Raw genomic sequence first — 123,624 nt, forward strand, 5'->3', positions numbered from 1 at the left:
CCCGGGCCTTAGTTTGGGGACCCCTGTGTTAGAGGATTAATCAGCGCTGTCCCTGTCAAACCTGGACCGATGGAGAGTAGGTTTGGAAAAGTTTGATTCTATAGTTCAATCCCACTTTTAGCATATTTTTCTTATGTTTCTAAGTTCAGGCACTTTTGTTAATTTCATTTTGTAAGCTTCCATGAGTCCCAGGATTTGCAGGAAAACGGGGTATTATAAAACAAGATAGCTGACTACAATGTAGTCATGCAAACCAGTAGTACACTAGAAAAGCCACATTGTGTGCAGTATTCCCAGACCTGTAGAAAATAACTCTGCAGATGCATCCTAATCTACTTCTAACGCTGTGAGAAGCAATTTTGTTTAACCCGAGAGAGAAGGAGAGTGCCCCCGTTTCACCCCACAAGGATGTCAGATGCTTGGGCATTGATGTGTAGTGCTTTTTCTTTGCAGGCATGTGTATTAGTGGCTTATGGCAGTTTTCTGCTATCTACTTTGCATGCTTCAAAACGGAGGCAGCTGCAAGTACCTCTTGCACAGAGAACCGCAGCTTGGAATGAATTGCAAACTGCAGTACTATGGCATCCCTGGAGAGCCATTTCTGCGCCTTACCTCTTTTTCTTTGTGGTGCCATGACTGATCCTGGTAAGTCTTCTCACTAAGCAAGTGGAGGGTGGCAAAGGGATGCTAGATAGACATTAAAAGCTGTACTGCGTAATGCCTTCCTGTTAAGCATGAATGTTACATAACACGTTTTAAGATACGCAGGCTGCCTCTAGGGGTGCATCTACATAGTGGAATGAATACAGTATGACACCCCTTTAACTTCCATGGCTCAATGCTATGCAATCATGGCAGCTGCATCCAGGATTCTATAGCCTTGAGCCATGGCTGTTAAAGGGATGTCAAACTGGATTCGTTTTACAATGTAGATGCTCCCTAAGAAGAACATTGAAATTTTAATGATTTATGTGGGCTTTATGATGCTCGCCTTGGGCCCTTTCGACGCTGCCATATAAAACCCAGAATGTCTGCTTTGAAGGAAGCCCCGGTTAAACCACTGGGTTAAACCACTGAGCTGCTGAACTTGCTGACTAAAAGGTCACAGGTTCGAATTCAGGGGAGCAGGGGGAGCTCCCACTGTTAGCCCCAGTTTCTGCCAACCTATCAGTCCTAAAACATTCAAATATGAGCAGATCACTAGGTACTGCTCCAACAGGAAGATAACAGTACTCCATTCAGTCATGCTGGCCACATAACCTAGGAGGTGTCTACAGAAAACGCTGGCTTTTCGGCTTAGAAATGGAGATGAGTACCAACCCCCAGAGTCAGATACGACAAGACCTAATGTCAGCAGAAAACCTTTACCTTTGCCTGTCTGCTTTGAACTGGATTATATGGCAGTGTAGACTCATAGAATCAAGTTCAAAACAGATAATGTGGATTATCTGCTTTGATATTCTGGATTATATGGCAGTGTAGAAGGAGCCTTACCGATTCCCCAAGAGAACATATGAATTAAATATGTGAATATTCAAATAAAGAAATTTGGAAAAGAGGGAGGTTTCTCAGGTTGATTGTTGTACATACCTGGGAATAAGTCGCATTGACCCAAATGAGAGAGTATTGCTTTAAAGTTTATATGCATAGGGTAGTTCATTACTGAAATATGTATTTATAAAATTTTGTCAATTGATACATTAATAAATTGCCTCTGTGTCTGTCTATATGTTGTATGTCTAATGGCATTGAATGTTTGCCATGTATATGTGCCTTGTGATCTGCCCTGAGTCCTCTTCAGGGTGAGAAGGGCGGAATACAAATACTGTAAATATATAAATATAAATATAAATAGCAGGTTTGAAATACCATATAGCAATAATAGCACTGTCAACACGAAACCTTGGGAGAAATTTTTTCTTTTGAACAGTTTTCCCACATTCAGTTAGGTATCATTTTTATATAATAGCTTTCTTTCATTGTGTTTAAGGTGGGATTTATGTTCCTCTTCTCCCCTATTTTATCATCCCAATAACTCTTTTAAGAGCTGTGTTGACAAGCAGCTTACTTGTTGACTACCTGCCAATTCTGAAGCCTTTCAATGTGCAAAAATCAATGTCCCAAAGAGATAAAGTGGAAAGATGGGTACTTTCAGGGTACATCTACACTGTTGAATTAGTGCCGTCCGATACCACTTTATCTGCCTTGGATCAATGGTATGGAATCCTGGGAGTTGTAGTTTGGTGGGATACCCAATACCCTTTGTCAGATAAGGCAGAAGATCCTTTAAATCTACAATTCCCAGGAATTAATAGCAGTGGGGCATGACAGTTCAAGTGCGGTCAAATTGCATTAACTCAACAGTGTATGTGCACCCTCAGTCAAGAAAGGAGTTTTTAAATAAGACAATAATTTAAATGCATACTTAAAAATAACAGGAACATTTATCTGGCTTGTTTCTCCCTGTTTCCTGCCCTCTTGAGTTATATATGTGAGAAAAACAAAAAGAATCTGTACACTTCAGAAACTCGATAGGAGGCAGCAGCTGATCTTCCCTATCACCAGCCTAAAAATAATCCACTCTTCTGGGTCTTGTGTGTCGGCGTCTTCTGGCGGACCAGAGCACTGTCATCTGAATGATATCGGTCTCAAGCGGAGAAGATTTATCTGGCATTTTGTGTTTATGTGTGTATAGAAAGGTAAGGCACTCTGAGAAGTTTGCTCTGGCTGGAAATGTCAACTTTTAAAAACTTTCTGCCTTCTCTGTCTTATACCGTACGGGTACAAACTATCCCCTGCCCTGCCTTATATTTAATTCAAGTGCTGAAAACTTTTAAGATGTTTTCCCAAACGTTCTGCACAATGCTACTATGAGAAAAATATTCTTTCCTTCCTGCTCCTTCCCTTCCTTCTCCTCCTCTTTCTCATTCTTTCTCCTTCTCTGGAAACTGTGAGAGTAATTTTTATTTTCCGGCTTGGTAGCAGTGTGTTGTATAGTCTAAAGGCAGGTAGTGCTGCATTCTGAAGGCTTTGGAGGCCACACAAATGGCCGTTTTAGGATGTTTTTCTTTAGAACAAGAAAGAAGCAAAAGAGATAGATATATTGTTGCAACTGGTTGATTTGCAGTGTTATTTTCTTACTGTAATTAAGGCCCCTTCCACACAGCTGTATAAAATCCCATATTATCTGCTTTGAATTGGGTTATGTGGCGGCGTGGACTCGTATAACCCAGAATATCCAGGCAGATATCTGCTTTGAACTGGATTATCTGAGTCCACACTGCCATATAATCCAGTTCAATGTGGATTTTATACAGCTGTGTGGAAGGGGCCTTACATATCAGAAATACAGCTTTTCCATGGATCCATGGATACCATCTTCCACAACATATGTATGTATGTGCGTGTATTGAGAGAGAGATCGAGAGAGAGGGCAAACCTTGATTTTGCCATTTTATTTAAGAGACACCATTTTACTATGCTATTGTATATAATGAGACTTGAACATCCATGATTTTGGGTATCCATGGTGGTCCTGGAACCAAATCCCAGTGGATATCAAGAGCCCACTGTACTAAACCATGGGTTATCCTGACTTTACTATTCAAATATACATTTTACACTAGAGGATGTTATTTACATGCTTCATATCTGCCCTTACAAGTTTTAACTTTCTGATTTCTTGACTATTCTCCATTTTCATGTCAGCCCAAGGGAGCTTTCAAACAAAGTGCACATGCAAACGAACGTGTGTGCATTGATTGCACACACAGCCAGTATTCAAATGATTTTTTTCAAATTAGAAGGCATGACATTTCTCCAAGTTTGCTACATCCCCCCCAAACCAGATTGGCAATAGGGTTTTAAATGTTTTGACTGAGGAAGGGTGTCTATGAGAAACTGTTCCTGCTTTTATCATAACATTTATTGTTCCTTTTGCTTTTGACAGAGCAATGTTCCCAAAAGAAGCAGAGAAAGTTGCATTTTGTGGCAATGACAACCCTTCCGCCTATAATATGAGCCGCGGCTTATTAAGCAATGTTTGTTTTTTGGATGCCCTCAATTTAGTACCACATGTTTTCCTCTTATTTATCACCTTTCCTATATTATTCATTGGTAAGTGACAAAGCTGTGAATATCTGCATTACTAATAATAATACTATCGTAAGACCCTTGCAACCAGAGAACCTGATTCTGAGGTTGTACTTGCCTTCACCAATGTGGAGATGTCTCTCAAGACATTTTCTAAGTCTCAAGGCATTGGGTTTCTGTGAGTTTGCTGGGCTGTATGGCCATGTTCCAGAAGCATTATCTTCTGATGTTTCACCCACATCTATGGCAGACATCCTCAGAGTGTGAGGTATGTTGGAAACTAGGAAAAGTGGGGTATATGGCAAGTCCAGGTTGGGAGAAAGAATTCTTGTCTATCTGTGGCAGGTGTTAATGTTGCAATTGATCCCCTTTTTTTCCATGTCAGGAGCGACTTCAGAAACTGCCAGTTGCTTCTGGTGTGAGAGCAATGGCTGTCTGTAAGGACGTTGCCCAGGGGATGCCCAGATGTTTGATGTTTTACCATCCTGTGGGAGGCTTCTCTCATGCTTCTTCATGAGGAGCTATAGCTGACAGACTGGAGCTCACCCTGCTCCCCGGATTCAAACTGCCAACCTTGTGGTCAGCAGTCCTGCTGGCACAAGGATTTAACCCATTTCACCACTGGGAGTTTAATGGTCTTGCAGATTTAAAGCCTGCCTGCTTCCTGCCTGAGGGAACCCTTTGTTGAGAGGTGTTAGCTGGCCCTGATTTTTTCATGTCTTGAATTCCCCTGAACCAATCAGAGCCAGCTACAAATGATTTCCTCAGGAAGGAACCAGCAAGGCTTTGAAACTGCAAGGCCATTAAAAGCTAATCAAGGTGATTAGTTGCAACATTTACACCTGTCTCGGACAGACAAGAGTTCTTTCTCCAACCTGGACTTTCCACAGATATATAAACCCCACTTTTCCTAGTTTCCAACAGATCTCACACCTCTGAGGATGCCTGCCATAGATGTGGGTGAAATGTCAGGAGAGAACGCTTCTGGAACATGGCCATACAACCCGGAAAATTCATAGCAACCCAGTGATTCTGGCCATGAAAGCTTTCGACATCTCAAGGCATTTTCTAAATCCTCCAGGTCATTGTATGGTATGCTTCCCCTACCATTGAGTTACATTGGAAGACATAGCAAATTTCTGGAGAGGACATCTTTCTAGGAATCTCTAGCTCCTTCAGTGCAACTCTATAGTATCCTGGGCCAAGAAATCAAGTAATTTAATGGAATTTGATCGTATCCTTAGGTCCAGGCAACTGCAGTTCAGAAGGGAATGGCTTTTGAGAAAGTAAATGCTTCAACTAAATATTGGCGATCTAATGTTTCCTTGTAGCATTTCATGGGTACATGTTTCATGGTGGTTCCTTTTATTCAACGTATTACAAAATATTGATTTTTTAAAAAGAAAAATATTTGATGTTTGTACGTAGTTGCACATGTTCTTTTGAATGACATCCCTGTGGTGTGGAATTTAACAAAAGGGCAACATGGTTGGATCTTGCATATTTCTAAAGTTGCAGAAAAGACTCAAATTTCCTATTTGGAATGATAAACAATTGTCATCTTCTATTCAGTAGGCAGAAGATCTAACTGCTTCCGCTACACATGAATGTATAGGTATCAATTTAAAGAAAGCATGGTTAACATATTAATGTAAATATCTAGCATTTGTTCTTATCCTGTGCCTAGAGTTGATTCATCATCTCATTGATGCTAAAGTTGTCAATCGGCAAAAGTAGCTCATACATGGAATTGTTTACATTCACTATAGATGTAACTCATTTTACAAATTAAATGTGTTCCTAGATATTACATTTTTAACAAAAAAACTGGCACTGGAGTCAGAAATAACATGGAAGAAAAAGAGACCAATTCCTACACCACAAAAAAGGACAATCCAACATCCATACACATCCATTTCTACTGATGAATACAGATGATTAAGAATGCTATTACATACATTTTTGATAACAACTTTCCATACTTCACAAGCTTCTTCCTAAAATGGAGCAAAGAAAAGATGTGAAAGTGATACATCAATCCAGGGCATTCGCACTGCCATATAATGAAGTTTGAAATTGCATTATATGGCCAGTATAGACTCATATAATGCAGTTTAACTGTATCGAACTGCATTATGAGTCTATACTGACCATGTAATGCAGTTTCAACCTGCATTTTATGACAGTGTAGATGTGGCCTCATCCATTCTATTCAGAGATTGCTTTTCATCATTATTTTATGTGTGCTTTCTTTCAGGATGGGGAACCCAAAGCTCCAAAGTTCAGATCCATCACAACACTTGGCTTCACTTCCCTGGACACAATTTGCGGTGGATTCTGACATTTACTCTTCTGTTTGTGCACGTATGCGAAATAGGAGAAGGCATTGTTTCAGACACGTAAGAACAAAAACCCTTGCTTATTGTGTTGAGTGGTGTTAGACCTTTCATAAGGATGGAAATGAGTTTTGTTGATGTTGTGATTATCAGCAAATGTGTCCATTGTGCACCTCCTGAGACACAGTGCAAGGCAAAGTATGTTTTGCCTTGGAAAAAAAACATGCATTTTTAAGGCTTACTCTGTATTCTGAAGAAATAAAAAAAATCACTTATCTTCATATTTGCGGCTTTAAATTTGCAGATTTGATTATTCATGGTTTTAATTAAAATGTTCACTCTAGGAATCTCTAGGTTCTCCAGCTTTTTCTAATCATGGCGAAGGACCCAGAGATTTCCATAGAGAACACCTATTCAGGAATCTCTAGGTCCCCAAGGTGATTCTTTGTTCAGGTTCCAGCAGAAGTCAACCAAAGAATCAGGCTGGTGGCATTAGAAACTTCTAGAGAGATGTTCTAGCAGGTGTGTTTCCATGGCCGAGCGAGGATTCAAACCCTGGTTTTTGGAATCAAAAACCAATGTTCAAACCACTACATCACAATGGCTCTTCACTAGTTTCTAAGCATACTGTTGAATGAGGCATTGAGACCATGTGGATTGCTCAAGGCTTCCAATTCATGGAAGGAAGTTGTAAGGTTAGAGCTTTCATCTTACAGTGCATCTCCATTACTGTTCTACTTAAATAAACTGTAGATAAAACTGGATAAAAACAATTATTGCTCTCCCTCTAATTAGGACTTTATTTTTCTTTTCTTTTTGTTGTATCAACCTAGAGGCGTGGATGATGGGTTGTGTTGTCAAATTTCGAGGTTGGGGGGCCTGTAGTTTTGTTGTTCTGTGGGTCGCCGTGATGCCATCACTCATTTATATATATAGATTGTTTTTATTCGGGCTTGGCCCCATGTAAGCCACCCTGAGTCCCCTTTGGGGAGATAGAAGCGGGGTATAAAAATAAAGTTATTATTATTATTACTACTACTTGCATTCAAGACATAATTTTGATATCCCCTTTGTTCTGTCTAGACGGATGCTCACTCGACATCTCCACCTCTTCCTTCCTGCCATAATGGGATTTGTAGCTGCTACAACATCAATAGTATATTACCACAACATTGAGACATCAAATTTTCCCAAGCTACTTCTCGGTAAGTATTAAGTATTATTAATGCCTTTAGGGCATTTTGGCAGGCTCTTATCTGTTCTTTAATTCTTTGGTTGGCACTAATTAGAGCGAGAGTTGGCAACTTTCAGTGGGTGCATACCCATTAAGGCAATCTGTTGGGAGTTGTATGCAGTTGGTGATTGGGGAAAATCCAACCATTTATCTCACTCGCTTTCTGTGACCTCTTTTCTTTTTGTCTGTTACTCTTTCCCCCTTCCTCTCTTCCTTGGGCACTGCTGGGGAAGGGATGGATTGTTATTTCAGAAGCTTGAATTGATTAATTACAGAAGAGTTCTGAATCTAGGCAATGGGCCCTAGGAAAGCAATTAAAGGGCTGCATGCGACCTTTGGGCCTGATGTTATACATCACCAAATTAAGGAATAAATCACATATTTACCATATGTTTTATGCAGTTCAGTATTTTTCCCCCCTTGATATACCACAGCTCTCTTTCTGTACTGGATCATGGCCTTTGTCACCAAAACTATCAAGCTGGTCAAATATTGCCAAGATGGGATCAATTTTGCTCTGCTACGTTTTTGCATCACTGGGATCATGGTTGTGCTCTATGGGTTGTTAATGGCGGTGGAGATCAACGTCATCCGTGTAAGGGTACGTGCTTCTAGAGATGTATTCCTGACAACGTTATGTCATATTCTGCAAGCCACTGGCAAATAGGGGAATTTTGCATTTACTGAAAATGGATTTGTTCATTTATTCTCAATGTCGCTGCTGGTGTTCAGAACTGAAAGCTTTTTCCAAAGCTCTTATCATCCCTCTTTCAGATACTTCTCAGTTTCAGTTTTACAATTGATTCTTACACATTTGGGAGTTTTAGGCTCATGTGGTAACTCTTCTCACTTGAGTTGTTCCTCACTTTATATAACGGACCCCATTTATTGTGTCTTTGTATATAATGGGACTTCAGCATCCACAGGTTTTAGCAATGGTTCTGAGACTCCCATGTTTTTTAGTGAATGCATTGTATTCAGTCTCTTCTGTTTGTCACTGCCTCTTTCATATCAGACCACTTTCAGGGATGAGTAACATCTGGCTCTCCAGATGTTTTTGGATAGCAACTCTCATCAGCTGCAGCCAGAACAGAAAGATATATCTAGGGAGAAGGATGATGGAAATAGCAGTCAAATAATATATGGCTGCACATCACCTATCCTTCCTTTACTGAAAACTTAGAAGCAGTCCATAAAACAGGGCTGGATACTTTATCCCAGCTGTGTTCCCTTGACTTCTTCTAGGCCAGTGGTTCTCAACCTGTGGTCCCCAGACATTTTGGCCTTCAACTCCCAGAAATCCTAACAGGAGGAAAACTGGCTGAGATTTCTGGGAATTGTAGGCCAAAACCATCTGGGGACCCCAGGTTGAGAACCACTGTTCTAGGCTATGAACTGAGGGAATTTCTATGCTGTAGTACAGAGGAACCAGTTTCCTTCATTTCTTCCTTATGGAAGGGCTTTTCCCTCTTTACTAAATTTTAGAACAAATAGTTATTCGCAAATGTGATACCATAACAAGTACCAATATTGGCTACTCATGACAAACAAGTAAGGCGAATAGTTGTTTTTATAATTGTATGTGTGAAAAAGAATTATGAAAACAAAATTAGCATTGGAGAGATTTTTTTTAATCCAACCTTTTGTTGTCATTTTCATCATTCTTAATCCATGGGGCAAAACCTGGTATCATCCATTTTCTTTAAATATGCATTTTTCTTCCTACTGTGAGAAATTCTGCAGAAATTAAACTGTTTGCAAGTACTATTTTTTGCTTCAAGACTTATTCTGTATCAGATTTTCATATTTTATGCAGAAAACAACACTGCTGTTTCTGTGCAAAAAAATTACTATCTTCTATACAAAGGTTGTGAATTTTTCAGAAAATGATTCAGATTCTGGTCAATCCAGGTTCTCTTTGTCATGATTTCCCAATATTCTAGAAACATGTTTTTTTAATCATCTTTTGGACATTTTCAAATATGCCCTTCCCTTCTTTGGATTAAAACCCCCTTTCTCTTAATTTAAATGAATCAAGATTTATACAGGCAGTTCCCAAATGGCTTGTTGTGGAAACAAGTATTGGTGAGAAAGTTTCAGTGGAGATATCTTTTCCCCATCATAACTCTTTCAGGGGTGTTGTCTCACCTCATTCTTAACTATGGGTCATTTGTAATTTGGATGTTTGTAAATTAGGGACTGCCTGTACTGAATAAATATCACAATAATACGTTTCTTTTCCCTAATGTCTCACGCTCAACTCTTCTTCATCCAAAGAAGTATTTGGTGTGATTCAAAACCTTGCTATTGTGGTTTTGAAAATCAGATGGCTCAACAGTAGATAATGCATTTTATGTTTCAAATAAGTTGAATGTTACTAAATCTTACTGTATTTGCTGTGTCCTGTTTTTATCCCCAGAGGTATATGTTTTTCACAAAACCTCAAAAAGTAAAGCCTCCCGAAGACCTTCAAGATCTGGGCGTGAGGTTTCTGCAGCCCTTTGTCAACTTGCTCTCTAAGGCAACATATTGGTGGATGAATACCTTAATCATATCGGCTCACAAAAAGCCAATTGACCTGAAGGCCATTGGGAAGCTGCCCATAGCGATGCGATCCCTTACAAACTATGTCTGCTTGAAAGACGCATATGAAGAGCAAAAGGTAAAGAGTTGAATCGGCATCATTACTTGTGAAGCACAAGGCAGTTATGGGAAATATGCAGCCTTTGGGGTTCACCCAGAAATGTATTTAATCATAATTCATTATTTTCTTCGCCTTGAAGGTATGGCTTGAAGGCACACAATAGCAGTCCCATCTAAAGCACCTGAGTTTCATATAGGGGCCCCAAATTCAAATCCTTTCTCTTTTCACAATAAAAAAACCATAATAATATTAGCAGAATAGAACTTAGAAATATTACTCATTTGGAAGTTGCCTTCCAGGGTTTTGTAAAACTGCAATTGCTCTTGCTGGCTGGAGAATTCTGGGAACCGTAGTCCAAAGAAGTAGCATGTCTACTGTAAGACAGATATATTACTGGAGTCTCAAAGAAACTGTTAATGTATACCTTTGTTTACTCAAGTGCTCTACAGCCAGCAATTACTCAAGCATAGCCTGCTCAGAAAACTCCTAAAAGGAATCGGATGGAGTCCAACAATTTCTGTCTGACCTGAGAACAAAAGGCTTTGGCTGCATTCCATTTCCATGCAGAATCCAGGCATCTGTTCTTTTCTAATGTCTTTGGTTACACTTTATTGAAAGATACTAATTGTGAGGCTGACAAGATTTCTCCCCTCCCTACAAAACTGTATTTAAAGTGTTTTAATAGCCAGCTTTGCTACAAGAAGCCAGTGCCACAAAGCAGGTATGTACCATTTTCATTCCAAGGCATTGGCACATCAAAGGTTTTTAGATAGCACAACTATTTATTTAGTATTTTTTATCTCTCCTTTCTCCTAATATAGGGACTCAAGGCAATTAACAATGAATGTAAAACAATGCTAATTTAAAATAGATATTAAAATATACACAAAAATGTTGAAAAAATAAACAATTTATACTGTTAAAACAATAAAAATTAAAATGTATTTAAAAAACCTTCTATGAACCTTAAAGTCCCTATCACTTAGTATAAGAAAACCCAATCTTTGTCACTTCATAGACTCTGGTGGCAGAATTTTTTTTAACTGCCAACAAAAAGCAGACAAGGATAGGAGCATCCTGCCCTCTCCAGAAAGGGAGTACCATAATTTGGGAGCAGCCACCAAAAAGGCCCCCTTCCTTCTCGCCAAATAAACTTGAGAGATATGTGAAATTGGCAAATTTATTGACTGCAAGGAACTAGAGGAGATAGCCTGGTTGCACGGCACCTCTGCTGATGTTAAAAGCCTAGCCTAGCTCACTTCCCACCTAAGCAGCTCGAAAAACAGTTGCATCTGTTGAGTAGAAAATTCTAGGTACCGCTTATTTGGGGAGGCAAATTTAACTTAAAATTTACAACACCATAAAAACTGCCAGCAGTGTGGGGAAAGGAATGAGGAAGTACTACCATCAAAGGACTCAATGTCACAGCAGCTCCCCCGTGGCTGGAATCGAGCATACCCTCATGAAGCCGGAAGCTGAAAAAAATGTTAAATTGCCTTTGTGTTTGTCTATATGTTGTATGTCTAATAATGGAATTGATTGTTTGCCATATATGAGTCCCCTTCGGGGTGAGAAGGGTGGAATATAAATACTGTAAATAAATAAAATAAATTAAAAGGGGCCATTCATATGAAGAGGAAGAAGAAGGATAGATCACTCTGTTGTCAGCAGAGGTGTCCACAATGGCTAGGGGCTCACATGGAGCTCTGTGTCTGGCTAGAAGCTGCAATGGTAGTGGCAGAGGCACAGTACATCCCCTTTTGCCTTTGTTGATGAGTGCAAGGAAAAGGTGATGGCATCAGGGTTCAGTCTGGCTATTCCATTGGGGGAGAGTCTGGTGTTTTGGATTTTGCAAAGATTTTTGGCACAAGGATAACATTGAAACAGTAGTTCAGTTTCAAATTCTCCCTCTTTTTAAATTGAATTGATTTGGCTCTACTCTGTATTCTTTTTCAGAAAAAAGTGGCTGAACATCCAGATAAGGTCCCTTCCATTTGGCTGGCTATGTACCGGGCTTTTGGGCGGCCAATTCTTCTCAGCAGCACATTCCGTTACTTAGCCGACCTTTTGGGCTTTGCTGGACCACTCTGCATTTCTGGCATTGTTCACAGTTTCTCCACTGACAACAAGGACAGCACGATTCCAATTGTTTCTGGTCTATCCAATGGGAGCAATTTCAGCACACCAGTTCAAGTAAGTGATTTCAGCTTATTTAGCTATGTAAATAATATAACATACAACATTTCTTCCAGACCAGAACCCATTTGAGGTATCAGTGAATGTTTACGTTCCCCTTTGGAAACAGTTGGACTTTTCTATCCATTGTGAAATGTTGAAAGAGTCGAATTTCTGTTAAACAGGCATATGCACATTGAGTTTTGCATTGGATTGCACAACATTGCCATTCAACTCAACACAGCAGTTGCATGGTACAATCAATGTGTAACTCCACACATGGAATTTTCAATACAGATTCTGTTTTTCCCAACTAGATTAGCATCACTGATTCAATGGGATTTACATAAATGCAGGCACACTTCTCAACAAATAATCATTAGGCATTTCTTGTCAGAGAATGGATATAAACAATGTGTGAACCAGAGTCCAGAAAACAGAACTTTCCTGAGAAGTTATGGAAATAGCTGCATAGACTTGAGATAAAACAGGTTGACTGCAACTAATATACCAGCATGGTGTAGTGGTCTGAGCATGATATAACTCAGGAATCCAGGGTTCAAATATCTGCTTGGCTATAGAAACCCATTGGTGACCTTGAGACAATGACAAAACCCCTCTGAACAAATCTTGCCAACAAAAAGACCCATGATATCTTTGACTTAAAGTTGTCATAAGTTAGAACTGACTTGAAAGCCAACAACAACAACAACGTCCTTTTAAAGTTGCTGAAGTACCTGCAGCTTATGTAGTTTATGGGGATTTACCCAGAAACATTTTGAATCATAATTATGTTTCCCTTTTCCCTTGATTTTGAATGTTCTTTGAAATTATCTTTTCTTTTGTTCCTAAGTATTCTACAGATCCTTTCCTCACCTCAGGAGAGCTTCTCAAAACCAATTATGTCTTAGCCGTTCTCCTTTTCTTGGCCCTTATCCTGCAAAGGACATTTCTCCAGGCCTCCTACTATGTCACCATAGAAACAGGCATCAACTTGAGAGGAGCTTTACTGGTAAGCCAAGACCTTACTTCACTGAACTACATCTTATGTGAAATCTGACAGAGATTTACATTATCCGTATAGGTTGCGTATCCCTTATCTGGAAATCTGAAATGCTCCAAACTCCCAAATAATAATAATCATCATCATCATCATCATTCTCCTCCCCCTCCCCCTCCCCCCCCTCCTCCTCCTTATATATGCCCTGCTTTATCTCTCCTGAAGAAGACTCAAAGTAGCTTACATTAAAAGTATGACTATACAATTTAAAATATACAAATATGCAAACATTAAAGCAATTTTTTCAATTTTTTATCATGTCAGAAGTGACTTGCAAGCTACTTCTGGTGTGACAGAATTGGCCGTCTACAGAGCTGTTGCCCAGAGGACACTTGGATGTGTTCCTGGGAGGCTTCTCTCATGTCCCCTCAAGCTAGAGCTGATAGACAGAAGCTCACTCCGTCTCGCAGATTCAAACCGGCAACCTTCAGATCAGCAACCAACTATTAGGTCATCAGTTCACAAGGATTTAACCCTCTACACCACCACGGCTTCTTAAAAAAAACAGAATTAAACATAACAATATTAAAAATGCACAGTTAAAATAAATTAAAACATGTTCAAAGTTAAATTGTCTACAAGGGTGGCTAAGATAGTGCAACCTTTGCTTTCAGTGTGCACAAACTTTGTTTCATGCACAAAATGATTAACTATATATAAAAGTACTTTCAAGTTATGTGACTAAAGTATATGTGAAACATAACTGAATTTAGACATGAATCCAATCTTCAAGATATCTCATTATTTTATCCACCTTGATGTTGGATGTTTAGAATTACAGCAGAATCTCACTTATCCAACATAAACGGAGAACGTTGGATAAGTGAAAATGTTGGATAATAAGGAGGGATTAAGGAAAAGCCTATTAAACATCAAATTATATTATAATTTTACAAATTAAGCACAGTTTATTGTTTTACAATAAACTGACAGAAAAAGCAGTTCAATACACAGTAACGTTACATAGTAATTACTGTATTTACAAGTTTAGCACCAAAACATTGCAATGTATTGAAAATATTGACTACACAAACATTTGATTACTAAAAAGCCAACTGTGTTGGATAACACAGAACGTTGGATAAGTGGAGGTTGGATAAGTGAGACTCTACTGTACTCCAAATATCTTAAAATTTAACACAATGCAACATCCAATGCATCTCCAGTTCCAAGCATTTTGTATAAGGGAATACTCAACCTGTACTTTGCTTCATTTATGGATAAAAAACAGATCCATAAAGATCTGATAAAACTATTTATACATTGGACTGAACATTCTTAATGAATTGTTTGGTCAGTTTTAGGTAGTAACTATTTTGTAGTCTTTTTACATTACAGCAGTGTTGCTTCAATGCATACTTCTTCTATAATGCGAAATAGCCCAAGACTGGGATGGTAGAGACTCTTGTCTTGAGATTCTTTGAGTTGTAATCTAAAAAAGATTTTAATCGTACTTCCAAGGTTGCCTTTACCTTGTTTTTTAAAAATGAAATCCAATATAATTATGTTTCAACTTTTGTATCACCATAGATATGATTAATTCCATGGCTCTACTCTAGTTGAAAGTAGCTATAGGAGTTAGGCCCATGTTGAACGTGGATCTATGCATTGTTCAAGTACGGCTTCATGTATAAGGAATCTTACATATGTATATGACGCCGATGGGATTCCGTGTACAATTACACCTAAATGTTCATTAAATGAACAACATGTGAGGTGCAACCACAGCAAAGTATAAATATGGTAAAAATAATAAATAAGGAGATTTGCACCTACTGTATATTGTCATGTATAGGTCACCCTCATATATAAATCATGGGCAGGTTTTTGGACTCAAAGTATAGATTTTAATAGGAACCATGGACAAGTTGAGGGTGAAGAGTTGAGGAGCAGAATTCAAAACGATCTTGACAGACTAGAGAGATGGGCCGAAACTAACAAAATGAAGTTCAACAGGGACAAATGCAAGATACTTCACTTCGGCAGAAAAAATGGAAAAGATACAGAATGGGGGACGCCTGGCTTGACAGCAGTGTGTGCGAAAAAGATCTTGGAGTCCTCGTGGACAACAAGTTAAACATGAGCCTACAATGTGATGCGGCAGCTAAAAAAGCCAACGGGATTCTGGCCTGCATCAATAGGGGAATAACGTCTAGATCCAGGGAAGTCATGCTCCCCCTCTATTCTGCCTTGGTCAGACCACACCTGGAATACTGTGTCCAATTTTGGGCACCGCAGATGAAGGGAGATGCTGACAAGCTGGAAAGCGTCCAGAGGAGGGCGACTAAAATGATTAAGGGTCTGGAGAACAAGCCCTATGAGGAGCGGCTTAAAGAGCTTGGCATGTTTAGCCTGCAGAAGAGAAGGCTGAGAGGAGACATGATAGCCATGTACAAATATGTGAGGGGAAGTCATAGGGAGGAGGGAGCAAGCTTATTTTCTGCTGCCGTGCAGACTAGGACACGGAACAATGGCTTCAAACTACAGGAAAGGAGATTCCACCTGAACATCAGGAAGAACTTCCTCACTGTGAGGGCTGTTCGGCAGTGGAACTCTCTCCCCCGGACTGTGGTGGAGGCTCCTTCTTTGGAAGCTTTTAAGCAGAGGCTGGATGGCCATCTGTCGGGGGTGCTTTGAATGCGATTTCCTGCTTCTTAGCGGGGGGTTGGACTAGATGGCTCATGAGGTCTCTTCCAACTCTACTATTCTATGATTCTATGATTCTATGATTCTATGATTCTATGAAGAAAATCATGATGAGAGTAGTAATAACAACTAAAACAAATTATTGATTTATTTTTATACTGTTTCTTGTGCAGAAAATGTTTTAGGAAAATTATTATATGCCAACTTTGCAGTTTTTATGTAGAAAATAATAACTTCCTGCACAGCATTTCCTGGGTTTTTTTTTTCTTTCTCTCTGTACACAAAATTTGTACTTGCTGACTGTATACTTGCTTCTTTTTCTGCAGGCAATGATTTACAATAAAATCCTGAGACTTTCCACATCCAATTTATCAATGGGGGAGATGACATTGGGACAGATCAATAACTTGGTTGCCATAGAAACAAATCAACTCATGTGGTTCTTGTTCCTGTGTCCCAACCTATGGGCTATGCCCGTTCAGGTAGAGAATGGAAGTAAGGGACTGCTTTTTGGAAGAGACAACAGATTCATTCACTGTATATTGGGCAGGGAGTGGGGGAGGGGTTATAAACAAATTACAAGCAGCAAATCTTTAAAAAGAATAGTACTTCTTAAATGTATTTATGTCATTACAAGCTAACTTATGATCATCTAAATGCGAATTGTGATGCTGTGCAACTCTTATTTCCTCAAGAAGGGAGCAGAGACATAGCTACACTGCTAGGATCATTGTACACATGGAGTGTCCATTCATGGAGTGTTCATGCGTAACTTGTCCAGATATACAATAAGTCATGTTGCTCTTTAGGACACACTACAAAATGGGAGTCTCTATTTCCCAATGTGATGTCTTCTGTAACTTCTCGTTTTGGATCATAACAACGAAAACCCCAGTCTTTAATTTTAAGAAAGTTTTAAGAGTTGTAGCCAAATTCCATACAGTGAATTCCGTAGATATGGGGAACACAAAGCAGAACATTGTCTAAATTCTTCTGAATTGATTTATTGAAATCATTATCATTTTCACTGCCATCGTCAGTGATTCCTCATAAGGATATTTGTAATGATTGTCACCTATATAGGCTTGGCTGTCAACTTTTCATAACACACCCTATGTCTTCCTCCTTTGTGTAGATCATCATGGGTGTCATTCTACTCTACAACCTACTTGGACAGAGTGCTTTGGTTGGAGCTGCTGTCATTGTGCTACTGGCTCCGATACAGTATTTCATAGCGACAAAGTTGGCTGATGCTCAGAAGAGTACGCTTGTAAGTCATTCCCTCCAACATGACAAATGTAGCTGGTTAAAGGATTAGAATTAAATCACTGAAGTTCTCTTCTTGACCATTGACTCTTCTTTCTTCATGTATAACATAGTTGGCCTCCTATATTGGTAGTTTTAACTTTTGGATTCAATTATTCTCAGATTTGATTCATATGTTCTCTCTAGGAACATAATTATGGGTCCTCCTATGGCCAATGTGTGGCATAGAATCACACTGAAAACCAGAAATTACTAGAGAGAACACCTCTCTAGAGCCCCTTCTACACTGCCATATAGAGTCCAGATTACTTGCTTTGAACTGGATTATCTGGCAGTGTAGACTCATATAATGCAGTTCATAGAAGATAATGTGGATTATCTGATTTGATAATCTGGATTATATGGCAGTGTAGAAGGGGCCTAGGAATTCCTAAGTCCTCCAATGCAAATCGATTGTCAACTTCCATTGGAGGTTGACCACAGAATTGCACTGGAGGATCTATAGGTTCCTAGAGAGGTGTACACTCAGATAAAATCATAGTGGTGTTGTTAATTCATTGTTTTTTCCAGTTTCATGTTGGTGCTCCACCCCTAATCCTGACAAAAATTGAGAGTCTGCTGTATTTGTAAACCACACGATAACATGAGATCTTAAAGCAATGTATGTTCAAAGTAGATGCTACTTAATATCTTCATTTAAATAGATTTAATGTCCACTGGATTTCATATCAGAACAAGAACAATCTGAATACCATGAATTTTATTCAAAGACGTATCATTTACTTAAACACTCAGAAAAGTTGTTTAAAAATACAGTATATGCAGAATGAAAACTATTGGGACTACCTGCTGGAAATTTGGAAGGAAAATAATGTGATATTTAATTTAATATTTATTACAATGAGTTTTTTTAATTGGGGGAAATATAATTATTCCTTCTCTTAGACAGTGGACATTTAAAGTGTTGGATCTCTCAAATTATGGCTTGGAATACTGGAGGGTTATTATTTTCCCTTCCTCATGGCTTGAATTTCTATCTGCAGTTTGATATGATTTTCAAATTGACAAACTATGCTTGTGCTAGTATTAAAATGTGTACTCTGTTCAGGTCAGACTTTATGGCTTGAACTGAAAGCTTGTCTGAAATGAACTTTTATCTTCAAAATGTATTTTAATGCACAAATATGATAGTCAGACAGATGAGACCATTAGCTTCAGAACTTATTTTATCACTCACATGGGAAGAATTCCAAAAGTAAGTATTCTTGCAGATGTAAAAGCTGGAAAGTTTTATTCTAATATGTCATTTTATGTTCTTTGTTTGCTTATTCTATAAGTAGAGACTAATACATTTTTCCTCTCTCATTTTTAATGGAAAAAGGATTACTCTACAGAACGGCTGAAGAAAACCAATGAAATACTGAAAGGTATCAAACTGTTAAAGCTGTATGCTTGGGAGCACATATTCTGTAGAAGTGTGGAAGAGACACGCATGAAGGAACTCACCAGTCTCAAAACTTTTGCTCTTTACACATCTCTCTCCAGTAAGTAATTGTATTTCTATATGCAATGTGATTTTTAGGACTTGTTTAATTAGTCTGTCTAGTAATCTATACCCCTCTATTCTTTATCCAAAGATAAGTTCAGATTGGTTTTAAATTTTCATAGCTGAAGGAAATTATGTTATATTATAGAGACACACAACAATACTGTAAAAGCAGAAGTAGGAAGAATGAAGATCACTCCATAATAGCAAAGGATTATCATAAGTGATAGCATTAAAAGATGTTGGGTCAAAAAGAAGTGGGTAACATTTTTGTGATCCCCTAAAACTCCCATTCCCCCAAAAGTAGGGTTGCCCGGTGTCCCTTATTGCAAGGGGTATTCTTTATTTTTTCTATATGAGGGTGCCAAGTACGTTTTCAGGTATTGATCATACATGTGCCTCACAAATTGCTCACTAAGTGTTTGGAGGGACCTCTTGTGAATAGTAGGCACCTGCTCTTTGCACTCTAGGCTAAACAATATGGAGAACATACTAACAGTAACCCACTTTCTAGTAGTTAGAACATACTAACAGTAACCCAGGTTTCTAGGTGTCCAGCTGTTTGGTGGTCCCTATTAGATTTGAGGAGCATGGGAATCCTCTCACAAGATAATAATAATTGGACGTTATTTCTAGACGACCTTATCTCCTTGAAAGGACTCGGCAGTTTGCACACAAAGAAGGCAAACATTCAATGCCCTAAATACATATAAAACACATTAAAAATACAGAATAATAATCAATAATAGCAATAAACTTATAGCAAAGGAATGAAATATCAAAATGAGGACAGAATAAAAATAATCTAATAAAATAGAAACTCACTAATAGCATAAGTAAGCCTTCAGATATATATCCTAAAACAGTTAAAAACATTAGAAGTGGCTATCACAGGTGTTCACGTAAAATGTATCATAGCAGCCATGAGATAGAAGTAAGTTAGCCAGCATTCTGATGGGATTCATTTAGTGTCCTAGTCCTGCTCCTCCTCATACATTAAGGTACAAAGGTGCGTTTTCAAGAGTTTTTTAAAAGAGAGGAGGGTGGGAGCCATTTTAATTTCTTTAGGGAGGGAGTTCCAGAGACAGGGAGTGATCACAGAGAAGGCCTCCCCTCTCATTCCCATCAGTTGCACTTGAGACAGGGGTGGGACCGAGAGCAGGACCTCCTCTGATGACTGCAATGCACGAGATGGTCTATATGGGAAGATGTGGTCAGACAAATAGCCTGGACCCAAACAAGAAATCATCTTCTCAAGGCACTTGCCATACCTCAGAGTTTCCAGAGTGTCATTCTTCCTTTGAATGAAGCAGAACCCTGACTATTTTTTAAAGAACTGCTATATAAACTTCTGGCCCTTTTCACTTTTACTTTTTGGGATACTGCAATAGGTCACAGGGGGAACTGACCTCTGAACCCCCATCTCAGGATAACATTTAAAGGCAGAAACAAATTCAATCACTATTTTTGAAGCTACTGTTTGCCAGATCAGCAGAGAGAAGGATCCCAAGCTCCAAAGCAAGACATATTTCCCTAAGTAGGAGAACCAATGTGATGTACTGTGCTGACTTAGGGCTTCTCTATACTGACCCAAACCCCCAGTTTTTTAAAAACTAATTTTATCGAACACTGATGTTAAGTCGACCAGCTCTGCACTTTGAGGTTGTTTGGAGGGATGAACCTGTTGTGATCCAAACCAGTCCCCTGGCCACATGGCCCAATGCCGCCATCTTCTTTTCTCTATTTTTTGCATTGCAGGGAAAATGGAATGGGTTGGACCTGTGTCCCCTTCTGTTACTATAGCAGATGGCCACTGTGCTCTGGGAGAGCACCTCACCTAGTTATGACTAGGGGACCTCTTTGAGCTACGTAGTAGTCCAGTAGTATTGCTACTTGGAGTTGGCCTGGATTTTGCTATAGGTTTAGATGAGCCCTAGGACTGTGGAGAACTACTACTTGGCCATGGAAACCCGTTGGGTGACCCTGGGCAAATAATCTTCTCTCAGCCTCAGAGAAGAGCAAAGGAAAGCCTGCTCTAAACTAAGTTTGCCAAGACAACCCCCTGATCATTTGCCTTGGAGTTGCCATACGTCAGAAAGGACTTGAAAGCAGAAACAACAAGGAGCATCTCTTTGATATTTTTTTAAAATTCCCTCCTTCAATGTTAGAGATTTCCTGGTAAGATGGAAAAAGATTTTTGTGAGGCTTGGACATTTATGCAACTGGACTAAAGGGAAAAAATGATTCAGTAAAATTGCTCTTCTGACCCCCTTTTCCCTTTCTCATACTTTGGGACAAGTGTAACAACAGCAAGCCTAATCATTGTTTAAACTTCCTTATTAAACTTGGTGACATCGGTTAGTTTACACTATTAATTACCAAGACAGTATCAAAGGATGTCTGATAATTTAAAATTTATATGTTTAGGGACCACCCTGGGATTAAGGTTAACATAACTCTGGTATGTAAAATAATTCCCACACATACATATCCAGAACTACATTTTGATTGTGATATACACAGCACCACAATTCCTCTGGGAATACAGTTTCCAGCTCAACAAAATACACAAACTGTATTTCCAAGGTTTTGTTTTTGGTTGTTTGACATGAAGAAGCTTTTTTTAATTGCCTGCTAAGTAGCTGGCCAGTATGTTACGTTCTGGGAAGGAAAGCATATTAAGGCAAAAGTTCAAATGAGTGCCTAAAACCAGATTAATCTTGATATATTATTGTGCTAATGGTTATGTTTATTTCCACAGTCTTTATGAATGCAGCTATACCAATTGCAGCTGTCCTTGCGGTAAGAACTCTTTTGAAAGGGGCTGTATAATGCAATACAAGACTCAAGGAAGTGTGGGAACTATACTTCGCTCCTAGTAGCCATTGCAATTATCTCCCTACTATACTATCTCTGTATCATTGACCAGCTGTCCATTTCAGTGAACGCCTTCCCCAGTATTATAATGGCACTTATAGCCATTACAGCTGAGTAACCTCCTTCCCTTGATGATATGATTTATTTGCACTCTTAGCACTTTGGCCTAGATTCTTTGAACCTTATTCATGATTTTAACATTTTATCTTGTATGTGGTTTTTATGACTTGTTTTTATGGTTTGATTATTGGTTTTAGTGGTTTCTTGTCTTGTTTTTATTGTTCTATTCGGGCTTGGCCCCATGTAAGCCGCCCCGAGTCCCTTCGGGGAGATGGGGCGGGATATAAGAATAAAATTATTATTATTATTATTATTATTATTATTATTATTATTATTATTATTATTATTATTATTGCTATTAGTCAGCAGAAGCTCTTAAAATAGGTTGGGAAACCACTGAGACTGTATGCCAGTAAGGGGTGGGCTAAAGGCACAAGGAAGAACCAAAGTGATCTAGTTACAGTAGTTCGCATAGTGGTAACTCCTCCGTTAGGCTGCTAGTGTGCGGGGCTGCCCTTGAAGATGACTTAGAAATTGCATCATGTAACACGGTCTTGAAAAAAGTTGGAGTCTGAATTCAAGGTACTTGCAATGACATATACAAATAGCTTAAGACCTCTCTCTCTATATATTTATTACAGATTTCCAAATAAATTAAAAAGCATAGATAGAAAAAAGAAAGAAAAGGGAAAGAAGAAAAGGGGAAAACACAGTTAAAAACAGCAAAAGAGGAAAGGTTAAATGTCTGCACGGAGAGGTAGATAATACATTTATTATTACTACTACTACTACTACTACTAGGAGCCCCCGGTGATGCAATGGGTTAAATCCTTGTGCCGGCAGGACTGCTTATAAAAAGGTTGGCAGTTCATATCCCGGGGAGCTCCTGTCTGTCAGCTCCAGCTTCCCTTGTGGGGACATGAGAGAAGCCTCCCACAAGATGGTAAAACATCCGGGCGTTCCCTGGTCAATGTCCTTGCGGACAGCCAATTCTCTCACACCAGAAGCAACTTGCAGTTTCTCAAGTTGCTCCGACACGAAAAAAAACTACTGCTGCATTACTACTACTACTACATTAAATCTTTCTGCTCTAGATAATAAATATTTCATACACTATTATTCCCTCCTTTTCTGCAAAAGGAGGGCTACTTCAAAAATGTCAGCAGTGATTTTTCTCTAACCAAAGCAGATTTATCCATTTCAGGCCCCTTCCACATAACTGTATAAAATCCACATTTAACATGATTACATAGCAGTGCAGACTCAGATAATCCAGTTTAAAGCAGATATTGTGGATTATTTGCCTTGATATGACGTAGCCTTATATGGCTACGTCAGTTTTTAAAAGCCAATCCTGTTTTGTTGAAATTAGTGCACTTTTCCATTTTGTGCGTGTAATAATCTTGATGCAATGGCCAAACATTATAGCAATCTTTCATATTTCTTTTCCTTTACTGGCCCTGGGCTCTGGCGCTTTCTTCCCAGGGAATTCTCTTTTTATCGTGATAGGCTTTTAGCACATAAAGTTTTTAAACTATAGGCTAAGATATACAATGCTCCCAAGGTTGCAAGCCAGAACTCAGTTCAATATTGGAATAGAAATGTTTTGATTATGATGTTCTTATGGGAAGCAATAGAAAATTCTAGACATTTTCTACTGTTTGTGCATTTTTTGGTTTTTCACATTTTGTGCATTTTGATAATGCCACATTTTGGCATTTCTTCGCACATAAAAGTGGGGGTTTTGCACAAAAATTCCCTTATTTAAAAAATCTCACTTCACTATTTTTCAGTAGTAAAAAATGTACTTGCAACTGTTGCTGCTCATGACAGCAACAAAACCTTGACTTTTGGATGTTCACACGGAGTGAAAAAAATACATTTACACTTTTTCCAAAGAAGTTTCTGACTATGTGAATATTTTTTCACATCATGAATAGGGTAAAATGCAAATATTCTTTACACTTCAAAGTACTCCAATAGATGGCTATCATCCTTTGGTTTAAAATCTTTAGAGAAAAATACTCTACCACACCCTGAGGCAGCATATCCCACTATTGAACAGCTCTTACCATCAGGAAGTTTTTCCTAATATTTAGATGGAATCTCTTTTCCTGTAGTTTGAATCTGATACTCTGTGCCCTAGAGCAGCATAAAACTAACTTTCTCCTTCTTCATTATGACATCTTTTCAAATATTTAAACATGGCTTTCACTGTCTCTTCTCCAGGCTAAACATTACCAGCTCACTAAGCAGTTCTTCATAGGGTTTGGCTTCCAGAACTTTTGCCATTTTGGTCATACGCATAAACTGGAGTGAGAATCAGAATACACACTGCACGTTCTGATTCTCACTCCAGTTTATGCCCACAGTTCCTAAAGGGAAGAGTATGCAAGATCAGCTATGGACAATTGAAACATAACAAGGGCAAAGGAGTTTGAAAAGCTGAAAACTCAACAGAAATGTTGAATTGTGCCTTTGTTGAATTGAACTGGAATACCACATAAGTTTTGTTTTCCCCAAAGTCAACATGTTTCTCTATTAACCTTTTCCTTTTCCTGATATGGCAGACATTTCTAACGTACACGTATTCAGAAGAGAAGCAGCTAACCACGGCCCAGGCATTTGCATCTCTATCGCTTTTCCACATCCTGGTCACCCCACTGTTCCTCCTGTCCACTGTTGTTAGATTTGCCGTCAAGGCTATCATAAGGTATGTGAATTTTATCAACACATAAATAAATTTTCCTCCATTAAATTACATTGTTCATTGTTCTATCTTTATAGTATCTCTAAAGCCTCATGCAAGAATGTGTTTCAATTTATCATCTCAGATCTTCTCTTGCTGAAAGCCGATCAAGAAGTTCTATAAGCAAAATTTTCCCGGGGACCATTTTATTTTACAGAATCATTGGGATGATCCAGTGTTTTGGAGCTCTGTGAGGAAACTGTAGGAAACACACACAGTTGTGTGTCTAAGTAATTTGTGACTTAAAATAACCTTAAGATGAATCCATTACAGGTTTTTCCTGGCAAGATTTATTGGGGAGGCGATTGTCCTAGTTGAGGCTGAGAAGGTGTGAATTGTCTAAGGTGTCCCAGAGGGTTTCCATGGCTGAGCAGGGATTCAAACTCGGGTCTCCAGAGTCTTAATCCAACACTCAAACCACCATCATATATTCCCCAGAATTTTGAGAACAATGTTTCAGTTGTTACTTTTCTTCTTCTTTAGTTTTGGTGGAGCAGAAAATTAAACACAACATTGTGTTTTGGGAGTAGTACATTGGAGCAATAACAGCTACCACAAGAAGCACATTTTGTCTCTATTGGAAAAAACAAAAACAAAGTCCAATTGCCTGGGCATTGTTGGCAAATCCACCTGGTCCTTGAACCCTGGTGAAAAGATAGCAACAGTAATAGTTTATCCTATTTCAGATTATGAGGGCCCATTTTTATCTCACTTCAACAAATTTCATTTTTTTCCTGGGATGGGAGTTTCTAATGCTGGGTCCCTAATAAATGTAGTTTTCTTGCTCTCCCCTCTCTTTCTTTTCAGGGTGCTTTCTCATTCTCTTTTATCATTTATACCCCCCTTTCCATCTGTATTTGTATAGATGTAGACATTTTAAGATCAGCAAAGTAATTTACCCTTGACCCCAATTATGAACCATTAGATAAATGAATGTATATACTACATTAGTTTATAACTATTATTTATTACTTGATCAAAAATGGGATCATAGAAAACTGCTTATTTGTCCTTCTAGCTCAATGCTGTCTGTATTGGCGTGAGAAGACGCCATTTTTGTAAACAACTCCTTCCCTTTGTTTAAATGATTAAACTCTTTCCATGCTATATTTAGCAGTTTGCCTCACTAGGAGACCATGTCTATCATCTTCTCTGCATTTAGGCCATTCCACAGATCCCGTATTGCCAAGACAAATTTCAGCATTTAGGGGTTGTGTCCTCTGACAGCCAAATCAATTCCCCAACAAAGAGTTTTGTAGAATAATGAATGCTTAGCCACACTTTCCCCTGTTATCATCCATCAAATTATAGAATTAAGTGCTCTGATCCCAGGGTCATTAAGTGCTTACATGCTTGTGCCATACTAACCTCCCTGATTTCATTTAGCAGAGAAGCACTTTCTGCAGTGCTAAATGAACCCCAGTGAATCCTGAATGCACCATTGGCGTCTACTAAAAATGGAATTCTCAGCTCTTGTTCATATAAATATCCCCAGGGGCACGCGAGAGTCTTACTCCATAATTAGCTTATCATGTAGTAAATCTAATCGTGTTGCCAAGTTTCACATTTCCTGGCTCAGAAAGACCAATCTTGGCAGCTTGCAGAGTTTACTTGCCACAGTTACAAAGTGATCATTACAGTTACTCATCTTAGAAGTGACTATAAAGGGCTTTCTCACCATTCTCAGCAGCCTTAAAATCTGCATTCATGGATGTTTGATCAACTCCATTTGAACTTAGAGGAGTATTTGAAAGTTTCAGACATATTTCTTTAAAAAGATGTATTTTTTTAGGTAGGAATCGACTTTAGAATTGTTGCACCATGGCACCATTATACCACAATTGTATATATCATGCTTCTCCTTGCCAAGTACATATTGCATGATGTGGCTCTCCCAATGCTATAGCGTGCTGTTCTGTTTGTGGGTCATTTGGGAATGGATTTATTATCCATTGGAAATAATCCGTGAATGACTCACTCTCCCACTGTGGTTTAATAACCATTTGGTGTGAGAATGTTCCTCCCCCCCCCCCCCCACTTCATTGTGCTATAGGGAGTATACTGGATGTAGTAAGGTTGTGGTTTTGTTTGTCCTCCTAGTAGGGAAATCCAGCAGAGAAATCCCAGAACGCATCTAGTAGTTGAACTGGGACAACTTTAGAATTCTCAGGAGCTCTTAGAAACATTTCTGCTCTGGACCAGCCCTTGATTCTGCAGATTATGTGTAAACACAAATCACAGCAGAGAAATCCAGACTGCACAATTGGACCAAACCCAGTTCAGCCCCACTGGATAGTCATCCTTACCTGGGCTATCCTTTGTTGTCATGGCAGGCAGCCACGAAGCTCTGGAGGAAAGGCCAGGAGCTGCTAGGAGCTCCATGGTCAGCTACTATAGTTTCATTCCATGCCCTTTTCCCTACACTGCAGAGGAAAGGTGATGGCAGTACTGGCTCATATGGACAGTGAAATGGTTCAAATTTGGATTGGTGAAACTCTCCCCACCAATCTCAAATTGTGGCTCCACTCCAGAATTTCATGGTCCAGCTGTCTGCACCAACCCCAAAGTGTGGAGTTTTACCAACATTTCAGAGCATCCCCCAACTTCCGTTAATGCAGAGTAAAGCTGAGTTAACTGACTTCTGCTGTGATTCACAATTTCTGGCAGGTCTAGAAAAGCCCCTAGGGTTAGAAAAGGCATCCGAATCAAACTGTTCCACCAGTTAGGAATATATAATCAATAGATGGCTCTCTAGCATTTGTTTAAAAGACCTTCAGAGAAGGAGACTCTACCACACTCCAAGGTAGCATATTCCGTTGTCAAACAGCTTTAACCATCAGTAAGGTTTTCTTAATGTTTAGGTGAAATATTTTTCCTGTAGTTTGAATCTGTTGCTTCAGTTGTTTGCTTCTTTTAAAACAACAATCCTGGAATAGCAGGTAAAATAAACAGGATGAGGTAAATGATATTGACATATTTCAAGTGCCAAAATCAAAAACATGGGTCCAAACTCCATTGATGCAGTGATGCTGAGAAATAGCACATTGCCATTCCAGTCAAAAATTCCAGAAGCAATTTTCAAATGGACCAACCTGAAACAAGTTACTTGTGTGATAAGCATCACAGCTCAGAATACATTTTTCACCCAAAATGGTTCTACTACCATGCTCATAACCAGTGATCCATTTACAGAAGAATGTGGCTGTCACTCTTTCTAAATCATACCGTTTCAGACTGCAAACAATGGAGGTTGGCATTTGAAAATCTTCCCAGAAAGAAAAGTAGAATGTTAAGATGACAAACATGCTAGGATTCTTCCCTTCTTAATTTTCTTTTACTGTTGGAAAGCTAGGAAACACATAATTTTATTCCTTTCACCCTTAGTATAAAATGGCTTCATCGTGGAGAACTTAAATGATTTGATGCATGGTTTTATCTAACTGGCACCTGTCACCATGCCATAAATCATTATTGTCAACTAGGACAGATTCCATTCAGTGTTCAGTGACACAATTTTGCAATGGACGGTGACAAGTATAAACTACTCCTTCTTTCTCTCTCTTTTTAGTGTACAAAAATTGAATGAATTTCTCATAAGCGATGAGATTGCAGATGACAGCTGGAGAAATGGGGACAGTGCCTTACCATATGAGACTTGTGAGAAGCATCCAGGATTTGTAAGTGTTGCATTGCACTCTTTCTAAAACAGAATCCACACATAAAATTCTGGTCCAAACATATTAATGACCAGTTCATTACATTACATTTTAAACTTGACTACAGAATGGTTACACTGATTGTAATGGAATGGCACATGCACATTTCAATTTATGGGGGTTCCTTGTTGTAAAGATAGGAATGAGAATAGGAAGGACAGCACAGTATGACTTCGATCAAGCTGAACATAGAATTATGCTGGCAGGCCTAGAGAGGTGCTCACTCTACACATTGTTTGGTGCAATTTTAAGGTTTGTTTCCCCTGGATGCTGACCACAGGAGTTGTACTGGATGACCTAGAAATGCAGGAAAAGCATTATCCGTAGGCGTTTTCAAGGTCCTCCAGCATGATTCTTTGGCATGTTTTCTGCTGCAAGTTCTTCATTTCAATAGAGTTCACTATTACCTACAGTTTCATATTTCCACCATAACCCCATGTGGTTTTGGAAGTTGTATTCCAAATCTGATTCCACATCTACTTTGGTGAAATGCCATACTCATTGCAAAGCTGCTCCAGGTTCGGACAAAGTGATTTCTGATCTGACCTGCTAGTTCCTCTACAAACCATGGGAATATCAAGAGAGAGCGACATCCCTTTGGGATTGCTGAAACTACGGTATTTCAGAGAACTTTAAAGGATCTGCCAAGGTTGTTGATTCTGGATCAAATGCCAGAATGGAGTCACCAGAGACACCAATATCTCCACTCAACTATTCCTTTTAACTTCCTGCAATACTCCAAAGTGAAATTACACTGGAAGGGTGAGGGTATCTGATCCTAGGATAATGCATGTGATGTGGTGAGTTTGCTGGTTAATCATAAAGGAAATAAAGAAGTTTCTGTCTCTCTCTCCCCCACTTGCTGTCAACATGCTTAGCACCCCAAAGCCATAAACCGGAAGCAGCCATTGAGACACCAACTGGACATCTATGAGCATACATTAAGGATACCATCCCGTTACCATGACATTGATGACTGTGCTATCAAGGTACTTCTTCTTCTTTCTTTTTTTTAAACACCCTTCATCTTTTCTACTTACGTCAACTGCCCAATGTGACCAGCTAATGCAGATATGAACAGTTGTGATCCTCCAGATAGTTTTTAGTCTACCATTCCAAGAAGGCTAGCCAACATAGACAATGGCAAAGAACTATGGGAAATTGATTCCAGAAATATCTGGAAGACTACATCTGCCTATTCTTGAATCCATGAATTGATAGAAAATTTAAGAGTCATCCATACAGCCAGGCAAGTAGTATTTTCCAATCCTGGGTGGGCAACACTCCTTTGAAGAACAGTTTCTTGCCTGGAAGTAATGTTAAATCTTCCTTTATCATTTGCTGTTCAAGTGGGGATCTATAGTATACAATGTTTTTCATTAGCCAAAGTTGATATAAAGGTATTTGCACCAGTTTTGTTTTGCATAAATTGTATTATTATGAGCACTTTAGCATTAAGGAAGTTAGCAATGCTTAATTTTCAATGCACTTTATTCTTGCTTTGTATTTTACTCGCATGGAATCTCATGCCCCACTCCCCTCAACAGACTCTCAACATAGTTTTTGAGAGATTTTTTAAGGGTCTCTTTATGGATTCTGGGATAGAAGTAGCATTTGTTTGTCGAAGTTCTGATGTGCCTATTCTACATTGCAGGTAACCAATGGGTACTTCTCATGGGGAAGTGGTTTAGCCACATTATCCAATATTGATATCAAAATTCCTACAGGTAGGATTAATAACTTTCTACATTTGACTATATTTCATTCAGAATAATTAATCCTATATTCTCCAGATGTTTTATAGCAGGATAGGAAGCATGCAGTCTATAAGAGTACAACTTCTAATGTATGTTGTCAGTGGCATTAACCTGAATCCTACTGTTAGTCTTCACTACAGTAAAGCCATTGAATCAATCACATTTACCCAAATGTGGGCTCACCATTCAACCATTGATTTAATGGTTCTCCTGTAGTTAGGTTTAATCAATAGGATAGCAGCCTGTGTCAACCAGAGCTAGTAATAATGGCGTTAGAAGGGGCATTATAAGCATTAAGTAATAATTTATTTTATTTTTAGAACAGTTCAATAAGTCACATTTTTATTTCCTTCTTGTTCCAGGCCAAATGACAATGATTGTGGGACAGGTTGGTTGTGGCAAATCTTCTCTCCTCCTTGCTATTCTTGGCGAGATGCAAACATTGGAAGGCAAAGTTCGCTGGAATCGGTATGTTTTCCATTAATCTGTTACTTTAATAAGAACTTTCAGTATGATGAGGTGGACACTGTTTTAGGACCGTGAACTTTAGGAGTGTGGCCCTTTGAAATTTGACATTGTGAAAAGTCCAACCAATAGAGCAAAGCAGTTTAAAAATTAAGAATGGTCTTATGATCCGTTGTAAACATAAGACTTTAGTAATACCTTTTAATTACTGAATGCACTGGTGGAAAATAGGTTGTTCTAGCCTTTTCTTATACAATAAAATAATTTCATTTTTTCAGAGTGATGACAAAGCAAAATGACTATTATTTCCCAAAGTTTCCCCCAACTTTTACCATTCCTGTCTGTCTACTAGTTGTTCCTTTTCATTGATATTCCATACATACAGTAGGTCCTCCACACTTGCATGTTTAACTTTTATGAATCTGATTATTTACAGATTTGATTCGTATGTTCTATGTTAATCACATTTGGCAACTCTAGTAAAATGTCTTCCAGAAGAGGAGTGGTCATACAGAAAAGCTATGCAATAATGTTTCCCAACCTTTTGTTATAACTGGCACAAACCAATATGGTTGTGTTAATTTCAGACTGCCTGACAGAGAGGCGTTTTCAAAAGGACCGTACAGGTATTATTAAATTCAAACCTAATTGGTTTCAGATCCCTGAAATAATAATCAAGGATTTAATCCCTTTCATTGTTCTCTTAATGCATAATTCTGCATGCTTGAGTTTGCCAACTGATCTTATGGAAGTAAGCTCATGGAGATATATAGGCCAACTACAATAATACAGATACTGTCATGCTCTGCAGCCATGTTTTCTGTCCTGTGGTTTTAAGCATGAGTTATAGTTGTGTAACTTGATATCCTATGCTCAAACAGAGAAGTGAGTTTCTTTGAACATAAAATACCAAGTTACACTACTAGTATATACTAAAAAAAACACCCTTACCCTAAAATTAATAGCATTCTATTAATATGAATATAAATAGACTTTACAACCTGGATTTCTTTTGCTTCAGATGATCATTCCTTCATTTAAATCTGCCTCATGCTCTTGGGATTTATGAAAAATGTCTATACAGTATCCATGTAATACTGAATTCATTAACAATAATGCCATTTCCTTCTTATATGTGTTTTCCACCACCTAGGTTGCTTGTTTTAGCAAAGCATTGCTTTCTGCAGTGAAGCATTCACCCTTATTAATAATGAACCATCAAGCTATACATTGTATTACTGTCATTTGCATGCATGCACTGTTTACAAGTTCTTCAAGGAATTCAGAATCTTGTGCAAAATGGTTCAGATAAAATGTGTGGCAGGTGAGCTTGAAGTTACCTGATTGACTTCCATATTGAGAGAAGGGCAGGAAAAGAAAATGAATAAATTTGGTCAGTGTTCCCAATATGGGTAGAATTTTGAAATAAGGTCAAGCAATCAATGGAACTAAATTGACAACTGGATAGAATTCAGAGACATAGCCATGTTAGCCTGGGATAGCAGTATGCATCTGGAAACACTGATGCCAAGGGGATTTATAAAGGAATAGTACCACCAAATTACAAACTGGGGTGTACAAGGTATGTTACAATTAGGATTGCCAGATTCTCAGAGTCTGTCCCTAAGTGTCCATTTCCAGGAAGGAGACAAGGGTCTTAATTCTTTTTTGGTGGCCTCAGCTTCAGTCAAAATAAAAGGGCTGGGTTCATGTCTCTAGCTGAGCCAGTAGAGCTGCAGCTTTGTAAACTTTCCAAAGCTTAATCGATTTATTGCTGTATTTCGCAAAAACTCCCCAGGGGTTCTGTGTATTTATTTGCTTAGTCTCTGCTTTTCCTCCAAGTTTTTGTGATGCCAGTGGCCATCCTCTGTTCTGTTCTACATCCATTTTCTGACTAGATTAAACATTCTTTATCCAGTATACCCGAGCAAGTGAGCAATTGTGGTCAGTCTTTAACATATAATGCTTAATAATATCACCAGAGGCTGTCTCTCAGTATCAGGTTTGGGATGGTCTGGGATGGTCCTGAACTGGCAACCCTATGGCTTGTTACAAAAGGAATAGAGAACGGTATAATCAGCAGAACATTGTGTGGCATTTTAAAATGTATTTTACCATTGGCCTTCCATATCTGCATGTTTCACTTCTGTGGATTTAATTAATATGTTCTCTCTAGGATTCTCTAGGTCACTCTGGAGGAAAGAGAATACTTCACTAGGAGTTTGTAGATCCTACCAATGGAAGTTGTCCATATTGTCAGTTGTGCTGGAAGATCTGGAGCGCTTACTGTATCAGATTGTGGTTATGGTTGCATAATAGGGAATTCACAAAAGTGGTCAAAATTCCAATAATTTTACATTATCTTTAACAGAATATAGAATTCTTATTACCGTCAGATTTTTGTGTGTAGAGGAATAATATTTTCCCCCAATATGTGAAATTTATTCTCCTAGCTGCTGATATCTTTTCCCCAACCACTACTAAAATATTGTTTGCTATAACTTGCAGTGTAAATGAAACTGAGCCTTCTTTTGAAGCAAATCGGAGGTATTGTTCTTGAATATTCTTCTTCTTGAAACCCTACCTGTTGTTCCCTCAAACAGCGCCTTGCTTCTCCATCTCATTCGCAATACTTTGCTAGATATTATTAACGAGTAGATTTCTTCAACACATTGGTTCCCAGTCCTGGAGACTGGGGGCAAAGGGGGGGGGGGGGTCAGGAAGAAATCCATCTGAAATTCTTATAGAAGTCTATTTATGGATACGTGTCACAATATTTAAAATCCAGTACAGGTAACATCAGCAACCAGTGACGTCATGTGGTCAAATACCAAAACCTTTCTTTCCCCCCATTTTAATTCCCCACTCTAGAGCTTTAGAGGTATCAGAAGGCTGAGATAAGCAAAAATTGTTGGGCACATGTGGCCTGCAGGCTATAATTCCCCCTCTCATGACAGGCTATCAGAACACGGGAGCTGATATTGCTTTCTATTCAATATGGCCAGTAAATATTGGCTCCATTGCTTTATCCATCATGAAACTCAGATTACATGAGTGTAGAGAGTGCTACTCAAAGGGGAGGTCCATGAATTGGTGATGCTTGTGATCCATAGTGGCAGGATTTAGTTTCCATTATTGTTATTAGAACTGAGCCAAAATTCAGAATTACTCAAATGTACAGACAGCCTTTGAACTAAAGGGCATTTCCAACATTAACTTTTAGGAGATGTGGCCGTGACTGGGAACCACTGTGTTATCAGATACCTGACATCTCAAAGGAAATTAACTTTGTGAAATGTGTTTTTGTGCCTTCTAAACTCCTTAAATATGTGAACTTGTGGGAAATATTTCTAACCACCATTAATTATTTCCCAGCACCCATCTCTTTCTTTATTAAACTGCAGATAGCTACCAATACCTATTTAATGAAACAAATAAAAATGTGAATTGCAGTTAGAGCTGAACTGAATAGCTGTAAATATTAAACATGCCCTTTCTTTGGGAACAGTTGGATGAGAAATTTTGATTTCAATATTTGAATCTGCATTTTGAATATTACATTTTCATTTTACATCAGTTTAATGCCTTACATTTGTTGTAATCTTTTAACAACTTTCAGGATTTCAACAAGCAAACTTTCAAATAAGCTGCTAGATGAAAATCAGGACTATGTGGCTAAGCAACATGAAAATGTTGCCAAAATGGCAAAAATCATTAACGAAAAAGAACTCACACAAGCAAGGAGATGCTTCATTAGTTGGAATTTGCCTGGACCTACTGGGAAGGACAAGCGGCTGCCCTCCCAATACTGAGTCAACTGAGTAACAGCTACGTTTGCACTTTGAACTCAGTTTTCAGAAATTGAGATGAACTGAGAATATAGGTGAAAAATGGGAAGAGAATAAAATTGGATCATTATAAGGGTTGCAAAAAAAGTAGGATGAGAGAGAATTAGTCTGGAGTTAATGACTTGACATCTTTGCTAAGACAATGGAATCTATGCACATGTTAATCATCTGTACTTATGCCCATTGGTCTGTGATGCATTGTGTTTAGACACAATTCCAGTTTCTTATCAAACTACGCTGAGGCTTTCCAGAGACAGGACAGGCATGGCTTGTATCAGAATGGGGTAGCTTTGCTTCTACATTGCATATCAAGACTCTCAGTTTTGACATGAAGTGTGAATAGACCACATCTGGTAACATCTTTACAGTCTGATTTTCTTTTACAGAAAGAAATCCAAGGTAGAGAGTGGGTGCTGCACTAATGTCATATTTTCCTTTTAAATTCCCTTCTTTCTGATCGTAACAGTTCTGTTAATGTAGCATTTTCATTTTGACCCACCTTACCTCCTCTTTGGCTATAACAGCTCCTTTTCTTTTGCTTGCTTCTTTGTTCCTTACCATTTTTGTTTAGACAGTATTTGGCTAAACTCCATTTCAAACCTGCCTACCTTTAGTCACTAATATTTTACCCCACCTCTTTTAGGAATCGATACCCAGTTGCTTATGCAGCCCAGAAGCCCTGGCTCTTGAACGCAACCGTAGAAGAAAACATTACCTTTGGAAGTCCATTTATTAAACAGAGGTATCCTTAAATATTTTTATGATTCTAATGTCCATCCTTCTCAGATGTTTCTGCTGCTCTTCTTTTAATTGAGGCAATCATTACGGAAAATGTCTTATGTCGGAACTACTGAAATGATTGATACAGGTGCAAGCAGATAATTATTGCAATAATCATGCAACCCCACATGCATTCCATGTTGCAAAATTTTAGCTTACTGAATATACTCATGTTTAAGTCTAGAAGCGTTAGTTGAAATTTTTACCCAAAAAATCTGGGCTGAATTATTAATTGATCAATGTAAATCTGGTACCTTAACTCTTATATATATAAAAAGGCTTCACCTATGAATAACGTGGCAAATGGAGAAAGCTTAGTCTGTTCTGGGAGAACACATTCTCACCTGTTGGGTGAGAAGGGCGGGATATAAATATTGTAATAAATTAAAGGAATATTGACCTTATTTTTGTTACCACGGCACCACTACTAAAACTTTTGAATGTCTGGGAAGAAAAATGGAGGCAGTGGTAGCTAGAGGCAGCTGACTTCCTGAGAGTCATTCCACAGGGAGCACTTTCATCTCTTCATGGAATGGCCATCAACTTACTCATGGGTCATATCAAAATCCTTAATTTTGACCTAAAATCTGACCTTGACTTATGCATGAGGTCAACTTATACACAAGTATATCCTATCCTATCCTAGGCAATCCCTCATTGTCCAAGTATGATGGCCTTCCAAGTTCTTGGAAGATTCCTTTTTTTAATGTGTGGAGGTTGATATGCAGCCGATCAACACACAGTCTTCACAGAGTGAGGGTCCCAACCAGTGGCATAGTTAACACAGCAACAGTGTATATACTGCAGTTACAACTGCTATTGAAATGTGAATATTGGTTGCAGTGGTGGAGGTTGCTATATGAGTAATTACTGTTTCATAATAATCAAGATTTTCTTGCTTACTCACCCTAAATACTATGGCTTAATTCCCATTTCCAATTAGAATAATCTCTTCCAACATTCTCTTCACTCTTCACAAATGACACAGGGAGTCATTTTTTAAACTTATGGACACCCTGTGCCTAAATACTCTAAAGGTGCCAGATCCCATCTGATCTTGGAAGCCAAGCAAGGTCATTTCTGGTTTAGAACTTGGATGAGTTGGGTCATCCCAGGAACTGGAAAAAACATCTCTGAGTATTCTTTGTCTATGGAATATATGGAGCCACCATAAGCCAATAGACAGCTCACTTCTCAATGTATCTCATATTCAGGGGAAGATGGTAGATGGCAGGTGCTAGGAACAAAATTCAGGGCTAGATAAGCCTTGGACTGATCTAGAAGAACTCTTTATGTTATGTTCTTATATTCTTAGGTACAAAGCTGTCACAGATGCATGTTCTCTACAGCCTGACATTGATCTGTTGCCATTTGGAGATCAGACAGAAATTGGAGAAAGGGTAAATTAAGAACAAGAACATTTTTTTTACTTTTTGCAACCTTTTCAATAGTGATAGTGGCACAAGTTAGTTCTTCTGTAGAAACCTTCTCAGTACCCACAAATACATTGCTGTCCAGCTCAGTGCTTTCATCTTCCGATACACTAGGGTTATCCCCAGAGTCCTTGGGGGATCCACCACTGCATTAATGGTAACAGGAAGCTTGCTGGCAAAATTACATTCTGGATGTGTGGACAGGGGATCAGTTCAGATCTAGCTGTCTACACCTTCAAAACGTTGGGCTCACTCCGAAACTTCTTGAAAGCTTTGGAGTAAATCCTGTTTCCTCTTGAGCCACATTAATGGTGGGATGTAGCACTTCTGTTGCAATTGTAGCTGTGCATCTCTGGAATCCTTGCAGCAGTTGAAAGGAGACTTCACTTAACTTTGGCTATGTCGACATAGCCTAATATGTGTCTGTTCTTCCCTAATCACCTGCAGTTGCTACAAGTTTCTAACCTGCCCCCGGCATGGTGACTATGTGCCTCTTGGTTTCATGGCAATTGGAACCACTTGATTCAGATGTTCAGAAGCATCCTCTTGCAATGATGAAACATGCTTCATAGCTTCCCTGAGCTGAGGCAGGACTCAGAAATGTAACTGTTACTGAGTATGAACCTCCTGCCATGTTGGTTGGTTGATGCTGGGATTTGTTATTCAAAAAAATTTTTTTTCCCAAACTCCAGGCTGGTAGCTATTGCTAAGTAAACATGATGCAACAGTGCAACTACATTCCTGTTTTCTCAAAGTATAGTATTTATAACTTGCAAGTCATTTGGTTTATTTCCTACTAAATGACTGCGCTGTGCTTGCTATTTTAGAAAGTTCAGGGTTCATCTAAGTTTATCAACCAGGAGCTGTAATTTTATTTTTTCTAAATTTAGTGGATTTTAGGCTATGGTTACTAAAAAGCTCTCATTTTTCAGTGTCTTATCATAACAGATGTCATAGTATTTATTCGGTAGACTAATATTCATGGTCTGTTATGCCCTCTAGGGAATCAACTTAAGTGGAGGCCAGCGGCAACGCATCTGTGTCGCTCGAGCACTCTACCAAAATACCAACATTGTCTTTTTGGTAAGACTTTTTATCTAAAACAAATTATACATGTTTTCTTTAACTCTTTTGCCTTTTATTTTCTGATATGGATTAAAGTTGCATTTTTTTAAAAAAAAATTCAAACGATTTGGAATTTCCTGAAAGACATGAGCATTGCAATAGTTCTGATGTACATCAAATATGTTCATATTAGTTGGCATTGGATTCTGCTTATAGGATAGATATACCATTTTTGAGGCAGGGGCCTGAATGTAATAAAACTTGAGCTAAACTTACTAGCAAGACTAATGAGTCTTTTTAGTTGTTGAAGGGACACTCATAAAACAGTTTGAAGGAAAACACATTGGGTTTTCCTTATGCAAAATGCTTGGGACTAGAAGTGTTTTGGATTTTGGAATATTTGCGTATAATCATAATGAGAAATCTTGGAGGTGGGACTGAAATCTTAATACGAAATTCATTTATTTCAAATGCATTTATACTTATAGCCTGAAGGTAATTTTATACACAATGTGTGTGAAAAATGTGTATATTGAACTATTAGAAAACAAAGGTGTCACTATCTCAATCACTCATGAGAACATTTTTTGGATTTTGGAGCATTTTCAATTTTAGGATAAGGGATATTCATACTAAAAAAATATTCAATCTCACACTTTGGAACTACAAGCGATAAAGATACTCTCCAGCAATGAAGATTTTTAATATGGTTGCCACCACGCAGATGATAAAACAGGAAAGGGTGGTTAAAAAGAAATAGGGGAGCTTTGAGGCCCTTCGTAGCTCAAATATACCACTGAAGACCATGGATGGGGTTGCCATTGTAAGACCACCAGGTCATTCTACAAAATGGAAAACCGTGATCTCATAAACCTGAAGATTTAGAAACACAGAATGGCCCCTGTATCCACATTCCTGAACTTCCTGTGGAAACAGGAAACCGGGGATAATAAATAACCCTATTAAAATAGATGACTTCCCCCATAAGTGACCATACTATCACCCTGGAAAACGTAGAAAATTCTGAGAAAGGTATTTTAGGAATTTTCTAGGTCCTCCAGAAGTAGGTAACTTCTGTTGGAATCATTCCATGGAATCATTTAGGGCACCTAGAAAATTCGTAGAGAGAATATATTTTGTCAATAGGTGAAACTCCTGGCACTAGGCCTGCAGATACAGGGTTTGTACTGTAGCTATTCCTTTATGAAGTGCCATTTGTCTAAAGTATAGTACATTGCCTATACTGCTCTCTAAATTTCCAGGATGACCCATTTTCTGCCTTGGACATTCATCTGAGTGACCACCTGATGCAGGAAGGTATTCTGAAGTTCCTTAAAGATGACAAAAGGACACTTGTGTTAGTGACTCATAAATTGCAGTACCTCCCGCATGCTGATTGGGTAAGAGATGCATACATGTCTTTTCACTATGGGATCAGATTGGAGCAAATGAGTACATGATAATAATAGACATTTCCTGTTTTGTTCTCCCCACATATTGAGTAATTAGAAAAACCTTCATGTTGATAGGCAGAACATTTTTGCCTCTAAAACTTGATAGTTTTGTCCCATCTGAACATACTGTTCCTGTCTTTGAAAGACATCTATGGTAATGACTACCATTATATCTTGTAGCAATGTGTTTTATGAGAGAGTTCTTCACCACACGATGAATTATTTTGTTTTGTCCTCAGTCTATTATTAGTCAATTTCACTGAATGTCTTTTAGTAACAAAATGACAAAATAACATATCTCGCCTGATACATTGTTAGCACTGTCTTAATTTTTCTCTATGAAGCCACTTTTTGGTTCTTTTCTGTGTTATAGAATTACACAAAACTCACAGGTACAACTATTCACATGCATGCTGTTGTCGTATTATGTTGGATTATAATCATTTTGGAAAAGTTATGCCCCCAGAATAGGATTTCTGAGTAGACATAGTATGAAAATCCAAAGCTCAGTGTTGGACTATATGAGCGCTCACAAAGGTGATCACCATCTACCTTAAGTCTAGGACCATTGGCCTTGATTCCGCTAAGACCAATAATAAAATGTCTCATTTGATTTGCATTCCCTTTAATTTGCCTAGAGGTCTGTACTAGAACCAATGCACATTTGCTCCCAGCAACCTTGGCAGAGACATTTCTCCAATGGTTTTCATGTGCCAATTGTGTGGGGAGGATGGCAGGTTTGCTTCCAGTTTACATTCTCCTAAAAGCTACCAAAAGCAGTGAAGTTTCTCAAGTGCAATACAACCCTTATATTTGTGGGGTATACATTAAAGAACTTACTCTGCAAACAGGACGCTGTAGATAATAAGTTAAATAGAATTCTTGTAAATACCTGAATATTTTTAAAAAGTGAAAGGGGGATATTCAGCTACAGTAGTCTCACTTATCCAACATAAACAGGCCGGCAGAACGTTGGATAAGCAAAAATGTTGGATAATAAGGAGGGATTAAGGAAAAGCCTGTTAAACGTCAAATTACTTTATTATTTTACAAATTAAGCATCAAAACATCATGTTTTGCAACAAATCCAACAGAAAAAGCAGTTCAATGTACAGTAACATTATGTAGTAATTACTGTATTTACGAATTTAGCACCAAAACATCAGAGTGTATTGAAAATATTGACCACAAAAGCATTGATTACTAAAAGGCAGACTGCGTTGGATAATACAGAATGTTGGATAAGCGAAGGTTGGATAAGCGGGACTCTACTGTACCTCTGTTTTTGCATTAGCCATTTTTCTTCCTTATAGAAATAACTAAGGCACCTACCAGGAATATAGACTTCTGGTAGTTCCATATATGTGAGTGGGCAATTACACAAGTTAGGAGTTCATGAGTGATGAGTTGGCCCCATGCTTCATGGCTGTTGGCTTATCCTTGTTGCAAGTCAATAATAAAAAGCAAGTTCGGAATAAAGAATTTGATACACATAAATCCTTATACCCCCTGTGTTCCCACAATTAGAAGTTTCTACACAGTTGTGCTGCTGTGACCTACAGGAGCCACAGAATACTGAAATACATGTATGATGTTCTGAACTTATCCTCCAGTTAAAGAGGATTGAGAAAGAACAAAAATGACCTTGGTTTTAGGACATGTCACTTTAAGGTTATTTAAAGGCTCTAGTGTTCTGATTTACTACATTCTTCCTCCAGCATGTAACCCACCCACCAAGCTAATCTCTGGAAGTCTGGAGTTGGAGACCAATAAGGTCAGCCCTGATAACATTATCCAGATGGGGTAAAAACATACAATGAATACTCTGGATGTTATTTTTTTACAAATCCATGTCCTTGCATTTCTGTACTAAATCTCCCAGTGTGAACAATGGGAAAACATGGATTGATCTAATTACATGTGTATACCTTGAGCCATAAGGAGTGGTAGGTAATAAATGTAAAAAGATGATATTGCAAAGCAACAAGTAACTTTGTGCTATTGTGGAACAGCTTTTTAGTTGTCTTCCTCCTTAGATTATTGCCATGAAGGATGGAACTGTGCTTAGAGAAGGAACACTGAAGGACATCCAAAATAATGATGTAGAGTTATATGAACACTGGAAAACGCTAATGAATCGCCAAGACCAGGAATTAGAAAAGGTAACTACAACCACAAGGCAAGCTAGTGCTCTATATTTTGTGCATTGTATTAAGAGTCAAGATGGTTCTCTTCAAAGAGGACTAAGTTACATTTTAGTTTAACTTTAACACCAAAGTAAGATTCATATGTGCTTCATGTGGTCTCTTTTCAATAAATGACCTTAAACTAAAATTCATTTGATAATTCTAATTAAAATACAATATGACCCCCATATCCATGGGGGTATGTTCCCAGAATTCACATGCATTGAAATGAAGAAAATTCAACCATAGAGTTATGCTGGAAGAGCTAGAAAATGCCTTTTTATCAGACATGGTCCAAATGAAGAAGCAAAGCTTGTGCATTAACCAAATTGGGGAACTGTCTTCCAAGCAAAAAAAAATGAGTGTGTAAGATCTTCCATAAGGCACGGCTACAGTTTCGTCATATAGGTTCAGCTTTGTATCCCTACACCAAACAGCTGAATCTTAAAATCTTATTGTCAGGATATGGAAGCTGACCAAACCACTCTAGAAAGGAGGAATCTCCGAAGAGCTATGTACCCCAGAGAATCCAAAGCACAACTGGAGGATGAGGATGAAGGTAATCATAAATATTCCCATTTTAAGTTTTTGCCTTAGCTTTAAAAAGTATTATTTTAAATTAATAAATGTATAAGATTGTGTGATGATCACGTAAATGATCTTCTCAAAATTGATGTCCCTCTTTCACACATAGAACTAAGTATTATTTATTTGTTTACTAAAATATTTATTCTGTTCCCTGTATCACGAGAACTGAGTTAAAAACAGAATCTATTTTTTAAAGTTTTATAAACTATATATAACAGTCTTTGGGTTGAATTAATGAAGTCCAGTGGCTTTGATGAATAGCCAAGTTTTAACTTGGCACATAAATTATTTCAATGTTAGTGCCAGTTGGGGCTCCAGGGAAAGAGCATTCCGCAGTTAAGTTGTCTTGGCTTCAAATACCATCTCCCATGTCCCTGTCCTAGTATGTTGAACTCCCATGTCCTTACCTAGTGTGTGGTACTCTGGATAATGACCTCTTCAGATTAATATATGTTGGGTCAGAGAGGGGAGGTCCTTCTCTGTGTCCTAGGGAGGTGATTGCCCATGGGAAACCTAATGTATTCCAGTGACATAATCACAATTTTATTGTGGAAAGAGACCTTGTGCCACACATGTCCTTCACATTCATTGACTTCTGTGTCTTTGGACCCTGTCACACTACAGTGTTATAGTACAATTATTCTACTTTTACTGCCATGGCAACATCATATGAAATCTTGGGATTTGCAGTTTAGGGGAATCATTTAAAATTATCAGCCAGAGGGTCTTGACTTAACTACATGGGAGTTGAAGTGGAATAATAGAGTGATAACAATGAAATATACTTATTTCTTCACTTTTAAGATGCACTCTTTTCCCCCAAATAAACATCTTAGAATCGTGGGTGCATTTTATTTATTTCTGGTGGTACTAAAATAAATGTGCGCCTTACAATCAACGGTATCTTAGAAGTAAAGAAACACGATAATAAGGTTCCTTGAATAACATGTTAATGATGAAGTCAACTAAATATGCGAACTCCACTGGAAAATATTGAATTGTCTTATATCTGTGATAACCCATTTATATAGACATGCTGTAGTCTTCAAGCAAAGAGTGTACATACATGAATTGATCCTTATATTTCCAGAATAACTATATCTACCCAAGCAGCTAAATCTAGGAGTAGATCCTTTCCCTGTGGCATCTGTTACTTGCTTCTATGGATGCATCTACACTGTAGAATTAATGCAGTTTGGCATCATCGTAACTACTGAAGCTCAATGCTATGGAATCCTGGGATTTGTAGTTTTGTGAGGTACCAGCACTTTTTTTACAGAAACCTTGTAAAACTACAACTCTGATGACTCCATAGCATTGCACCTCGGCAGTTAAAATGGTATCGAACTGCATTATTTATCCAGTGTAGAGGCACCCTATGACATATCAGTCATTATACTTTTGACCTGTCAGAGGAAGAAGAGGAAGAGGAAGAAGATGACAACATGTCAACAGCAATGAGACTCAGGACAAAGATGCCCTGGAAAACCTGCTGGCTATATCTCTCATCAGGAGGTTTTCTCTTACTCTCCTTGATGATCTTCTCTAAACTCCTGAAGCACTCAGTCATGGTTGCTATTGATTATTGGCTGGCAAAGTGGACATCACCAGTGAATAAAACGGAGACTTGGTGTTCCAGCGAGGTAAGCCAAAGTTGAAACAATGGATGCCTTTAGCATGAAATAAGCAACAATGCTTAAAATACTACTGACTAGGGGATTTTGAGAGCTATATTCTAAAAAGGTAACCTTTTCAAGTTCTCCAGGGGAAAAAATCTACATGCCTCCAGGCCAGGTCTTCTTTAGTCATATATTATTTATATCATATATCTCCAAAAGGAGGAAAATGAATGGATAAACCCTTGGGAGTATATTTTGTCTCCCATATCAGAGACTACATAGCATTATATATAGGTTGCTGAGAAACATATAGGAGAAGGTACAGTTGCTCTCATGTTCTGCTGGCAACTTTCTGATATGCAACTGGATGGCCCTTGATGAACAGAATGATAGACTAGATAAATATGTAGTGTAATCCTCTCTGTAGTGTAATCCTCTACGTACTATCCTTTCTGTGCAGGTTCGCCGAGACCCCTTCTACAATGCCATATAATGCAGATTATCAATGCATAAAATCCATATTATCTGCTTTGAACTGGATTATATTAATCTTCACTGCCATATAATCTAGTGCAAAGCAGATAATCTGGATTTTATATGACAGTGTAGAAGAGGCCCCAGTTGCCATTAGGTCACTTAGCTTTAGGAGTTGATCATTTTGTTGCCCAGTCCAACAATGATCCAAAGAGTTGTGGTTCACTGATTTTTTTAACAAAAGAAGTTGAAGAATATAAGACATTCATGTTTCATTCCCTACATCATCCCTACTGTTTAGCAACAATCATTTGAATCCAATTACAGTAATGAAAACATAATTATAATTTCGTATTTTAGCAGTATTCCCATAGGCACGGTCAAAAGAGATCACAAAACTACATTTTTCCCAAAGTGCCTTTTAAAACGTCCAATTATTCTGAATGAGGAAGTGCACAGAGTACAAAAACAGAAGCTCTTTGGAACTATGACCCTCCAGCTGGTCTACAGTGTAGTTGTAAACATGCCGTTTGGGGTAGGGGAGTGTATTTCATAATCAAATAAAAATGATGTTACTTCCCAGGATTGGAAATAGGGCTTCTTCCCCTTGTTTTAAACAGACTTGCAGCATGGCTGTGTTCAGCATCCTCAGCGGTGCGGGAATTGTCCTTTGCCTTGTCACATCTTTGACTGTTGAATGGATGGGCCTCACTGCAGCCAAGAACCTTCACCATGATCTTCTTAACAAGATCATCCTTGGACCAATTCGGTATGTGTGTATATATACCATCAAGTTCCCTGTTTACATAATGATCCCATGAGTGTCATAGAGTTTTCTTCGGCAAGGAATACTCAGTGGTGTGGTTATGACAGTTCCTTCCTCTGAAATATAGCATATGCTATTATTGGTGGTCTTCCATCCAAGTATTAACCAAAGCTGACCCTACTTAGTTTCCAAGATCAGATAGGACATGGTGACTTCAGGGTATTAGATATAGCAAGTATTAAATATATAGCTTTATTAAAGTGCCTTCTGTCAGATGCATATACAGGGATCATGTTATCTAATATTTAGGTTGTTTGAGATCTACTACTACAGTACTACGTAGGATCCCCTGGTTGTGCAGCAGGTTCAACCCCTGAGCTGCTGAACTTGCTGACTGAAAAGTTGGTGGTTTGAATCTGGGGAGTGGGGTGAGCTTCTGCTGTTAGCCCCCATTTCTGCCAACCTAGCAGTTCGAAAATAGGCAAATGTGAGTAGATCAATAGGTAACACTCTATGGACAACACTTCCTGTTCAGCTTAAAAATTGAGATGAGCACCAACCTCCAGAGTCAGACACAACAAGACTTAATGTCAGGGGAAAACCTTTACTTTTACCTTTTACTACAGTCTTCACACTGAATCCCACTAGCTTTAATCTTTAGGAGGCAGGTGGGTAAAGCAGCATTTATGTTCATCATCTCTTTTACTTTTCTCCCCAGATTCTTTGATACAACGCCCTTGGGACTGATTCTCAATCGCTTTTCTGCAGATACAAACATTATTGATCAGGTGAATTATTTATTTGATCCAGGCTTTTAAAGATCACATTGAGATGGGAGATTATATCTTTTTCGAGGACCATATTTACATTTTTCTAGATTACTCCTCATGGGCCTCACAAGATCCCTATGAGGATGGTTGCATAATAATTACAGTTGGCCCTCAACATTTGTGTGTTTAACTTCCATGAATCTGATTATTCACAAGTTTGCTACTTAGCCACCACAGGAGCTGGAAAAGCCCTAGAAAAAGACTTGTCCAAAGAGGCCATTTCATGTATCTGGTCTATATCTGATCTGTGCCTGGACCGGAGATCACATGGGAATCAAATCAGCCATCCATATCCATAAGTTTTGCATCCACAGGTTATTCCAACCATTGCTTTAAAATCCAAAGTTGTTCCATTTTATAAAAGGGGTGCCATTTTATTAAATTATTCTGTATAATGGGACTTGAGCCTAGGCAGATTTTGGTAATGAGAGGCATTGGAGCTAGATATAAAAATAAAAAATGTCATTATTAAGATGGAAACATTGGCCTCACGTGTAACACTTCTGGCTTATCTTTGGTGCAGCACATTCCACCAACTCTGGAGTCCCTCTCACGTTCTACATTGCTCTGCCTGTCTGCTATTGGAATGATTTCATATGCTACTCCACTGTTCATGGCTGCTCTCGTGCCCCTTGGAATAGCCTTTTACTTCATCCAAAAATACTTCCGAGTTGCATCCAAGTAGGTTTCTTCAATTATTATGTATAAAGAAACTGTGCCAGATGTTTTCCTAGTTCATGGTTGTTGATGTATTTCATTCTTGTTCTCACGTTAGTTGACACCAATTTGTCAGCATAAATATTACGGTAGAGCTGGAGAAAGTTACATTTTTGGACTCTCACTCACAGGACAGCATAACCGCCAACATTTTCTCAGATAAAAATTGGAATTGTGTGTGACCAAATAACATCAGTATGTACTTGAGATATCACAAGTTGTTAATAAGGAAAAATACATAAAACAGGAGAAGGTGCAGCAGTTTGGTTTTGCTTGAGCCTATTTGCAAGATTCTAGCCTTTTCTATCAGAAATATTTTAAAAAATGACTATTTCTAATTACAAAAATGTGAGTTAAGCACTGAAAGGATTAAATAAGCTAGCATGACCCTGAGATGAGTGAGTAGGCTGAAGCCTGTTAGAGTTAGTCGACCAAAGCTAGTGTTATCCTGAGGAGTGTTAGAAGGCCTCTGTGTTAGTCAGTCTCTGTAAGAGAAGGCCACTGTGTGAGTTGGCCTCAGTATGAGGTAGGCCTCACTGTGAGAGAAGACCTAGTATGAGAAGCTTTGGTGAGAGAAGTCCCAAGTTGAAGGCCTCATGTATAAAAGCTACTGCATGAAGCTGTATAAGTTTGGTGTGAGAGGAGGCTCTGTGAGAGCGAAGCTGTTACCTGCATGAGTAAGAAGGCCAGTGTTGAAGCAAAGAAGGAAGTATAACAAACTTCATTTGTGTTATGGAAACCTTGTTTTTGTGAATAGTGCAACCATATTATTCTTTCCTTCCATGGCAGGGATCTTCAAGAGCTTGATGACAGCACTCAACTGCCTCTTCTGTGCCACTTTTCAGAGACAGCGGAAGGCCTCACTACCATCAGAGCATTCAGGTTTGTATACAGTCCTATTCAAATCAACTGGTAGTATTTTCTGCCCAATCTACATAAAACATAAAGAAAAAGCCAAGTACTTGACATTCAAAATAAGATTTAGCAGAATTTTGAATTTTCCAACTTGGGAAAGTGAAGGGAAAAATTGTTCTTTTCCAGCTTTTGGGATCAGAGACTCGCAAATTGGGACTTCTGAAACTTTCCAGATTTTCCTAATAGTTCCTATTGTTAGGCAGTCATCATGTTTCAATCTCAGGTGTTTCATTCTGCATCTACCAACCTTTGGTATGGGCCCCGGTTGCTGCTACATTTTTGTGGGGAAGAAAGCGGTGTGGGGAGGTGTTTCAGATCATAGAAAAATAACTGTTCCCAAAGTTTCCAACAGACCTCACAACCTCTGAGGATGCCTGCCATAGATGTGGATGAAACATCAGGAGAGAATGCTTCTGGAACATGGCCATACAACCCAAAAAACTCACAGCAACCCAGTGATTCCAGCCATGAAAGCCTTTGACAACAGAAATCCTTCAGCTTGCTTGAACCATGAACTACCATTGCCAAGAATACAAGCTCAGAGCCTTCTGAACCACACAGAATTAATTGTAGAACCCCTTAGATCTTGACCAATGCTAGTAAATTCTTTGCTGATGCAAGGTTTTACATCACCATTCTGACTCACCTAGTACCATACAGTTTCATATATTTGTGGAGCAGCCAGCACTTTATTCTTCCATCCCAGGACTTTGTTAGCAAACTAAAATTTACCGGACTCAGTCTGGTAGTTGTTTCCCTTCGTTCAGAGTTCATTATGTACCCATCAAACAGTAATGAACTCCCTTGACTTGTTAACCTCGAAAGAGCGAGGCCCAATTAGAGTAGGATTTGAGTGACCTTTTTATTCGTCATCTGAATTGGATAAAGAAAAAAAGTCAAAGAATGTGCAGAAGAAGAGCTGGATGGGGATGAAAAGATGCAGATTGAATGTGTCAGAGTTTCCATTGTGGAGAGGAGGAGGGAAGGGAAAGGGAGAAATCTGGCCTCTAAAGAAAAATGATCTAAGAATCGAGGAACACACTAGTTCTGTTAAAGGAGGGTTTGGGGGCTTGTGGTCCTCCAAAAAATGTAGGACTATAGCAATAGCCAGCCCGGATAATAAGGTCTATTGAGCTGCATATTTTCTTTATCCCTGATATAAAGATCTCATGCTATTGAGGTAAAATGTCAACATCTTTTTGCCTGATATGCAGCAGCATGTCATGGCAACAGTATGTTTTGCATGCACATCTTGTGGCATCTCAAGGAATGCCCTGGCATCATAAAAAGTGAAGCACAGCAGCTGGGGCATTTACATCTGACAGGAAAAGCCAGCCAAAAGTTGAGAGATACTGATTCACTCACATCAACCAAGATGAGCTTTTTTAGTGATGATAGTAAGTAGAATTTTAAACCAAACCTCAATTTTGCAAGTTTACGCAACCTACTAGCTTAGGAGTGGGCAAAGTGTGGCCCAAAGGTGTGTATAACCCTTAGCATTCTATATTGTGAGGCTCCAAAGCCCTTGCCCTCAAATCCCAGACTTTTAAAAAAATTACAAAAAAATGATCAGATATCTCTCCCCCCCCCCCCCCAAAAAAAGAAACTTGTCCCCAAAGTTCTACAAAATAACTTTCCCCACCATTCTCCACCAAAAAAAATTGAAAATAATTTAAAGAACAGCCCCAAACTAGTCAAAATGGCAGCTAGAAGAGATGTAATGCCACTTCTACCACATCAAAATTCAACAGTGTGGCCTATGGGGGCCATTGACTCCTTTGCTATGTTCCACCTCTTCCCTAGGTTAGTGGAAGTTTGGAAATGTATGCAAGGCACATTATGGCATTTGCACACTGTTTCTGCTCTCCAACAAGTGTGTTGATATGACCACCCATTATGTCAGGGCTGAAATATGTGACCATCCAGATGTGTTAGATAACTCCAAGCACACCTAATGTTAATGTGGTCAGTGGTGAGGGATCGTTGGGTTCACCATGCCCCACTCTTCTGATCTCTCCAGGGAAATTTGAAGCAAAAACTTGATGATATGAATTTTAACTGAGCAGATAGGTTTGCTCAGAGGAAGGCAGTCTTTTAGTTTGGGTCTGGACGAAATGCCATGCAATAAAGATCGGAAATCTTTGGATCTCCATGTGTTTCTGGAATATGACTCCCATTGGCCACAGGCTAGAGTGATGTTTGGAGTGTGGTTGAGCAATATCTGGGGTTGCAAAGGCTCTTCAGTCTTGTGCTCAGCTTCAACTTTCCTGATTTGGCAGGAGCAGTCCTGAATAATCGCCATGCACTTCAATCTCTCCGCGGCCTTTAAAATGTCCCAGTTTCTCTCTCCTTCTCCCACTTCCCCCTTTTGTCCTCAGCTAACTTCAATGGCTGCAAAAAAGTAATTCACTTTTTGTTAATTCAGCTGTGGCGGGAGGAACGGAGAATGTGAAATCTTGCCTCAGACAAAAGCAAACTGCTATTGCCCTTCCTAGCTTGGGCATTCTTCCTCATGAATCATTCTTGCCTTCTTAACCACACGTACCACTATTTTTATCTGTGAAAAGTTGCTGGTTGTGGACTACCTTCCTGTCCTATTGCATCTGAGCGCATTGTCAGTGTGTGATGGGTACTGATATTATAATATTCCAAAATGTCACGCTTTGCGTGGGTTGGGACCAATCCATCCTGATCTATACTTTCTATCTGTACCATTTCAAACCCTGGCTCTCCAACACAAAACAGCATTGCTACATAATACAGGAAGCCTTTCATGATTCAGCCAAAATATCCTAAGTCGTGATACTGCTTTTTAATGTTCTTTTCTGCTCTTCATGCTGGCTGATCAGCGTTTGACACTAGCCAGGCTTTTACATTATGATCAAGTCTCCCTCCCTCCAGAAAGCCAGCTCAGAGAAATTTCATCATTGTGCATACATTTCCCCATTAGAAACATGACAACCCATCTTGCTTCAGTTTGAACTGCAGGGCTTTCTGCTACAGCATTGTTTAGAAAACTGTAAATACTGGCAGAAGGCCCGGTTGTGTTGTATAAATGTCAGATGGATGCTTCTGGACTGGAAGAAGGGGATGAGTCCCTCTTTGGTGGTTTATTATACTTTGCAGAAATACAGTGTTTGCGGTTTTGTTTGGCTGAATGTTGTTTTTTTGCAAATCTAGAATCCATTTCACAAGGTAGGTTGCTTTTAGAAAAGGCCAAATATGACCTGTCCAAATTGTGGCATGATGGAACTCATAGCAATGAAATCCAAATGCAATGAAACACTTTGTCCCTGCGTGTTGCCTTCAAGCTGCCTGGCAATTTATGGTGACCCCATGAATATTTTTTCATATGGTTTTTAGAGCTAGGAACATTCAGAGGTGGTTTTGCCAGTTCCTTCCTCTAAAATAGAGCTTACAACGTCAGCTGTACATTGGCAGTCTTCCACCCAAGTTCAAGTCAAGGCTTGCTCCACTTAGCTTCCAAGATGAGGTGGTATCTGGTGATTTTAGGGCAGTTCATAGAATCATAGAATCAGAGAATAGTAGAGTTGGAAGAGACCTCATGGGCCATCCAGTCCAACCCCCTGCCAAGAAGCAGGAAATCGCATTCAAAGCACCCCTGACAGATGGCCATCCAGCCTCTGCTTAAAAGCCTCCAAGGAAGGAGCCTCCACCACAGCCCGGGGGAGAGAGTTCCACTGTCGAACAGCCCTCACAGTGAGGAAGTTCTTCCTGATGTTCAGGTGGAATCTCCTTTCCTGTAGTTTGAAGCCATTGTTCCGTGTCCTAGTTTGCAGGGCAGCAGAAAACAAGCTTGCTCCCTCCTCCCTATGACTTCCCTTCACGTATTTGTACATGGCTATCATGTCTCCTCTCAGCCTTCTCTTCTGCAGGCTAAACATGCCAAGCTCTTTAAGCCGCTCCTCATAGGGCTTGTTCTCCAGACCCTTAATCATTTTAGTTGCCCTCCTCTGGACGCTTTCCAGCTTGTCAACATCTCCCTTCAACTGCGGTGCCCAAAATTGGACACAGTATTCCAGGTGTGGTCTGACCAAGGCAGAATAGAGGGGGAGCATGACTTCCCTGGATCTAGACGCTATACCCCTATTGATGCAGGCCAGAATCCCGTTGGCTTTTTTAGCTGCCGCATCACATTGTTGGCTCATGTTTAACTTGTTGTCCACGACGACTCCAAGGTCTTTTTCGCACACACTGCTGTCAAGCCAGGCGTCCCCCATTCTGTATCTTTGCATTCCATTTTTTCTGCCGAAGTGAAGTATCTTGCATTTGTCCCTGTTGAACTTCATTTTGTTAGTTTTGGCCCATCTCTCTAGTCTGTCAAGATCGTTTTGAATTCTGCTCCTGTCTTCTGGAGTGTTGGCTATCCCTCCCAGTTTTGTGTCGTCTGCAAACTTGATGATCGTGCCTTCTAACCCTTCATCTAAGTCGTTAATAAAGATGTTGAACAGAACCGGGCCCAGGACGGAACCCTGCGGCACTCCACTTGTCACTTCTTTCCATGATGAAGACGACGCATTGGTGAGCACCCTTTGGGTTCGTTCGCTTAGCCAATTACAGATCCACCTAACCGTAGTTTTGTCTAGCCCACATTTTACTAGTTTGTTTGCCAGAAGGTCGTGGGGGACTTTGTCGAAGGCCTTACTGAAATCCAGGTATGCTACATCCACAGCATTCCCTGTATCGACCCAACTCGTAACTCTTTCGAAAAAAGAGATCAGATTAGTCTGGCATGACTTGTTTTTGATAAATCCGTGTTGACTATTAGCTATGACCGCATTTGTTTCTAAGTGTTCGCAAACCACTTCCTTGATGATCTTTTCCAGAATCTTGCCTGGTATCGATGTGAGGCTGACCGGACGGTAATTGTTTGGGTCGTTCTTTTTTCCCTTCTTGAAGATAGGGACCACATTCGCCCTCCTCCAATCTGCTGGGACTTCTCCCGTTCTCCAAGAACTCTCGAAAATAATTGCTAGTGGTTCTGAAATAACTTCCGTTAATTCCTTCAATACTCTTGGATGTAGCTGATCTGGCCCTGGGGACTTGAATTCATTTAGAGAGGCCAGGTGTTCCTGGACAACTTGTTTCCCTATTTGGGGTTGGATTTCCCCCAATCTTTCGTCCATTCCATGTCGCTGAGGTTGAAGATGGCTTTCTTTTTGTGAGAAGACCGAGGCAAAGAAGGCATTGAGCAGTTCTGCCTTTTCCCTGTCCCCTGTCGCCATCACCCCATCTTCTCGTTGCAGAGGCCCTATCACCTCCTTTTTCTTCCTTTTTCTACCAACGTAAGCAAAAAAGCCTTTTTTTGTTGTTTTTTATGTCCCTGGCAAGCCTGAGCTCATTTTGCGCTCAACAAAAAAGTTGAGTCATTCCTCTATCTTACTTCTCAGTATTTCTTTATATGTCTGGAATTGCAAATCTGTTTATTTGCAAGGTAAGTCCCACTGAACTTACTTACATTATTAGACGAGTAGTGAGAGTGACTTCCATGCCAGTGGGGTTATGAATCCACTCTAGATTTTAGTCTGAACTTTCAAGATTTCTCCAAAGTGCCACACTATATCTGCTATAAAAACAGAATCAGGAGAGCAGAATAAGTTTTTGTGTTGTATGAGGAACCCTCACAGACCTCAGCATACCCGAGAATAATTTTTTCATTATTGAGATCAGTTTATAAAGAAAGTTGTCCATCCTTTCTTCTATTCCTGGATTTTTAAACGCACTTGACAAATTGGGACCAATAGTTGATGAAACAAAAGCTCTCAAAGTCTAAAAGTTTGTTTAATAAAATAGAATAATGATGATAACAACAACAACAACTTTATTTTTATACCGTCTCCATCTCCCCGAAGGGACTCGGGGTGGCTAACATGGGGCCAAGCCCTAGTAATTGCAATAGAACGAAATAAAATACAAACAGATCCCAGTACAACTTTGGTGAATAACTGCACAAAACATTTATAGTTAAAGCAATTCAGATATACCTAATTTATCAATAAGCAATGCCAGCCCTCCTTGCATCAAGGTTTCCCTCGTTGGTTCATTAACCAAAACATTTCATATATCTCCTAATATCAAGTCTGACATGAGAATCACCTCAAAGCTATTTGGTGATTACTACCTCCCTCAGCAGCTGCAGTCCATGAGTCTACCAGGCAAAGACAAAAATTTCTTTGCTAACAAGAGGAAGAGGCATTTCACAGTAGCCCCAATATGCAAGCAAATACCAACACGGTTAAAGTATAACACCCATCCTTCAGTGTGCATAATAAATCGCCAATATAAGCAACTACATACAACAAATGGAGACTAAATATGGCAGGGTTCATGCTCTTAACACACATCTACTCAAGTTTCAATTCATGCAATGGTCTGAAATGCTAAGATTTCATGTCCTAAAATTTTGAAATTTATTCTGCACACTGTTGCTTCAGAATCATGAGTCACACTGCCGTTAATGTTAGAATTGTTTCGTCCTTTGCAGGGACGAACCCAGATTTAAACAGCGTATGCTGGAACTGACGGACACCAATAACATTGCATACTTGTTTCTATCTGCTGCCAACAGATGGCTGGAGGTCAGAACGGTACGTACGACTTAGTTGCTGCCATAGTTTTGAAACTTTAGAAGCTGACAATGACTGTGCTTGGTGCAAGATGTTGGCCCAAGAAGTATCGCTAGGACGCATCTGGCAGTGAAGCACAGCAGTTTCATATACAGCAATACTTAAAAATAGCTCAGGGTTGTTTCTCTTAAGATTTATTTTCCTTGTTGAAGCCAAGAAGCTTCTTCGGTTATTGTTACTGTGGTGACTGCCGTCTGGAAGAGATGCTAATCTAGATTGAACAATACCTTTCCCCAATTTGGTCAGATACAGAGAGTGTATGTCTATATGATGCAGCTGAAGACGTTTGATGCCTCTTTTGACTTGGTATGACTTTATCCTATAGAACCATGCAATGAGTCATTTGGTGAGGCATTTAAGTTCTCTAAGGACCTCATCACACTACAGCGTGGATCCACTTTAAATCCACTTTAAGGAGGGGACTTTAAACAGCTCAGTCAGACAGGTCCTGGACCTCACCAAACTACAAACCCCAGAATTCTGCAGAGGCAGAAACTGGATTTAAAGTGGAGTCATGCTCTAGTGTGATGAGGCAGCTAGATGACTCTATGGTATGTTGGGACTGGATGTCAGGAAATTTAATGGCATTTGTTAATATTTATGTTTTCAGGCAAATGTAGTCCATCAGAGAACATATTCCCCATAGGATGGAGGCCATGGAAATTAAACTTATCAAGCTGCTGTGACTGTGTAATTCTAGAGGAGTGATAACAATATATATCTTTCATCTTTTCTGGCCATACTGGGCAGCTGGGGAAAGGGAATAGTACTTACTGTCCCTGCCATGCCCTCAGCTTGGTTCCTGACCAAAGAGGGGAAAATACTGGTGATCCTCACTTGTTGTAAGTAGTGATGCTGGCCAAAGAAACAAAACAATTGAAGAAGGGAGAGGAGAAAGAAGGTGATGATTCCTCCTTTGTGTCCTCCTCTCTCGCCCAGTGCCAGTAACACTGGTATTCCCACTTACATGTGTTGTAGAGTGCTGGATTTTAATATGATTTCTAAGGCATAGGAAAATCAAAGCTGCAGTTGCAGTTTAAATTGGTCAGAGAGACTGCATGTAGATTTACATTTGGGATTTCCAAATTGTTCTATTTATTATTCCAAAGCCAATTACATTGGGAATTCCAGTGAAGAAACTTCATGGAATTAGATGTTGAGTCAAGAAGGAGCTGTCTCATGGTCCATTTAACATTCAACTGACTCCCCCCCCCCCAGTTTCAGGCAAAGGTTGTCACTTTCCTGCTACCCTCAGCAATTGTGTTATAACGTTACTGAGATATTTTAAGTGGAGTTGGCAGAGGCTGAACCCAGAACTCCAAACATTCAATTCATGAGCTATAATATCCAGTACTAAAAAGTTCCAAGGAGCAATTTGTTAGATTTGCTCTTGGCCCAGGGGAGAAATTACAGTAATACCACCTCCAGTGTGTTCAGTTGCCAGTGCCTGGCTCACTCTGAATTAACATCAGGTGCTTGTAGATATTTGGAGCAGGAGGTGACTGGGACAAAGGAACACAAAACAGAAACAGCTACAGAGAAAAGTGTTCATCCAGGAGTTTCGAATGGGTTGAATTTCATTCCTATATGTATGTATTGCATGCATTAATGCATGTAGGCATTGAGTCACTTCTGAGAGTAAATTCTGCTTTTTCACCATGAAGAAACATTAAGGTAGGAAACAGTAAAATGCAATATGAAAACAGCAGGATATATTAAATGATGAACAGCATCAACTACAAATATTAAACACTGTGGAAATTGCTAAAAGAGAGCCAGTATGGTGTGGTTTAAGTGTTGGACTGTGTCCCTGAACACCAGGGCTTCATTCCCTCCCCAGCCATGGAAACCCACTATGTGGTCTTGGATAAACCTCACATTCTGAGCCCCAGAAAACCTTGTGATATGTTTGTTTTAGGGTGCACACTGCACCTACAAACATTGTTAAAAACATAAGAGGGCAGAACCAAAGTTGCCTGAAACCTGAAAAATAGAGGTGAGAGAACCTGTAGAGGAAGTAAATGTAGGCAAAGTAAAGCCTTCCAGATGTTGTTGGAATGAAGTTTCCGTAAGTCCCTCCAATGGTTGAAAATGCTTGTCGTAAGCAATGTCTATATAGCCAACCATATAGTTCCTGTACTTGGTATCCCATCATTTGGATTCCTATGTCATGATGTCACTATCTTCTTTGCTTTTCTGCTTCCTCCACAACCTACTAGTGATAACCATCAATGTAGACCAGGAAAAGTGAAATGCGGGTCTGATGTCATGATGCATGCAAAGTTCTGCTAGATGTTCTAGAAGGACAAAATGCTAAATGTGTGTATAGAGATTACAATTAAAGCTAAACTTCAGCAGAAGCGCTTTAAAATTCTCTCACAATTGGACAGAAAGCATCATCATTCCGAAAGCACAGGAAAATTATTTTGGACTACCTCCCACAGTGAACCCATCTAGAAATGATGATAGCTGTAGTCCAAGAAGTAATCCTTCAATGTTCTGATCACCCCAAATTCTCTTAATTTTTTTCTATAGATCAGTAGCAAATCTAAGTAGATGCTGATCCTCCTCCTCATCTTCATCCCTTCCATGTATCTGGAGGAAAGGATGTGTATTTCTTTTGACCCCAGGCGTTCAATGCTTACAATACCAAAGAAAGCTTAGTCCCCTTGAACTTTTAAAAAAATTGTACCTAATGATTTCCCCCCCAATGGTTGAACTTCAGTATTGTTTTGTCTGTAGTTTGAGGGGTTGCAAAATCACTCTAAAGCAAACTGATAACATTCTGCCAAATTAGAGGACATGGACTTCTCAATTCCTATGCTGTTGGAAAACAGGAATTATTTGCTTCAGTGAGTCAAGGTCGCATTCAGCAGAATCCCTATGGGCTATCCACAACCCAGAATCCTGTCCTTAAAAGCTGATAATTCTCATGGTGTACTTTCCATAAAAGGACTACTTATTTTACAAGTGATTCTGACAACTGAATGTTTTTGAAAATATCTCTAAATAGGGTTTGGAAATTGTACTTTTTGGAGACTATATCTCCCAGAACCTGCCAAGAAAAAGGATCATTTCCAGGATCTGTGACTGAGTGTGTACTCTATGTACTGTCATTTCTTTTGCTGTCAGAGGACCGGTTTTGTCCTGTCACAAGAGTAGTATAAAACTGCACATTGTGACTATGTCTGTCCCTAGCTCCCATTTTTATGACTCCAGTACAGTTCTCCAAACTCCCTAACACCCCATTAGAATTAATTTGGAGCATTTTTGCATGAAAACTGTACAGAAAGCTCTCCAATACTTCTATTTCCATTGGAGTCCCTCTCAGATTGGTCCTCTTTTCGTGTCAGTAGTGACTTGAGAAACTGCAAGTCATTTCTGATGTGAGAGAATTGGCCATCTGCAAGGACGTTGCCCAGCGGATGCCTGGATGTTTGATGTTCTATTATCCTGTGGGAGGCTTCTTTCATGTCTCAGCTGGAGCTGACTGAGGAGAGCTCACCCTGCTCCCCAGATTCGAACCATCGACCTGTTGGTCAGAAGTACTGCTGGCACAAGTGTTTAACCTATTGCACCACCAGAGACTCTTTCAAATTTGTGACAGAATGTCATGCAATGCTACTTCCAGACACCATTATGAAATTTTGGTGGAGTTTGGAACATGGGTGTTCATGGAAGAAAATTTGCACCATGCAGTTGCTCATCTCTATACAAGACTAAGGTAATAAATGTAGCCTTGAGTGGCAGCTAAGTTGGTGTCAAACTGCATTAATTCTACAGTGTAGATGTCCAATGACTTCTTTCCAGAGGAATGCTGTACCCCTGAAATGTCTTATGTCTCAGAAGTATGATGCACTTCCCTAAGAACCTAGAGGAGTCTTAGTTTCTATCTCAATTTCCCCTAAATGAAAAATGGATACAGCAAGAATGCACACAGAGGAAGGGTAACTGTACTGTACTACACTACTGAGATAAGTTGTAGTTGAATTGAAGTTGATGTATTAGATCCAATGTCAACTATTAGCATCTCATTTTCTTTACTTTTCAGGATTATTTGGGTGCTATCATCGTCCTCACAGCAGCCGTGGCTTCCATTTCTCAAACAGACACTGCTGGCCTTGTGGGCCTGGGTTTGCTTTATGCGTTGACGGTATGTATGATGGCAGAGCAGAAGAACCATTAGCATAGTCAACTAGGATTGTCTCTAAGCTACGCTGAAATAATTTTCACTCATAGTTGCATCATTTTAATGGGTTTTTCCCTTTGAAACTAATGTATCATATTTGCAACTAGTGGCAGAAATCCCAAATGCACAGCTCCCATCCTGGCTTTCTTAATATTGAAAAGAGGAATCTTGCAAGCCGTGGATTCAAGCCAAGGCCAAAGGAATTTAGAACAACTTGGACCAACTTCAGAGTTCAGAAACCAATTGAAAAATAATAATAAAAATAATAAAGCTACTAACAATTCCCAGGCCCTGAACGCTCCCAAGAAAGATTGACAAAAGTGCATTCAAGGACTTTGGTTCACTGTGTAATAGAGCAGCGGCCTTCAACCTCCCCAAATTCAGCCTCCAACAAGGAACTCACTTTATATTTTCTTGTAATGCTGTCCTGTTTGATTATATATTGCCTTGAAAGAAAAATCTGGATTGAAAAGCAGATTGGATTTTTAAATATACATGGTTAGTTTATCGATGTTGCTTGCCTGTCTTTCACCTCTCTTTATCTTGCTCTTGCTTCCCCCTCTCCTTCTTGATCTTTGTTTTGCTACTATTGCATCATTATTGTGCCTGGTGCTCTATAGTGTACAATTTCTTTTTCTAACTAGCAATTTGTTTCTCACATGCCTGTTCTGAAAGGACTACTTTATTATCTTGTTGCCTTACAGATCACAAATTATTTGAACTGGGTGGTGAGAAATCTGGCAGACTTGGAAGTGCAAATGGGTGCAGTGAAGAAAGTGAACAGTTTTCTCAACATGGAATCTGAGAACTATGATGGCACAATGGGTATCATGCTAGAATTCATTTTTTTTTAAAAAAATTACACAAAATATGTATATGTATATAATTTTAAACAACTACTGGTATTTGCTTCTGGTATCTCTACAACTAGTCAAATAGTAAAAGGTCCACTGGAAGACAGTAGTTCCTGACAAATCTGGCCCCATCCATTGTCCAGAAAAAGAGTTTTGCTTTCATTGCACAACAAGGCAGTTATACTGCTATAATTTTATTTGAACTACAATGGAAATATCTTATGGAATCCTGGACTTTCCAGTTTAAGGAGTGGTATTAAAGTTCTCATCTTTTTAAGTTTTGAGAAATTTTAATATTTTGAACTTTTATTTGCAAAGTGTTTGAAAATAATTTCATTTTAAACTACTACCGGTACTTGTTTATGGCATCTTTATAACTAGTCGAGTAGCAAAAGGTCCACTGTTAGTAACAGAGTTGCCGTTTGCTTAATCCCAAAATGACCCAATCTTTCCTCCACACTGCTCTCTTTCCCTCAACAAATGGTTGACCTATGTTCTAAAAAATGTGTGCATACTACTGATGGGATTTGGTTCCAATGCCTTCCCTAAACACCAAAATTTGGGGGGTGCTCAAGTCCATTATATACAATGGTCAACAATTTTCACAAGTGAACTTAAGGATTTATAATAATAATAATAATAATAATTTTATTCTTATATCCCGCCCCATCTCCCCGGAGGGACTCGGGGCGGCTTACATGGGGCCATGCCCAGACACGACAGCACAAATCAGATAAAACATTAAACTGAGCAGTAAAACTTCAACATGATTAAAAACAGTCATAAAAGTCAATATAGACAATAATATTAAAATCCCGATTTGGGTCAAAAGATCCAGGCCAAGGTGCAAAGCAATATCAAGTTATCAGGGAGGGATAATTATACAGCAGGTGTAATACTTAAAGTGCTGAATGAATCCTAAAAACAATCCAGAGGGTCTACTGCTTAATAGGTAAATAACATGATCCCACAAGGATCAGTCAACGAAGGCCTTCTGGAATAGCCAAGTTTTCAGGCTCTTCCTGAAAGAAAGTAGGGTAGGGGCCTGCCTAATCTCCCTGGGGAGCGAGTTCCACAGCCGGGGGGCCACGGCGGAGAAGGCCCTCTCCCTCGTCCCCACCAACCGCAACTGCGAAGTTGGTGGAAGCGAGAGGAGGGCCTCCCCCGACGAGCGAAGAGGTCGTGCGGGTTCATAGGGGGAAATGCGGTCTCGAAGGTAGGTGGGTCCCAAACCGTTTAGGGCTTTGTAGGTGATAACCTGCACCTTGAATTGGGCTCGGAAAATAAATGGCAGCCAGTGGAGCTCTTTAAACAGCGGCGTTGAGCGCGCCCTGTAATCTGCCCCAGTTAGAAACCTGGCTGCCGATCGTTGTACTAGTTGTAGTTTCCGAGCCGTCTTCAAAGGCAGCCCCACGTAGAGCGCATTGCAGTAATCCAGTCTAGAGGTAACTAAGGCATGGACCACCATGGTCAGATCTGACTTCTCGAGGTATGGTCGCAGCTGGCGCACAAGTTTTAGTTGTGCAAAGGCCCTCCCAGCCACGGCCGACACCTGGGCCTCAAGTGTCAGCGCAGAGTCCAGGAGGACCCCCAAGCTGCGCACCTGCGCCTTCAGGGGGAGTGCGACCCCGTCAAGCACAGGTTGCCACCCAATACCCCGATCAGACGTACGACTGACCTGGAGGACCTCTGTCTTGTCAGGATTGAGCTTCAGCTTGTTCGCCCTCATCCAGGCCAATACAGCGGCAAGACACTGGTCCAGTATCCGAGGGGCTTCCTTGGAATTAGGTGGAAAGGAGTAGTAGAGTTGGGTGTCATCCGCGTAGAGATGGCACCGCACTCCAAAACTCCGGATGACCTCACCCAGCGGTTTCATGTAGATATTAAAAAGCATGGGGGACAAAATGGAACCTTGCGGGACCCCACAGGTCAATGGCCAGGGGTCCGAGCAGGTGTCCCCCAGCTTCACCATCTGGGAACGACCCTCCAGGAAGGACTGGAGCCACTGCAAAACAGCACCCCCAAGGCCCATCCCAGAGAGACGTCCCAGAAGGATACCATGGTCGATGGTATCGAAAGCCGCTGAGATGTCCAAGAGAACCAGCAGGGTCACACTCCCCCTGTCCAGCTCTCTGCGGAGGTCATCCACCAAGGCGACCAAAGCCGTCTCGGTACTGTAGCCAGGTCTGAAACCAGACTGCAATTGGTCCAGAAAATCCGTATCTTCCAAGAATCCCTGGAGCTGGGAAGCAACCACCCGCTCCAAGACCTTGCCCAAGAATGGAAGGTTAGAGATTGGTCTGTAGTTACTGAGGTTAGCCGGATCCAAGGAGGCTTTCTTCAAAACAGGCCTCACCACAGCTTGTTTTAGGCCAGATGGAAATATGCCCTGCTCCAAAGAGGCATTGATTATTCTCACAAACCAATCAACTAGCCCTCCACTGGCTTGTTTTAAGAGCCAAGATGGGCAAGGGTCAAGGGCACAGGTGGTTGCCCTCACCGCTCCAAGAATCTTGTCCACATCATCAGGCTGCACAAGCTGAAACGAATCCCACAAGATCGAACAGACAGATGCCTCGGTTACCTCACCTGGCAATGCATCAAGGCCGGCGTCTAAGTCGGAACGAATCTGAGCGACTTTGTCTGCAAAATGGTGAGCGAACTCGCTACACCGAGTTGACGAGATGTCGGGTGCTCCCCCGACCTGAGGAGGGTGGAGGAGCTCCCCAACAACTCGAAACAACTCTGAAGATCTATTTGTTGCAGACGCGATGCGGGCAGTCGAGAAAACTTTCCTGGCTGCCCGCAACGCCGCGGAATAGGCCCTAAAAGCGGCTCTAGACCGTGCTCGGTCAGATACGTCACGAGTTGTCCGCCAGCGGCACTCTAGTCTCCTTCTCGCACGTTTCATCTCCGCCAGCTCCCCAGTAAACCAGGGAGCTGGGGCAACTCCACGCAGCGAGAGGGGACGCTCAGGAGCGATCGTGTCTATTGCCCTGGACAACTCGCCATTATAACGAGTGACCAGGGCATCGACAGGATCGTCAGCTTCCATGGTAGACAGATCCCCAAGAGACCTCAGGAATCTCTCAGGATCCATAAGTCTCCTGGGGCGGACCATCTTAATTGGTCCACCACCCCTGCGGAGGTTGGAAGAGACGGTTAGTCTTAAACTGATCAGATAGTGGTCGGACCATGACAATGGAAGAATAATTTGCTCTTCCACTCCGACCAAACCGTCGCCCGCAACAAAAACCAGGTCGAGTGTATGTCCAGCTTGATGAGTGGGACCCAATATTATTTGGGACAGACCCATGGTCGCCATGGCGGCCATGAATTCCTGAGCTGCACCTGTCAAGGTGGTCTCAGCGTGAATGTTGAAGTCACCCAGCACCAACAGGCGCTGGGAACCCAACACCACACTAGAAACCACCTCTGCTAGCTCAGGCAGGGAGACTGCTGTGTCGCGGGGTGGACGGTACACCAGCAGAATCCCCAAACTGTCCCGGGTACCCACCTTCAAGTGGAGACACTCAAACCCAGCAGATTGCGGAACGGCGCATCTGACCAAGGCAATGGACTGCCGAAAGACCACCGCAACCCCACCTCCCCGCCCTCCTGGCCTGGCCTGCTGATGCACCCCGAAACCTGGAGGACAAAGCTGGGTAAGACTAACCCCACCCAGATCATCCAACCAGGTTTCGGTGATACAGGCCAGATCCGCATGTTCATCCATGATTAGATCCTGGATAATAGATGATTTACCTTTGACGGATCTGGCATTAAACAGCAGGACCTTCAGCCGGGAGGGGCTACCATGGAGGCTACCACACCTATCCTTCTCCAGGGTCGCAAAAACCCTGTTGCGCTTCTCCCTGGAAATTCGTTGACGGCAATTCCTCCTCCTCCCCCACACGACCTCGATGGAGCCACCCCCCGCCTGTTCCCCACCCCCCAAGGAGTCTGGATCAATTGGAGCATCCTTAAGAGAATCTAGTCAGCTCCCTGGATCCAAAAGGTTACTAGACACACCATCTAACTTTACTTCAAAAGAAGGGGATAAATGGGGCCTATTGGAAAAACGTAGTGAGGTTGAAGAGGGTGAAAGTTGCTGGTCTGGTACGGAAAATGATTGGGCCAGAGTCTCTAATTGAGACTTTTCTAAAGGGGGGAGCCTATGCTGAGGACTACACATCCTATTATCTCTGGGCCTAACAGATGGTTGAGTGTGTAAAGATAGGTTGGCCACCAAAGGGCGAATCACGGGGTCCACAAATACTCTTCTAATGGTAATGCCCCATGAGAGCAGCCGGAACCTAAGGGCCCATAATTCCTCTGTTATAGACTTATCCTCAAAAGTGAAGATAAGGCGTAAAGAGCGATCATATGATTGATAGCCCTTATGGAGCCAAGTGATCATCTTTAGCTTGACTGTCGTCAGGCTCCTTGAAAGAATTTGACCCAAGGACCTCTGGATCACTCTTTCCGAGGTCCATCTACCCCTGTTCAATATAGAGTCTTCAATTAGAAAAGCCAGCTGTTTCGTCTGTACAAGATGTTCATAGCAATCCTCTGCGTATGGAGGAGAGAAATCCCCCTCCAACGGAGAATTAGTTATCGGCTTCACCACTGCCAAATCTAGATCCATACCTTCCCTCCTTTGAACAGTTTGATTAACAAACAAATCATCCCCTCCCTCAACCTCATCATTTTCTAATCTTAGCTCCTTACTACCCTTTTGGAGCCCAAGTTCTACCTCTCCCACCAAATCTGAAGGACAACTGGCCTCCTTTAGATCATAACCAGTATTATTATTATCCTCCCCAGGAACATCCTGTAGTCTAGTGGTGTTTACCAGTAACAAAATTCCTTTGAGGAGATGATCTAATTTCTCATTCACTGTTACGAGCTGAGAGAGGACGAGGCTAAACGATCTACCCATGAGGTGGCATAACTGGGATAGATCGTGGTTCCCGGGTGCATCTGTCTGACTCATTCTCTACTACAACTCTACTACTCTACTCTTCTAGCCAGACCCTCCTTCTTCTACACAACCCAGTCCTGAATAAAGGCACCAAGGCACTAATTACTCAAAGCAATTATAACAATGTGAGTTAAGTATACTCAATTGACTCACACTGCTAAAAACATAGGTTTAAAAGGGATAGGTAAGAAACAAAAATGGGGAGAAAGCCAAGTGGCGGCGACACATTAAATCTAATAAGGGACACTCTTTAGACAAGTACAGCAATATCCATATGTGAATCTAAAATCTCCAATGGGGAGCATTCAGTCCGACGAAAGCTGTCCAAGCGGACCCTCTGAGGTGGCAGGCGATGACTCCAGTGAAGGCAGCCTCCCGGTCCGATGGCTTCCTCCACTCTCTTCCTTTCCTCCTTACCCCAGAGTAGCAGGGCCAGAGGTGGGTCAGCAAGACTCCCTTCTCCTGTGCTGGCAGGCAGCAGATGGAAACAGCAAGAAGAGTCCAGAAGCAGGAGTTTTTAAGGGCTTCCTCCACTCTCTTCCTTTCCTCCTTACTCCAGAGTAGCAGGGCCAGAGGTGGGTCAGCAGGACTCCCTTCTCCTGTGCTGGCAGGCAGCAGATGGAAACAGCAAGAAGAGTCCAGAAGCAGGAGTTTTTAAGGGCTTCCTCCACTCTCTTCCTTTCCTCCTTACTCCAGAGTAGCAGGGCCAGAGGTGGGTCAGCAGGACTCCCTTCTCCTGTGCTGGCAGGCAGCAGATGGAAACAGCAGATGGATTTGTGAAATGGCAGGAAGTTACGGAAGAGTGTGCTATACATTAGAGTAGTGCTCCATGTATGGCCAAGCCCAAGGTTTCCTTTGTAGATATATATATATATATATATATATATATATATATATATATATATATATATATATTGCTGTGGTTGGTTGAATCCACGGATGCAGAACCCATGGATATATCAGACTACCTGTATATATCTGCAACATTCAAACAACAAGGACCCATCATTCCGTCTATACAACCAACATTTCTTGTTCTGTCAGGAGTTATGCTCAGAAAAGATATGTAAAGAATACTCATACATTTTCTCATCTATCATTGACAAATGGTGTCATAAGACATTAAGACACTTTGTCAAGTAAATGGATTTTCATGTACCAGGACCTTTTCTGCAAAACATGCCTATTCACATTTTTGTGTGCAGAATACTTTATTTTGTACAAAATGTATCATTTTGAGAAACAAAATTTGTTCAGTCATACTTTTAATTTTAAAAAATGCCATCATGTGAAAAATGTATGAAAGTTTGCATAGTCTTGGTAGTAGGAAGGAAACACTTGGAATTAGTTATTATTTCACATGAGAACAAAATAAACAAAGATGTTCCTTCTTTTCTTTTTTCTTTCTTTTTTGGGGGCTTAATTTGCATATTTTCATAAAATATACCAGTCCTACACTGTCAGTTTACCTTGATATGAAACATACCATAGTCAAGAGTTTCTAAATAGCTGTGAGCTCTTTTGCTCACCGGTTGCTCATCTGTGATTATGATGAATGTCTCTATCAAGACTACAAACCAGAGGGTGAAATGAGATTATTGCTGTCTGCTGGCTGATTGTGTAACTATTAAGACTTCTAAGCACTTGCCTTCAACTTCCCTTGTTGATCTTTTTAGATATTTCTCAAGTCCCCAAGGATTGGCCACAAGAGGGGGAAATCAAAATTGAAAATCTCTGTGTCCGATATGAAAACAACTTGAAGCCAGTTCTCAAGCACGTCAAAGCTTACATCAAACCGGGCCAGAAGGTCCTACAAACTTACATCCTTTTATTCCATTTATAGGCTTTGTTACTATGAAGAAAATAAAGAATAACCATTGTCACAGATGCCATTGTACCAAAAAGGGGGCTGGTTTTTAATAGCCCCAAACTTTTGACTTGTCTTACCTCTACATGATAAATCTCAGAATTCCTTAAGAGGGTGTCTTACCAGTTAAAATAACCTGAAAATGATACAGGTTTAGCATTCCTTATCTGGGAGTCTAAAATTCCAAATACTTCAAAATTATCCCCATGGATGGCTGAGATGGTTACACCTTTATTTTCTGATCATTCAATGTACATAAGCTTTGTATAAAGTGTTTATGAAACATAAATGAATTTCATATTTAGATATCTCATTATGTATGTATATGCAACACATCTGTTCTACCGTTCAACTATTATCTCATTCAAAGTATCCTGTTAGGCAATTATGAAATTGTAATGAAACCCTCTAAACTCACCTTAAAATTCATGTGGCCGTACCAAGCAAAGGAATTATAGGGGATTGATGAGTGAGAGCAATGAAGGATCAACATATAGCCTACTTCAACTAGCTAGTTGTGCTGCATGGCCCCTTTTCATCATTTGAGGGCACTCTTCATTAGCAGAAAGGGGCTGGATGTGTCTTCCTTCAGTGTCCAATTTACTTGTGCCATAGAACTCTGTCTTGGTACAATTGCCTGGATTTTAACATGGATTTAGAGGGTGAGGTAGGGAAATAGAGCATTGCCGTGAAATCATGACTCCATATCTAAATCAAGATCTCAGCCTTTTATTTATCTCCTATTTCTTCCCCAGGACTTGAACTGAAAGCTGGCTCAATATTAAAAGAGATGAAGATAATTAGGAATTGATAAAAGCATGCAAAAGGTTTTAATATGGTATAACTGGGGATGACTTTAGTTTATTATTTATTTCAGTCCACTCTCATGCAAGCTACCAAAAAACACAATGTGTATGAAGTATTTCCCATCTAGAGAAAAAACAATGAATTTGAAATGCTTTGCAAACAATTCCCAGTAATGAACCTTATTTTGCAGGTTGGGATCTGTGGTCGCACTGGCAGTGGAAAATCATCTCTGTCGTTGGCATTCTTCAGAATGGTAGACATCTTTGATGGTAAGTACTTAAAAGTCTATTTGCTTAGGATTGGTTTTACACAGAGTTTAAACCACCAATCCAAATGGAGAACTTGGAAAGATTATTATATTGGACCAGAAATCTAGAAATCTCTAAGCCAACATGTCTAGCGGCCATCCTGCTTTGGGAAATATGGATGTTTTAGTCCAAAAAAATAACTTTTCCAAGCTCTGTCCACCGCCTATATAGAATGGACCATCAGGAGCTTGATAAAATATCTTGTTTGTTCCCACACGACTGAGCTTTTTTCCTTCAACGATAATCTTCTGTCCTTTCCTTCTTATCATTTAATCTACAGTACTGCTGAGTGTTTGTTTAATGCCAGTTTATCTTTTCTTCCAGCTACAGACTTACACGGCCAGTCATGGGCAAGGAAGAGGGGAAATAGATGAGGAACCAAAGGGCCAGATCCTATTGCCTGCTGAGTTAAATCAGGCTCAGATACTGGCAGCTCCATTAGGCGCTGCTCTTTCTCTGCTCCTGTGCCCAACACATAATAAATTACCCTTTCAGTTGCATCATTAATCATGTACTGTAGAATCAAAATATTTCCTTTATGGGAAGAACAAAAGAGAATGGAGGGCAAACAAAAACAAAAAAGCTAAGCAACAGAGGGAGGGCATCGATCAATAATTCCCTGCAATCTGGAATAGATCAGTAAAGATTTCCCTCTACTTGACTTTTGTTACCACTTTCCCTCATTAAATATCCAGTTCCTCTCCACTCCCAAGTTCACTGGGACTGATGGATGGTTGTGTTTAATCAAGAGGTGCCTTAAATAACAATTCAAGAAGGAAACTGCTTGAGTGGGGAAAGAGTTATGGTCTTTCATAGCAGCCTCTTAGTGGCAGTAGACATTAGTGGCTTCCATATGAGTTCTTTGTGCTGTATTGAATCCACACTAGGTTTTTGTCTGAACTGTCAAAGGACTATTTGAGATGCTGAGCCCTGTTCCCGAAATAGCCCCTTTAGCAACTTTGATAGTTTGGATTGAAACCCACAGATGGATTCACTGCTACACTGACTGGAAAGCTTTTACTACTGTATAATGATATTATCCTTCCATCTCAGTTTACCATCCCCCCCCCAAATAATAATTCATGGGCAATGGGATTAAGAAAAAAGATTTTCTGGAGTCTTGGTGAAACCTTTAGTGAAGCCACTAAAGGGGGTTGTACTGTATACGCTTCACACACCACAATAAATAAACAGGATGAATGTGTGAATGGCACTCCATCACATCTGATTTGTCTATGAGATGCCCCACAGTACGGTCTCCTTTTGCAATGATGCCATTCTATAATAGCAGATTTCATCTTTAACTAATTTTATGAGCCCCCCCCCCCCCACTCCATTTCAAACTCTTCTTTATTTTGGTCAGTGGGACCACAGACATTTGCTTCAAAGTCTTGCCCCAACACCACTCCTGTTTGGGTTGTTTCTTCATAGATTAAGGCCATATTTCCTGATGTCCTTCTATATGCTTCACTTATTTTTCTGTATATTTCATCCATTTTTCACGTAATTTCTTGGAACAGGGAGGATTGTGATTGATGGTATCGACATCTCAAAACTGCCACTTGATATGCTGCGCTCCAGGCTATCCATAATACTTCAGGATCCTATATTGTTCAGTGGTTCCATTCGGTAAGTACTATTTCCTTTTCTTGTTAGGGTTGGATGAATAAGCACATTTCTGGTCCATGTCAGTTCTGCTATTCTTCAGTCATAAATCTCTTCCTGTTCAGTTCCCACATCAGAAAAAAACAAGAGATACATCTCAAAATAGTTGTTTTATAGGAAAAAGAGAAAAAAAGAAAGCAGAATGGATTTTGAAATTATAATCTTTGGTCCCTAGAGATCTGAACTTGGTCACTTTCTCCCATACTTGTAAAATCTTCCAGTTTTTTCATGATCCTTTTCCCTTTAGCCTACATACAACTATATGTTCTTGAATGTTATCTGTTTTTACTATCTGCTTTCCAGATATATGTATATGTATTATATATAAATAATCTATCTTCTTTTCTTGTTTAGCTTCAATCTGGACCCAGAGTGCAAGTGTACAGATGATACACTTTGGGAAGCTCTAGAGATTGCCCAGCTGAAAAACTTGGTCAAATCATTGCCTGGTGGTCTCGGTGCGTATATCAAAATGAAATGTGATATTAGTTTAGCTTGACATTTAATTAAAATTAATTATATCTAATGTGTAAAGCAGGTTATTTTGAAGAATAATTTTTATTAAGACAAATTAAAACAAAACCTATAGACAAACATACAAAAAACAATACATCACCAACAACAAAAGATTAAAAATACTTTTTCTAGTATAATATTACTATATCCTAAACATAAAAAAACAATAACTACAAACTACAAATGATTGCGTTATGTATTCTAAGGATTTTACATACTCTGTCTCGTGGTAATATTCTCTCAGGGAGGTTCCAGACAGGGAAGAAGTCCATGCCAACCCGGGTCAGGGTCAGGACAGCCTTCTGTCCCCACAGCGGCCCGAAAGCCCGTGCTTTTGGCGCTGGGTTTCCAGATGCGCTCTCAAAACCTTCTAGGAGAACACCCAAACACCCTAACCTACTGCCCAAAACTCCTTAAAACTCCTGTAAAAAAGAAAATAACTTACTTGGCTGGCATTTCCTTGCTGCCAGCCCTCTCCTGGTGTTTATAGAATCATAGAATCATAGAATAGTAGAGTTGGAAAAGACCTCATGGGCCATCCAGTCCAACCCCCTGCTAAGAAGCAGGAAATCGCATTCAAAGCACCCCCGACAGATGGCCATCCAGCCTCTGCTTAAAAGCCTCCAAAGAAGGAGCCTCCACCACGGCCCCGGGGAGAGAGTTCCACTGTCGAACAGCTCTCACAGTGAGGAAGTTCTTCCTGATGTTCAGGTGGAATCTCCTCTCCTGTAGTTTGAAGCCATTGTTCCGTGTCCTAGTCTGCAGGGCAGCAGAAAACAAGCTTGCTCCCTCCTCCCTGTGACTTCCCTTCACGTATTTGTACATGGCTATCATGTCTCCTCTCAGCCTTCTCTTCTGCAGGCTAAACATGCCCAGCTCTTTAAGCTGCTCCTCATAGGGCTTGTTCTCCAGACCCTTAATCATTTTAGTCACCCTCCTCTGGACGCTTTCCAGCTTGTCAACATCTCCCTTCATCTGCGGTGCCCAAAATTGGACACAGTATTCCAGGTGTGGTCTGACCAAGGCAGAATAGAGGGGGAGCAGGACTTCCCTGGATCTAGATGCTATTCCCCTATTTATGCAGGCCAGAATCCCGATGGCTTTTTTTAGCTGCCGCATCACATTGTTGGCTCATGTTTAACTTGTTGTCCACGAGGACTCCAAGGTCTTTTTCGCACACACTGCTGTCAAGCCAGGCATCCCCCATTCTGTATCTTTGATTTCCATTTTTTCTGCCGAAGTGAAGTATCTTGCATTTGTCCCTGTTGAACTTCATTTTGTTAGTTTCAGCCCATCTCTCTAGTCTGTCAAGATCGTTTTGAATTCTGCTCCTGTCTTCTGGAGTGTTAGCTATCCCTCCCAGTTTTGTGTCATCTGCAAACTTGATGATCGTGCCTTCTAACCCTTCGTTTAGGAATGATGTGCCAGGAGAAGGGGTGCCAGGAGTGATTGTCCTGATTTAGCCCAGAAAAATGCGAGACTGCTGTCTGGACTGCCCCCTCAGAAATCCAGAAGTTCTGAGGGAGCAGTCCAGACAGTAGAAAGACCTGCACCTTTCAGGAAGGCACCCATCAAACCTACTACCAAATTAATTTGCTACAAAGCAGGATTTTCCTGTTTTGTGGCAAATGCAATTACTTTTCTTCGGAACGTCATCTGGATGCCCCACTTGAAGAAGCGTGAACTCTCGCTTCTAAGGGGCTGTCTGAGTGCACCCTCAGGTTTCTACACCCATTTAGTGAAAAGGAACCATTAGTACAGCCTTTCTTGTAATAGCAGGAAAGCAGCTTTTCAATTGTTTGCTAAAAGGCTCAGTTTAAAATCCTAAGTGTACCTTCAGTAAGGAGTTGCAGTCAAGTAAATCAGTGTGTTGGTGCACATCAGTATCTCATCTTCTGATTATCTTATCAAAACATTATGTTTTTGAATGTGCCCTTTTAAAATCTTAGCTGCCCAATTAAATAATATTCTAATTCAGCTATGTTACAATAATGTGATTCATTTTTATAATTTTAATAACATACTGTAATGCCATTCTATTCATTCTTTTTAAAGTCTTAATGAAAGCCACCTTAAATATGAGAGATATGCAGCATCAAATGAATAAAAAGAATTTTAAAACCTTATAGTTCATTAGCTGGCCCAGAATGTATTCAGAGAGCCAAAAATGGGACACAGGATCCAATGTTTTATTCTTTTCATTTTGAACTCTTTAAATAAAAAGTATCCCAGACAAGATGAACATTTTCTGAATTGAAAGTTGACACACACGGGACTTATGAGTACCTGCTTTGTGAATGATCAATATTTAAGATGTAAACATTTCAAAAGGACTTCTCAAAGCCAAAACTTTTAGGGAAAATTATGAAAGTTACAAAATGAAATCCAAATTTGTGAATAAAATGAAAATCCAAATGATAGATCAAATCTCATTCATTCTGTTGGAGCTAAGACTCTACTGCCAATAATGCATTTTCCTCTTTAGGCTTCAAAGTTGGCCAAGCTGGGCCAGTTTTTCAACATGATGCCTAAGCTTATACAAAACCAAGTGACTAGAATGTTTTCATGTTAGGATATTGAATTACAGTGCCTGTCTTTTCCTTTCTTTTTCTTTTCAACACAAATTAAGCTCTAGATGAGGTGGGAAGGAGACCAGTGTCAGGAAAAAAAACATACACATAGTTAGAACTGCTTGCATATCATTTGACATGTCTTTTCAGAATGTAGATAGCTCTGTCCAAGAATGCCCCTTTAGTTATAGCAACTAATGCTGATCTCAATGTTTTTTCTTAATTTTTCTTCTAAATAATAGCCATTTAAGGGAGGTGAACAACTCCTCTGAAACAGTAATCCTACTTTTGTCATGCCAATTCATAGACATCACTCTCCTCCTCCGTTTCTATTTCATTTATCCTCAAACAACCTCAGCTAATCTGGGTTTATTTATTGGCTGTGTTCAGTCTCACATTACTATCTCATATTTGGATTAATGTCATTTAAGGACTGATAAATTCCATAGAGTTAGGGTACCCCTTCATGTACTATATTATGAATGATTGAAGTCACTTATGAGTCACTTTAAGGCAGTGGTTCTCAACCTGTCCCCAGGCGTTTTGGCCTACAACTCCCAGAAATTCCAGCTAGTTTACCAGCTGTTAGGATTTCTGGGAGTTGAAGGCCAAAACATATGGGAACCCATAGGTTGAGAACCACTGCTTTTAAGGATTGTGCCATTTCCCAGACATTTAGCAACAATTCCTCCAAAATTGATGATAACCAATTCCTTTCACCCTCCTTATACAGTCATCTCTCCACTTTCGTGGGTTTCATACTTACAGTCTTGATTATTTGCGAACTTGTGCCATTACCCCAGATTCCAGACGTTGGGGCTTCCATGTGAATTTCCATGCAGCTGCCCATTTCTCAGGAGGTAAACAGGCCTGTTCTGGAGGAAGAATTGCCATGTGTTCCTGTTTTGCTCAATACCTCCCTTTCTTTGTCTGGGGAAAACAGACACTTGTGGAATGCAAGAAGAGAAGGAGCTGGCCCCGTGTGCCACTTCATTTACCCTGCAGACCTGGCATCTTATCCTCTTCTTGTGTGCCACTGTTAGGGATTCCTCTGAGGGCGAGTTGGAATCTGAGGAGGAGATTTTGCAAGTATCCACATTTCAGGAGAGGTGAAAGGAAACAGAGCAGAGACATCGTTCAGCTAGAATAGCTGCCAGAAATGCAGCTGAGTAATTAGGAACTGCCCTAGCAGCTGTGCGGGGACTCAGGGCTATAAAGCAGAATCAGGTGCAGCCAGCTCTTGCTGGTAACTGACTCTTCATTCCCCTTGTGTCTGCTTCAAGTCTGCATCTGGGAAACTGCTCCTAAGGATTTATTGCTGTTTCTTTGTCTGAAGTAAGACTGCTATTTGATTTGGGAATTTAACAGAGACTAAGAACTGTGTTTACCCTAAGTCCTTTTGCATTATTCCATTGAGTGTGCTGTGCTTTATGCTTTGCTGAAGTAAAGCAGTTTTCATTTACTTACCGCAGTGTTTTAAGGCTGTTCTTGAAAGACAAGACAGGACAGCCACAAAATCAGGCAAAAGAGGGGAGATACTGAGGGGGAACAGAACATGCAGCCCACAGAAGGAGAAAAGGGATCTGAGAGCCAGATTTAGTGATGTTGTGTATGTGCCTGGGGCCGGTTTCTCCTCCTCTTCCCAGAGTCCCTCCCCTCCAGCGACCGCAGTGGTGGCACTCCATTTCACCACTGGAGATATCTGTGTTTTCTCCACTTTTGCAAGGGAACCATAACCCTAACCTATGTAAAAGTGGCAGGACAACTGTAATGAAATAATTATACAGTGCTGCTGCCTCACCATCACAAAGGAAAAGCTCTTTCTCAATAACAGAGCAAAAGGGACATTTGCCCAACCTTTAGTGCCAATACTAGAATTTCCCCGTTTTATCCTTTAGTTCCATGGTGTATAGATTTGTGAATTTTCTGGTTGCTTTAATTTAGAAAATGAATTGAACTGCAATAATATATTTCTTGACTCTCTGTTCTTTTCCAGATGCTATTGTAACAGAAGGAGGAGAGAACTTTAGCGTAGGTCAGCGACAGCTCTTTTGCTTAGCCAGAGCCTTTGTACGCAAGAGTAGCATCCTCATCATGGATGAAGCCACAGCATCTATTGATATGGCCACAGTAAGTAAAAAACATAAACCACTAACCTCCTTTTCCTTCACTTATACACGTTTCCTAGATGTTGTTCTGAAACCACAAGCAATTGATACTATGTTCAAGAAGGCAGAAATTATGGAGGATTAAATTATATTAATATTCTAAACTCAAATTGTGCTTCTCAAGAATAAAACATTATTGTAGATGATTCATCATTACTTCAATGAGAAGAACTATTCAGTCATGAGAAGTCATCTTTCCCGTTGATCTCATGAATAGCTAAGAGACTTTGTGTCCTAACACCATCAAGAAAAATCCGCCCATGAATTTGACATATTGGCATCCTTCATTTAAGGAAGGAGGAAGGTTGGATTTACTGCCTCCTTGCAGTAAGTTGGCGCCCAGTTCATGCATACAAGGCCCACCGTATATCCCGTGATATGAATTGAGTGAATGTTATGCACAGTAATACACATTCTAGAAATAGAACTCTGTTGATACGGTCAAAATTCATTCTTACTACATGAGAAGCAGCACAGAAAAGGCTTTAGTGTACAGTCAGTCTCCAAGTTATGAACAAGATAGGTTCTGTAGGTCAAGCTGAATTTGTATGTAGATCGAAACGCATACATTTTAAGTGTAACTCCAGCCATGTATATATGTATGTGTGTGTATATATACACACACACATGCACACATACAGAGACAGAGAGAGTGAGAGTGAGAGAGCTTTGGATAGCATAGGAAAGGTTAACACCTCACTTTCTGTCCCTGTGATAATCAGATTATGAAAAATTTGGCTTGTTGTGGAAAACAAAGATTGGTGCGAAAACTTCAATGGAAACACCATTTCCCCCAATAACTCTTTACGGAGTGGATTATCCTTCTAAGGTGTACATAGATACACTTATATCTGTTACTGAGTAACTGTTGCATTCTTTCTTTTCTAGGAAAATATTTTGCAGAAGGTTGTCATGACCGCCTTTGCAGATCGCACAGTGGTAACCATAGCTGTAAGTATGTGAGTTCACAGTGGACCCCTTTTCCCTATCTTCCCAACTGATTATAGGTTTATGTCAGATGGGATAGTAGGCCTTATGATAACCAATTCAACTGAATACAGGTTGTGCATCCCTTATGCAAAATTCCAAAATCAAAATAGTCCATGCGGGTTGCAGATAGAGATAGTGACACCTTTACTTTCTCAGGGCTCATTGTATGCATGCAACCTTTGTTTCATGCACACAGTTATTAAAATTATCATATGAAATCACCTTCAGGCTATGTGCATAAGGTGTATGTGGAACATAAATGAATTATGTGTTTTGACTTGTGTCTAATCTCAAAAATATCTCATGATGCACATATATGCAAATACCGATATTTTAAAAATCCAGAGTCGAAACGCTTCTGGTTCCAAGCATTTCAGATAAGGGATACTACTCAGGCTGTACTACATAACTTTGAGTGATCTCAGAATCCATATAAGGAAAACTTTCTGTCTTTTCCTTTCTATATTCATTCTGTGCTATATAAATTGAAGAAACTGCAAGCAATTTAGCCTCCCATATATACAGGACTTCATATATGTGCATAGAATTATTACACAAACTGATCGTATATGGAATACCTACAACTTTCCACCTACAGCATCTGAAGCATTCTATTAAATTAAGACTCTCTCAGCTTCATGCAGGGATATGCTACACCTATTCAAAGGGATCTCGTAGCACTTTTGCAACTGAGAGAAAGAAGTCAGTGGTATAAGCTTTCATAGGTGCTACAAGATCCCTTTGCATACGGATCCAAACTAATATGGTTATATCTTTGAAATCTATGTGACACCTAATAAACCAAGGGAGGAAATTAGAGGAGCTGTATAAAGAGTCTATTACAGGGCTCTTCTACAAAACATCATTCCCTTTTTTATATTTGCACATTCACTTTCTACATTTCTCTCTATTTCAATAAAAAGATTCTGTCTGTATATTAATGCTCTTTGCATGCTTTCACTTTTCTATTCTTTGTCTCCTCCCTTCCTTCTTTCTTACTCCTCTTTCCAGCATCGGGTCTCTCAAATCCTGAATGCAGACATTATCTTAGTTTTCTCTGATGGTTCACTTCTCGAGTGTGACACGCCGGCCAATTTGCTCCTCAAAGAGGATGGTCTTTTCACCACTTTGGTGAAGACAAACAAATAGATGTTTTCAACCTGGGAATCCTGCAAGTTTTCTAGCTTTCTGGTATTACTTCTTTTACCTTATAATGTGTTTGCCCAGGGGATTCTGACTATTGTTATCATAACATTGTAAAGCTATGACACAATTTGTTATTTTCTAATTGGGGAGATAATTTTTTACTTTTATCTGGAAAAGATACATAAACATGGTTTCTGTAATTTAGTTGTCAATCAAGGGGGAGCAATTGGGGGATTTCTGTAGGGGGTGGGCTATATGGGGAGACAAAGATTGGTCTCCTGCCCAAAACCCTTCTATCCCCCCCTCCAACTTTCCTCCAAGTTGCATGGATGCCTCTGTTTGCTTCACCAAAGATGTGCAACCTTCAATTCCTACAAATTATCTTGACTGTCAAGGTCTTCGGAGCTTTGTTGTCACTTCTCTGGCAACAAAGGACTAAAAAGGTAAGTATTGTCTCTTTTGCCTGGGCCACGGCAAGGATAGGTCACTAGTCAATCTGGACAACTTGAACTGGCCCAGCTCTCCCAAGTCAACTTTAAGTCTGAGGCTGCTCTGGAGTTTCAGGGAAACTCCAGGATATTCCTCAATTTCAAACAACACCGGATAATCGTGTTGTCAAAGGCTTTCATGGCTGGAATCACTAGGTTGCTGTGAGTTTTCCGGGCTGTATGGCCATGTTCCAGAAGCATCTATAACAGGCATCCTCAGAGGTTGTGAGATCTGTTGGAAACTAGGCAAGTGAGGTTTATATATCTCTGGAGGATTGAGGGTGGAAGAAAGAATGTTGCAGTTGGCCAGCTTGATTAGCATTGAATAGTCTTGCAGCTTCAAAGCCTGGCTTCTTCCTGCCTGGGGGTGTGAATCCTTTGTTGGGAGGTGTTAACTGACCCTGATTGTTTCCTGTCTGGAATTCCCCTGTTTTCCGAGTGTTGTTCTTTATTTACTGCCCTGACTTTAGAGGGTTTTTTTTAATACTGTTAACCAGTTCATTTTCATGGTTTCCACTTTTCTGTTGAAATTGTCCACATGCTTGTGGATTTCAATGGCTTCTATGTGTAGTCTGACATGGTGGTTGTTAGAGTGGTCCAGCATCTCTGTGTTCTCAAATACTATGCTGTATCCAGGTTGGTTCATCAAGTGCTCTGCTATGGCTGACTTCTCTGGTTGGATTAGTCTGCTGTGCCTTTCATATCTCTTGATTCGTGTTTGGGCAATGTTGCTGCGTTTGGTGGTCCCAATGTAGACTTGTCCACAGCTGCATGGTATACGGTAGGCTCCTGCAAAGGTGAGAAGATCACTCTTGTCCTTTGATGAATGTATCATTTGTTGGATTTTCTTAGGTCTGTAGATAGTTTGTAGGTTGTGTTTCTTCATCTTTCTCCCACCCTGGACATTCCACAGATATATAAAACTCACTTGCCAACAGTTTCCAACAGACCTCACAACCTCCGAGGATACTTGCCATAGATGTGGGCGAAACATAGGAGAGAATGCTTCTGGAGCATAGCCCTTAAAACTCACAGCAACCCAACCTGGGATAAAACTGACTTAACTGGTTTTTCCCCAAGTTGCCTGGATCTTCTTGTCGACAGACTTCTGGCCTGATTTGTCATTTTGTGCCAGTGCAGACACCTTTTGTCAGCAGTGTGAAGGCAGTCAAGAGAATCTGGTGGTATTGCAGCCAGGAACCAGAGATCAGCTAATAAAGTCCTTTTGCTGGTATCAGTCTTCATGAGTCACAGGTTTCCTTTCATAGACAGTAGAATCTGTTCCCAAGTGTTGCAGAAATTTGGGACTCCCTTTGCCAGGAAATCCAGCTTCCTCCATCTCTATCATAACTCAGCAAACAGATGGTTCTGTGCCGTTAAGCATTTGAGAGAGAATTTCTCAGTTGTATTAGACTGATCCTTTCATGCTGAAATGTGAGTTCTATCTATTCTTCTTCTGGTCTAACTTTTCAAACTCATGTTCTTTTAAGATATTGGTGGTAATCCCATCAAGTAATCTTCCATCGTTGTTATAATAGCATAATAATGAACAGCAAGTTTTCATTTTCTTTCTTTTTTAATTGCAGCACCGAGTCCACACCATCCTGACGGCCGACCTGGTCATCGTGATGAAACGAGGGATCATTTTGGAAAATGACACACCCGAGAATCTCTTGGCTCAGGAAGACAGCATCTTTGCATCATTTGTTCGGGCTGACATGTGAAAGGGCTGCTGAGTCGCATGTTGCCAACTTTTCTAACGTCTGTTTTTCCAACAAATGGAGGGAAAATATATTTTCTATATGCTGCAGCATCACTGCAAACTTTGCCTGGGATATTTGCATTTGTAACTTTTATAAAACTGAAAGCCATTATGTATGCTTCAAAGCAATAAATTTTTCATCACAAAATGCTAGATAACTCTCCTGTACATTTCCTGATCAGCTGGATCTCTAGGCATGAATAAATCTAGCATTTTTAAGATACTAGAACTGAAATGTCTCCATGTTTGGTGGGGAAAGAATTACTACATGAGAATCCAAAGAATAAATTCTCCACTCTTGCTTTCTTAATAGCCTGAGTTCTTCCTGCCAAGACTTAGCACCCTCTTTGTCATTCCTTAAAGTGGATTCAATTAAGACTGCAATTTGTTGTAAGATAAGAGGATTTTGACTCTTACAAACCCAAAAATCAGCATGAGAATTGCTCTTCAGTCCAAGTTAGCAGATACTAGCTTCCAGTAAGTAAAGTTTGGAAGCAAACCTGGCTAATTCACATAGCCATAGTTTTGTCTATCCATGTCCTGGTTGACAACAAGGCATTATTTCACTAAACTCTGATTGTGATATATAATACAGAGAGGAAAGGGTATCTTCCAATGTTTCACAGATTCAAACTAGGAAAACATATCGCCAAGTGAAATCAAATTGTGGTCAAGGTAGCAAAAGGTATAAATGAATCATAGACTCATAGAATCATAGAATAGTAGAGTTGGAAGAGACCTCATGGGCCATCCAGTCCATGGGTTTCATTTATAAGAAAATTGTTGAAAAAAATATAAACTGAAGCAAACACTAGTTGCGATATGGAAAGAAGATTTAAACTGCAATTTAAACCTCTTTGTCTCTCTCAGCACAGCGACCCAGAGGAGTCTCTCCTCAGCACAACAACCCAGTTATTGTTGATACCATATTTGGATTGACCCTCTTTTCCACTTACAGAGCTAGTTTACTGTTTTTCTTTGGAATAAATATTCAAAAACATTTAACCTACTGATGCCTCTATTAATGTAATTGTATTGGTATTTATTTTTATTTTGAAATTTAACAATAGCTGTGGCATTTCCCACCCTAGGCTTATACTCAAGTCAATAAATTTTCCCATTTTTGTGGTAAAATTAGGTGCCTCAACTTATATTTGAGTTGGCTTATACTCAAGTATATATGGGTAACTAAATGCAGTGAAATTGGCTCTTTTATGCATATGTGGTGGGATTGTGACAAGATACAAAAATGTTATAATAAAATAAAGAAAGAGATGGAAGAACGATTAGGGCAAAAAGTAGAACTGAATAAAAGGGAACTTTTATTCAGAAAATTGAGGGCAAGAACAGCACTAACAAATGGGCAGGTATCATAAAACATATGATCAAAGTGACCCAAGCAACAGTAGCTTTGTGCTGGAAAGAGCAGGAAAAATGGGAATTAAAAATATGGCTTTAATATTTAGGAGACTAAAATCCAGGTATATGTTTTTAAAAGGAGGATGAACTACACAACAGGCTGTTGTAAGAAGAATTGGGACTTGAAATGGGGAAATTTCCAGCAGCATTGCAGTCTAAAACAATTACTTTTCCATGCTATGGACCATTTTCCTGGATCAGTTATTGTGTCTTAATCTAAGTTCACAGAACTTTAGACCATTGTCCTAGCTTATCCTTCCTGGAATTTAGGAATAGGGAATGGGGACACTTTTGTGAGCCTCAAGAGAGCATTATGTTGTAGCAAGCTCTTACAATCATACTCCTCTGGACTAATCTACATTAAAGGACATTCCTAAGAGCCAGGAAACCCTGATAAGGAAAATCCAGAATTAGACAAGAATCTTCACAGTTTGGGACTTTGCTGTTGCTGTTGTGTGTTCTCATGTTGTTTCCAACTTATGGTGGGACCCAGCCAAATATATCATGTTGTTTTCTTGGCAAGTGTTCTTTAGAGGATGTTTGCCATTCTCTACTTCTGGTGCTGAGGGAGTCCAACTTTCCCAATGTCACCCAGTGAAATTCCATGGCCAACCAGGGATATGAACCTTAGTCTCCAGAGTTTTAGTCAACATTCAAACCAATCAAAACACTTTTTGTATTTATTCTATGCAAAAAATGCATACTTTTCCTTACAAAAAATATGACATTTTCAGTGCAGAAAGTTTCTTACACAGTAAACATGATTTTCTGCACAGAATATTACTTATCTTGCCTATGAGAACTCAATGTATGCCTAGATATCCTAAAGACACCTGATCCCATCTGATCCTGGAAGTTAAGCAGGGTCAGCCTTTGTTAGTACTTTGATTTTTTGTGTGTCAGGAGCAACTTAAGAAATTGCAAGTCACTTCTGATGTGAGAGAATTGGCCGTCTGCAAGGACGTTGCCCAGGGGACACCCAGATATTTGGATGCTTTTACCATCCTTGTGGGAGGCTTCTCTCATGTCCCTGCATGGAGCTGGAGCTGATAGAGAGAGCTCATCTGCATTCTCCCCGGGTTGGATTTGAACAGACAACCTTCAGCTCAGCAACCCAACCTTCAAGTCAGCAGTCCTGCTGGCACAGGAGTTTAACCCACTGCATCACCGGGGGCTCCTAGTACTCTGATGAGAGACCGCCGATGAATAATAGCTGTTGTAGGCTATATTTCATAGAAGAGAATTGGCAAAACCAGTTTCGAGTATTTTATGAAAATCATAGAGTAGCCATAAATCAACAGATAAGTTGAAGACACACAAACATATACAGAGAAACACACCCTGTATTGGAACACTCTAGCCATCCCCCCAATGCAATAACATAGTTGCTGTTATGCTTCTGAGGTGGCTTCTATGTTCTTTCATTGTCAAAAAGAGAGAGGAAACTTGCTACTTCTAAATCAGAGTGAACAGTGTTAACGTGTTGAAGATGCTTGGAATTTGTAACTTCTTTATTACTGTGAGAGTATGACTGACCAAAGGACATCCCAATGAAATTCACAGGTCACCACTATACCACAGTTGACAATAAACAGAATGTCATATGATTTTCTAAGTCCAGTGTTAATCCTTCCTATTAGAAGCTTTAATAATTTGCTGGGAAGATGCAGAGCAATGTGTGTGTGTGATGGGAGGGAGATTCCTCAGATAAGGTTTCCAGGAATGTAAATTTCCATGAAACAGAAGAAGCTGGATGTCAGGGCTCTCTATTCCGTCAACCCAAACCAGTGAGAAAGAATCATGCACTTTTGCTCTGTGCCAATCAGCTTAGTTTTGTTTTAAAATGCTCTTTGGAGGACATGACAGTTAAAGTAGTGCCAAACTGCATTAATTCTACAGTGTCAGTGTAGGTGCATTCTTTGTTATCTCCCTCATGTAGTAATGTAATACTTTTGGTCCTCTCCACCACATTTTTCTCAAGATGCTCTCAGATGAAAGAAAGATTACATAGGTAAAGATACCTTTATTAGACACATGTTTAGATAAAGTGTTTCACCAGCTTTCAAGCTATAGTAGATTCACTTCAGATGAAAGCAATGCATGCCTGTTGTATTGATTTTGTCACGTTGGCAACGGTTATAAGATAAAACATTGGGGCTAATCCAGCAAAAATTAGTCACATGGTCCTTTTACCGAAAGCTGAGAAATCAGATTTAGCTGCAATGATCAACCAACAGCACAATCTTAGGGCTGTAATCCAACATCTAGTTTATTTTTGGCTAGAATTTATTCAGATTTGCACATTTCTTCATAGCTGGAATGAACAGAACTGGTTATCTTTAAAAATAAAAGTCATAATCATCAATCTCCAAATTTTGTGCAAATACAAATACAGTAGAGTCTCATTTATCCAAGCTAAACGGGCCGGCAGAAGCTTGGATAAGCGAATATCTTGGATAATGAGGAGAGATTAAGGAAAAGCCTATTAAACATCAAATTAGGTTATGATTTTACAAATTAAGCACCAAAACATCATGTTATACAACAAACTTGACAGAAAATGCAGTTCAATACGCAGTAATGTTATTTTGTAATTACTGTATTTACGAATTTAGCACCAAAATATCACGATATATTGAAAACATTGACTACAAAAATGGCTTGGATAATCCAGAGGCTTGGATAAGCGAGACTCTACTGTATTCCAAAATCTAGAAAAAAATCCAAAACACTTCTGGTCCTAAATATATAAGGAACGTTCAACCTTTATTTCCAAGTTTTGTCCAATTGAGGATAAAAAAGATAGAATTTCTTCAACAAAATGAGCAGTGATTTTCGGCTCATAATGTGGAGTGAAACTGACTAATCTGGTTTTACCCCAAACAGTCAAGGTATGTTCTGAAATTTCCCAAAAACTCCAGAGTAACATGACACTCCGGGGTTAATGTGCACAGCTGAACTGGTCATAATTTGAACTGGTCCACTGTCCACATGGGCCAGTGCCACCATTTCTTTTTCCTTACACCCAACAGTGCAGGGAAAAGGGAATAGAACTTATATTTGCTGCTCTTTATCATTGCTGTGGCCAGCCATGGACCTTGGAGATTTTGTGACCATGGCCAGAATTTTTCCCAAGTCACACAAGCACCTTTACTAATGTCAGCAGAGGTGCTCAGCAATGGTGTCACACATTTTTTGGAGCTCTGTGGTTGGTGACTAACAAGAGCAAAAATAAGGATGGGTTTTGGCCAACTGGATGATCTGGACTTGATCCCATTGCAGCATTGAGATAAAGGCCGACTGTATAGACAGACACCTCCAGGATCAGGCTACTGAATTTCTTCTGAAACTCTCATATTTTCACATTCCTATCCACAAATGTATCAAAAATTTTTTTAAAGCCAACACAGTTGGAAACCATCTCACTATCTTGTCGTGGACTATCCTTGAAATCCCCTAGTCTCTTACCAACCAATTTCATTGCATTCCCCAGCAACAAACAACTGCTCAAGAAAGCAGAATCATGGAGAATAGGTGTCAGGCTATCTCTCCTAGAATTGTCCCGGAAAAATCCCTTCTAATCCCCCAGGAAATGCACAAGCAAAACATTCCACCATTCCACAACACTAATTGGTATTCAAGTACCTTCTTTGACATTTCATAATGGGTTCCAAGAAATTCCCCATGAATCATATGGCATGGCTCTTTGGGGACGGGGATATTTTGGGGCAGCCCTCCCTTGGGAAAAGTACAACCCATGCAGGGTCAAAAGCCACATCATTCCACTCTCTATCCTTTATGCCACAAGATTCATGGAAACCAGCCAATTACAGAATTAACTGTCTATAGAATTAATGCAGTTTGACACCACTTTAGCTGCCATGGCTCTGTGCTATGAAATCCTGAGAGGTGTAATTTGGTGAGGCACCAGAACCATTTGGCAGAGAAGATTAAATACACTGACAGTTAAAGTGATGTCAAACTGCATTAATACTGTAGCATAGATAGTATGCTGAGAAGTTCTATATCCAGGTTCGTTTTGTCAGTGAGCTGTTTAACTCAGAGGTTGGAAAACTCTCTCCCCTTCTCTCTCTGCGTCAACAGCCTTTTGGACACAGGCCAACCTCCCTCCCTCCCCGTTCTCCCTCCCATCCCCAAACTCTGGAAAACATTAAAAACTTTGTAAAGATCCACATGTCCAAGGAAGAGTTGGGATCTCCCCATGCTGCTTCCACTTTCAGGATCATTCTCTTCTTGGACACAGCCTGGACACCCTCTCCCCCAATTGAGCTGTTTTGCGATTCCTCTTTTTCTTTCTCTCCTCCTTCTGGCTGATGGATACGAAATCATAGTATTATCAGCAATCGATGACCATTGCATCTAGTTTGGAGACCAAGAAGTGACACAAGAAGAATTCAGGAGGGGAGAAGAGCCATCTCCTTGCTCCATCCTCTTCCTGTTGGCTTGATTATCACCTTTTGTATTTTGGAAATTTCAGCTGTCATGGAAGCGCGAAGGATTCGGCCAGGCTGACATCGGGCTTCAGAGTGACTGAGGTGCAATCTGCGTAAGTTTCCATTTTCCTTCTTCGGTCTCTCTACACTTTGTTAGACAATGTCCCCCTCCTTCTTTTGAGTCTGGCAAAGTTGCTCCATGTGTTTGCAGCTGTTGTACGAATCGTTCTGCATGTTTCCCCCTTCATCATGTTTCTCAGGCTATCCCAATATAATTTTTTTGTGCAAAAAGAAATAAAAGAGAGTTGGATCTCCATTCTGGTGTTGTTTTTTTTAACTGGGCTAAGCACACCAGGCAAAATAACCACATGTGATTTTTTATATATAAGTGACAATACTAAAACTTTAATAGGAAAGAGGCCAGAGTGCAAGTCTATGGAAGCTTGGAAGCCTTTCCCCTCTGTCTTAGATAGGACTTGCCATAATAAATTGGGATTTGAGGAATATGATTTGAACATGCTTTAGCTGAAACTGAATACTGTTTTTAATCAGAAATAAAAGTATTTGAAGGGTTGCCTGATTTCTCTTATCAGGACTGTTTGTAGCTAGACATGTTTCTAGACATGTATTTATTTGTTATCCTATATGTGAAAGACCTATGGTCGAAGCATTGAATAAACTACTACTACTACTACTACTACTACTACTACTACTACTACTAGACATGTTTCTAGTTTGAAAACATTCCCAATAGTTATTTCATTAACGCTTACCAATATGTCATGATGAAACAACCGGGATAAAAGCCTGGCATTACACAAGTCTTCATAGCTAATCAATATTTTAAAAGAAATGGGAACATAGGCTTTATTTGGAAAATTGATATTTGAAATTGTAGAAGTCAGTTTTGAAAGCAAACATGTCCCATCCCTTGGATGGAATATTGTTCAGGGTAGATGGTAAAATGTCACGTTTCAAGAACTTTAAGAATATTTTCTAGTCCTATCTGGACTAAGCAATTCCTATTAATTTCTTAATAGCCAATCTAAGGAAGAACTTCATGGCAAAAGTCTGCTCTGTGCATGAGCTTTGTCTCTTAAAGTTTCTTCTTGTGTTTCTCATTTGATGCTAAGAGGACTCCCAAGTTTTGTTTCTGACCATTAACATATCATAATACAGTCAGCCCTCCACGTTTGCTGGGGATAGAGGCATAGACCCTCTATGAATGAGGGAAAAACAATCAATAAAAAATCTACTTTTTTAAAACTTAGAGAATTGCTCTCTAGGAATCTCTGGATCTTCGAGCACATGACCAGCTTCTATTGAAGTTGACTATAGAATCATGCTGAAGGATTTTCTAGATTCTCCAGGATGACTCTATTGGTCAATTTCCAGTGAAAGTTGATTGCACAGTTGCACTGAAAGACCTAAAGATTCCTAGAGAGAACAACAACAGAAATCACAACATGAATCTCACTGGACAATATGGAGAATTTTGCTATCCCTAAGGGAGGGCTTCTTGTGGGAGACCTCTGGGGATGTTACATAATTGCAGTATTCCATCATTAGTTGAAAATGAGACTTTTTCAGGTCAACTTCCCATCAGTCATATCCTTGTTTTAACTCAGAATTGCTCTCCAGTTCATTGCATTTGGCCCACTAAGAAGTAAAGTTTGACTATCCCTTATCCAAAAATGTTTGAGACCAGAAGTGTTTTGCATTTGGGATTTTTTCCCAGATTTTGTAGATATATGCAAATAAGAAGGTATCTTGGAGATGGAATCCAGTAAACAAGAAATTTATTCATGTTTCATATACATATTTTACACATTTTCAAATATTTTTTTCATGAAACAAAGTTTATGTACACTAAACCATCAGGAAACAAAGATATCACTATATTTATTGACCTCCTACATGGACAATGTTGGCTTATGGGGTATTTTAGGTTTCAGAATTCCAGACAATGGATGTTCAACATACATTGCCTTTCTTCTCAGCTTCTCTATCTTCAGAATTCCTCCACCTTCACTTTGAAAATTAGGACAATGGGTCAATTACCGGTAGATCAGATTAAGAGCACATAGTTTGTATACAGAAGAATCAAGATTCAAAGTTCAGGTTCTAAGCTGCATTTTCAAAATTATTAAATTGGAATGAGGAGGACCTTATCAGAACCTAGGAAGTCACAACTGCTCTGGCTAGAGAACACTGAGATAGATAGGCTATTGGCATGTTTGTTTTTATTTACGTATAGAGATTCAGCAAAGGTTGATTTGCATAGACAGGAGAACACTGTGAGGTGGCCTTTAGAAGATTAATATCATTACATTTTCATTGCCCTACTTACAGTTGCAACCTAAATGTCACCTGAAAACTGAGCCAATTTGATGCTCCAATGCTACCTGCAAATCGATTTTCTTCTTTTCCAGAACTATCACCAAATCCTGACTGAAGCAAATATAATGCTAACATAAGCCACTTATGGTCATGTTGTCTTCTTGCTATTTGCAGAACTTGATAAGAGAGTGCATGCGAGATCTCTGCAGGGTTGCTTTGCAATCTCCACTCCCAACTGCTTTCTTGATTGGCGGATTATGGTGACAGGAAGATGTTGGCCAGGAAGAGCATCATCCCTGAAGAATACGTCCTTGCACGGATTGCAGCAGAGAACCTAGGCAAGCCACGCATCCGGGACCGCCCACGCAAGGCCCGCTTCATTGCCAAGAATGGAGCATGCAACCTGGCCCACAAGAACATCCGAGAGCAAGGGCGTTTCTTGCAGGACATCTTCACCACTTTGGTGGACCTGAAGTGGCGTCACACCTTGGTGATCTTCACCATGTCCTTCCTGTGCAGCTGGCTCTTCTTTGCCATGGTGTGGTGGCTGGTGGCCTTTGCCCATGGAGACATGGAAATCCCTTGTGCTACCATTGAAGATCCTAGCAAGGGGAAGCCATGTGTCACTTGTGTCAGGTAAAGTGCATTTCTAAAGCCAACATATGAAATGCTAAACCGCTAAATATTGAACTGCAAATTGTAAAGAGTTATGAACGACTAAAGTTCTTTCAGGCAAGGGGCAAATCTTTTTATCCCACCGCTGCCATCAATTTGTGAAGATGCAGCCACCAAAGATTCAGAGAAGAGACCTTTTACTTTTTTTCTTCTTCTTCACTTTAGATGGTATCTTAACTTAGTTTATAATATATGCGACAGAGGCTTAGATGTTGGAGGAACAATAACAAGTTTATTCAGGCACAGAGCTTAGTGGTTACAATTGTTTCTCACTTAGAGGCACTTTCATTAACAGTTACAAAACTAGAATAAGGTGAGTCAAACTCCCTGAAGTCACTTCTTGAAGTGGTTAGAACTTCATCCTCTGCCACTTTTAAGCCGTATTCACTCCTGTGATAGACGATCACAGATTCTCTGTTCCTTACCAGGACACAGATTACATAAAATAAGTCACCAAACTTATTTTAAACCGTCTCATAATGAACAATTGAGTCTCCCTTGATCCCCTCAACCTAGGATCAATCTTCCCTGTGCCTCGTCAGAGCACAGACTGAAAACCTTTTTTTAAACTCTGCACTTCTTCAACAAAACGGCAGTTGGCTCCGCCTACTTCTCCATGGCAACCAGCCTCTGAGTGCAGAGAAGCAATGATTGTAATACTTACACTTTTAAAACACAAACACACAATTAAACATTACATCTGTAAACCAAAAATTCATACTTCATTACACAAATCAAATCTAAAATATAGGTTGATACCATTAAACTGAAGTGGGTCCTTGGTATCTGTTACAGTTTAATTCCAGGACCAACCTTGAATAACAAAATCTGTAGATGATCTAGTCCCATTATATACAACAGCATAGTAAAATGATACCCACTATATAAAAATGGGAAAATTAAGCTTTGCTTTTTAGCAATTTTTTTTGGTGGTTGGGGGGGGGGGGATATTTTCAAGCCATGGATGATTCTGTGGATGCAGAACCCAAGGATGTGGAAGGCTGGTTGAAATAATTGTAGTGCACAGACTAGAGGCATAATGCAAAGGAATTGTTCAGGACTACATAAATATGGTAGTGAATTTGATTATATAAGTCTACACTGCCATGTAATCCAGTTCGAAGTAGATAATCTGGATTTTATATGGCAGTGTAGAAGAGATCTCAGACTGGATCTACACTGCCATATAATTCAGATAATCTGGATTCGGAAGATAGATTATATGGCAGTGTGGGACCTAAGATTCCAAGATCAGACAGGATCTGGTGCCCACTGGATATATATACGGAGTTCATTCCATTCATACATAATGCCCAGAGTGTGCTCTCATTGTATGCCAGTGTTTTATAACAGTGTGCTGCTACTTTTTCCCTCTCTTCTTCCTTAGGTCCTTCACCTCTGCTTTCCTCTTCTCTATTGAGGTCCAAGTGACCATTGGTTTTGGAGGCAGGATGATGACCGAAGAGTGCCTCTTAGCCATCATTGTCTTGATTCTCCAGAACATTGTGAGCTTGATCATCAATGCTGTCATGCTTGGTTGCATCTTCATGAAAACGGCTCAAGCACACCGGAGAGCAGAAACCCTGATCTTCAGCCGGAATGCAGTCATTGCTGTTCGTAATGGCCGGCTCTGTTTCATGTTCCGAGTGGGAGACTTAAGGAAGAGCATGATCATCAGTGCCTCAGTAAGAATCCAGGTCGTAAAGAAGACCACGACCCCCGAAGGAGAAGTCATTCCCATCCACCAGCTAGATATTCCAGTTGACAATCCCATGGAAAACAACAACATTTTCCTAGTGGCCCCTTTGATTATTTGCCATATCATTGACAAGCGGAGTCCTCTGTATGACATCTCTGCCAATGACCTGGCCACCCAAGACCTAGAAATTATCGTAATACTTGAAGGTGTGGTGGAAACCACGGGGATCACCACCCAGGCGAGAACATCCTACATATCAGAAGAGATCCTCTGGGGACATCGCTTTGTGCCCATTGTGACAGAAGAGGAAGGGACTTACGCAGTGGATTACTCCAAATTTGGCAACACAAGCAAAGTGGCAGCACCCCGGTGTAGCGCCAAGGAGCTGGATGAGAAACCTTCCATTCTCATCCAAACACTCCAGAAAAGTGAGCTATCACATCAGAACTCTTTGAGGAAACGGAATTCAATGAGGAGGAATAATTCCATGAGAAGGAATAATTCCATGAGAAGGAATAACTCATCCTTCATTGTGCCCAAAGTCCAGTTCATGGCACTTGAAGGGAACCAAAACGCAATGGAAACATGACGGATCTGAAACCATTGCTCATACAGTAGCTGTTTTGAGGAACCAATAGTGTTATTTCATTATTTATGTAAATAAACCATGAATCTTAACTGTATAAACTTTTGATGAAATCAGGGCATAGTCATTACAGGTCAAAACATATAGAACAAGGATTTGGGAATATGTGGCTAGCAAGTAATAGTTGCACTATAATTCCCATCATCCCTAGCCAAAAGAGCCAATGACAGAGGTTGAGTAGTTGTAGTTATACTAAGAATCATTCTTTATTTCAGGATTCCATATTCCCTAATCCTGAAATACAGAAGGAGAAATACCATGGGCCATGTTTGTAGCATTTCACTGTGGTCAAGGGATGTTCTCCACACTGAAAGAAACTTAACATGCCAGAATTTTATAAAAGTTTAGAACCAGGGAAGACAAGTTTATGCCTTAGCAAAAAGAGGGAAAATGCATTGTGAAAAATGGGGCAAGAGTTGCATGTGTATGTATAGATAACAATTTTGAAAACATTTGTTAAAAACTCAATAAAAAAATATAATACACCTCACCATAATGGACAAAAGAATGGCCAGGTGAATTGTGTCTTTTTGCTCAAAAATGTCAATGGAGAAATCTGAGGTTCTCTTTAAATAAAATTGAGAGAAATGGTGCGCCAACACTGTAGAATTAATGCAGCTTCAACCTGCTTCAGCTGTCATGGTTCAATGCTATGGAACCTTGGGAGTTGTAGTTTTACCTTTAGTCTTCTCTGCCAAAAAGTGCTAGTGCCTCACCAAACTACAAATCCCAGGATTCCATAGCATGGAGCCATGGCCATTAAAGTGGTGTTCAACTGCATTAATTCTACAATATAGATAAATCCCAACCTGAAAGCACTAGGTAAAGGAAAAGGTAAAAGCGAAGGATTCCCCTTGACATTGAGTCTAGTCAGATCCGACTCTGGTGGGTGGTGCTCATCTCCATTTCTCAGCTGAAGAGTTGGCATTGTTCGTAGACACCTCCTAGGTCATGTGGCCGGCATGACTGCATGGAGCACTGTTAACTTTCTGCCAAAATGGTACCTATTGATCTAGTCACATAGGCCTGTTTCAAATTGCTAAGTTGACAGATGCTGGGGCTAACAATGAAGCTCACCTGGTCCCGCGGATTCGAACTGCCTACCCTCTGGTCAGCAAGTTCTGCAGCTTAATGGTTTAATCCACTGTGCCACCCCAGCCCCTTAAGAAAGTGCTATCTTCCACTAAGTAGCATACATAGAATAATAGAATCATAGAATAATAGAGTTGGAAGAGACCTCATGGGCCATCCAGTCCAACCCCCTGCCAAGTAGCAGGAAACCATGTTCAAAGCACCCCTGACAGATGGCCATCCAGCCTCTGCACACAAGCCTTTGTTCTACCATGCTCAATATTCATAGATACTGTGTGTGTACATGATGATTCAATGAAATGAAGAGTGGCAGTCTAGCACAGTAGTGGACATTCTGGACAACTTCCTGAGCTCAGGCCACCTTGGATCTCCACTGAAATTGATCTCCACTCCATAAAAACCACCTGATGGCACCAGCTACTAAAACATGATATCAAATGCAAGGTTTTTGTGATTCAAGAGGGTGCCAAAGCGGGGCAATTGATTTCTTACTCTTCTGATTTTGGCAGCAGTTATTGTAGGAGCAAAGTGAGGTGTAGAAATGATCACAGTGGCTACATGTAGCCTACCAGTTGCCACCTCTGGTCTAAAAGCCTATCACATTGGGGAACTATAGCTCAGTGTTGTATGAAAATAAATCTCACTTTATACATATAACTTACCACATTCACTAAGACTGCAGGACCCCTAGGAATCTCTAGGTCCTCCAGTGCAATTCTATGGTCAAGTTAACCACTGACGTATGCTGGGGAACCTAGAGATTCCCAAAGAGTTTATATTAATCTGTCAGTGCTCAAATCTGAAAAAGGTAAACATATAAATATGAAGGTAAAAGGTAAAGGTTCCCCTGACGTTAAGTCCAGTCGTGTCCGACTCTGGGGGTTGGTGCTTATCTCCATTTCTAAGCTGAAGAGCCGGCGTTGTCCATAGAAACCTCCAAGGTCATGTGGCCAGCATGACTGCATGGAACACCGTTACCTTCCCGCCGGAGCGGTACCTATTGATCTACTCACATTTGCATGTTTTCGAATTGCTAGGTTGACAGAAGCTGGGGCTAACAGCGGGCGCTCACTCCACTCCCCGGATTTGAACCTGGGACCTTTCGGTCTGCAAGTTCAGCAGCTCAGTGCTTTAACACACTGAGCCACCGGAGACTCAGTATGAAATAAATATGAAAGGTTGGTTGTAATTCATATCCCTGTAGAAGTTCCTTTCATCATTTTCAGAAGGCATAACAGCTGTTTCCCCTTCTGGAAAAAAAAAGAGAGCTTCTTTCCAGAGTTATCTCTGCCATGTCCAGATTGTTGTATTGTTCTCTATGCCAGACTGCCTCTAAAATTGTTTGGAGGCTTTAGCTAGTTGAGAGTACAGTGACTAGTTTAACTGGGATTTACTGTACTGAATGCATTATGCTTTGTTGTTTTGAAATGCCCAACACTTGCTGTTGAAATGCCCAATACTTAGAAGCAGGAATATTTACTTCTAAGTATTCTTCAAAGCTCTTGTGCTGTGTTCCTTCCCTCAATGGATTGAAAACTGCCTTTTCCTACAAGAGCTTGTCATCATCAGTAGCCATGCTCTATGTGACTTCAGGGATTGGGTTGCTGTGTGTGCCTTCAAGTTGTTTTAAAGTTATGGCACCCCAGATTTGTATCTATCACAGGGGTTTCTTGGCAAGACGTGTTGAAATGATGCTTGTCTTTGTCCTCCTCGGAAGCTGAGACAGTATGACTTCCCAAGGTCTCTCAATGGGGTTTAATGGCTGTGGAGGGCTTGGAATCATAGTCCAGTGCCTCTATGGTACAGAAGACTTGGGCCCTTTCCACACAGCTGTATAAAATCCATATTGAACTGGATTATATGGCAGTGTGGACTCAGATAACCAAGTTCAAAGGGGATATTGTGGATTATCTGCCTTGATATTTTGGATTATATGGCTGTGTAGAATGACCCTAAGAGGAGAGTCAAACTGAGGCAGAGTTATGGTTGACCAACATAATTACAGATCGGGTGGTGGTTAAAGTGGCAGCATATATAGCATATGCAGCAATGTGGTGGCAGGGATGCAGTGGTAGGTGCCACAAAGGAAGTTGTCTTTAGCAGGACAACTCTATCCTGCTGGCTTTTGAACAGTTGAGTGGACAGGACAGTTTTCGTGGTTTTTCTTCCATCCTCTCCTTTCCACTCTAAGGTGCCTTAACACTGGCATAAAAGACCATCACACTGGCATGAGTCACTAAGGAGATTTCTTTTCTTTGGTGGCACTCCAAAGCCCTTCCCACCAAGAATGTGCTTGGCAGCCAACTCCTTGTTTCCGCTTTTCTTTCCCTGGTGCCAAATCAAACCTGGTTTGTTGACTCATGCTTTTGATAAGATGTGATTTGGAAATGTTTCTCCTCATGTCTTTATACGCTGTTTAATTCTAATTCTGCTTTATCTATTTTATTTCTCAATTTATCTAAGTACTTCTACAAAAAAAGCGTCTTGCCTTATATTAATGAACTATTTTTCAGCAGGACTGTTGAATTGCATATTTATCCATCTTGAAAGATGTATAGACAAAAGTGATGGAAGTTGAAATCCTACTGGTTAGTCCTAACTAGAACAGACCCAGGCCTCTTCTACACTGCCATATAAAATCCAGATGATCTGCTTTGATAATCTGAATTATATGGCAGTGCAGAAGGGGACTCAATCAACCAGTTGTTGAATAGTGAGTCAATATATAGGTAAATCCCATTGATTTAGTTGGGTTATTGTTAATGCTAGTAACAAAATTCAGGCCAGTTAAATAACTGCTATCTCTTCTACAAGGCTACTCTGTCTAGCTTCACAAAAATAACTTCTTTCAATAAAGTTTGTTCTTTCACACTTCTAGTCTTTGCTATAGTGTTTGAGTTCTGGAAAGTATTTCTCTGCATCAAGACATACGGTAAGGTATATCTCATTTGGGGTTTTGGATCTTAGGAGTTATGTAAACACATGGATAGAAATCCCATTGGTTAATCTCAACTACACCAACTCGCTGAATATTGAAACTCAAACATTTTACAAAGTAGACTGGGGTCTGTGTGGCCAACACCACTATGTGGTCAAGATGGACCCAGTTGTGAATGAGGAAGAACACACCAGCTAGGAGAAACTGCAGCAATTTGCTTTTGCTTCAGTGTATAGGAAAAACGAGTTTCCACCACCTTCTCCCCTTCTTTCACTGCTGGGTCTATTGAATGCAAATATCTTTTTCATTTTGAACTATATGATGATGAAATATGAAGGTTATCCAGAAAGTACATTACGTTTTGGAATTAAAAATGAACAAAGTATAGGAGAAAACATTTACCATATGCAGTTGAAAGCCACACCCAAATACCACATCTCACGCAGTTGCCATTCAAATCTAGGCACTTACCATAACGATGAAGGAGCTTTGCAACTCCTTCCCCACTAAATTCTGCCACTTGCTTCCTCAACCACTTGTTTCCAACAATGGGGGCGTGGCTAGCAACGCAGCATTTCGGCGACGCTGTGCAGCTGCGGGAAGGGGTCAGCGGCTGGTTGAGGACAAGCAGCAGAATTTAGTGGGGAAGGAGTTGCAAAGCTCATTCATTGCTATGGTAAGTGAATAGATTTGAATGGTGACTGCATGAGATGTGGTATTTGGGTGTGGCTTTCAACTGCATATAGTAAATGTTTTCTCCTATACTTTGTTCATTTTTAATTCCAAAACGTAATGTACTTTCTGGATAGCCCTCGTAATAATAATTTCTCATTGTCACTGTGAAAAGTCCTCGATTGCATGAAAAGCAGAGTCTACTCCTATTCATCAGGCCCTATGTGATCGTGGGTTCTCCTATTATCTAGGCAACACAACTAGGGGATATAGTCTTCCCTTCAAGGGGGAAAAGGGGTTAATGATGTGTTGGTTTTAACTTACATTTATTGTGGTGTCAACATCACAGAAGCATCACAGAGATCACAAGAGACAATTGTTCAGTGAGGATGATCACTTGGAGAGAGATGTGAAAGCAAGGAGATGGGAAATTGAGAGTATGGACCCTCTTGGTCCCACCTACAACCAAATGTGCTTAGGTGTGGATGCAACCTTAGACTCAAGGTTTCTGTTTCTTTGTCTCTCTGTGCCTTGTGGATCCTCAAAGCTTTCATAGAATCATAGGAAAGCAACTTGAAGCTTTCACACTTCTCCCCAACCACATTGTTCTTTACCTGATTAAGCTGATACAAACAACAACAACAACTTTATTCTTATGTCCCACTACAATCTCCCTGAAGGAACCCGGAGTGGCTTACACAAAGCACAAGGTGCCAAAAAGCAGAACATGAAATAAATACAATGTAAAATACAGTAGAATAAAACAAGCATGTAAACAACAACATAAAACTCAGAATAAAACATGGCTCATCAATAAACCATCTTTGTCTGTATTCTGTGATGTAAGTAAAGTAGGGGCAGCTAATGTGTGCCCCCCAATATTTCATAGATTAAAGCCTGGACATATGTGGCCAAGTCACATCAGAGTTGGTCCATCTGGCTAACGTTATTAATGACAAAGAATGTACAAAGTAGGAAATACCTTCACAGTTTGCCTTTGCCTGAACCTACTGGGAAGGCAAGATTTTCCCCTCCACTGCTCTTACCTCTGCTTAGGTACCTTAGTGCAAGCTGCTTTTGCTTTTTGATAACTGCATAATAGACACACGGGTGTCAGTCCTCAATCTGTGCATTCTAAGGCCTGTTATATATTAAGGCTTGAGGAACTTCATCAGCCCCTACGAAGTATACTTTGGGGATGATTTGAAATTGTTACTAGTACATGACAACATTTGAAAATTTGGGAAAGAAGAGAGGAACGCCACTTGTTATTGTTCAGGAAAGTTATATTTTTTCCCTTTATAGCCGTGAGTGTTTGGGAGATGAAAAATAAGGTGTCCTTGAAGGAAACATCGAGTACATTTTCTTTTGCTTCCTCATAATCAACCAAACTTTAAAATAGGTTGCTTTATAATGTCCAATTTTGTGAATATGTTATAATACTTTTTATGTTGGTTCCATAAACACCTCCTTAGCAGAACGGAGTATTGTAAAATACCATGAGCTTGGGAGAGCTCTTATGATAAGTCATACCCATGAACTTAAGAATGAACTGTACATATATGGATATAGATGTATATAAATCCTAATTAAAAGTGCAATGAGGGGAAGGGTTTGGATGCAAACTTCAGCATCTACAGTTGGACAAAAACCTTATTTTCAATCCTACAACGTTTGCTGTAATATAGCAAGAAACTTCTAAACAGATCATGCTTACTATGAAGGTAATATAGCATTCAGATACTGAGCCTGTAGATGTTCAGGTAGATGCCATTGGTGAAAGTTGACTGGAGCTCTACAAGTTATAGAAGATCCTGGTTTTATCTCTTCATTGCTTCCATTTTATCCACCATCTCCTACATTTCAATGTCATTTTCAATGAATACGTTCAGTGGTGAATGTCTACATTGTCTGCAGCTATGGGGCACCACAATGACACAAAATTACTAACATCCCTGAACAACAGCTGCATTGGGGAAATAGGCTCTGGCTGCATCTAGACTGGACATGTAATCCAGGGCCAGTATGAAAATTATGCTCCAGACTGGCTTTGGAGTGACCATGATGGTTGCCAGACACACCAAGCCCGGTCTGGTGTTGCAATTCATTGGCATCCAGCCACATTGGGTCTGCTGCTTCTGCCCATCAGCCACAGAGCTCATTGTAAACTGGTTCACATAGTTCTTTCTTCCATGAACAATCAATTAATGGGCTCAGTATAGATGTGTTCAGGTTATCCCTCCTGCAAGGATTCCCAAGGAAATCCCAAGGAAATCTCTGGTTGTTGCACTCTAGCACTGGAACACCTTTTCACCCAACACCACACCCAAGTCCAGTAATCCAATAAAAGACTGTTTACTAAAGAAAGTATATAACAAGGGGAAAAGGGCAAATCCAAAAGGGTTAGTGGGATAGAAAATGCAATTCTCAAATGGAGCCAGAGTTCAATCGCAGTAATACAAAAATGCCAGGGAACACAAAGCCATGGAATCCAAAACAACTAAATTTTATTTATTTATTTACTTCACACTGCTGCATTTACTCTGCTATTTTAATGGGAATTTACCTCATAAAGGGGGTGATTTGAGCTTAACGGCTCATCAATTCCCAACACCCACCGCTAAGACACTACACTTGGAGAGCCATCATACTTGGACAACGAGGAAACGCCTAAGTAAATAATGTAGTTTCATAATGCAGTCTACACTGCTATACAATGCAGTCCAATGCAGTTAAACTGCATTATGAAACTACATTATATGGTAGTGTGGATGGGGCCATCATCTCCTAGATCTCCTGCATCCCACCTTCTTGTGTTAAACAGAATCTTGGCTGGAGATATCTCAGGGTTCAGAAAATGGGCAAGAAAATGCCACAAACAAGTACTGTTTTCAAGATAATAGAACGTTATGCAGCGGAACAGTTTCTCCTGATCAAACCTGAAACTGACACTGAAGGAAACAAAAAGCTTAGGATTTGATGAAGGCTTTTCTCCCTTCCCTAGAAAGGAAATATTTGGATATAGTTTTCCTCTTTAAAGGATAAGTACATTGTAAAAAATTGAAAATTACTCTGGCCTGATTGAGACAAAAAGGAACATTTTGATGATTATGTGTGAATGTGATTTTTCTCTTTATGGCTTGTTTTTTCACGGCTCAATAAAAAAAATTGAAAAGTCATATTTTCAAAGCTCTGTCTTCTGGCAATGAGAGTTACTTCATTACTTATGGATGGACTGGAAGAATCATAAATTATACTAAGGAAGAATTCATGTTCTACTGCATCCAGCTGGCATCATCTTCCCTATTTGGTGTCCTTTGCATAGGGTAATATAAAAACCCCATTATGTCCAACCATCACAAAGAGCTAATAATGTTGTTTGCAAGATGTTGGATTTACACCAGATTTACTCAAACTGGTGGCTTCTGGACAGCTGCCTGTGTGTGAACCAATGTGAATTGTACCAACAATTTAGGCTTATGTGACAAAGGAAGTCACTTATATTTGCATATACACAATGAATCTGATGATTATCAGGCTTGGGAAATAGCCAGAGGGATTTGCCCAGCCTTTTCCATTCCCAGGAGATTATTTGAACAGAGTCACAGAGGTGGCCATTTCTAAGTTACATTTTGATATATTTCTAAGAAGCAGGTCATATACATTTCGTATATAAGAAATAGATACAGTACACAGTTGAAAGATGCAAGTTACAAAAATCATAAAGTTGATACAGTTTGTTGAAGGGTTAGATAGAAAAGAGCTTAGGGGTTTGAACTGCTGCTGGTTTGATCTCGATCTTGTGCAAGTCTGGAAAGAGTCTTTTTAAAAAAAGGAAAAAATCATATATTTATTTCTGATATTTCTGGTAAGCAATAAATTTTCTGGGGGTTACCATGGCTCAATAGTACTCTGACCATGGTTCACATAAGCAACGTGATTTCAAGGGGGAAGACACTGAAGGGTTTCTCTTGATTCCTCTGGAAATTTACTTTCCAGGGTCTTTTTTCTTATTTGTGTATAAATCAAACAGCCTATGACAGTGGTATAACAAGACAAAAAAAGTTCTCACTCACTGCAGAAAAGGCAAGATGCCAACTCTCTGTGACCTAGCAGCTCAGTGAGATTGCTCTGGACAAATAGCTTGAGGACTGAAGGCTAAACCTTAGGTCCTCGGAGACGTGAAGGGAAGCACTCATTGCGGGAGAAGATGGACCGTTGGCCTCCGTCATCTGGACTAAACCGTGAATGCCAAGACAGGCTACGCTGAAGGAGATAACACTTTCCCATGACCTATAGGAAACACAGATGTTTTGTATTAGAAAAGCTAGAGAACAGCCACCAAATGATAATAATAACAACAAACTTAATTTGCAAATAAATAAAATGGAGGAAGGGTCACCAGCAAAAACATTGGTAAAAAGTATGAAAAGGGAGGATCTTTTTGTGGGGTGTTTATGTTGAAGTATTATAAAAACTGTTTGGAAAAAACCCCCTGAAACATGGGATTTTCCACTTTCGTGTATTTTTTTGGCAGAGGGGGCTAAAGAACTTGTAAAACACTCTTTGGCCAAGAAGCACACTTTTGTAGAAAAGGCTAAAACCTCAGTTCCCATGATTTCATAGCACTGAGACACATCAGTTAAAGGAATGTCAGTTAATTCTACAGTGTACATGCATCCATACTCACTGAAATTAGTGAAATTTTGGACCACATGAAGGCATTACTGTTGCTGTCTTCTGGGGTGTCTCCACTTTAGTGAGGTGTTGAATCCATTTTGCCTTTCAAATTGCAATTTAAAGTAACAATCTAAGGTGCTGATTCTATATTGGAAATGGAGTTCAGCACATTGGATAGCTGCTGTCAAAGTCAAGCTGAAACAGAGTGGACTGGCATGAGACCCAACACGCCAGTCCACTCTGTTGCTACTGATATCAATTTATCTCAATTTATAAGAATGTAGATTATTTAAATAGTATGTAGAAAGGATACTGCCCATCACACAAATAATGCTAATCTCAACAGCAGCTTTTAAAGGAGCCTCTGGCTCTGCTATGAACTTAGACCTCATCATCAGAGGATAGAGCCCAAAGAATCACATCTTTTGAATGATCTCCCCTTGTCTGTCCTCTTGGGACCAAATCCCATTTCCTCTTCACTTTGGTTCTCTTTTTCCCATGGTTCTTGTTTCTCAGGAAGGAAAAACTTTCATAGATCTTTCATTGGGTTTTGAAGGACCTTTGGGAATCCAAGAGGCACTAACATCCTACCCTGGGGGCCTCCGGCACATCTGTCATAACATGATGCAGTTCACAAAAATATTGGACTGATGGATGGTGTGCGTAAGCATTCGGGGAAGACAATGCTACCAAAGTATGGAAAGGAACTGGGAGATAGGAAAGGGATTAAGAGTTCCCACCCTTTATTATTCACAATTGACCATATAATGACATTATTCATCATAAGAGTGGTTTAGCACAAAACTTTGTAACCATATCTGCAGATTTACACCAGGCTAACAGAATGTGGGATCTGAACCTTTCTTTGGTTGGACTACAACCCAATGTGCTTTTAAAAACAGTCCTTGGGGGAAAGAATGTTTTTGTTTTAAGTACAGAATGTGGAAAATTTTCAACCAGAAAAATTGTTGAATGGAATGACGTACCATGATCAACTGCGATTGGTGCTTAATGTATCCTGAGATTACCAGGACCAACATATTGTGATATCAGCAGGTAGCTACTAACTATAAGGGCCTTTTCACACCATAATGATAGGTGTGGTTTTAGCTCTGAGTATGTTTTTAATAAAGATTTTAACTGTTTGTTTTTATACCATTAATATTTAATTCTATTTTAATGTTTGCATATTTTTAGGTTTTGAATTGTAGTCCATTGGTTTTATTGTAAGTCACTTTGAGTCTCTTTTGTAGAGAGAAAAAGCAGGGTATAAATAAACATCATCATAACATAATCATTCCACTTTAACTACTAAGAAATCTAGGACATTTAATTGGCTGATGAACTAGAATTCTCTATAACAGAATTCCAAATACCCCTTTTCTAACAGAGAAACTCCTAGGATTCAAGGTCTGGTCTCTGAAAATCTCACAACCTTGAACACAACTGACCTGGCAGCTGTAAAAGGATGATGTGAAATGTTTTGGGTGGAAGAAGAGTTTCAACTGTGTGTTGTTGAAGGCTTTCATGGACAGAATTATTGGGTTGCTGTGATCTTTTCGGGCTGTATGGCCATGTTCCGGTACCATTCTCTCCTGAAGTTTTGCCTGCATTTGTGCCTGGCATCTTCAGAGGTCTGTTAGAAGTGAGGAAAGTGGAGTGTGTATATATATATATATATATCTGTGGAATAGGCACTTTCTTCACTTCCAACAGACTTCTGAAGATGCTGGCCACAGATGCAGGCAAAACGTCAGGAGACAATGGACTGGATATAGCCATACAGCCTGAAAAACTCACAGCAACCTAGTTTCAAGTATGTTTTTCAAAACTTCCCAAATGAAACATGGCCATCCAGTCCTGATAACGAGCTAATGAACATGCTTGCCTTAGCTGAGAAAACTGGTATCCCCCTCCTGAAGTTGCCTTTTTGAAGATTTTGGGAAGTTGCTTGTAGAAATGAAACGTTGTTGTTGTTGTTGATGTTGTTGTGTACCCCCAAGTCGATTCCAACTGATGGTATCTGTCATGTCCTATGATGACTTTATCACAGAGTTTTCTGAGGTTGAGAGCATATGACGCCTAAGGCTATCCAGTGGCTTTCCAAGGCCGAGCGAAGAATCAGACATTGATCTCCAGACTCATAGTCCAACATTCAAACCATGCTGGGTTTCAATGCCTTGCTGGCTCTTGTCCATCCCTGACATCTGCAAAATTCTCCAAGGCTTAACGAGCAGAAAGTGAGGCCATTGATATATGGGGTGGGCTACCAGAGGCCCTTTGTGAGGAAGGGGAGACAACAGGACTTCTCAAACCTGGAGCCAACATCACAAGGTTGATAAAGGAGCAAAGAAATATCTTGGATAATTACATGATACTTTTGCAAGGGTCATCATTGCAAGCTACTTTGTAGGGACAGAGTTATCATTTGCTGGAGTTTAAATGGTAAGCTTGAGGCCGGGGACTTCAAATGAACACTTTGTAAATCACTCCAGGAGCTTTTTTGGCTCAAGAGCAAGGAATAAATGTGTTAAATAAACTACAAATATATGCTTGTTGCAGCTAGGGTTGACTAATGTATGTCAGCACTAGCCAACCAAGAGCAGTGTGGAAAATGCCTCCACAGATTGTTCTGCCTCGGCCTTTCTTGAAACCTCCCCCACATCTCTGTGGGCTAAAAAAAAGTTAAATCACTAGACTTAAGGCAGCAAAGTCAAGGCAGTGGTTTATAGTTTTGTTCCCATAAGAAGTGACACAAACAATATTTCCATTATCACAAACCAAATGGAATGTGGGAATTCACTGCAGTACTGTGAGGGCTGATTAAATACAACACAGCTTTTAAAAAAGGATTTTAAAGATTTTTTTCCATAGTCAGAATACTCATAGAGAGATGCAAGTATTTCCCTTAACCTTTTGAGCTGGACGTTACAGCTAGACCTTTAATAACTGCTTCTTACTTGGGTTGTCAGATCTCAGAATTTGGCACCAATTTTCCAGTTTTCGTGGGTCATCTTCAGGTAGGAAATAATGATGCAAAATTTCCAGTTTGGGGAGGCAAAGCTAGAGGAAAGGTCCATGCGCAAATGTCCAGCTCATCTAGTAAACCACCAGCTCGTAACAATTTGCAAAGCTAGCGCTGGTGGAAACTGTTATATTGCTGCCAGATCTTGGGATTTCGCCCCTTTCTCCAGCCCTGGGTGCAAGAAGGAGGAATCTCAAGATGAGAGCAATGCCTTGGAAAGTGCATGGATGTATAATTTCCTTATTTGTTAGACTTGGGATTTCGCAATTGAATGCCATGCTTTGTGTAATTGTGTTTGATGATTAATGGATCGTGCTTATTGGCATGAATACAAGGACCACGCAAATGACATCTGAAAGAATCATATTTGAGTTTCAGGTTGTGGTCCTCAGATCTCAGGGAAAGGGATAATTTTAACCGGGCAAACTTACTTCTTACGTAGACATGAGCTGCTGATGGAGATGACGACGATGATGACTGGTGTGTGATGTAAACAGTTTCATTTGGCTCAAAAAGGGCCACGGTGGCACAGCAGGTTAAACCGCTAAGCCGCAGAACATGCTGATCAAAAGGTTGGAAGTTCGAATCCGCAGACGGGGTGAGCTCCCATTGTTAGCCCCAGCTTCTGCCACCCTAGCAGTTTGAAAACATGCAAATGTGAATAGATCAATAGGTACCCCTCTGGTGAGAAGGTAACTGCGCTTCATGCAGTTATGCTGGCCATATAACCTAGGAGGTGTCTATGGACAACACTGGTTCTTTGGCTTAAAAATGGAGATGAGCACCACCCTCCAGATTCTGACCTGACTACATTTAATGTCAAGGGGAAAACTTTAACTTTACCTATGTTTAATTTCCTTTGTTCCTTTCACTTCTACTGCTAGCCAGAGTTTGGAACAAAAATATATACTTGGACTACAACCTTCCATATGCAGAGACCTTTTTTTGAATATAACCCCAGTTCTTTAGGTTGCCTTCCACATCGTTCTCCATATAATATGTACAGAGACAAGTAAGGACATTTCTTCTTCTTTGTTCTTTTGGTGATGACTGCATCTCCATGAGTTTTATTTTAAACATGGCTTTCTACTCTACACATTTCAACTTTGCAAGCATGAATGATATTCGGTTCTCTGTAATGTGCTATGGTTTGATTTTTAAAAAATGATTGGGTATGAAGCAGCAGGCCCAGGCTCAAAGATCCTTCAAAACCAGCTCAGTGAAGACTAAACATCTTCACTGTCCACAGACTGCTCACTTGTTTGTAGAGCCTGAGATGGAGACCTGGACTTGAATAGTTTGAATCCTGAGCAGAGGGTGAATGAATACATTTTATGGCTTCAGGTACATCAACACTGTAGAATTGTTGTTATTGCTACTGATATTGCATTGTGCCTTCATATCAACTCTAACTTGAAAACTAAGTCATGTCATGGGTGATGACACTCGTGGATGAGTATGATTGTCTTCCAGAGGGTAGAGTCTTGGAGGTGGTTCCTTAAATGACTTATTCTGGACCCACATGGTCTTTCACATTGAGGATATTGCTTTCCAGATGGAAGGCAGACATGACCAGGGCTTCCTTGACGTGCCTTCCTCTTGGCATGTTTCCTCCTTTTGCCCTGTATTTGTGTCTCTTCAAAATCCAAAAGATTTAAGTATCTTCAGTGGCATGAAGCACATTTTGTCACCAGTTGAGTCTGGCACACCATTCTATGCCTTGTCCTGGCCTGTGACAGTCCATCCACAATTATCCAAGATTGTATACTATCCCATTTAGGTTACCAGAATACTTTGTACATTTGAATTTCAATGGTTTGGAAATGAGGTACTATACAATGTTGTTGTTGTTGTGTAAAACAACTTATGACAAACGTACCATATGGTGTTGTTGACAATAAAGTTGCTATCACCTTCCTCTTAGACTTTTTTTGTGTCAGGAGCGACTTGAGAAACTGCAAGTCGCTTCTGGTGTGAGAGAATTGGCTGTCTGCAAGGATGTTGCCTAGGAGATGTTTGATATTTTACCATTCTGTGGGAGGTTTCTCTCATGTCCCCACATAGGAAGCTCCCCAGATTTAAACCCCCAACCTTCAGGTCAGCAACCCAACCTTCAGGTCAGCAGTCCTGCCGGCACAAAGGTTCAGACTGAAAGAGTATGACTTGCCCAAAGTCACTTAATGGATTTCCATGACCAATCCATTTCCATGACTGAGCAAGAATTTGATCCTCCCAGCCTGGAGGATCAAACTCGAGAGAACAGGGTTCAAATCCCCACTTGATCATGAAAACCCAATCAGTGACCTTGGGTGAGTCATCCACTCTTAGACTCAGAAAACCCCAAGACAGGTTCGCCATGAGTCAGAAATGACTTGAAGGCACACAACGACATATAATGGGTTAGACTCGGTGCCCCATGAAACTTCCTCTAACTCTATGATCCTTGATTCTATGGCTGTAATCCCACATTCAAACCACTATAACACATCTAGCATTATTAGCATACAATGCAGCAGCAACATAACTAGTCTCACTAAAGTGGATGGGCGAAAGTGATATCACAAATCATAAAATAAATGCCCTGATTTACAAGTCCCCGAATCCCACATTCAACATGGCCAGTTGCCATGTAGGCTGAAAGAATCTGGGAGTTGTGATCCAAAAAATAAATATAGAGATAGGTGCTTTGCCAAGCTCTTTGGATGCATGCCATTGTCATTCAGAAGACAAAGTGCAAGTCATGTTATATCCTGGAAACAAGAGAAACACACTGTTCACCCACAGTACAAAAATGTTCTGTGCAAGCATTAATTTATGGAAGTCTTACGTGGGCTTGTGGATTTCCCCCCACTTTCCCCTGTCCTTGGACTGCAGAGAGAATGACAAACTCCTTACGGTAAGTTTGCTTTGACGTTATTAAAAGATGCCGGCAGACAGAGAATTGGGAACTGGCGGCATTCCTGCAGAATCTTCCCAACAAAGTCTGACTGAACATTTCAACCCAGGCTTCGAAAAGGTGAGAGGTCCCTTTTGATCAGACAACTTATCCATTTTCAGGGATAATGAGTTTTCCATAACACCAAAAACCTGGAAATCCTAAGGTGCCATTATTATTCTTGAGGAAACAAATATCTACCAGTAACTGGAGGAATATATAGGAAAGTGTTTAATACCAAGTAGGACATATTGTACTTCCAGCCTATGTTGTGTATGACTCAGGGTGTATCTACACTGGAGATTTAATGTAGTTTGACACCATTTTAACTGCCATGGTTCATGGAAGTTGTCGCTTTCCAAGGTCTTTAATCTTCTCTTCCAAAAAGTCCAAAAAAATACAAATACAGTAGAGTCTCACTTATCCAACACTTGCTTATCCAACGTTCTGGATTATCCAACGTATTTTGTAGTCAATGTTTTCAATATATCGTGATATTTTGGTGCTAAATCCGTAAATACAGTAGTTACAACATAACATTACTGCGTACTGAACTACTTTTTCTGTCAAATTTCTTGTATAACATGATGTTTTGGTGGTTAATTTGTAAAATCATAACCTAATTTGATGTTTAGTAGGCTTTTCCTTAATGCCTCCTTATTATCCAACATATTCGCTTATCCAACGTTCTGCTGGCTCGTTTATGTTGGATAAGTGAGACTCTTCTGTACTATGGTTCCACAGCATCGATGCATGGCAGTTAAAGTGGTATTAAGCTGCATTAATTCTATAGTACAGAACCAGACTGCATCTCTTAAGTTTATTTATTTATTATTTAAACTTATATGTCGCCACTCCCCTAGGGCTCGAGGCAGCTTACAAGAAAGGCTAAAATCTAACAATTTAAAAACATATTTAAAATATCTTTAAAAAAATAAAAAAATAGAAGTTGTGCCTGCAGTTTTTATTCAAAACATGGAAAAACACAGACTTTTACGAGAATCCCTATTATAACTTGGGAGTAATTCACATACCTCACCGCAGTCATGACCTTCTATGTTAACTTCATTTCTCTCTATAAAAAGGGAACATGTACAAATACTGCCCTCAAGTGGTATCTTGCCAAGTCCAATTTTGATTGTTATTCTTTGTCAATCACTTTGCTACACACTGCAAATGAAAACCCCTTTAAACCATGTAAAAATGCTGGCTGATGTCCTGCCGAGCAGTTATGAGGCTGTAAAGTGGACTTAGGATATCTTAACAGCTGGCAATTCATGTTAACAGTTGTGAGCAACCAAATGAAACCTCTGATATATATCATTGCAACTTGGCAGCAACCCAGCCTGAGTATTTCTAAGATGCTGGAGACTGGGGTGCTGGGGAATGATAAAGATCTTGTCACACCACATCTTGCATGATTTCAGAGCATTGAGCCCTGGTCATTCAAGTTAAACTCTCTCAGGCCCAGAGGAAGGCAAAGGCAATTGCCTTCTGAACAAACCTTGCCCAGAAAAACCCACAATAGGTTTTTCCTTTGGGAAATCCTAAGTCAGGAGCAATCTGAAGACACTCAACATAAACATAAGCATGCAACTGTCTGCATTAATTTATTATTTATTATTTATTTATTTACAGTATTTATATTCCGCCCTTCTCACCCCGAAGGGGACTCAGGGCGGATCACATTATAACACACATAGGGCAAACATTCAATGCCCATAAACACATCAAACAGAGACAGAGAGAGACACGCAGAGGCAAGTTAACTTTCTTCTGAGGGGATGTTCGATTCTGGCCACAGGGGGGAGCAGCTGCTTCATCATCCACACTGACGGCACTTCCTCATACCAGGTCGTAAATTAGTTAATCTTGCCTCCCCACTTTTTTTATTAGTGGTACCTTATCTCCTACTTGATAGATGCAACTATCTTTCGGGTTGCTAGGTCAGCAACGAGCAGGGGCTATTTTTTATTTTTTAATTGACGGGTGCTCACCCTGCCACGGGCTGGCCTCGAACTCATGACCTCATGGTCAGAGTGATTTAAGGCAGCTGCTCAACAGCTGCGCCACAGCCCGGCCCCTAAGATTAAGCATCCAGCTCTTTTCTTGTTGCATTTCTCTTTCTTCCCAGAAAGCTGGTTTGAATTCTTTCTCTCTGGCCCCATCTACATTGCCATATAATGCAGTTAAACAGAATTGTATGAGTCTACACTGACCATATAATGCAATTTCAAACTGTATTATATGGTAATGTAGATGTTACCTCCATATATATAAGAAATAGAAAGAACCACTATGTGAAAACTCCCATTGCAAGCTGCAAAGTCCTCTTAGGTACCCCATACCAGCCAACTTACCCAGTTTGGCAGGGACAGTCCTTATCAATCTTCTATCATCCCACTTTTTCAGCTGTTTTTAAAATGTCCCAGGTTCTTGCTCTTCCTCCCATTTTGCATTTTGTTCAATGGCTACAAATTGAATTCGAAATGCAAAAGTTGCTTGTAATTCAGCAGAAGCTTTGTCCTTCCCAGTAAGATCAGGCAAAAGCAAACTGCTTCAGCCTTTCTTAGATCACAATAATGATGATAAATGATGTTTTTTTTATCATATCCAAAGCGAATTGAGAAACTGCAAGTCACTTCTGGTGTGAAAGAATCAGCTGTCTACAAAGACGTTGCCCAGGAGATGCCTGGATGTGTTACCATCCTGCTGGGAGGCTTATCTCATAGGAAGCTAGGGCTGACAGATGGGAGCTCACCCCATCTCGCAAATTTGAATTGCCAACCTTCAGGTCAGCAGTTCAGCTGGCACAAGTGTTTAACCCATTGTGCCACCGGGATCCCATGTATGATGGTGATAGATCATATATTCTTGCTCAGCCATGGAAATGAACTGCTGACCTTGATCATGTCACATTCTCTCAGCCTCAGAGGAGGGCAGAGGAAAATCCTCTCAGAACAAATCTTGTCAAGAAAAATCTGTGATTGGTTGGTCTTAGGGTGACCATAGGATGGAAATGACCTCAAAGCACACAAGAACAACATTTTAACTGCACTCTGATGTTGTTTGGCCAAATGCATCTTTGTACTCTTTTGAAGGTGGTCCTCTCTGTAAAAAAAACTCCAAGTGTGTGTGTGTGTGTGTGTATACACGCACACACACACATATATATGGAACCGAGACAAGATACAAAGCAGAACTGTCCTTTGTACAAACAAAAATGTATAATGCTAATTCCTTTCACTGCCACTGGAGGCCGCAATATCCTTGTCTAACTACAGTACTACCATAGGGTTTCTTAGCATGTAATTTTTAGAATTAGAGATTGAAACAATCCCTTTATTTAATACTAGCTGTGCCCGGCCACGCGTTGCTGTGGCGAAGTATGGTGGTATGGGAAATAAAGTATTGAGGAATTGGTGGTAGTTAAGGTCAAGGGTAAACGTTTTCCCCTGACATTAAGTCCAGTCATGTCTGACTCTGAGGGTTGGTGCTCATCTCCATTTTTAAGCTGAAGAGCCGGCTTAAAAAGTTGAAGGAAAAGCCTATTAAACATCAAATTAGGTTATGATTTTACAAATGAAGCACTAAAACATCATGTTAAACAACAGATTTGGCAGAAAAAGTAGTTCAATACGCAGTAATGCTATGTAGTAATTACTGTATTTATGAATTTAGCACCAAAATATCACAATATATTGAAAACATTGACTACAAAAATGTGTTGGATAATCCAGAACATTGGATAAGTGAGTGTTGGATAAGTGAGACTCTACTGTAATTACTACATAGCATTACTGCGCACAAAACTACTTTTTCTGTCAAATTTGTTGTATAATATGATGTTTTGGTGCTTAATTTGTATAATATTACTTAATTTGATGTTTAATCGGCTTTTCCTGAATCCCTTCTATTTATCCAACATATTCACTTATCCTGCCGGCCTGTTTATGTTGGATCAGTGAGGCTCTACTGTATATTGATAATCTTATATTATCTGCTTAGAACTGGATTATATGAGGCCCCTTCTTCACAGCTGTATAAAATGCACACTGAAGTGGATTATATGGTAGTGTGGAGTCAAGATAATCCAGTGCAAAGCAGATAATATAAGATTATAAATGGGTTATATAGCTGTGTGGAAGGGCCTTGAGTCTACACTGCCATATAATCCAGTGGAAATTAGATAATCTGTGGAAGAAGCCTAAGAGAGGCCTAAGTCTGCCTGTCCCCTAACTGAACCTTGGCTGTCCCTTGGCTGAGTTGGTTGCTAGGAGACGAAGTGGGCAGAGATTAGCCCTCTAAACTGGCAGCAATTGGATAAAAACAATTATTGCTCTCCCTCTAATTAGGACTTTATTTTTCTTTCCTTTTTGTTGTATCAACCTAGAGGCGTGGATGATGGGTTGTGTTGTCAAATTTCGAGGTTGGGGGGCCTGTAGTTTTGTTGTTTTGTGGGTCGCCGTGATGCCATCACTCATTTTTATATATAGGTATACAATATTGTTTAAAATGCTGACTATGAGCCTTTCACTCACACAGTTATTTCCCAAGGTTCTGCAAAGAGAAAAATCAAAACTCCAACATATTGGGGAGAAAAACCACAAAGTCCAAAATCTTATCCAGGATGATGTTAATAAAGTTGAGTATTGTCTAAACCAGGCATGGTCAAAATTCAGCCCTCCAGGTGTTTAGGACACCAACTCCCACAATTCCTAACAGCCGATAGACAGGATTCTAGGCAGTGATGCAAATGCAAATAGAATGGCTACTTTGGAAAGCATGAACATTTCAGTTAGGCAGCATTTTTGACTGCATGTCCATCACCTTCCATGTTGTGTAAATGCAGTAGGACCCAAGTGAATTATTTTCACCCAAACAGAGAGAGGCCTGGGTGGAGCAGCTGTTTCCCATATGCTCCATTGGCCCTGCAGGTTGATGAAACACATTCTCCATTGCTTCTTCAACTCTGTCTTTGTTTGCAGAGAGCGATGCTTAAGAGATGACAGATGAGTTTTCCTACTCCATTATACGGCAATTATGGCTTCCACCAGGAAGCCATTTGCAGAGCTTTAACCTTCTGTTCGAGGACCTATAATTGTTCTGCAAATATTACATTACTTTGGAGCTTCACACATTGTAATTGCAGTAGCATTCCTGCCATGACACAAGAGGAACACTGAGCAACAGATGCATTAAATTTATAATGATTTGCAAACAATCTTGTTTCCTAGATGCTATGGGTCTATTGGCTCTCTACTTTAACTAACAGTAGGTGTTTAGGAAGTATATCCAGATTGCATTATCACTGTTTGATGTCACTTTAACTGCTGTAATTTCAAGACATGTCATTCTGGGATTAATTGTATCAGTGGTTCTTAGAAATATCTCCTCTAGAGAGCATTTGTGCAGTCCCTAGAATTACAGTAATAGAATCATAGAATCAAAGAGTTGGTAGAAACCACATGGATCATCTAGTCCAACCCGCTCCCACATATAGAATATAATTTTGAATGCCTCCACAAATTAAAAAATCCTGGCCTCCATAGGATTGAGCCATAGTACAGTAGAGTCTTGCTTATCCAACCTTCGCTTATCCAACGTTCTGTATTATCCAACACAGTTTACCTTTTAGTAGTCAATGTTTTCGTAGTCAATGTTTTCAATGCATTGCAATGTTTTGGTGCTAAATTCGTAAATACAGTAATACTACACATTGTTACCTTGTATTGAACTGCTTTTTGTCGATTTGTTGTAAAACTCGATATTTTGGTGCTTAATTTGTAAAATCATAATGTAATTTGATGTTTAATAGGCTTTTCCTTAATTCCTCCTTATTATCCAACATTTTTGCTTATCCAACATTCTGCTAGCCCGTTTATGTTGGATAAGTGAGACTTTACTGTAGCTAAATTGTAAAGGAACCTTCCTGCAGTGCACAGCACATCGTCCACCACTGGGAGGTGATCTTCTCCCATAGAGCTGTTAAAAGTGAAATGAGGTGGACAACTTGAATTAAAATCCTGGCTTTAAGGTAGATCAGTGGTTCTCAACCTGTGGGTCCCCAGATGTTTTGGCCTTCAACTCCCAGAAATCCTAACAGCTGGTAAATTGGCTGGGATTTCTGGGAGTTGTAAGCCAAAACACTTGGGGACCCACAGGTTGAGAACCACTGAGGTAGATGCAAGAGTGATTGTGTGAACCTCCATGAGACAAGAGAGGGCTCAGAAGAAACATGTAGACATCTACCAACACTATCCCCCAGTATCCTCTTCCTGGAGATATAAAGAACATAATATGACCTCTCTATCCATGGTGGTTATTTTCCTGGATTTTGCCTGAGTATATAAAACCATTGATAATAGTGAGCCTTATCAAAATGAAAGACATATGACTGAACAATACCAAAAAGCCATGCTGGAAGACCAGAAAATACCTATACAGTAGAGTCTCACTTATCCAAGATAAACGGGCCAGCAGAACATTGGATAAGCGAAAATCTTGGATAATAAGGAGGGGTTAAGAAAAAAGCCTATTAAACATAAAATTACATTACGATTTTACAAATTAAGCACCAAAACATCATGGTTTACAAGAAATTGACAGAAAAAGCAGTTCAGTACACAGTAATGTTATGTAGCAATTACTGTATTTACGAATTTAGCACCAAAACATTGCAACATTTACTACAAAAACATTGACTACTAAAAGGCAGACTATGGAACCTTGTCCCACCACGACAAAGTTAAAACCCATAGAGATACAGTGTATCTTTTCGTTTTCCCTTATATGGATGTGCACATGAGTGCAGAGGAATAAAGTAAAACAAACAGAGCAAATAAACCTTTTCTGTCCTGTATGCAGCCAAGATGAGTCCCCTCTCCCCTCACCCTTATCTCTACCTATGAACTTATATTAAAGCATCACATGGACTCTATTTTGTATCTTATATTATTACTTTATTTTATTGAACTATATGAATTAGAAGACAGACCAGAATGAACTCTAACCTCTTGAGCCATTCCAGGCATTTTTATTCCACACCCTGTAAGAAAGATCATAATTTTTGGGGAAAGTCTTTCCTGACAAACAGCAGGAGATCACCAGTTTGTCGCCCTAAATTACCCTCTCAATATCCGAGTTACCCATTGGACAAAGACCTAAGGAAGGACTCTGATGTCCTCTAATAGACACTTTTGAACGTGCAATGGCTAAGGCACGCTTTTCAACCAATCAGAGACCTAGGCAATGCTGGCCAGCTTTCTGGCACTGGCCAATCAGGGGAATGGAGGGAATTTCGAACTATAAGCAATATTAATGCATGGGAACTTTGATGTATAAAGATGCTTGCTTTCCTTGTGCATTACGCTTGTACTCTTTGAGCACCCACTGCTGTGCAAGTGTCCCTTCTGCAGACTGAATAAAACTTCTGTCATTTGCCTTCAGCCTGGTAAGATTTCTGATTCCTGACTTGGAACATTCATGGTTATCAAAGCTCACCAGGCTTTCCTCGGTATCTGTGGGTCCTTGGAAAACTTCAATTTTTCAGCATCAACTCCACTGAGATACCTCCTTTGTTAACTGCAACAAGGTCTAGCATCCTATTGGCTGGGCTGTGGTGCAGGATGGTTAGCAGCCAGCTGCAGTAAATCATTCTGACCAAGAAGTCACGGGTTCGAGGCCATTTCGTGTCAGGGTGAGCACCTGACAATTATAATAAAAAATAGCCCCTGCTTGTTGTTGACCTAAACAACCTGAAAGATAGTTGCATCTATCAAGTAGGAAATTTAGGTACCACTTATATGTGGGGAGGCTAATTTACAACACCATAAAAATCACCCAGCCGCCGTTGGAATGAGGAAGTTGACGTTGCAGTGGATAATGAAGCAACTGCTCCCCCTGTGGCCGGAATCAAGCATACCCTCAGGAAGCTGGAAGCTGGAGGAGGTTTAAATTGCCTCTGCATCTGTCACTGTTCTATGTTATATGGCATTTATTGTTTGCCTTATATGTGTACAATGTGATCCGCCCTGAGTCCCCTTCGGGGTGAGAAGAGTGGAATATAAATACTGTAAATAAATAAATAATTCCATAAATTAGATTTATGCCTTTGATTTATTGCAAAGCTCGGGATTCTAATCCAACTACACAATGACCAGTGATCCCCAATCCACCTCCTAAGCAAATCAACCTCACTCCCACTTGGCCTTTTGTGTGTTGTCAAAGAGCACAGGGATCAGTGGGAATGCATCCCACTATTTTCTTGCATCACTTTGGCCATATCATGGAAATATATATTATCCCAATTTTGTTATACCTTCAGGTCCCTTATATTCACCTATGACTCCATTCACTTTCCTTATTGCTTCTCCAGAGTTTGGGAAAGTTACATTTTGGATTGCAATACCCAGGCTAGCATGGACAACAGTATGTTTCTAGGGACTGGAGTCCCAATATGTACTTTTTCCGAGCTTTGCTTCCTTAACAATTTAATATTCGCAGTCTTTTCCATTTATCACACCTACCTGGTTTGAAATGTATCTCTCTTCTCGTGGAAACCTCAGCTTCACCCTGCCAACAAGACTTTTCCTACTGACTGGCTTTTATGCTTTATCTCAACAACATATTGCTTATATCATTTTCCCACCTAATTCAAGGTATAAAGGTCATTCCAGCAGGAAATTTCAATTCTAATGCACACAACTAATGGATGAGGCTTCTGTAATAATGATCATGGGCTATTAGAAGAAGCATTAGGAAGGTTTGACGTGAACCTGTCAGAATGTCATTTTACCTGAACATGTTTACGTGAATATGAGGCAAAAATGTTTAAGGCACAGTTGCCATTAACTTTTGCATGTCTAAGTCTTCACAGATTTTATTTATGTAGTCTCTCTAGGAATCTCTAGGTCTTCTGGAGGACAGAGATGTTCCCAGAGAAAACATCTCAGTTTCTATAGAAAGGTGTTCTCTTAGGAGGGAAAACTCATGTTCTTTAATTTGTGATTTTTCCACTAGATAGGTAAGGGTTTCTTTATTTCTTTATTGTATTTGTATACTGCTTTTCTCACCCCTGGGGGAGGGGGAGGACTCAAAACTGTTCACAGCATAATCCATGGCAAAATTCAATGCCTTACATGAATAAAACATCACATATTAAATTAACCACATATAGCAATAAATTAAAACCATAAACTATAAATAACAATCACAAACACAACATACAACATTTAAGTCTAGCATCGATCTTAAGGTTATCTTAACTATTTCCATATTTATTTATTTTATTTATTTACAGTATTTTATATTCCACCCTTCTTACCCCGAAGGGGACGCAGGGCGGATCACATTGCACATATAAGGCAAACATTCAATGCCCATAAACACATCAAACATAACATAGAACAGAGACAGATGCAGGCACGGGCTGGCCTCGAACTCATGACCTCTTGGTCAGAGTGATTTGTTGCAGCTGGCTGCTAACCAGCCTGCGCCACAGCCTCAATGCTTCTGTCATTCACTGAATGCCTTCTTGAAAAACCAGCTCCTGAGTTGTTTCCTAAATGTTATGAGGAAGGGGACAGATCTAATCCCAATGAGAAGGGAATTCCACAGCTGAGGGGCCACCATGGAGAAGGTCCTGTCTCTTCTCCCCGCCAATCACACCAATCGCCAATCGAGAGCAGGACCTTTCCTGCAGATCATAGTGTCCTAGCTGGCTCATAAAAGGCAATGCGTTTGGAAGGGTAAGTTATTTCCCCAGTGTTTAATACTAGCAAAATTATTCTTTCTTTTATCTAAAATTGTCTTATTGAAATGAAGAAAGTTTGGGGCAAACAGGAGTGATTTTTTCATAGAAAGGCCGTAATCTTCATTTGATTTATTTGCTCTAAACAAACTCATTCTATCCGGATACTTTATTCTATTTTGCACCAAGCTCTGGATGGTGGTCAGTGGGGTTTCGTTTCAGTTTTTTTAAAAAATAATTGAATAGATCCTATCAAGTGCAACATTTCCCAGGTATTTAAGGATTCTTTTTCTCCATAAATAATTTGTCCTGTTGTTTTTCTTCTCCGATTCTTCTCATGTTTATAGCTGCATAAGTCATATCACTGATGCTTAGAAACTACTGGTAGCTCTAAAAATAGAAGAAACATTGATTGCCCATTAATACGTGAACTATTATCTCAGTATTTTCCAGTCAAATTATGCCTTTCACAGAATGATTTTATCTGAGACCATTATTTGAAGGCAGCAGGAACATATCCTTCAAATGTTTTGATGTGACAGGGGCAGATCTACACTAACTACAGGTCGATGTGAAAGGGGCACCACTTTGAGGCCTAGATGGTATATGCAGAGCAGAGGCTGGCCTTGAACCACTTCCAGGATCTGCAGTATATAGAGCTTTCAGCCTTGGAGAGATCAAGTTTCATTTTTCATCTATCCTTACAATACGCATTGGAAAAACCATCTCTTAATCAGTTTCATCATTATACCTAGATGCACTGATGCACATTACAGGCTCTATTTTGGAGTATCCTCTGACTTTGCTTATCCCAGTTTAAAGCCGTTAATGTACATTGTTGGAACAAGTTCATAGCGTACATCATCTAAACACCTTGTGGTAAAGCTGTCTTCAAACTGCAATAAGTGGTCAGGGTAGATGTGCCCAAGGACAGTGGCCGCTGACCACCACATGTTTTGGTGCCTCAAATGTTAGTCCTATTTCTGAGCATGTTTGACTTGCTAGTTCCAAAAAAGGCACCAGTTTTCCCCTATCAGCTCTAGTTTTTGAGATACTGAACATGCACCATATACCAGCTGCTCATCCATAGAAAACTGGAGGACCAACGAGAACCATGATAACCATACTTTAAAAACTAGAGCTGATGCAGTCTATCCAATGCAATTTTCTGAATTAATACCGCAAGTCACCCCAGAAACAGGCCTAAAAATTTTAATTATTATTAATCCTCTGCCATTCCATGTTTCACCTGCTTTAAAAACATCTCATTTTCTCTGACCTCATATCACTTTCCTTCTTTCTCCACAGCTTATTTCAAGCACTGCAAACTTAGTTCAAAATGCAAAAGGAGTTTCTCCCAACTAACTTAGAGAAGATCGAAGGTAGTCGTGGAATCTTTCCCTTCCCATTTGTCCCAGGAAAAAGCAGCATCTGAGTCAGGGACAAACATAGGTCAGCAGCACAAACAGTCTGATACTGAGGAACCAACCTGTGAAGAACAAGAGCAGCAACCCCAAGGAGAAAGGAATACGAAATCAGGGGCTTCAGGAAGCAAGCCAAGAACTAAGTATTTAGCTAGGCTGCAGTTAAGAACTGATGCCATTCAGCTGAGGAGATTCAATTAGTTGGCTGAGAGGAGGGCCAACAGGTGAGATCACTTGGCAAATTGGCATATGTAGCTGGAGACTGGATCAGCTAGATGCTGGAAGCAACGTTGGTGAAATTGCTACAGTCTGAATATTCAGGTGTTTTAGACTTCAGCTCCCAGAAATCCCAGCCAGTTTAACAGCTGTTAGGAATTGTGGGAACTGAAGTCCAAAACATCTGGAGAAATGCAGTTTGAGAAACTCTGGACTGGACCATGACTTTGGTGTCTGGATTATGTTTTGACTTGCAACCTTGGTGTCTATAGAATTACTTGGCTTTGAACATTTTGGAAAGCACTTTGTTTCACCCTTCTTTTGCCTGACTGCTGTGGATGACCTCAGACTGCTTTAGACTATGAGATGTTTTGTAGCTCTTTAAGAGGGATGTGGTGGACAGCACTCTGACACACTCTAACTGCCGTATCACAATGCTATAAAATCATCGGAGTTGCAGTTTTACAAGGTCTTTAGTCTTCTTAGTTAGACCGTGCTGGTGCCTTTCAAAACTACAACTCCCAGCATTCCATAGCATTGAGCCATGGCAGTTAAAGTGGTATGAAATTTCTTTAATTCCACAGTGTAGATGTGCCCTAGGTTATTATTTCCCGGCCATTAAAATAATTTGAGATGCTCTAAATTTTATTGATGCATCTGGACACCTTTCCTGGAGTTTGAAAGAGTTACAACAGTCCACCAAAATGCTCCAAACAACCCATTTTGAGATTCATCCTATCGGTAACCTTTTGATAATGGTCCACTTAGCCATTAGTAGACAGAAAACTGTTTGTTGAAGCACGCTGAGTTGCTGTAATCAGCAATATTAGCTGGACAGGGTAGCATTACATCCAATGTTCAATTTGTTGGTTGAAATGGCAAGGGTGGCTGCATTAGCTCATTTATGAATGTGTTTTATTTTTTCAAAAGGTGGTCTGTAGTCCCTTGTTTTATGACTGAGAAAGTTTCACATTCATTTCAACTGGCTCCCTAATGGCTTTTGTCCGGCGGTCCTGAATTGCGGCCGCATAATTAGGCGAAGGGCTTTGCAAAATAGCCAAGGGCTCGGTGTCATGGCAACTCTTGCTTGCATCAGAGCGGTGTCAGATAATACCTTCTTAGAAACCACCAGCTTAGGGATAACAGCCTATTTCTGTTATGCAAGTACAGTCGGCATACTGTCTAAGGATACAGTGTAATTCTTCACGGCAAAAGAGAGAAAAAGAATGTGTGTCTTTTGCTTCCTAACTCTTTTTTTTTTAATGATGTCGACTACAACTTAATTCAAATAAAATCTCATTGTAGAAAATAGAAATATGTTCTGTACCATTCCAAGATTCAAATGGAAGTCCACTACTGAAAGTTCCTGCTAATAAAACGAAGGTTGCATATAGACTATAGAATGAATTACACCACTTTAAGTACCATGGCTCAATGCTATGAAATCATGGGAAGGCCACGTTGGCACAATGGGTTCAAGCCTTGTGCCGGATGGACCGCTGATCTTAAAGTTGGGTTGCTGACCTGAAGGTTGCCAGTTCGAATCTGCGAGATGGGGTGAGCTCTCATCTGTCAGCTCTAGCTTGCGGGGACATGAGAGAAACCTCCCAGGGTGTCCCCTGGGCAATGTCTCTGTAGACAGCCAATTTTCCCACACCAGAAGTGACTAGCAGTATGTTCTCAAGTCACTTCTGACACTATTTTTTTTAAAAATGAGTGAGTTGTAGTTTTGCAAGGTTTTTAACCTTCTCTGCCAAACTGCAACTCCCATGATTTCATAGTATGGATCCATGACAGTTAAAGTGGTATCAAACTACATTAATTCTACTGGACCTCTTCCCATGACTCTGATGCAGGTACAGTAGAGTCTCACTTATCCAACACTCGCTTATCCAACGTTCTGGATTATCCAACGCATTTTTGTAGTCAATGTTTTCAATACATCATGATATTTTGGTGCTAAATTCGTAAATACAGTAATTACTACATAGCATTACTGCGTATTGAACTACTTTTTCTGTCAAATTTGTTGTATAACATGAAGTTTTGGTGCTTAATTTGTAAAATCATAACCTAATTTGATGTTTTAGGCTTTTCCTTAATCTCTCCTTATTATCCAACATATTCGCTTATCCAACATTCTGCTGGCCCGTTTACGTTGGATAAGCGAGACTCTACTGTATGTCATAAAAACCATAGGAGCTAGCTCAGGCACGGGCAAACCTGGGCCCTCCAGGTGTTTTGGACTTCAACTCCCACAATTCCTAACAGCTTACCAGCTCTCTAACAGACCTTTGAACAAACCTCTGAGGATGCCTGCCATGGATGCAGGTGAAATGTCAGGAGAGAATGCTTCTGCAACATGGCCATACAGCCTGGAAAACTCACAGCAACCCAGTGATTCTGGCCATGAAAGCCTTCGACAACATATTCAGCCGACCAGCTGTTAGGAATTGTGGCTTTGTGTTTTTAATGGATGTACGCAGCAATGGATGCTTTTGACAGTGGTGAAATAGTAACTCATTAACAAACAAGGAAGCTCTTTAAATTCTTAGCGTTGGCAAAACAGTACTAATGAGTTATTCTTGACCTCCCAGGGTCAAAGCAGCTCAGAGCAGAACCAGAGCCCAGAGAGGACATTGCCGCCTGCATACATAAAGGCAAGCTTCTTGGCTTAGAGGTCACCTTACTCCAGAATTCATTCTTGCCGTTTGTGACACCGGACATGGGAGGTGACGCAAAGCAGTCATCAAGCAATTTCAGAACTTGAGAAAAGCTACTTCTTTGGAATACATCTCCCAGAATCTCCAAACAGCATGCCCATTATAGCACTGTATGAAGGTTTATGGGAGTCATGCTGTTTAGGAGGAGCTAAGACAAGCACAGAAATTGGCAATTTTAATGACTTTATGCAGCAGGAAATGTGCACAGGATGGAATATTGAATCTGGAAAGATTCAACTGATACGGATATTACAGTATCAACTGTGATGTCTGGTGTGTTGTGTTCCAGAACTTTGTCAGTCTGGATTTGGAAGTCCCACAGTATCTTTGCATGCTCATTTCCCAATACTTTTGCAGGTTTGTGATCCCACCAGTTCTTTGCTGCTGGCAGGTGGTACTTGAGGCATAAGTTCCAATGAATCATTTGGGCCACATAGTTGTGCTTCTGTTTGTAGTGAGTCTGTGTGATTTTCTTACAGCAGCTGAGGATATGATCCATGGTTTCATCAGCTTCCTTGCAGAGTCTGCATTTTGGGTCATCAGCTGATTTTTCGATCTTGGCCTTAATTGCATTTGTTCTGATGGCTTGCTCCTGGGCTGCAAGGATTAGGCCTTCTGTCTCCTTCTTCAGGGTCCCATTCATGAGCCAGAGCCAGGTCTTCTCCTTGTCAGCTTTTATTTCAATTTTGTCAAGGAACTTCCCATGCAATGTTTTGTTGTACTAGCTATCAGCTCTAGTTTGTAGTGCAGTTTTCTTGTACTGGTTTTTTGTCTGCTGTGCTTTGAGGAGTTTCTGATTTTTGACTTCAATCAAAGCAGGTTCTTCACTTTGCTTTACATATTCTGCCAGGGCATGTTCTTCTTCTTTGACTGCTTGTTTTACTTGTAAGAGTCCTCTGCCACTAGATCTTCTAGGCAGATATAGCCGGTCAACATCACTGTGAGGGTGCAGTGAACGATGAATGGTCATGAGTTTTCTTGTTTTTCTGTCCAAATTGTCCAGTTCTGCCTGTGTCCAATTTATAATGCCAGCAGTATATCTTATGACAGGTACTGAGGAGTGGAACTAAGAGCACCTAACCCATTAGCATTATGGAGAATCAAACCAAAACGAAGTCTATACTGGCTTGGTTGTTGCCCAGGATAAAAAGGATTGCAGTGTATGCTGCTGATTCTGGACATCCATTGACAAGTGGGCTACGGAATCAAAATACAAATGAACAGTCAAAGAAGCGGCAGAAATATAAAATGTCAGAAAATCGCACAATGATTGTTGTTGTTGTTGTTGTATGACACAGCAAACAAGATATATATGCTGGATTTCGTTTCACAAAAGCACAAGTTGAACACTTCCCAAGTGTCTAGGACTGTGTGATGTATTTTCGGATGGTGCGCGCAGATCCCAGTAGGGTGGCCTTTTGCAGTTGGCAGATCGTAATTTTGTCAATGTCTATTGTTTCTAAATGCCGGCTGAGATCTTTTGGCATGGCATCCAATGTGCCGATCATCATCATCATCATCATCATCATCATCATCATCATCATCATCATCCTTCTTCTTCTTCTTCTTCTTCTTCTTCTTATTATTATTATTATTATTATTATTATTATTATTATTATTATTGCTGTTACAGTATGCCTCTTCTGTTGCCAGACCATTGTTTCCAAGTTTCTCTAATGTTTGCCCGGTATCTTATTCCCTGAAATTTCCAGTCATTTATTTGAATCCTTCCCTTCTGGAGCAACAGAGAACAAATCTGCTTGAGAAAGCAAACATGTGTGTCAGGACCCAGGCTGCAGAGCACCAATAACCACGCGCAGAGGCCAGAATCTATCTAATATCTTTATTAAGGGAATATATAAAGTCAATAAAAACAAGTGTAGAATATAGTTCAGAAATAGACCTTTCAAGAAAGGTCAAATATAGTCCAGGAAAACAATGTCCAATATATGATATTAAAGCCCAAAGTTATAATCCACTTCACCGAAACACACACTATTTAGCAAGCAAATAGTGTGGGGAACTGTCCATAGTCTTTGAGGCTCAAGGTAAATCCGAAGGAGGGGAAAACAAGGCTGGAATCCGAGAAACAGGGTCCGTGGTTTAAAACGCAAGGCAGGGCAAGACTTGAGACTTGGCAAGGTCCAACTTGAAACAAGACAATCGTGGAACAAGAACTGAGTCCATAGGAATCCGTGGAACAAGGCAGGGCTGGAAACTTGGTTCAGGAGCTGAGAACTGGGGTACGAAGTCTACACACGATCTCACTCCACGAGCTGACGAATTGACTCCGCAAGGAATCCTTTGTGGCCAAACATCTATATAGGATCTTGTTTTCCCGCCAAAGCACACTTTCTCTGGGGAACAAGAACCGAAACCTATACTGTCCAGATGCAGGACTCCTTAAACTTTCCCAAGGGAAACAGACTTAATCATCTAATTGTCTGGCAGCTATCCGGGCGCTTCGGCGAGTCGCCTCCCGAGCGTGTCTATCTTGATTATAATAAAGGCGGCGAGAAAATGGGGGAGATTTCTCCTCAAGGCTTGTTTGTCTGACTTCTTGTGGGCAAACATCCTGCAGCTGCAAGGGCTCCAAATCTGGCAGAAACGGTGGGAAACCCAAGTTTTCCTCTTCATCTGTCACAACAGTACTAGGAACGGGACTACATGGCCCATGAGTCATCACAATGTGGTACTTACGATACTCATCTGGAGATTGAAAGCAGATTGTATTTCCTGCCTCAGATGACTGAAAATGTTTTTCTGCATGACTTGGGTTGTTTTCATAATGGAACACAAATGACACTCTGGATTTTCCCTGTTAAGTCTCTAAGACCACAGAAGAACATGGGTGATGCTTACTAACTCCTTGAATTAGGTTCAACTTATTCTTAGGGTTCATTCTATAGAGTTGAATTATTGCAGTATTTCAGGGGAAAGAGCTGGCAAAACCGCCTTGGCTAAGAAAGCCCTATGAGATGCATGGGTCTGCCATAAAACAACAGGGGATTTGAAGGCACACACACAAACACACAAACATCCCTGAAGGGCATTTTGGAATCCCAAACCTCAATGGCCAAGGTCAAATTCCTTCAACAATATTTATAGCTGCATTTCTGCATCATTGGTCACAGGAATGTTAAGTAGCTAACATGTGCATGCAAACGACAATCTCCTCCAGGAAAGCAAAGGAAGGTCAGACCTGGTGGCTGGAGCTTGCTGTTTACAGCTTGGTGGGATGGAGGTCGAGAAAGGATTCAAGAACAAGGCAAGGTCACAGAGCAGAGCACATAGGCAATTTCATGGAGGTTATGGGAACAGCTCCTCTGTGATAGTGGGAGGAAATTGAGTGCCATTGCCACAGTCCTCAGGTACATGCACTATCATGGTGGAGATAAAGCACATTGTTCTGTTTGTCATTCCTTATCACATACTGTTCTTTCTTGCCGTTTCTCCCAAAATCATAAATTTTCAGATATAACACATGAGCGAATGCACTTCCTACCCACTCTATTAAAATTGTGACTGTGCCTGCCAAATCAGGACAATTAGGAGTCCCCGGTGGCACGATGGGTTAAACGCTTGTGCCAGCAGGACTGCTGACCAAAAGGTCGGCGGTTCAAATCTGGGGAGTGGGGTGAGCTCACATCTGTCAGCTCTAGCTCTCCATGTGGAGACATGAATGAGAGAAGCCTCCCACAGGATGTAAAACATCAGACATCAGGGCGTCCCCTGGGCTATGTCCTTGCAGACGGCCAATTCTCTCACGCCAGAAGTGACTTGCAGTTTCTCAAGTCGCTCCTGACACAGGGGAAAAAATTAGGATAGTTGGAGGGTTATCTTAAAAACATTAGTAACATTCAACTGTCCCAACTTTGTGATTGCTACTTGCACTTCTTTATTCGTTGGCACAGCAATCCTTCTAGACTGGTGACTGTTGTATCCTTTGTATCCTTTATATCTCTCCCCGGTTCAACTGTGCCAGGAAAAAAAGAAGATCTGTGTGAGAATTGGAATAGAATAGAGCAGAAAGTGAATCTGTACCAAAAGTCACATTGGCTATCCCGTGTGAACTGTTATGCAGTAACAGCAAAGGAGAGTAACAAGCTTCCCCTACTAACCTGGCCCAGTTTTGCAATGCTAACCGTGACCTCAAAGACGTTGCGTCAGGTGTTACCAAATCTCTAACTCATTTATCTCCTTGCTGGGCTGCCTCTATTGTTATTATAAAACAAATAATGCATAAAACAGTAATTTGTTGAACTTATCATTTACAAAGTGTTCTCACATTCTCAGCCACTAACCATGTCATCCTATGGATATATATGTAAAAATATCGTCTGCTAAGTTCAAAGAGGCTAATTTGCTATGAAGATGCCATCCGATGAACATTTTCTATACACTTTCACCTGGGAGAAAGTCACATAGAGGCTTCCTTCCAAACAGACTAGTGGGAAAGGTAAACCACCATCGAAATACATCCCAGTATCACCTTTAGCACACTGTTCTTTGGAACTCATATTGCAAAATCTTCCTATATACTAACAGTGCACTCAGATCTCTGACATTCTTTTTGCGTAAAAGAGGATGCCATCAACAAGAGAAAGGACACCAACAATTTAGCAAGTTGGAGGAACTCCAAGTTTTGCAGATGTGCCAAAAACAAAATCCCATAC

The 123,624-nt window shown here is 40.1% G+C and overlaps 2 protein-coding genes across 8 annotated transcripts; both read left to right on the top strand.

The window, feature by feature from the left end:
* Nucleotides 1–2,345: 2,345 nt before the first annotated feature.
* abcc9 (ATP binding cassette subfamily C member 9) lies at nucleotides 2,346–79,268 on the top strand. 7 transcript variants are annotated; one of them, XM_062983220.1, is made up of 41 exons: nucleotides 2,346–2,699; nucleotides 3,950–4,116; nucleotides 6,350–6,491; nucleotides 7,512–7,633; nucleotides 8,097–8,263; nucleotides 10,082–10,324; nucleotides 12,263–12,499; nucleotides 13,335–13,493; nucleotides 16,514–16,669; nucleotides 17,323–17,457; nucleotides 18,835–18,997; nucleotides 21,761–21,801; nucleotides 24,507–24,649; nucleotides 28,254–28,362; nucleotides 29,280–29,390; nucleotides 30,056–30,128; nucleotides 30,521–30,626; nucleotides 31,211–31,249; nucleotides 33,132–33,170; nucleotides 35,115–35,213; nucleotides 36,567–36,651; nucleotides 37,687–37,767; nucleotides 39,012–39,149; nucleotides 41,240–41,365; nucleotides 41,852–41,948; nucleotides 43,391–43,620; nucleotides 44,691–44,839; nucleotides 45,555–45,624; nucleotides 46,190–46,347; nucleotides 47,173–47,265; nucleotides 53,804–53,906; nucleotides 57,997–58,098; nucleotides 58,839–58,959; nucleotides 65,649–65,779; nucleotides 66,837–66,915; nucleotides 68,475–68,583; nucleotides 68,974–69,077; nucleotides 73,702–73,835; nucleotides 74,762–74,824; nucleotides 75,875–76,054; nucleotides 78,084–78,222. In XM_062983220.1, the coding sequence occupies exons 2-40, from the start codon at nucleotides 3,954–3,956 to the stop codon at nucleotides 76,010–76,012; spliced, it is 4,758 nt and encodes a 1,585-aa protein (XP_062839290.1). In that variant the 5' UTR covers nucleotides 2,346–2,699; nucleotides 3,950–3,953; the 3' UTR covers nucleotides 76,013–76,054; nucleotides 78,084–78,222. The 7 variants fall into 7 exon arrangements, with proteins under 7 accessions (XP_062839290.1, XP_062839294.1, XP_062839295.1 ...); XM_062983224.1 differs by lacking the exon at nucleotides 31,211–31,249 and having other exon boundaries at nucleotides 2,349–2,699; XM_062983219.1 differs by lacking the exon at nucleotides 75,875–76,054 and having other exon boundaries at nucleotides 2,350–2,699; nucleotides 78,084–79,268.
* A 3,883-nt stretch (nucleotides 79,269–83,151) lies between these two features.
* Nucleotides 83,152–89,988, top strand: kcnj8 (potassium inwardly rectifying channel subfamily J member 8). Its single transcript, XM_003220768.4, has 3 exons — nucleotides 83,152–84,245; nucleotides 86,647–87,108; nucleotides 88,535–89,988. Exons 2-3 carry the CDS (start codon nucleotides 86,744–86,746, stop codon nucleotides 89,433–89,435), a joined length of 1,266 nt encoding a protein of 421 aa, XP_003220816.2. The 5' UTR covers nucleotides 83,152–84,245; nucleotides 86,647–86,743; the 3' UTR covers nucleotides 89,436–89,988.
* The last annotated feature ends 33,636 nt before the right edge of the window (nucleotides 89,989–123,624 follow it).

The sequence above is a fragment of the Anolis carolinensis genome, chromosome 5 (genome assembly GCF_035594765.1).
Source record: "Anolis carolinensis isolate JA03-04 chromosome 5, rAnoCar3.1.pri, whole genome shotgun sequence".
Classification (NCBI taxonomy): domain Eukaryota; kingdom Metazoa; phylum Chordata; class Lepidosauria; order Squamata; family Dactyloidae; genus Anolis; species Anolis carolinensis.

Excerpts from the sequence above, each read along its gene's own strand:
- abcc9 (XM_062983220.1), top strand. The coding sequence starts at position 3,954 with ATGTTCCCAAAAGAAGCAGAGAAAGTTGCATTTTGTGGCAATGACAAC. Across the intron at positions 17,458-18,834 it reads ATGCTCAGAAGAGTACGCTT|GATTACTCTACAGAACGGCT; the intron begins GTAAGTCATTCC and ends TAATGGAAAAAG. Across the intron at positions 73,836-74,761 it reads CATCTATTGATATGGCCACA|GAAAATATTTTGCAGAAGGT; the intron begins GTAAGTAAAAAA and ends TTTCTTTTCTAG.
- kcnj8 (XM_003220768.4), top strand. The coding sequence starts at position 86,744 with ATGTTGGCCAGGAAGAGCATCATCCCTGAAGAATACGTCCTTGCACGG. Across the intron at positions 87,109-88,534 it reads CCATGTGTCACTTGTGTCAG|GTCCTTCACCTCTGCTTTCC; the intron begins GTAAAGTGCATT and ends CTTCTTCCTTAG.